Source organism: Acanthochromis polyacanthus, chromosome 15 (assembly GCF_021347895.1).
Source record: "Acanthochromis polyacanthus isolate Apoly-LR-REF ecotype Palm Island chromosome 15, KAUST_Apoly_ChrSc, whole genome shotgun sequence".
In the NCBI taxonomy this organism is placed as follows: domain Eukaryota; kingdom Metazoa; phylum Chordata; class Actinopteri; family Pomacentridae; genus Acanthochromis; species Acanthochromis polyacanthus.
The window spans coordinates 16,675,366-16,790,904 of record NC_067127.1 but is presented as its reverse complement, the minus strand read 5'-3'; the positions used below and the strand labels follow the sequence as shown (position 1 = coordinate 16,790,904).

At 41.4% G+C, this 115,539-nt stretch overlaps 4 protein-coding genes and 1 non-coding gene across 8 annotated transcripts; 4 read left to right on the top strand and 1 right to left on the bottom strand.

Moving 5' to 3' along the window:
• Positions 1-3,092: 3,092 nt before the first annotated feature.
• On the top strand, positions 3,093-15,324 carry b3galnt2 (beta-1,3-N-acetylgalactosaminyltransferase 2). 2 transcript variants are annotated; one of them, XM_051960088.1, is made up of 12 exons: positions 3,093-3,472; positions 4,139-4,316; positions 4,704-4,804; positions 7,359-7,558; positions 7,819-7,914; positions 10,379-10,489; positions 10,614-10,692; positions 11,271-11,454; positions 11,799-11,924; positions 12,121-12,280; positions 12,362-12,418; positions 14,313-15,324. In XM_051960088.1, the coding sequence occupies exons 1-12, from the start codon at positions 3,364-3,366 to the stop codon at positions 14,448-14,450; spliced, it is 1,539 nt and encodes a 512-aa protein (XP_051816048.1). In that variant the 5' UTR covers positions 3,093-3,363; the 3' UTR covers positions 14,451-15,324. The 2 variants fall into 2 exon arrangements, with proteins under 2 accessions (XP_051816048.1, XP_022046967.1); XM_022191275.2 differs by having other exon boundaries at positions 3,102-3,472; positions 4,190-4,316.
• Positions 15,325-28,993: 13,669 nt separating this feature from the next.
• On the bottom strand, positions 28,994-46,219 carry ggps1 (geranylgeranyl diphosphate synthase 1). The gene is made up of 4 exons (XM_022191279.2): positions 45,483-46,219; positions 42,552-42,649; positions 40,212-40,282; positions 28,994-30,690 (listed from the first exon to the last, which is right to left on the bottom strand). The coding sequence occupies exons 2-4, from the start codon at positions 42,622-42,624 to the stop codon at positions 29,887-29,889; spliced, it is 948 nt and encodes a 315-aa protein (XP_022046971.1). The 5' UTR covers positions 42,625-42,649; positions 45,483-46,219; the 3' UTR covers positions 28,994-29,886.
• A 24-nt stretch (positions 46,220-46,243) lies between these two features.
• Positions 46,244-94,099, top strand: arid4b (AT-rich interaction domain 4B). Of its 3 annotated transcripts, none has more exons than XM_022191277.2 (24): positions 46,244-46,418; positions 48,553-48,601; positions 60,562-60,672; positions 66,081-66,146; positions 66,513-66,603; positions 68,797-68,876; positions 69,272-69,363; positions 71,693-71,834; positions 73,124-73,203; positions 79,673-79,749; positions 80,535-80,683; positions 80,770-80,842; positions 82,449-82,543; positions 82,654-82,751; positions 82,971-83,172; positions 83,831-84,033; positions 86,888-87,070; positions 88,062-88,146; positions 88,229-88,364; positions 88,575-89,813; positions 89,968-90,078; positions 90,284-90,502; positions 91,073-91,219; positions 91,799-94,099. In XM_022191277.2, exons 2-24 carry the CDS (start codon positions 48,596-48,598, stop codon positions 91,951-91,953), a joined length of 3,840 nt encoding a protein of 1,279 aa, XP_022046969.2. In that variant the 5' UTR covers positions 46,244-46,418; positions 48,553-48,595; the 3' UTR covers positions 91,954-94,099. The 3 variants fall into 3 exon arrangements, with proteins under 3 accessions (XP_022046969.2, XP_022046968.2, XP_022046970.2); XM_022191276.2 differs by having other exon boundaries at positions 46,245-46,418; positions 88,229-88,436; XM_022191278.2 differs by lacking the exon at positions 86,888-87,070 and having other exon boundaries at positions 46,245-46,418; positions 88,229-88,436.
• Positions 94,100-95,818: 1,719 nt separating this feature from the next.
• On the top strand, positions 95,819-99,229 carry tomm20a (translocase of outer mitochondrial membrane 20). The gene is made up of 5 exons (XM_022191280.2): positions 95,819-95,993; positions 96,305-96,351; positions 96,446-96,527; positions 98,210-98,352; positions 98,630-99,229. Exons 1-5 carry the CDS (start codon positions 95,873-95,875, stop codon positions 98,672-98,674), a joined length of 438 nt encoding a protein of 145 aa, XP_022046972.1. The 5' UTR covers positions 95,819-95,872; the 3' UTR covers positions 98,675-99,229.
• Positions 98,395-98,529, top strand: LOC127537643 (small nucleolar RNA SNORA14). Its single transcript, XR_007947424.1, has one exon. It is a non-coding gene; the product is annotated as a small nucleolar RNA SNORA14 (small nucleolar RNA).
• Positions 99,230-115,539: the final 16,310 nt, after the last annotated feature.

Here is a 115,539-nt window from a genome sequence, read left to right as displayed (position 1 = left end):
TTGCACACTGAACACTCATCTCCACCACCTGTGATTGATAGTGCTGACTTATTTTTAACCACTTTATCACTGCACTTTAAACTCCAATGATCATATCAAAATCAAACTTGATATCAACTTGATTTCTTAGGAGACACAAGCTATGATGAATGCACAAAACGACACGGACAGTTCTGATGAATGACAGTGATCAGGCAAATCCAGGTGTCTCTTATTGATTTCTCTATGCCAATCCCAAGGGAGCAGGATGTAATTAAAAACAGAAGATGATTTTTTTTAAATCCCAAGGACCAGCTGTGCTGTGGATTATTATCTAGGTTTATTTCAAATTAAAGCCCAATCAGCTTCCTGCAATGAGCGATGGGGTCCTACATGAATATACTATTGTCTCCTGAAGTTGGAACTGTTTTTTTTCACAGATTTCTGTATTTCTCTGTGCAGTTCTGATTGGTTTAAAGTGTGCGGGACTCAGAGAAATGTAAAGTCATAATCATCCATCCACCACTCAGGATTTGTTAGGTCAGTGTCAAATCTGATGAAGTCAGACAGTTAATAAAATGTGATCAATCTACACCCACACAGTCAATCTTATGAAATTAGTTTTTCATTGTTCTCTCCAAATAACGACGCAAAAGAACGGTGATTTTAGTAACTTTAAATTTAATTGTTGCTACTTTAACCAAGGCTAATCAGTATTAAAGAAAACCACTTTTAATATTTTTATTCTCATCATTTGTATAGTTAAAATTACAAATTAATCTCAGTTGCAGCCTGCAGCACCCTCTCTCCTTAGGCCCTCAATTCAGATAAGAGAAAAAAATGTTTTATGTACCAAAAAACTTAAATTAGAAATTGAGGAAATAAATCTCAGTTTTATGTTGCAGATGCTTAGTTCTCAGCTGGGACCCAACTGAATTTAAAAAAAAAGTATCTGTCTAGATCTGGAGAAAAGTGCAGTGAGTCCTGAGTGTTTTGAAAGCAGCAAAGCCAAAAAGAGAGAGAGAGAGAGAAAAGCACGCACACACGAGTTGGAATAGTATAAATAGGTTTCAACGTATAAATAAAAAGTGAAATGAAAGACATAAACAACAAACTCGGATAGACGAGGGCTGCGTAGCCACCGCAGAGCAGGATGTTCAGATGTGTTTCCAGAAAGCCTGAACATGCTATGAATAGCCTTTTCCCTTCAAATGAATAATGTGTTGCAGGGGGAGAACTAAATCATTGTAATGAGTATACCTATGAATATGAGTCCAAAAAGGATTATATAATGCACAGGAAAGTAATTATCCCTAGGGCAGTCGGTTATAATACTGAAAATCTGTGCTGGAGCAATTTTCCAAATTGAGCAGTGAGTCCCAAAGTGTACACAAAATACATGACAATAATAATCATTTCTGATAATATTATTTATCTGCGGGCAGAGCGTGGTGTTTTGCAGCAGTGATTTCCACTGGCGTACAGTACAATGCAGTATTTCCCATTACATTATTATTCTTCACAACAAGGGGTGGTAAGGTCTCCAGAATGACATTTATGCAACGCTGGATTTCCATTCAAATCAATTCAAATGAAATGTTTACACGTATGACAGCGGGCGCTCATGGTGGCGTGGCCTGCTTGTCTCCAGGAGAAACAGTGGTGCTCTCCCAAGTCAGAAGAAATCCTCCTCAAGCATCCGTCTCCATGCACAATAGATTCTATTTAAATGATTTATGTGCCGCACCTTGTAACGGCTTTAATAAAGTAATGTTCTAATCTTAAAGCTAAAGCATGCCACCTGGGTATTAGGAAGATAAAGTGATTCATGTGATAATTTTATGTCCTACTTAGGATTTTTATTCATTTCATAAGAAATTCACAATATGGATGAAACAAAAACAGACCAACAAAACCGGTGTTTCTGTGATAAACATGCAAAGGTCCACTTCACTTTAGTGTTTCAATTTTCTTCTCAGGACGTGATAAACTATTTATTGTGCTTATGTCATCCTTTTACTTTAATACGGGTTAAATGGAACTGCACGGGCTGCTTTATTTTTAATGGAGACATGTTAAATGCTAAGACGTGTTTCTTGAGCCTGCTGTAGTGCACACCTTCACATTAGTTGGAGGCTGGACACAAAGAAAGTAGTGCGAGGTAAAATTAGAACCGATAGATGTACTTGAGGGGAAGATATTAAATGCATGATATTTGCAATAATTAGATGATGTTTTTTAAAATATTGTGTAGCCTAAGCCTGTAGACTGCACATCAGAGTTGTGCATCTAACCCTCCTGATTCAGAAAACAATAAAAAAAATTCTGACATTAACAGTAACAGAAAGCAACAATAATTTCCATCACCACCAATAGATGACATATTTGAGAATATGCCTCTAACCCTAAATAAAAGTACCACAACTACTGATTTAACATAAAGAAAGAAAGAAAGAAAGAAAGAAATTATATTAGAGCATATGACATGAAGTATCTAACCATAAGAAAAAGAAGAAAATTCTGGTAGCAGTTGTTGTAACAACAACAACAACAACAATAATTATTATTAATATTATTATTATTATTATTATTGTTGTTGTCATTAGAACTAAAAAATAAAAAAAATTATAATAATAAAAATATTATTATTTGTGATATTTTTCCTAAGTACATTTATTATTATTATTATTATTATTATTAATATTAATAATAATAATAATAATAATAATAATAATTTAAACCTAATATAATAATAGTAATTATTACTGTTATTATTGTTTGCTATATTTTTCCTAACTATATTTTTTCATTAAAAATTAGTATTGTAAATGTTTTTAAATAATGATAATAATAATTTATATTATTACCACTGCACATTCATTCATATTATTAATGTATAATAACATATAACCTAATTTATTTGTGTCATATATTATTATGATTTTTATGTATTATTATTATTATTATTATTATTGCAACAACTATCTGAAATTGTAGTTCTTTTTCTTATGATCAAATACCTCCTTATTTATTTATTTATTTGTTTATTTTATCATATTATATGTACATTTTTATACTTTTTATATTATACTGCTCCTATAGTTACCACAGTACAAACATAGTTCACGCTGTGTTTGATTGGCTACAGAGTTGAACTTCACCTCCCAGAGTGCACCGCGCCAGGGCTCCTCGTCTCCCATTGGTCCGGCTCTCCGAGCGGCGGAGGCAGACATGAGGCAGTGCTGAGAGCCCGGCGGAGAGCTGCGGAGCTGAAATGAAGCGCACACACGGAGCGGCTCACACCGTGCAGCGCCGTGCGGCTCAGGAAGAGGCTCCGCGCCGCCAAAGCTGAAGGCTACTCCGGCTGAGTGAAGGGCTCCGTCCATGCGGAGGCTAGCGCTCATTCTGCTGCCCTGTGCTGTCGCCGTCCTGGTGCACTTGTGGTTGGCACAACGACCCTCCTCCTCCCCGCTGGACAACAACACACTCTCGGGTACTTTTTTAGCCTCAACCCCGGAGCTTCACCTCCTCAAAGCCCCGCAACTTTTCCCATCCGAGCGGCGGGCTAACTTTGCTTTTACCGCCCCGTCGTGGCTGTTAGTTTGAGCGTGTGAACAGGTAGTAAATGGTCGGACTGTGTGTCGACGCTGCTGAGTGTCTTAGAGGGAAATAATGTGAATGTAACAGTTGAGTAGTGCTGGGCGTTGCTGGGATAGTCTAACGTGAGGAAAGAAGAGCTGCTCGTTACAGTCCAACTAATGTCCTCTGAGCTGTCTGCAAACCGATGATCACTTTCTACCAGTGCTGCTGCTGCTGCGCTTTTTCATCACACGAGTGTAGTTTAAGCAGCTTTTGATGCATGAGGACATGAATTTTCATGAGGTGAATTACAGCAGGCATCACAGTAAATCACTGTAAACTAAATATCAGAGGAAACTGCCTTCAGGATCAGGAATGAGAAGCATAAATCAAGAGAGCTGCAAAGTGTCTTTTTCTTATTATTTATTATTTTCTTATTATTTATCCCTGCTGGTTTGTTAATCATTGTCACCAACTGTAGGTCATATTTTACCCCCATCTTTGCATTTAATACCCTCTCTCTGGGTGTTTTTGTGTGTGTGTGTGTGTGTGTGTGTGTGTGTGTGTGTGGAAATGACAGGCTGTGGCAACCTGTTGTGTGAGGGCTTTTCTCTCTCTCTTTTCATTGCAGATGAGCCACTACCTTTCTATGAAGTTCTGGTGGGAGTGCTGTCAGCGAGACACCATTATGAACTGCGACAAGCGATAAGAGAGACCTGGCTGGGCTACCTCCAAGATCATCCCCACTTCCAGCACAGGTCTGTAAGGGTGGAGCTCCAACTTCACCGCTTCTTTTTCTGTTTCGTCTTCTTTTATTTGTTTATTTCTTTCCCCACCTGCCAGGCTAGATTCATGTAGAGGAAACAAAGCCTGCAGCGGGCGGCAAATAACCAACTGCCCCATCAACCCTTTTATCTTCACCTGACCAGCGGCCAAGATTGTTCTCGCTTTCATTCTTCCTTTTTGTCCATTTCCTTCTCATTCAGCGATCTGAGCGGAGATAAGGTGTGATGGCCTTTAAGCAACCCTCAGTAACCATGGCAACGCAGGGTGGATAGATGGACAAGCTTTGGATATTTAGCCGAATGTTGCACGCACGCACACAAAAAAAGACAAATGCATTTGTGTTTTTTTTTTTCTTCCAGGGTGGGGGTGAAGTTTATTGTGGGTGAACATGGGTGTCCCATTCCAGAGGAGGACAGAGAGGATCCATACTCCTGCTCCCTGCTGAACTTCACCGAGCCAGGTAACAAAAAAGAAAAGAGAAAACCACTGTAATGAACGACGGCTTTAACGCAAAAGAAATGTTCTCCGCAATCTGTCGCCTGCATGTCCAATTGTCAATAATGGAACCGAGGCTGAATAACAGCAGAGGAGTTGAAAGAATGAGAAGAATGCATGTTCAGAAAAAAAAGCACCTTTATTCATGTTCACCCACAGCTCAAGGACAGCTTTCTTTTCTTTCTACATCCAAGGCCAAAGCAGAAATGTCTCGCAGTGAATGTAGCTGCTGGAGGGTAACCAGAGGTGCGTACTGACACTTGAAAAGTAGAGCTATACGAGGCGAAGACGCACCCTATATCAAATAACTGAACGCGGTCACCGTCAGATTGAACGTCCACGGTAATTGTCACGTCTCCCACCGTCACACATCCACTCCAATTCAGCCGTTTCACTACTTTTCCTGGCCGCTCCGGTGTTTGCTGCCTTCATGAAAACATAATAACCACTCATCAGAATAGGCTTTTTCAGAAGGCGGCCTTTAGGGTCACGGCAATGTTTTATTTTTCCAGCATATTCTCTGCTCTCTGCCGTGTTAATGGTCCTAAGTGTTGACGTGATTCGCTTCAGAATCGGAGGCAGGCAGGCGGCTCTGGTGCGAGATGCTCGGCGTGATTGGAAGAGACAATAGCTGCTTTTAAACACAGTTGGGTACCCGGCTCAGGATTCAGGTCAAAGCACGTGTTAAGCGGACGATTAATTGTTGCTGAAATATGTTTGTTTGTGCCGCATTCATCACAGGGATTTTTCTTTGGGACTACAAGAAGGTGAATGCTGATTAGCTTCTCAGAATGTCTTGTGGTAATCCTGCTCGGTGTTTGTGCTTTGTGTCTTGGGAAACAAATTCCTAATGATATTCTAAGCTTTAGAAGTTCAACCCTGGTCTGAACAACATATTACAATATTTATGGGCACGTAACTACAGCTGAAAAATAAATAATAGGCCTCAGAATTTGGATACAATGTAAGTTTGTATATTTTTAAGCAAAAACTTCTTTGAGTTCGACTTTTTTAGTCTATATTTTGCTGGTTTTATTAGTCTCTTTAACCCTCATGTTGTCCTGCGGGTCAAAATTGACCCGTTTTAAAGTTGGAAAATGTGGGGGAAAAATATATATTTTCACAGTGAAACTTCTGATGTCCACATTTTCAACATTTTTGGGAAATCTTTGAACATTCTTTTTGGTGGAAAAAAAATGTTCAAAATGTGAACATTTACCAAATAATCAACCAAATTCCAGCAAAATTTGCTGAATTTTGGTTGATTTTTTTGTGAATGTTCTTAAAGAAATTTTTAGAAGTTTTACTGATTATATGTAATCACTTTAGATATTTTTAGGATTTTTTTTTTTGGAAGATTTTTACTCATTTTTTTGAAAATATTTACAAGAATTTTCTTGCCACATTTGGGAGACTTTCTTTTTAAAAGACTTTTAAGGGAAACTTTTAAGGAATTGTTGAAATTTTAAGGTTTTGTAAATTTTCAGAAATTTGGGGAATTTCTTTGCTGAATTCTTGATTTTTTTTTTTCAGAGAAGGAAACAATATTTTTTGGTGCCCATAAGTGAGGCCAACAGGAGGGTTAAACTGAATATCTTTCGATTTTTGGAGTGTTAATGGAAACAGTTCAAGCAATTGCATTGTTATTATATTATATTGTTCATCTCTTGATCAAGAAAATGCTCTTTCTTGATCTACTATTTATCCACATGTTATTTTCTTGATCAATGGATGAACATTTGGTTTATAAAATGTCAGAAAATACAAAAATAATGCATCCTATTTTCCCTCAGAGCTCAACACGACTCTTCAGATTCCCAATAATGAAAATACTGGTTTGCACTCTACGTCATAGAACATTATATGTTGCTTAATAATTAAATAGATCTCCATAAACACCAAATAACAGTAAATTTGTGGTTATACTTTCTGATTTATGCCCAGCGTTATTCATGCTTCCAGTGACTAAACTAGCGTTCTCAAGATGGCCAGTGCCAAGGGAGCGCTGCAGTTATTTGTTTTGACAAATGTGCCCAAGCTAAGCATATATGGTTAGTCAGCATAGAAATATTAAATATATCCTCCCAGAGCAGTAAAATCTTGCAGCTCGATTCCATTCAGTCAATGTGAGAAACATTTTGTTTGATAAACGGCTGCTTGTTCTGTGTCTGTCCTCTAATTGTCTTTGTTTTGGAAGGAGCATTAGAACTTGTATAGAACGCATATGATGTTAAAAAAAAAAAAAAAAAAAAACCCTCTTTGCTTTAACAGCCTTGATCTTTTCATTGATCTCCCGGGTAATAAAATGCTCTTTTGTAATTAAGAAAGCACACTCACGAGCAGAAGCCTCACTTTGAAGACGGCGGCCCCAAGATCGGGCTCCTCAGAGTGCTGATGGTGGAGCTTTACCAGAGTCCGTCTTCTTCTCTGAACGCTGTCCCTGAATCACCTGCTCTGTGGGGATATCAGTAGATTTCACGGGTGTTTGTGCAGTGACTCCCGTCCCCCTTGTGTCCCAGTAACAGGGCAGGATGCAGACATAGAGATTGTGACGGTGTCGGACCCCTCGGTGCTCGCCCCCTCCGACGTGTCCGCCATCGCCCTGGATTTTAAGGTCCTCCACCCAGTGGTGATAACAAGACTGGGGATGTTTCCCAGCGGGACCCGGCTTGAGCTTCAAAGCAACGTGACGGTGAAGCTTCTCCAGCTGGACCAGGAGGTAAACAGCGAGCGAAAACGTACCCCGTATGCTGCTTTTTTTTTTTCTTTTCTGTGGGCCCTGGTAGCTGCACAGCCTGGGGGCAGCTGGAGGACTTTGTGGTTGATGTTTACCCCCTCAGTCAGAGACACAAACATCAGCTTATTTTGGATCACTGCCATTGAGAGAGCAGTGTAGTGTAACGCTCAGCATGCATGACAGCAACAGCGGTTTCCTCGTGAATTCTTTATGGATAAAAAGTAGTGATTATATTTTTGCAGGAGGCTGTGGTTACTGCTCGCTTCAGCTCCATCAGCACCGGGACCATGGTGAACTGGGTGTGGTACAAACCAGTGGAGCAGTTCATCTTGCCTAAGGTCAGTTTTTCACATATACCCCACGGTCATGACTTCAAGCGCCCTGTCCTGAAGGTGTTTCTTTTTCTTTTTCTTTTTAATTTTTCATAGAAAGCTGTTAAATTTTATATATATTTTTAAAGTTTTATTTGAATTGAGTGGTATCATGACAGACATTTCTTTCTCCACTCAACTAAAAAACTAAATAATCTTCATAGACTTCATTCATTTCTCCAATAATTAATATCAGATTACTGTGTATGTAGTTCTCTTCAGGAAGCAACTTAGGGAATGATTTAATGACTTATTTAAAAAATGCTAAATAAAATGCTAAATGTGATATTAAGTCCTCCTTTCTTTAAGCTGCCATTAAAGAGTAACTTAAAAAACAGTGTTTTGCTGCCCTCTCTGGTCCAAAGTTTTAAAGAGCCCATATAATGCACATTCTCAGGTTTGTAATTTTATTTTTGGAGTCTGCTGTCATATGTTTAAGTGCTTATAATGACAAAAAAAACCACATTTTTCCCCTCCTGTTATACATTACTACAGCACCTTATCTCCCCCTTCATCTGAAACGCTCTGTTTTAGCTCCTGTCTCTTTAAGGCCCCCTCCTGAAAAGTTTGCTCTGATTGGTCAGCTGACCAATGAAAATAAGGCAGCGTTGGTTTGTAAACCCAGATCTATGCCTACAGGCAGAGAGATGTAGATTTAGCAGCAGCAGCTCAAGTGAAGAAATAATGGTGGGCTTCAAGTGAGCTGCTGATTCTTTGTTTGAAGGCCAAAATATGCAAATGTGCTGCGTGATGATGTAGATAAGTAACAGGAGAAAACCCTGGACTTGAAATGAGGCGTTTCAGGCAAGTGAGGAGCTGTGTGGGAGAGAATAATTGCTCTTAATAGTATGAACTTTGTAAGTTTGCATCATTTTCTGTGCACAAAAAAAGGTATTTAGCAGACTAAAAGAAAGTGTGTGTGGGGGGGGAGGGGGGACCAAAACATAATATGGGCTAGAGCTGGGTGATAAATCGAATTAATTAACCCTTTAAGCTTCAGTCAATTCCAGCCATTTTCAGTACAAAAAATCGCTAATATTCTATTTTTAAATTTAAAAAATTACGAAAAATACGGGGAATATTGGACGCACATCGCGAGATGCATTTCCTTGAAAACCACCGATTCGTGGATTTTATACCGACTTCAGGACATGTTTTGGACAAAATAGTTTACTGGCTTGTGTCGTCTGGATGTAAAAGGTTGGATTATGGCCGTTTTTTGTGGAATCTTTTTTCTGTGTGTAATAATGAACCCGGAAATGTGAGTCGCGCTGTGTGCGTTGAAGCCGTGTATAGAGAACGGATGGATGAATATTCGTTTTTGTCGGACAAATGTGTTTTTCTCACCCGCTGTGGTAATCGCATCTGAAAGTGGTTTATACCGGCGGATTCATGAGAATCTAAGCTTTCCATCGACGTATAGTGTTAGTATAATCGCGTTTGCAGCCGTCGGACATTCTTGAAATTCCTATGCAAATTAGTAAGTGTACCACCGGCGGTACACCTACTACGCACTGAAGCGCAAAGAGTTAAAACCTGATGATTTGAAAATTTGCCAAATCGTAAAATCGAGGCGAGCTTAAATATATAACAATACAGATTCTTCTTCTGCCTTTCACGACTTGTGCACTGGCGTTTTCTTCCGCCTCTCATCTCCTTCCGCCAAAACACTCACATCCCCGTCCGTCATGGCGGACAGAACAGCAGACGAAGAGTTGATTGCGAGAAAAGGGCCTCATGTCACATCGATTATATGGAAGTGGTTCGGCTTTGACAAGACTCACACAGAGCAAACTACAGTCATGTGCAAGGTTTGCAAAAGTACTGTGAAAACTAGGAGTAGCAGCACAACTAACCTCTTTCTGCACCTCCGGCAGAGGCATCCTAAAGAATGGGAAGAGTGCTCGCAGCTACGGGAGTGCGGCTTGGCTAGCACTAGCCATAGCAAACAGACCGCAAAGAAACAACAAAAATCGATTCAAATCGTAATCGTCCAAGATGACTAAAAAAAATCGAGATTTTATTTTTGGGCCATATCGCCCAGCCCTAATATGGGCTCTATAAACCTATTTCACCTCTAACCAAATCAGAATTACAGATGGACAAATGTATTCTGTTGCACTGCAGCTGCACCCAGCAGAAATGTCACATGGTCCAGAAATTCACCTTTACTTAACTGCTGCAAAATAATAAGTTTAAAAAACAAACAACGTGATGTCAGCAGGCACGATTTTCAAGGAGTGTACCGTTTAATAAAAGTGGGGTAGAGAAGTACTGGAATCAGCTTCAATAAAATGTGAGCTCTTAACTGTAGAATGTAAAATAAAGCCTCAAATTTTAACAGTATTGAGGTCTTGACGTCAATAATACTGTTCAGTTTTAATAGAACGACGCTCTGCAGCATGAGTGACGTGTCTTGTCTTTTATCCAGGGTTTCGAGGGGACGCTGGTTTGGGAGAGTCTGGACTCGGCTGCATTGACCACAGTCAACTCCTCCTCCGTGAAGCTCAACGATGGAGGAGGTGTTCTCAAGTTTTCCTCTGTACGTGCTCACATGTGGTGTCAAAAATCCGTGGAGCAGGAAAATCCTCTCAAGTTTGAAAGTGAAGAAAAAGTTCAAGAAGCTACAAACTTTTCTTTTTTTTTTTCTTTTCTCGGAATTGCAGATTGCAGAGGGCGTATTGCCTCATAGAAGTGCTCTTGGATTTCCTGGCCTGGCCGGGGGGTTCACATTCACTATCTACGGTCGGTCCAGCCACGCAGTTAATTCTGAGCTTCTTATGAAAAGACTTCGATCAAAATCGCCCTGTGAGCCAGCTGTTGTAAAAGCAGCCCCCGTGTAAAAACTCTAAAAAAAAAACACAACAAAAAAAAAAACATTGTTCATTCTGGCAGGTTATGAGATTAGCTCTTTTTCTCCTCGGGGCTCTTGCATATGTGCCAAATGGAAAATAACATTTTCCCCCCTCTCCTCCCCGTTGTGCTTCATTATTGATTTTACCTGCATGTGTTTGCATTTGTAGTCATTTCGTGGAAAACAAAATTTAATTCATTGTTCAATCTTTTGGGAAAACGGAACAAATGATCCATTCTGTACAATGGGTCTAATTTTATCAGATTGTTTTGCCAGTCAGTGATTAAAGTTAATGCCTCTCAAAAGTGCCTTCATTTATTCCAACTTTTAGTCAATAAACAGTTAATGTGACCTAAAAGAAATCAAATTTCGAGCCAAACTCCACCATTGTCCTTATTTATCCTGTTTTCTGCCTTTTTCTGTTTCATCTTACCCCCCCATCATGCTGCTCTCCCTCTCACTTTGTCAGATGGGGATGGTCTGTCGGGGCTCCTGCGGGGCCGCCCAGCCAGGATGGAGCACCATGCCTCCAGGCTGAGGCAGGAGGATGCCACCTTGCAGGAGGAGAGCCTGAGGCACGGAGACATGGTGTTCGTGGACGTGGTAGACACCTACAGGAACGTGCCTTCCAAACTGCTTCAATTCTATAAATGGTATGCCAAGTGCTAATGACTCGATTCTCTGTCTCCAAATTGCCTGGGCCCTCTGAGGAAATCAGCAACCTGAAATGAAAGTGTGTCGTCGCCTCAAAATGTCTCGCTGTTGGAATCACGATTGCAATCACTCTGTCAGGGAAAAAAAGTACAGTTATGAGTCATCAGATGGCAAAATATACAGAGTGGTCTTAAGCGTGGAGCTGACAAGTATTTTGCTTGTTTGCAAACCTCTTTCTCTGCACTCTCTGTGGTATTTGAAAGTAAATCCACTCTGGGACGTTGCAAGGGAAAAAAATCAGAAGGTGGGCTTTAATTAAGATTGCAAATTCCCTCTCTGGCAGGTCTGTGGGAAATGCTGACTTTAATCTACTGCTGAAGACGGATGATGATTGTTACATCGATGTGGACTCGGTATTAATGAAGATTGACCACAAGGGTCTCAAACGCAGCAATTTCTGGTGGGGGAAGTAAGTACAATTTGGTCTCCGATCCTGTTGACAGTGTATATTTTGCATCCACTTGTGTTTGCAGTTTAACTTCAGTGCACTGTCAGCTGAACTTCAGATGAAAGAAACAGGAATGCTCAGCGTAGTGAAAGCCGTTATTGGTCAGGTGTGAAGGAAGACAGGACTTGATGATAATGTATCTGCCGTCCTGACCCAGTTTCAGGCAGAGCTGGGCAGTGGATCGCATCGGGAAGTGGCAGGAGTTGGAGTACGCGAGTCCGGCCTACCCGGCGTTTGCCTGCGGCTCCGGCTATGTGGTCTCTCGTGACCTGGTCCAGTGGCTCGCCAGTAATGCGGAGAAACTAAAAGCCTACCAGGTAGAGCACTAAGCACTGAGCAACTGTGGCAGATAATCATGACCATAATGTGAGCAGTCTGTCCGGGATGTCTCGTTACAGGGAGAGGATGTGAGCATGGGGATATGGATGGCAGCTGTTGGACCACAGAAATATCAGGTGAGAAATTGCCTGACCGCCTGAAACTGCCAGCTCCAATGAAGCCGAGTGCTTCCAAACGATTGGGTTTGGTCTACTGACATCATTTCTAACACTGTTATAAATAACAGCTTATCAGACTTTTGTCAGGAATGATTACATCCTACACGCTCCATCATTGTCTCGATAGTACACCAACATTTATCAACATGAGATTAGCATTTAGTGTCTGACATTAAGAAGAAAATAAAAGGTAAAAATCATTCATTGTACAACACATAGTTTAGGATGTCAATGTCAGGTTGAAAGGAAAACATGTTACTTGAAATTCTAACACTGATCTCTAAACTCCATTATTCAAACAAAAGGGTTTTAGGTTGTTCCAGCTCAGCTTATTTATGTTGCACCTTTTATACGACTTAGTGCAGATAAGCAGTGTAAAACCATAGGAGATGACGCACGCTGTGAGAGTAAATTGCATACCGTCAATCAGCTGCACTGGCTATTAAAGTCTCTCTGCGGTCAGTGATTTAACCCCCTGTTTTCTTCATTAACAGGCACCAAAAAATATTGTTTCCTTCTTTGAAAAAATACCCAAAAATTCAGCAAGAAAATTCTCCAAACTTTTGGTAATTTGCAAAACCTTCTGGAAGAAAATTCCAATAATTTCGTAAAAGTTTCCCTTAAAAGTTTTATTTTAAAAAATCCCACAAATTTGGCAAAAAATTCTTGTATTTTAAAAAATTTGTAAAAATTTTCAAAAAAAAAGCTTAAAAATATCTAAAGTGATTACATATATATCAGTAAAACTGCTAATATTTTCTTTTAAGAACATTCACAAAAATGTTAATTTTTTGTCAATATTCTTAAGAAACATTTTTAACATTTCTTTTTTTCCACCAAAAAATGTTGAAAGATTTCCCAAAAATGTTGAACATCAGAAGTTTCACGATGAAAATATTTTTTTCCCACGTTTTCAAACTCGAAAACGGGTCAATTTTGACCCCGCAGGACAACATGAGGTTTATCCCCTAAAACACTCAACACTGTTTCCATTAAAATACCCCCCTCCTGCCTTAAATAGCAGAGATTTAACCTCCTGCATTGCAGCGTCGTCTACAATATGCAGATCTATGAAGCTCTTTCCCGTTTCTCCACTCTGGAGAACACCAGCTCACCTACAGCTCTGCTAAAACAATGTAAAACTACTCTCCGACCAGTTGTAATATGAAGTAATTCAGTCATACCTTTAAATCTGAACAAAGTCCTACAGAAAGCTGCACCCTGCAAGTTGACAGAATTGGTTGTTTAGCTTTGTTACATATGAAACCTGGAACTCTGTAGTTTTAAGGTGAAAATGCTGAGTCATGGTGTTGACTGCTTATTTCATCAAAAATTAAAAGTATGAAATCTGTAAAAAAAACTTTTCACCAGTGAGGGTCTTTAACAGTGTTTTGATCCTTGGGGCTTCATTAGGTGAAATTCAGCATTTCACAACTAAAAATACTGCATAAAATGAAACCGTGAATTTAAATAGTGGGCCTATTTCTCTTTCCTCAGTTGTGTAGTTGTTCTTTAGCATGTACATTTTGATTTCTAGAAGTGATTTACTATTCTGCTGATATTCTATAAACATATATAGTTTTCTGCACATCTATGACAAAATTGCTCACTCCTTCAGCCTTCCCACATTTTACTTTATGTGCCTCATGTGGCAAATGGAAAACTCTAAAATATTCACTAGTGTTGTCTATGAAAATCCCATCCTGTTCCATCTGTTTGATTTGTTTTTAGTCTTTGCAACATAGAGTTCGTTTCCAGCACGTCAGAGTCTCATATTAACAGTTCAACCTGAGCGATAATCGAACCAGCGTACAGCTAACAGTCAGATCTCCTACTTCTGTCTTGTCGCCAGGACCCCGGCTGGCTGTGTGAGAAAGAGTGCTACTTGGACATGCTGTCGTCTCCTCAGCACACAGCCAAGGAGCTGCACATCCTCTGGGACAGAAAGAGGGTCTGTGGAGACCCCTGTGGCTGTCCCTGGGACCACTGAATGTGGCTCAGACCACACTGTGGCACTGTGGGTAAAATGCACTCAACACTGGTTGTCAATTCAGTTGCTGTGATTTCCTTAAAACACCAAACTGAGCCATTATCAGTTAATTATTATTATAATTATTATCATTATTAATATTATTATAGAGGCACTTCGATTTTGCAATGTGGGACTTTCTGTTGGAAAATAATCTTGGGAACTTTGCTAGTTCTGAATATTAACAAAATACTGCACAGACATATTAAAGCTTTTGCAGCTTCGGAATACGTTTAAAACTCACATTTAGCCGTAGCATCTTGTCAATATTTGTATCATGAACATTTGAAAATGTCTTCAAAGGAGCAGACACAATAAGGGAAAAGACTGTGGATTATTAAATGCTTTCGTTGTGTAAACTGTCAGGGATCAACTAGGACCATGTGCAGTACCAGCATGTGGCGGTTATTGTGTACAGAATCTGTAAGACTTGAGTACTTTCTAAAATTATAATTATTGGTACTCTTGGTATTGGTACAGACTTAAACCTTTTGGTTTAAAACAGATACTTGATGGCATTTTAAAGATGATTACTCTACATTGCTATATTTTGTAAATTATTGTCTTAAGCTTTTCATGCTCTGTCACTATTTGTAGATTTATGACGAGCTTTCTCACAAACACACACTTTGTACTGTACCTGTTATCGTGCAAATAGTGATGTGGCCTTACTGTATTTGTTAGGCGTCATATGGTCTGTATGTTAACACTTGTGATATGAACACAGACTTTTGGAACTTGACGAAGCAGTCGGAGCGGCTGTGAAACACATTCATTCATTTAACACGGTTTTATGAAAGCTTCCTTAAAGGTAATAAAGAACACTTAAGAGAGACGACCGGCTTTGTCGCTATTTATTTTGAGGTCGATGCGCTCCGTAAACTCACCGGCGCTGCTGATTCTGTACTGAGTGTGAAGCTTTGTTTCAGTGCTGCTCAGTCGACAGCGGAGACACGCAGTCAGCAAACACACTTTCCTCGGTTTGTTACAGAAATCCATCCTCTCAACTTAAAAAGGAATCGGAAATCACGTTGGTCTCCATCAGCGATTGTCTTCCTGAAACGGTGAGCTGCTGCAGTTTTGAACAAGACAACCTGTGATGTGTTTTAGCCTCGCATTGATCTCCGTTTTCATGTTGATCAATAAGCGTGTTTAGATCTTCTATGAGCCTCCTTTGCACACATGCTTTTAGCTGCTGCAGCGATTTATTTTTTTTAAAGTACAGCCCTATGATGGATGCTGAGTCACTAGAATTAGATTGCCTCGCTGTATATTTTTGTAAATAATGAAAGATGATGCCGAATATTTTACTAATGGAGGATAATACAAGTCGTTTGTTTTATTTAGGCCCGTCCTACCTGCCAAGAAATCTGTTCCTGCAATTAACCTGACATTGGAGCAGACATTCCTCTTCTCCTGACCGCCCTCCCAGCTTATCCTTTCGCCTCCTCCCGTTCAGTGAGCTGCATGATAACAAAGTCATATCCGCATCTGTTCCACTCTCCTACATAGATAAGCGCGCCGTTTTTCACTCCATCAGCCGTTCTCACTGATTTGGCTCGGAGCCCTTCGTTGTGAGCCGAGAGAAGCGTGGAAATGACACGCAGATGGGAAGAAATCCTACTTCCACTTTCTGTGCTAGTGCTTCTTTAGAAGATGAAGTTATTGAATTTGTCGAAAGTTTGATGAGCGCTGTGGGGATATTGTCGCTCACTGATGTAAAATGTTTAAATTATTAGCATTTTATTTTCAGAGATACGCTCCAAATCCTCTGAATGCTTTTTTTCTCGTCCTGTTTTCTCGCACATACCCATCTGAGTAAATCAACTGAATCTAGATCTGTCATTATGGCTTTAAAGAAACTGCTCTGTGTTTACCTACAAATTGCTGCAATGTGTTCTATTCTCAGTCTCCTCAGGCTTCTCCCTTGTAATAATTTGATGGCTCCGGCCCTTTTGTTGATTTGTTTTCCTCGCTTATGCCTGCCTCTATACATTTTGTAAAATAACATATCATTCGGTGTGTTTATATAATGTGGAACTGCATCATATTTGGATGGAAAAAAGCCTCGTGTATTGGCATAAGCAGGAGTTGGATGGTGTGAAGTAATGTGTCAAGGGGGAACACTACTCAAGAATTCCTTTGTTCTGTCAAAGATCAATACTTGTGAACATAAAGTCGCTCCCAGAGCTGGATGCTTAAAGACTAAAGAAGCAGAACTGGAAAAGTAGTCCGACGGAAAGACGGGGCATAATGAAAAGATCTCATCTCAGCTTACTGACCCAGAATATCTGATTCATCCATATGTTTGATATTAATAGACCCCACACGTTTTGAATAGTCTATGCCCTCAAGTGTATGTGTAATCTTTTCTAAGTGATGACAAGAGTACAATTCCCTGAACCACTGACTTATTTTCACTCTATTAATATTTTGCCATAAAAGTGCAATCATCCGTTTCGCCTGAGACAAGCACTGCTCGGAGAAAATGGAGGGAACTTGGGCGCCGGAGTTAATTGTATTTATAAAATCCTTTTCATCTTGAGTCTCACCTCTTCCCAAAACTCATCATCTCGCGCTGCAGATTGAACACACGAATGTGTTGACATTACAAATTTGAGTCTTATTTTCTTGATAGCTTTGGCAGACACTTAATTTTAGTTGAGTGGTTTTTTTAATCTTTTTGTTTTTTGCCTGAGGTACCCACACGGCCCGGTCTGATGAGCTCGAGCATCAGCGCCACCCTCCATGTGCCGCTTAACACACTTGAATGAGTACATTGTCATAATATTTATTCAGATGAATTGTTGTTGTTTAGGTTGCTTTGAGTGTTTTTGCCTTCATTCTGCTGAGGAGCAGAACGCTGTAAATTTCATCTGTTGCAAAATAATGTTTTTTTTCATTATTTTCAGCAATGTAACCTTTAAAGAGACTTTTTAAGTTGACTGATTCCGCTGTTTTCTTCTTATGTGCAGCTAAATGTGAGTGTTCATGATTTTAGCTAACCATTTCAGCTGTTTCTATTTCACTAATTATTTTACTTTAGCCATATGTTCGTTGTATTAGCTTTTTAACTATTACTTCTACCTAATGTTTAAGTTCTTCTAGCCATATGTAGTTGTTCATTTGAACTGTTAACTTATTATTTTAGGATAAATAATCCAAGTGTTTCTTATTTTTAGCTAAGCTAACCATTTACGTAGGGTGTACTATGAAGCAAGCTTGACATAGTTGGGCTTTCTTTGTGTGAACCAGCTAGACAAAACCTAGAACCCAAATCAGAGATAATGGGGATCATTACAGTGGTGCTGACTTTGGGTTCAACATATTTCACGAACACATTAATCTCACTTCCTAGTACACACTTTTTGTTTCAGCAAACCACTTGTTTTAACTGTTTAAATACTCTGCCTCTCCACCTGGATTAAATTAATCAAATACATAAGAGCCTTCCATTGGATAATTACTGCAGTGATGAGTATGTTTCAGCTGCAACAACTTATATAACCCTAGCTAATGCAATGAGGAGCTTCTCATTTCTTAACCATGTTGGAAGACGTATCCTGTGGTCATGGAAAGTATGTTAATCTGTCCCTTGTGGCCTGCATCAAGCAAAGAAAACAACTAAGGAGATTTCTGAAACTACTAAAATCAGGTTCAGAACCATCCAACGTATCAGTAAAACCTGAAGAATGGTGGTGAACCATCATCTTCATGGAAAAGATGTGGTTGGAACAAACTCTTAGATGATTGTAGGAAATCAACAGTAGATCTCACGGCTATGTTTAGTAGTGAAAGTAAGAGCATTTCCACATGCACAATGCAAAGGGAACTCAAGGGATTATGACTAAACAGCTGTGTAGCTCTAAGAAAACCACTGATCAGTGAGGCTAATCAGAAAAAAAGGCTTCAGATTGGACTCTGGAGCAATGGAAGAAAGTCATGTGGTCTGATGAGTCCAGATTTACCCTGTTCTAAAGTAATGGGCACATCAGGGTGAAAAGAGAGGCAGATGAAGTGATGCACTCATCATTGCTAGTTCCTACAAGCCTGTGGGGGTTAGGGTTGTGATCTGGGGTTGGTCAGGTTCAGCAACATTCTGTTCCCAAAGATGGGAACCTGACTTCTTGTCAGAATTCATGGGGCTCACGCTGAGAATGAGTGGATCAGGGAGCCTGAGACGTCATTTTCACACATGGATTGTCTTCCAAAGACCTCGTCCCCATTGAGAATCTTTGGGATGTGCTGAAGAAGACTTTGCACATCTGACTCTCCCATCATCGATGCAAGATCTTGGTGAAAAATTAATGCATCTCTGGACAGAAATAAATGCTGTGAACGTTGCAGACGCTTATTGAAACGATTCCACAGCGAATGTGTGTAGTTCTCAGAGCTAAAGGTGGTCCAATACAATATTAGAGTGCTGGATTTATTTTATTTTTTTTGGACAGAAAGTGTATTTACCAATAGGTTAACTGTAACAGCTGTTTAATCATTACTTGTAGAAATAAGTTAACTTAGGAAGACCTGGAAATAAAATATCTGTTCCAGTTGTTTATTTCATCTCTTTTTTTTCAGTAGGTTATTGATTTAAGCTGCTTATCTTTAGCCAGATAGCTATTTCAACTGTTAATCCATTACTTGTAACTAGTTAAGCTAACCATTGAAACTGTTCTTTAGCCATCATTTTTAACTTTTAATTTCTTATATTCATTTATAAGGCTTAAGCTGTGTATCCATTACTTTTAGCAAACCATTTCAGGTGTTAATCTTTGGCTAATTAGCTATTTTCCTTCTTAATTCACTTCTTTTAGCCAGAGATTTGCTATTTTAGCCATTTATCCAGTAAGTTTAGATAGCCATTTCAGCTGTTTATCTATTATTTTTGGATTATGTAATTTAATTGATCATTTTTCATGGATTGTTTTCATTTTATGTCAAATATGAATGCTTTTTTTCTCAAATGACAATTTCTGGTTTTTGCTTCATTTGAGTTACTTGTGGAGTTCCAACTTGCAACCACAGAGACATTGGGGATGGAGGTATTCCCTGCAGTACAAGTGCCTCTGGTAGAGATTCACAGTTTTGCACCATTTAGAACAGCTAAATAGCCATTTCAGCAGAATACCACTGTACAGATTACATGCCATCTGTGAGGGCATGTGTAATAGTTGTCTTTATTTGCAGCCCTGTGGAAACATACAGTACGTCATGGATCAAATTAAAACTTACCTGCAGTGTGAGACTGAAGACGCCATGAATCAGATCAGGCTCAGCTGTCCCAGATCTTAAGAAGATGAGCTTACAGTCTGCTGAGTGTCGTGCATCTGCATACTCATTCAAACAACTCCAGATTCTTAGACTCTCCTCGCAGAGCATTACACATTGCTGTCAATCAGCCTCCCCTTCTCCAGCAGCCCCCTCCTCCCCCTCCTCTGTGTGCACTAAAACGAGGAGGAAATCATTTATTCATGACACCCGGCATCCAAAACCAGTATTTCTGACTGATTCTGATTCATAGGAATGAGGAGATATTATTAGACACACAACTATGCCCTAATGGGGCAACATTTTCATTCCCAATTTGAAATTGCACCCACAGCTCTCTCTCTCTCTCTCATTTCCATAGCGGCTACAGCGTCTCAGCCTGGTGAGGTTATGCCTGTCACTTTTTGCAAACATTTGCAGAACACATCTGTGAAATGTGTGACACTGTGGATTGGTTGGATGACACATTCGGCGGAAGGTCGGCTGTTAGTCGGTACACATAATTACACACGTCTTTGATAAAGTGATGGAAATGCTGAGTGAATCACCAAGTTTCATAAGCTCACTTGACCCCTGCTGCAGTAACATGGCAGATTTACTATGATAGTGTTTGTGGGAGATAATTAGCTCAGTCATTACTGAACCATTACTGACAGTAATTCTGTCTTAAGAGGATCATGAATTAGCTCATCGGTCTAATGATGAGATTCTAGGAAACCACTCAGTCATTTGGTGTAACCTGATGCCACACTGTGTGCTCACGAAATGTCATGATGTCAGCGAGGAGAGCACATTTGCCCTCAGTTCAGCATTAAAAGGGATACTCCAGCTATTTAGGACTGTACCTCTGCAAGGTTGGAAGACTTGCAAGTGATGGATTTTTAAGCAGAGGCTGTGATATCCAAGCAGCAATCTCTGGGGCTTAAAAAGGAAACCAATGCAGATTTGCCAAAAACTGCAGTTCGTCAATGAGCCACTAGGGGCTGTCTGAAAAGGCAGGTCAGCCCCCATAAACCTCCATGTTAAAATGTCCATTTTTACAGCAAAAATAACATGTTGACAAAAAAGCTGCTTTTATAGCTAGGTAGTTGCTAGAGGTACGGACCCGTACTTTCCATTTGCCAATCAGATACGTGAGATCTGGTCACGTGACTCCCGGTAGACGCTGGAGGTACGGACTGGTAGCATCAGTACTACAGATACGGACCCTAAACCTGACCCTAACACTAACCCTAACCTTAACCTTTGCTTACCTTTCAACAGTTTGCAGTGGTTAGCAGCTTCTTGACTAGCGAGACTCGCGTATGGGTCTGTATCTGTCTGGCAAATGGAAAGTGCCGTATCCGTAGCCTGTGGGCTACGGGTACGGGTCCGTGTCTGTAGACACTACCTTATAGCTAAGTTGTTCTTTTGAAATTTTAAATAAGTGATCTGTTTAAATTGCATTAAGTTTTAAAGTTATGCATAACTAAGCTCACTTTAACCCAAATAATTTTCTTCCTGAAGATTTTACAAATTGTTCATAAATTTGGGGAAATGTTTGCAGAATTTTTTTTCTTTTTTTTTTTTTTCAGACCAGGGAATAATATTTTTGGTGCCCATGAATAAGGACAACAGGAGGGTTAAGCAACAGATTGATAGCTTTACAGTTTATGTGCCGCTTCAGCTTCACTCACGCTCCACCACTTCTGGATTATCTAGGACTTGGAAGGAGTCAGGCACTGCCAGGATGGCAACGGCTGGAGTCACCGCACTGAGCTTCAAAACCAAAACCACTCTTCAGGAATCGTATAGGTGACATCACTGTGGTTTCGTGCATCTTCATTGACAGTCCATGGAGGTATCCTGATTTACTTCACAAATGCAGGCTCCTACATTTCCTATAATGCAGGCATGTTTTGTTAGATTCCACATCTTTTAAACTCAATGCCCCAATTTGTAAGACAGGATTTTGGTTACAAATGTGTAAATCTCCACATCCATGCTGAAATAACCCTACATGACATCATCCAGCACCGTTCAGAATCACAGAACACACGACACAGATTTCCTTTACAGGCAGCATAAAACTCCAAATGATGAGCAAACTGAACATCGTGTGTAAAATTGCATCCCCCTTAATCAATATACAGCTATTTTAAGCCCGGAGGAGACGGATTTATATCGCCTACAGTGATTTCAGGTGGAGACTTTGTACTTTGTGTTAGCGCTTGTTATTTCCTCTTTATCCCCGATGGGACATGAAGACGCAGTGTGGTTTTTACAAACGACTCAGTGCTGGCAGAATTATGCATGAGAACATGTGTTGTTCTGGGAACAGTGACATGAATATGGTAACTACACTAACATGAATATTATAAACTGCAGGAAGCTTTTCATGAAGCTCCTGCATCAAGCGATATTAAAGGATATAATAATCTGTATTGTTCTAATTTTGAACAAATCCCATTAAAGGACCAAACCAGCAACAAACTGATCCTACTGACAAGAACTGTCTGTATTCGAAGCCTATTTTTCTGTGTTGCAGAGCCCCTCAGTTGTCTAAATGTCATTGAGAAAACACAAGTGTGCCCCTCTGTTGCACTGGTTGACATGTTTGTTTTTTATTCTCGTGCACCTGAGCTTTGTGGTCTATTTTATGTCAGTCCTGCCTGCTGCTATTAACACTCACCAGTGCGCCAGATCTACAGCTGAAAATAGTTCTCAACAAGTGTCGAGCTCTTTTAGAGGTTACTCAGCCTTTTCAAAGAATGAAAAACCCATTAAAAAAAAAGAATTGGCAATCGCTGGACAAATGGGTTTGGGATGAAAGCAACAAACGGGCAAGAGAAGCGATGCGAGGCAAACACACTGTTGTTTTTGGTCATTGATGAGAATTTATATTGGGAGGAAATCAACAATCTTGCGGTGTGGTTCACAGAAAACAACCTACTGCTGAGGAAAAAACAAGGAGCTGATTATTGATTTTAGGAAAAAGGAAGCCGAGACACACACACACACCTGTCTGCATGAGCGACGCTGAGGTGGAGCAGGTGAGCGGTTTTAGCTTCCTGGGAATTGGTATCAGAGACGCTGTCATGGTCATCACACACCTCTCTGCTAATTTAGGAAGCTAAATTCCCAAGCTTCCTCAATCACAAGCTTCCTACGTAGTGCCAGGTTCTTGTTAGCTTTTACAAGGGAGTAGCAGAAAGCATCCAAACTAGTATGGGATGTATGCAGGCCAAAACAGAAAGTCCTCTGCACTTCACCACAAAAATAGGTTTATTATTACATGATTATTTATTCTTCAAGTAATTTTGTCTTTTCTTTGTGAGCGGCAAAATGGAAAAGAATCTGTAATTTGGGTAGTATAACTTTGTGTTGCATAATGATAGTGCAGTTGAATCATGAATTTCATGGGAGTTAGTGACAAAAGAACAGAATTTCCCTGCCTTATCACACATTCCTCTTTCATCATGGTAAAATCAGTGCCTATAAATGGCATTCACCCTTCGGAAGTTTTCCCCTTTTATTGCTTTCGAAGAGTGAAACTTGGTCGAAAAAATTGAACATTTTAAAAACAATTTACAAAAACAAGGAAGCTTCTTTATTGTCAGAGTGAAAGCAGATTTCTACAAATTATGTCAACTGAAAATCTAAAAGTGACTGGAACAGTGTGTACGTACTCCCTTTTAGTCACTATTTAGTAAATGTACCTTCGGCTGTAATTATAGCATTTAGCCTTGCCATCAGCCTTCCGTGTATAGATCGTGCAATGTCAGGGGCGGATCCAGATTAATTTTAGCAGAGGGGCACAGGGGGGTACTTTACAAAGTATTTTTTTTGTGTTTTTTTTTTTTTTGGCTCCCAATTATGATGGACTTGTTCCCTTGTTTATGTGAATTACAACATCATTAGCTGCAGCATCTGCCTGTTATCTAAAACTAGTAAGCTCAGTGACAGTATCCTGAGGGCAGTTAAGTGACAAATATTGTGCAAGAACAGCACTATATACAACCCTATCAATTTCCATTTCTTAGAATGATTACTGACAATTATCACACCTAAAATAGGAAATAATATTCTGTACTTTTAGCAACTAGTTCTCAGCTGTAAACCAGAAACATCATAGGGTTCTGTATGCTAATCAGTCTAAATTAAAATGAGTACTACCCAATACACAGTGAACAACAACAATCTGTACCCTTGATCTGTAGTAAAATAATCTGAAATGTTCTGTGCAGTAATGTAAATTTTAAAGTACAATAAAATACAGTAAGTAGCACTCTATACATTTAATAGTAAACCTGAGAGGAATAATAAACCGGAATAATACTTCATATTCTTAAATCAAATACAATAAAATACAGTAAGTAGCACTCTATATATTTAAGAGTAAACCTGAGAATAATTAAAGCTCTCATGTAGAAGTCCAACTTCTTTTGGATCCTTGTGGAGAGTTTAGTCTTAGAGTTTGTAAAGCTGTTGAGTTTTTAGAGTCACATGGATTCTTTTGACATTTAATAACCGAGTCCTGAAATAAAATTACAGTTGTGGATTTCTGTCATTTAAGTCTGGACTAAACAAAAAACAACAGCAGAAATCTCAGCCGTCATTATGAGGAGCCTGGATTGAGGTTTCTCACTTGATAATGACCAAAACATGACATTTAGGTTGGTTTAAAGGAATATTCCACCTTAAATCTTTGAATGTTCACCCATTTGCTTTCAACCCCCTCACATGTTGTGTTGTTGTAAACTTACTCTTTCACATAAATACTCGTCTAACCCTTAGAAAACCAGCGTTTGGAAGTGTTTTTGTGTTGGTCCTCACCTACTTCAGACAGCCAGGATATAACAACGTTTTGTGGACCAAAGGCTAAACTACGATGTTTTTAGAACGACACGCTATACTATAGGGTTTTTTAATTGACATGTTACTATGATGATTTTTTGTTTTAATTTTTTTGGTTGTTTTTTACCTTTGTATATTTGGTCATTTCTTATGTTGCTGCTGTTTCATTGCAAGAATATTTTAACAATATCACTTAAAATACAGATAATTGAAAAGAAGAAAAATGGCTCTGAAATACTCAATGAACTGATACGTCATCTAGTGTTAAACTGAATAAGAATTCTAAATAATATAAAATATAACTGACTGAGCTGTATTAATTTAGTTTAGATATTTCAAATTGAAACACAACACTGACTGAAAGATTTCAGTCAATTAAACCTGAAATTCATTTATCCAAGAAAACCATCCTCAAATGTCTTACATCAAAATGACCAACATGTTTAAAAAATATAGGTGGAAAGTAAAAGTTTCACACTAAACATGAATCACTGATGAACATTAAATGTCATTAACTCAATTATTCTGAAGAAACAGAAATCCATTTCTAATATTTCTATCAAATGTTTTTATGTCTATAAAATATACTGGACATCAATATAAATGTCTGCATAGTGAAATATATGAAGTCCATCTGCATTTATACATCATATTGATGTTTAAATAAGGGGAACTGCAGCCCACGTTCAGTCAAGTTAGCGGAATTACGGATAAACAACGTTTCCAGGTTTCTCTGACAAAATAAAAGCCGTGATTTGTTTTACGGAAAAATTACATGATTTCAAATATGTGACTTTGAAAATGTAAATCAAACTGTAATAAGCGTTAGCTAATTTACATTACTGATGTCTGTGTAGGTTCTCATTCATCCAGGTCATGGTAGTCCAAAGTAGTTTAAATCAATCCACTGGACTTTAAGAAAGTTCCTTGAAGATGTTTCACCTCTCATCCAAGAGGCTTCTTCAGTTCTGGTGGTGGTTGGTGTTGCCTCAGCTTTTAACACTAGAAATTCCAACCCTGAGCCCTTTGGCACATATATCTCTGCACCCCAGAGAAGAGCCACTTGGCACTGATCCCTGGTTTACAGACGCTTTTGTTATGACAACGAGGCACTAGTGTGTGCATTACCACTTGAACCTGGGATTTCAAGTGTTGATCACCAGCCATGATCAGGGACAAAATTCATCTGGCTACTCAACGATGGTCGTTGTGAGTATCGGTGGGGGTCGTTGGAATGCGTCACTGAGCCCTCGTCTGCTAATGGTGGTCATTAGCATGAGTCTGCTGAGTAGTTCTTTTGGGGAGTTTTGAAAGGACCTGATTGTAAATTGGCTTCAGCCAGAAGAGCAACCTGGTGTATGCAGTTAAATGCAGCGAGAAATGCTCAGATCTCTACATAGGGGAAACCAAACAGCCGCTTAACAAGCACATGGCTCAACACAGGAAAGCCAGTTCCTCAGGACAGGGTTCGGCAGTCTTCCTTCACCTTAAGGAAAAAGGACACTCATTTCAGGACACCAATGTTCAGATTTTGGACAGGGAGGACAGATGGTTTGAAAGAGGAGTGAAAGAAGCCATCCATGTCAAGGTAGAGAAGCCATCTCTGAACGGGGGTGGGGGGGGGGGGGGGGGGGTGGTCTGCGACATCATCTTTCGCCAATTTACAATCAGGTCCTTTCAAAACTCCCCAAAAGAACTACTCAGGAGAATCATGCTAATGACCACCATTAGCACACAAGGACTCAGTGACGCATTTCAACGACCCCCACCGATACTCACAACGACCATCTTTGAGTAGTCAGATGAGTTTTGGTATCGGTCGTTGGAATAATAGCCCTGGACACACCTCACAGAGGTTTAAAAGCTGAGGCAACACCAACCACCACCAGAACTGAAGAAGCCTCTTGGATGAGAGGTGAAACGTCTTCAAAGAACTTTCTTAAAGTCCAGTGGATTGATTTAAACTACTTTGGATAACCATGACCTGGATGAATGAGAACCTACACAGACATCAGTAATGTAAATTTCCAACGAAAATTTTGGGGTCACACGGGGTAGCCATTTAGATCATAGGGGGGCCGCTGTCTTGCCAGAAATCAATTCACAGTTCTCTTGCTGTCTGTTTCAAGTTGTCCTCCAGGGTTTCCATATGTTTTTCTGCATTCATTTTACCCTCTACAGGCTATCCAGGACCTACTGCTGAGAAACACCCGTACATTATGATGCTACCACCACCGTGCTTCATTTTTTGGATGATGATGCTTGTCTGTCAGACAGTGTCTAGTCTGATGACCATCATCGGACTGAATAATCTTCTTCTGGTTGACTTTTGGGTCTCCCAACTGCCATCTGGTGAAGTCTAGTTGAGATTGTTTTTTTTAACAGTGACTTTCTGTTTTCCATTCTCCTACGAAGCTATGACCGGTGAAGACGAGGCAACAGAAGTTGTATGTACAGCCTCTCATTCCTTTAGAGGGGTCATGGGTGCCTTGGTGGCCTCTCTCATTTGTCTCCTTCTTGGACGGTCACTCAGTTTTTTACGCATGCACCATATTGTTTCCATTTTTTAGCGATGGATTTAACTGTACTCCAAGGATATTTAGTGACTTGTAGATTTTCTTGAGCCCATTTCCTGAATCACCTTTTCACAGAGTTGCTTGGAGTGTTCTTTTGTCTTTACGATGTAGTTACAGCCAAAGTACTGATTTACAAGTGACTGGACCTTCCATTTGAATTGAATTGAATGTTCACTACACTCAGATGATCTCAATTTCACTAATTGTGTGACTTCTAACACCAACTGTCCATTTAAATGAGGGGAATACATAAAATGTCAAATTAAACTGACTGGGATTCAATTTTGAAAAGCAACAGAATGGGAAAACTTCCAGGGGAGATGAATACTTTTATAAGATCTGTACTTCAATACACAGACTGCTTTAAGTCACTTTGAACACATTTAAGAGTCACGTGGGCGGTTTTCTTCAGAGGCTGTTGTAAAGAAATAAAATGTCTTGCCAGGTGCTCCAGTGGAGCAGCTCGGCAGCCCTACAATGAAGAAGTGCAATTGTCCTGCCAGCTTGAAGGTGTGAATGTGACCAAGGCGCACCTGAATAAAAACAGTAATCTCATGGAAACTTTGCCTGCTTTAGTCATTTAAAAGTAAGAGCCCAAAGTAAGATTTCAATTCAGCAGAACCACATGATGACAGCGGAGGGAGCACAATCTGTTTACATGCTCACTTCTGTGGTTTTCACATTTTTGTTGTTGCCACAAGAGTATTTATCAAATATCCATTGGAGTGCTACCAAGCAACGCAAATACATAAATCGCAGCCCAGCGATAAATAATCCAAAGCTCGCAGAGGATGAGGGAGACAGTGAGTGAGCCCTGTTGCTCTTCACACAAAAGCTATTCTGTTTTGCTCTCAAACAGAACTCAGACACTGTGGGTGAAGAAAATCAATCTAGTCAACCTAGAGAGGGAGAGGGAAAAGAATTGAGAACCGTGAGAGGCTGTGATTATTGTGATGGACTTAAGTCAGCTCTGGGAAAGCCACTTCATACGTCTCTGCTGTTTATCAAATCAGAAATGCATTTGCATCACATTTTCCTGCACTTGTGGCTGCTTGGAAGGAAAATTAGTTGCAGAGCCGGTCCCCTAGATTTTCAAGAATTTGACATTTTGATGAATAGATGTATTTTCAGTGAAGCCACAATTCAATCCGAAAGACACATAATTAATTGAATTGCAGCTGTCAAGAGCAAGAGCTTCAGTGAGTCAACATAGCTGTCTGGGACAGATAGCCTCAGTCCACCAGGCTGCCCCTCTTTTCAGCAGCTGAGGAAAAACTCACACCAGCATTAACAGAAGCAGCAGATGATACAGGATTTAGATGACTGGTGTCCACCATTCCAGACTAAAGTTGCAGTAAAACACCATCCAGTGGAGCCAGCCTGTGCGTGAAATCAGTCAAGGTCCCTCAAAAAAAAGAAAGAAAAAAGAAAAGCACATGGCAGGCGATTCTGTAATAACTTGCATCAGTGGTTTGCCTCACAGCGTGTACTATTCGGCATGCAGGCGCTGGTCACCTTGAAAACAAACACATGGATCTGGTGCAACAAGAGAGGGCTTATGATTATTACATATACTGAGGATAGTAGCAGCTCTATGTTTTCTAAAGGTGGGGGCATGTGCATTGGGTGTGTTATAAAAAAAGAAATATCTAAAATAAATGGGAACATGATCCTAGATAAGCCATCAGACTCAGTGTTAAAAAAAAAGTATTAAACTACTAAAAACAGCACACATAACGTTTTCAATTACACCTGTATCCTCAGTAGATGGTGCTGTTATTGCTGAGTTTAAAACTCTGAAAACCAAACAGACAAGTCCACATGTTATCTTTAAAGGCTTTTTATTCAAGAAATGCAAACAAGTCTTGAACTGCAGCACAGTGTCTCCTAACAAACAGAACACAATCACACTAATAAAATACCAGAAATGTGACGACTTGTGAATTCAAACCAGATGGAAACAGTCAATAATAAAAAAACCCAGAGCATCAATACAGTATTCCTATACAGGTGAGCATAAGCAGCGTGAACGCTACTTAGCATACAATGCCAGCATGTTACATAACAAGGAGGCAATTGAGTTGCAGAGGTCTTTTCTATAGGATTGGTACTCTGGCAGCTTAATAATTAAGGATCCCCCAAACCACACATTATACTCTAGAGACATCCTCGTCTTATTTTTAAACAGGGACTTAAGGAAACACATTCAGCATTCAACCAACCCGAGATAAACAATTTCCATTTGGTGGCAAAACAAGAAAAAAAAAACATTTATATGCACAGTAGTGCAGATCAAAAGAAAGGCTTTCAAGCTTTTTAGCCGTCTTGGTATTTTTCATTTTCAGAAAAGCAAAGCTAACACCATAAGAAGTTTTCCATTTTATTTCATTTCCACTGACTGCACAGCTACACTTCGATACAAAAAATTTGTGATGTGTACAGTTAAGCAACACTTGAAGGATGCTATCGAGCACACAAAAAAGAAAGGCAACATTTGGAGCTGCTCTGGCGCCTCACAGCTTCTGAATGCAGTTGAGGCCGTCTACCAGAATTTAGGTGTTCAGAGATTGATTGTGACTCAGCATAGTTTGTGAATGTAACATACAGGTGTGTGTAGAGCTTTTCAGGAATGTGTGTGTGTCTGCATCACTGTATTAGCAAAGCATCTGTGTGCAGGGCTAATATGCAAGCCATGTAGGAGTGCTAAGTTGAAGAGGTCAGTGGTTTTGGCTGGAGTGTGGCTCACTACTGGTCTCTGCTTTGGCCTCAGCCTCATGATGCATTTTGCTGAGCTGTTTGATCAGACTTTCCAACTGAGGGTTCCCCCCGAGCTCCCTAATGAGCCGGTAGGCCTCTGCCTCCAAATCTCGCAGGGTGTGACGGGTGTAGGCAAACGAGCCTACCTTCTCCAGGTAGTCCACACAGTATCGTTTGATGTCCATATTCTCCGTTCGCTGCCTCAAGATGTTCTGCACCTGGGTACTCTCTGGTCGTGACCAAATGGCATGAATGGTGGGGAAAGAGAACTTGCCCTCGGTCAGGTCTTCACAGAAACTCTTGTTCTCGCTGTATTCACGAGAGCTCAAGTTGGCGTAGTCATCGCGGATCTGGAAAAAGAGGCCCAGAGTGTCGAGGAGGGGTTTCAGGTCCTGTTTCCAGTCAGAAAAGAGCTGCATGAGGCCTACAGCCAGGCCAAAGAGCCCTCCGGTTTTCTGCAGCACCATGTTGCGGTACTCTTGCTCAGTGGGACAGGTGTAGGTGTCTCTCCAGTGGATGTCCAGGCCCTGACCACGGTGCAGCTCCAGCAGCTGCCGGGTAAACACTCGTACAGCCTCCGGGTGCTCCAGGATCAGCACCTTCTCCAGCCCCAGAAAGTAGACATAGTTGGCTGAGTTGATGACGGAGGGAATGCCGTAGATGCTGTGCGCCACAGGGAAGCCTCGACGCAGCTTGGAGCTGTCCTCAATGTCATCTATGAGCAGGCTGGCATTATGCAGCATCTCAGTCACCTCGATGATCACCTGAATACGACACAAACAGACCTCAACATTAATACATATGAATATGGAGAAATTATCAAAACTATTTTTTATCGATGTACCTGGAAGTAGAAACACCACAGCCTTTCCATTTTACAGTTCGTATGTGTTCTAGCTTTAGTTTTTTTTCTGTATTGATTATTTTGTAACAAAAAAAAAATCCTCTCCACTAAAAACTAACAGACAGTAACAGGTTCTCAGGACCTCTGTGTAAATTATGCATTACACGGTGTAAACAGCAGAGGGTGCCATGTCTACACTCTTGCCTGCACCGCCTCACTAGTCAAAGTCCTCATTAGTAGACTAAACAGTTGTTGTTGAAACAAACCAGGTAATCAATCAGAGTATGAAGAGCTCAGCAAAGACAGTTTAGACTGGAGCAGATTCAGATTCTCACAGAACTGCTGCCGTTTTCATCTGCTCTGCTTTAACACAGATGTTGCACACAAGAGAGCAACAGTGGCTTGATGAGTTCATCAGAAACGTAGTCACATGCTGACACAATTAGAGGTTTCATTGTAGAGCTCGGTACACTTTCACCTTGTCTAAAGAACAGAATGACAAAGGCTGAGTACTTAACCTTAGCCATTACCACAAGCGTATTGACAAGCTCCAACAGCTTGAACACAGTGTAACCCTCTCTCAGCCTTAACACCCATGTACTGCTGTGGTGCCTCGACGGCTATGTGCACAATGAAGAAATTCTTGCTGTGCCTTTTTCACAGCACGATGCATTTCATAGGAGGTCTATGTGCTAGAATAAGGTCAAAAAATGTAGTCCTATTATCAGCGGAGTACACCGCCACAGTAGACCATCTTCTGTCCATCAGGAGGAGCCTCAGCCTGTTAACTTGAAAACAGCTTTGTTTCATGTCTACGTCTGACACAAAACAGACAGGATCGCCATCAGGTGTCTGCTGTCCTGAGCTGGCTGCGCAGCCTGCTGGAGTGCTCTGCTGATTTAAGGGACAAGTGGTGTGGCCTGGTAATGAAAGCTGTGTTGAACGGGGCCTGGGAGCACAAAGAGAGACTCAGTGGGTCAGGCAGATGGCCAAGGCTGGGCCAGTTGAGCAGTTTATCCGCCAAACACAACCTTTTCTTCGCCAGGGTCCCGACACTCACTCACCCTGCAACCTCAGAGAGCCACTTACAAGACAGGGGGGGTTGTGGGTACAATAGATGCACACATAAAACATGAAAATGGAATTTATAGACAAAAAAACTATTGCGAAGCATTCAAAGGTTCATTGCAAACATGCTTTTGTCTTTGTGAATTATATTCCTCTGTCAGGATAAAGGAGCAAGGCCACAATCAAAGCAGAATTTGAAATTCACATCAACAGAAGCTACCAAACCTAAACACAAGCAGACAATTTTCAAGTTGTAGACTTGATAGTGTTCTCCAAAGACTCTAATTAGTCAGGCTGTCACTGTATAATACTGCTGTTTAAGTGCTGAGTGCAATCACTGCTTCTCAAGACTTTATTGATTATCACCAGAGGTTACTAGCGCAGAAACTCTGTTTGCCAAAGCTACAATCAGTGATCCATTAAAGATTCCTTTACAGAAATGTGCATACTACGTCCAATATCTTGAGGGGAAATAACTGAAAAACACAGTCTGTTGTGTGCTGGCATAAACCTGTCTCTCTTCAAGGTACTACAATAGGCACCAACTACAAGTATACCTGAGTCAGACTGCAGCACTGTTGAAGTCTAGCCAAGGATTTAACATGGTCATCCCACATGATCACACACCTACTGGATTGTGCCATTCAAAAACATCAGTTTTAGTTATTTTCAAAATGGTGTAACCCTGATGTGGAACTGATGTTTTTTCCTCGTCAATTGTTGCTCTGATTGGGGCATACAGTGGTGTATTGTTGATGCTGTGAAGCTGAGGATACATTTTTTTAAATGTGGATAATGGAGCTAATTAACTGCCAACATACAGATTTAATATATTGTTGAGAATTAAAACATGAACAGTTAGGGAAAATAGAGGAGCTCATTATTTATTGAATATAGACAGTTTATTTTACCATCTGCTAATTAAGCAGATCACAGATAAAATGTGTAAGGATCTGTATTCTTAAATGCTGCAGCTAAGCTTTGCTGAGAAAACCCGGCAATACAGATGCATTACAAATTAACTATCTAGCCTGATCCAGGTTTTACTGCGATACAATCTTCTCCTTCTTATCTCCTCCATGTGATGATAACCCTCCAACACACTACAGGTTATATCCAGACACTATCTAGCTTCTATACGGTCTGTGTGAACCTGTCACTCGGTTTCTCATTATTTTCTCGGAGGCAGCTATGTTCTAATCTCTCTGTGTCACTTTCAAGCACACATGAAGCACGAAGCCCGAGGCAGCAGACACTCTCATGAACACATATTTTCACATAAAACGAGGACAGTATATAAAACTAACCTTTCTACAGCGTCAGAAAGAACAAAAGAAAGTCAGTCAGCTAAAGGTCGCAAGGCAACCTGATGAACACAGGGGGAATTTCCCCAAACATCCACAACCTGTGCTCTACTGCACAGTACAGAAGCACATATAGCGCTTCAATAAAAAGAAAAAAATGCAGTGCCAGATGAATGAGACAGAGCCCCCCGTCACTGCCTCCATCTATCTGAAGGTACGGTTGTTTCCATGGCGGCGACTTCTTGGCAGCAGTGTGCTAATGATGACGAGAGGAGTGCTCTCCGCCTGTATGACGGGTTCAGCAGGAGTTTACAGAGCTGCTACACAGAGATGGAGGGAGCCATGGGGGGAGACGGCTCTTTGATACGTGATGTAGATTTAAACCGCAACTACCCACCGCACCGTAGCGGTGAAGTTCTGTCTAAAATGAAATTATCAGGAGAACATAAGTAGACTTGGATACAATCTCCATATGAATGGAAGCCGTATAAACCGACGACGAATCAAGAACTTGTCAAACGAAAAACTCTCAAGCAACATGTCGTTTTAGCTTCAAGGAGAATACGTGCGCTTGAACTGAAAATGTCAGCACTTCAATCAAGAAACAGAGCTATAGCTAATGTGAAAATAATCAAAAATGTCACTTTGAATGTTGAGTCGCTCGTTTTTATTCATTTTTTCAATCTGAATTCATTCATTTCAAGACATGTTACCCACTGTAGCAGCGGTGTGAAAGCTGTGATTAAATATCTCTCTACCGATGCCAAGTGTAAGATGGATGTTGCTGTAGGGGAAGGTCTGACATGACAGGACTGATCTGTAATATCCAATAATTCCTCAGGAAAGGCTGACAATTGTATTACTCTTTCACATGTATGCACTTATTTTTTATTTGAGGCCTAAAACCAGACATCCCAACAGGAGAGGCCTTTTCTCTGTGGACTCGACGGTGAAATGACCACAGAAGACAGCAGTATGACCTCTGAGCTTTGCAGCAGAACAAGGATGCCTCTGCTTGGGGAGGGTTTATAAAACATTCAGGACAAAGGGAGACCTGTTGAACGGCAAATGTAATGAGACCTGACAGGCTGAGCATTTAGCATTCTGAACCATGAAAGGAATGCAGATTCAGAAAACACAGATTACATAGGTTTCTGTATCTTTGACACTGCACACACCAGACAAGTATTGAGCCACTACAATGCTAATGCTATCAGTGCAATAAGGTCAATTACCTGATCTGCCTTAGGGGACAATGTTGAGTGTCCTGCTCAATAAAATCAATAAATCCTGAATGGCTAATCTGAAATTACTTTTAACTGTGGAAAAGAAGAAATGTGTGCGACAGCCTGCTATCTGTATATGTTCTTCTGCTGCAGTCTAATTGAGCAGCATCCAAGAAAATGTTACAACACAGTACTGGATGAGTGGAGGCGCAGGTTTTTACCTGGGAAGCTGTCTGTGACTTGAATCACACTAATCCTTTTCTCACAAAGGTGATAAGGAGAACAAGAAGCTGAAAAAGCAGTCATGTTCCACTGAAGATGAGTGTGGGTACAGTATGTCTGAAACACAAACAAACAATCCCTAAACGCTGCCAAACACCTCCTTCAAACTTCCACATCATCTGAAGTACACAGTATAGAAGTACAAGTAGCAACCACAACCTACCTACTTTGATTCAAAGAGCATGAAATAAATGGATTTTAAGGTTCCTTTAACTCTTTGAACCACAAAACCCTCCAGCAGGTTTAGAAGGCCTGCTATCTGTCAAAACAAAATGACCAAAACCGTATCATTTATCAGAGTCACATAAAACAGAAAGAACCATCAGATTTTCAACTTTCTGATGGTCCTTTAACTAAAATACAGTGATGTTGCATTTTCTCTGCAAAAAAAAATATATCCAAGTCTAAAATTGTGATTCATCTCCATGTCATTTTAAAAGCAAACAATGAAAATAAACTATTTGCAGTGAACAGATTCTGTCAAATTAATTAATTCATTAAATAATAAAAATAAAGTCTGTGTTCCTCAGTAAAACTGAGAACGCATGAATGACTCAAGTGTTGCCAAGTGACAAAAAAAAAGCGGGGATTTTTCAGCTGAACTGCAGGCTGTGTTTGCACAGAACAGATAGGACATAAACAAATTAAAATCATCAAAATAAACCATAAAATATCTATACATTTAAAATAAGAATTAGTCACATCTGTGGGCAGTTGGAAAAAATTGGTACGTGTTGATTCCATTTTTTTTTTTGTAAAATAAACAGAAATTCAACTTTAGCTTTTTGTTTTTGCATTACTTATGACATTACTATACTACATAAAACAGACTGAGTTCTCTCTAGCTCTAGGCATGGCTGTCCTGATTCCACAGAGGCGCAGGCTTTTATGTTGCAGAGCAAAATGAATCTACACCAAGTAAAAATGTGACATGAAGCTACACTGCCAGACACTGCTTGGGTTTTAGAGAGTTAAAAAGGTTGTTATACTTCACTATTATTATCACTATGCAACCAGTGATAATGACAAATCCAATGGAACTCAGGGGGAAAAAAAACACTAAAAAAACACAGTGCTTTAGAGTCTTGGAAATGAACCAGTTTCTGAAATCTTGGCTCTACAGCTCGCATATAGAAAGTTAAACTGCTTGGGAAGACAGAAGGACCACCTTGCTTTTATTCCCTCCAGAAACACTGCACTTTTTCATTACAAACTCAGTTTGATAGAGACCATGCCTTTTAAAAGCTCATTTACATTCACTGACCTATTCTAATAGATTTTTGTCCTTTTCAAAAGACATAGAGGAGTACTAAAAGCAGAACGAAAGACAGCTGAAGGCAGACGCAAAATTCAGACTTGGGATGGGTGAACAGTGAACTTGCTCACCCAGTCCTCTGAGTAATAGCATTAGAAGGGGTGGTGTTCAGTGTCACATGACCAGCAGCACACAAACTCATGAAGACGATGATGTGTGCAGAACGCGAGCACCAAACAAGAAATGGAAATTGATGGGAGTGAAAATATAGTAGATAAAGTAGACCTATAAACTTGTTGGCACTAAAGCTTTCATCAAAATAAAGTGGCATTTTAAATTTTGAGCATTTTCTTTGCCAGGCACATTCATAACACACAACAAACTGGAGAGCAGACTCTAGGCAAAACCATCATGACTATACTGGAAGCAATCTGGAGTTCTATGCAAGATTTAAAAGCAGACGAGGGAGTGTGTGGAAATCCTATCATGTGGCAAACAGTAAACAAAAAATTGTTTATGTGTGCAGGTCTACCATCTTCTTGGTTTCATGAAAACCTATTTTGAAAAATGGCTGTGTTATACGTCTATTGTGTTGCACTTTATTCTCTATGTATTGTAGCCAACAATGGCATTGTTAGCTGGCATTGGTTCACATATTTAATTAATTCTGGGCTACATTTTAATGTAAATTATTCTTTAGTGAAGTTTAATAAGAGTTACTTTGTGCTGTTCTGGGGGCGATGACTGCGTCATAAAAATGGGTAAATGTGAACACAACATAGCATGCCCTGATCTGACAGTCAGATATTGTCATTCACATCAGCTTTTCTCTTAACCCACAAACCCTGATAAACTCTCTAGTTCCTCCAACTGGCTCAACAGCCATTCACCAGAGCAACACGAGACCTTTTTGAATCATTACATAAAATGTGTGATGTGGGCAGCAATTCAGGCATCTGAAACTGAGCTAACAGATCGTGTCCTCACAAACGTCACAATCATCTCTTAAACTCTTAATCAACTGACTGCATGTAATGGAAACAGGGTCACTAGATGTGCCAAACCCACAACCAATTGTGGTGCCACCCAACTGCAGCTCCATCGAGCTTTCTGCCCACTACTGATTTCTTGTTTGGTGTTTTTGGGGTTCACAGCTTTACTGTATAATGTATAAACCTGCTGTCTATAACCAGCATAGCACCAAACAAACAAACGATCGGTATGGGCAAACTGCATTCAACTTCAATAATTCATGAAATGCACAGCTGGAGAAGAAAGGGAATTTGTTTTTAAAAATCTACAGATGTCACAAATATACAAAAGGATAACTGAAATGTAATCCTCAGCTGCAGTGATAACCTACTTGAAAGGAGAATTACAGATTATTTGTTCTATATTACTCATTATATTTGTGTCTCCTTTTCCTTTTACAATCAAAGACACACATAAAGTGCCATCACACCTGATCACAGAAAGACGGGGGATTCATACCCAGACTTATCACATACAGTTCAAAACTACCAGACAAAATACGAAACGGCACCTCTGGACCAGAAGATAAGGCTAAAGTTAAACATTCAGTTATACATTCATTGGTTGATAGAATGTAAATGTTGCAATTTCCCCAAATCTGCAACCGTTCACACAGATCCCTCCATGGACACCCACATCCAGCCAAAAACTCGGGACCACTAGGAAAGCAGTAGTGTGCGTGGATGGAATACATAGACACTAATCTACTGAACATGTATGGAACAGTGCTCCCAGTGGACTGCAAACAGACTAGAAGCAGCAAAACAACTACTACGCTTCCATGGTGTCTGCAGCTGTCCACATCAGCAAAGGATAGAGTCATAAATATTTTTTCATGACAGAAAAAAAACATGACTGAGTATCAGCAATTATTCAGGACAAGGCAGTGTTTACACAAAAGAAAGACAACAACAATTAAAAAAAACAAAAAAAAAACAAGGCAGCAAAGCTCCTAAGTTACAGTTATAGGTCATAAAATAATGCTAAAAATGGCTTTCTGTCCTAGAAAAAGCTTTGTGAATTCCCTTTACTATGGCAAATCTATTCTATCTTGGCAACAGAAAGCATCTTGTTGAGCAATCTCTTGAAACATGGAGAAGATGGAGACTTCCAGTTTAGTAATATGGATGTCACATTGATGTATTAACTACAACCAGCCCTGCTGTTGTTGTTTACTCAGAGCAACAAAATATTGCCAAATTACAGCCTGGCTGTTAGATCCATATTGTTGTAAAAAAATAAAGTGAAGCACAACAGAAACTACTTAGTCGTGCACAGTGCCAGAAAAACTGTGACAGTGATCCTTCAGCAGTATACATCCATAGTATAAAACTGCAAATGTCCCGATCTGACCTCAGTGATTCAGGCTACTCTACATTTTTAACTGTATTGTTTGGTATTGGTTTTATTGAGTGAGAACTTCAACCCAACCCTTGCTTCACACCTACAGTCACACAGGTACCTAAGACCCGAGCTTTGGTTTGGTTTGCATTTTAGTTTTTTTCTACTTACTTGGGATAAGGAGTAACCAATAAATAAAATAACTGGATAATATCTAATATCTGATTATTATGTTTATTACACTTACATTTTATATAGATATTTTTTTTTTTTGTTGTTTGTTTGTTTGTTTGTTTACTAGATTTACATTGGAAATATTATTATTATTTGTAGTAGTAGCAGAAGTAGTAATATTAGTATTATTATTAGTATTAACAATATGCCCTTTTGGGAAAAAAGTAATCAAAAAACAAAAACATGTCCATATATGTGGACGGCAGGTCTTAAGAGGTTAACAGAAGAGCACAATTCTTGTTGTTCTCCACAGTACACCCCATGCTCAGACCACCTCAGACCCTATTGGAGTTTTACAACAAGCTTCGCAAACGCGTACACAAAATAAAGGGATGGATTTGATCCAGAAATGTTTTCATTTTCATTATAGAACAGCTCTGTACACAGACCAAGCCTTCGTCCCACAATCAACCTGGCACTAGGACTCCTTGTAATGACAACTTGGGAGATCAAATGTTTAAAGTTTACAGAAGTAAATCTTTTTTAAAAAATGTGATGCTTTAGTTTGACACTCAATGCTCGAGAAATATGATTGAGGAAGGTGATATTTAGTTTGGAGTTGAAGGAATGGTGCAGATTTGTTCTCTATGTTAAGCTCACAAATGCAGCAGTCTGCTCTATCCCTCCAGTCCAGAAACACTCCATCAGTGCAGGTTTGAACAAGTGATTGTATCCTATAAGGGTGTGTACTGAGACATTTGACAGTCCGATTTTTTTTTTTTATTATTTGATTCAAGATCTTCAGAGGGTTTCTGAGAATGAAATTATGGCCAAGTAGTTTGTAGGAAGGCAGTGTTCCGGAAAAGAGCAGCAGTGGGAGGGAGGTCTCTGAAATTGACATGGATTCAATTTTTAACCAGAAAATGGAAACAGCACACCAGGAATCACCAGGCAAAACCCACTGCCAGAAGGGGAGAGCCCTTGCATTTGCAGCCCAGTAGTTATGCCTGAATGCAGGAAAGGCACATCCACCTCTGTTTACATTCTATTGTAAGTGGGTTTTAGATATGCAAGGTGGTTTATTTGCCCGTCAAATGAGACGATAACTGAGTCCAGTTGTTTAAAGACGAATATCTATAAATAGATAGGGAGATTTTAGAAAAGGTACAAGATTTTTATGGCGTCATTGTCAGGAGAAATGATAGTTTCAGTTTTTCTATTTTGCCCAGGAATTCAATTTCACTGAAAAACAGGCACGTGTGGATGAAATGAATATGTCAATGTCGGCCAACAAGTGTCATGGAAGAAGATCTCTAACATCTAAAATGATTCATGTAAAAAATGGCTTTTTGGAAAACTGCAGAAAGCTCATGCTAGTTACCCTGATGAATGCCATTCACATGCTTTGTTTTTTTGTGTGGAAATCCCTATTTCCCTGAATCTTAACAACAAAGGTGAAAAGTGCAAAGTCAGAATGACCCATAAAGCCATAAAAGGAACATTAATAGGAAATACACCAGGTCCAAATATACCATAAGCTTCCTGTAATAAATCATGACTGCTCTAAACTCTACACCCAAGCTTCACATTTACATTTGGTTAGGAAAAATTCAGCTGACAAAATGCTCATGTTGCATTACAAAATAAATTGCCTGTTCCAAACGAGCACAGCACCATTTCACCTTCAGGGACTCGTCTGCGGCAAATAAACACCAAACACCTTTGAATGTTAAAAAGCTTGAAACGGACCATTTCTCACCTGCAGTTTGTCATCTGGGACATTGAGCCAGTGGTTAAATGCCTGGGCAAGTTTTGTCCTCACCTGTTTTCCTGCAGAAAGAGCAGAGCACGCAGTCAAATGATTTTAAAGTCAACAGACACACAATGAGGTATGCAAAGAAAAACTGAAAAAAAAAACAACCTTTAACTGCATCCTCCACAATTATTATTATTTTTGCCTTGTCAGTACACTTTGAATTAGAAGTTTCATTCTTACTGCTTCGGCTTTGCCGCCACTAGGTTTTTTTGTTTTGTTTGTTTCTGTCCTTGTGTTGCCAACATTAAAGAACGCACATCTTCTGTGTTAGCACAGCTGTTGGATGAACACTACATACTTCCAGAGAGACCAGCTTTTAAAAATTGTGTTTTAGAACTTTAAGTCAGCATTATACCAAACTCACCCTGTAGTGTTGCAGTTACAGAGCGCTCTGCAACAAACATCTAGTGTCTAGTGAGGCTAATAAACATCGGCCTCACACAACTTACCAAAAACAATTGAAGAAGAAGTTGACATGAGGGTGGACACTGAAACCATTAACATTAGTACATCAGCTGTTGCAGAGCTCTAACCTGACTAGAACACTAAGAAGTTGCAGGTCTACATGAAGCACAGGAAGCTTTCTGTTGTTCAAAGACAAAGTTCAGGCCTCTCTTTGTTTGCTCCCATTGAACTCCGTTGTAAAGTTGTTTCCACTAAGTGGCCACAGCCACAATCTTAACAATGGAGGTTAGCAAAGAGTATAAAGCTGAATAAAAATAGGTACAGTCCAGACCTTAAGATTTGAGCGCTATGTGATTAAAAAAACACTGCATCTCACTCACGATTCTTACAGTATCACCATACACGGAATCACATTCAAGCTAAGACTCAGAATCCACTATTTCATCTCAAGTTCAGTCTGATGAAAGAGTTCTGGACTGTACATTTTCCCAAACTATGGCAATAACGCATAGGGTAAAACACTAGAAATCACTGGAAAAGATCTGTTGCAACTCTTTAAAAATAACTACATCTTATGAGCTTAAATGACACAGTGACACCGCCTTAGAGGAAACATCCTGACTAACTGAGATCCCAGGCACATGTCCTATTTACCCAAATAAAAATCTGGTGTTAGGTCAGTCTTTTCTCTACTGACAAAAAGTGACCAATCAAAACTGAAGAAACAAATAAAGACCATCTCCAAAACAGCAGATACTTGCCCTTTGGGAAAAAGAAACTGGAAACTGCAAAGTTAAACATGCAATGGGTATTAAATGTGTGGGGAAATGCATCAATTCCATGTTAATGTTTGAAGTGAATATGTAAATACAGCCCATATTCAAGTAAAATCAATATGACAAGACTAGTTATGTTTAAATCATCTTCTACTGATTCTACAGCGAAAACTAAAATGAAAATCATACATCGTGACAAAATAACACCCTTAACAAATGGAAACTATATCCTGCAACACAAGTACATTTTTTTTAAAACTGAAACTAACTGATTCATAACTTTACATTATGTATGCTATGGCTCCAGAGAATAAGTTATACTTTATTATATTGTGAATATACTTTACTAATAATAAGATAATTCCCTTTTCCACCATCTGTTTTTGAGGAAAAACAGTTTAAGACTCATTCTTTGGAAAAGTTTCCCTGAGATACCATTAGTCTAAGGAAAAGAGGGTCCTCATTACTTTACTCTTATAAATAGTGAAACATGAAATACTGCAATACGCAAAATCCACATTTGTGCATCTTGTTCATGAGCCACAGACTCACACTCTCTGCTATCGGGCTCTTCAAACAGTCAGAATCATTTTCTCTCACAGTTCCAGTCTTTTTGAGCTCATCATCCATAATACCTGTAGTTCTTGGCTCTCTAACAGACTTTGTCTCATTTATGCAACAAAGACATCAGAAGACACTATAAACTCATTTTTACTTATCAATAAATTATTTCGTCCACTGGAAAACACATTAAACAAGTTTTCAGAAAGAAAGGGGCTGACACTCACTGGCCTACAACCCAAAATGGAACACTCTCCACAAAAGACAATGTTACTCTGGTGTTGTGTCAGTTCAAAAAGAAAATTTCGTGTTGAGAACACGTATTTGTCTAGACCTTGAATGCAAGATGAGATACACTTCTTCACACCTAATTTCCAGAAAAAAATCCCATCTTACATTTGGACAAATATGGTAATTGTCATCCTATAAGCTACAGCAGTAATATACAGTTATATGAAATCAAATCAATCACTATTCATATGCATGCTGGATGTCTCCATCTCTTCCGTGACCCTGCAACCACAGAGGGTTAAACACTCACCTGGAAGTTGAAGCAAATACTTGTATGGTTCTAGCAAGATTCGGTCAGAGGCGGCTTCCATATCACCATCCATCACTTCAAGTCTACACAAATCTATACTGGAGAATGAAGAACACAAAAAAATGAGAAAAATCAAAACACTGTTCTGAAAGAGACGCTTTTATTTTTTAAGATAAACGAGCAGGCTCTGGTGTGATGCAATCTAATGTGGTTTGTACACTCTGCAGTCTCATAAACCTCTTAAAGATCAAACGAAAAAGAAGATGGGGCATTGTTGAGAATAATGAAGATCAGTGACGCTTTCAAAATGCCATTGTCATGTTTTCAAGGAACAGGTTTCTGTACTGATAAAAGGATTATTTAACTGACTGATTCATAACCTGCAAGTGAAAAAACTTAAAGAATGCTTTTTTTGGTCTTAACAGAGATATTTAAAATGTGGGGGGAAAAAAATAAAACTCAAACTCATAAATTGACAAAAAGGAAAAATATAGAAGACACTTTTAAAAAGAAATAGAGTTTGCACTTCGCCTTACATCTTTGAGCTGTGTTTTATTTTATAATCTGATAGCAGAAAAATTGTTACATTTCAAAAATGTGGGCCACCATACGATCGATAACCCCTACTCACTAAAGCAAGAGTTTACGACTTTAGAGATCAGATAATGTTAAAAATCACATATGACTTTCTGATATTATGCACCAGCAGCTTCAAACCACAAGAAGGAGTCACCATCTAGTGTGTTGTATAGGCGTCAACTTAGAGAAATAATGGTGATATTATTGAGCTGTGAATGATTTAAAAAAAAAAAAAAAGGTTTGGTTACGTCCAGTATGACTCTAGAGTAAACAGAAGTAGTGATGATGTGTATACATCCAATATATTCATCTCAGGTTACTTGTAGCTGCTATTTCTCACTTCAAGCAAGCACTTAACGGATAGACTGGGGAACAAGGGTTGTGTAAACAGAATCTTTGCACAAGAAATTGCACCTCGGGGAGGTGCGTTGACATGACAAGAACAATATCAGATTAAGGATGTTTTGTTTACTGACATTGGACATAACTGCAAAACTGTGTTACACACTAAAGCAGCATAATACATACACTCAACAAAAACATAAACGCAACACTTTTGTTTTTGCTCCCATTTTTTATGAGATGAACTCCAAGATCTAAAACTTTTTCCACATACACAATATCACCATTTCTCTCAAATATTGTTCACAAATCTGTCTAAATCTGTGATAGTGAGCACTTCTCCTTTGCTGAGATAATCCATCCCACCTCACAGGTGGACCATATCAAGATGCTGATTAGACACCATGATTAGTGCACAGGTGTGCCTTAGACTGCCCACAATAAAAACCGGGATTCATCCGTGAAGAGAACACCTCTCTAACGTGCCAGACACCATCAAATGTGGGCATTTGCCCAATCAAGTCAGTTACGACGATGAACTGAAGTCAGGTCGAGACCCCGATGAGGACAACGAGCATGCAGATGAGCTTCCCTGAGACGGTTTCTGACAGTTTGTGCAGAAATTCTTTGGTTATGCAAACCGATTGTTTCAGCAGCTGTCCGAGTGGCTGGTCTCGGACGATCTCGGAGGTGAACATGCTGGATGTGGAGGTCCTGGGCTGGTGTGGTTACATGTGGTCTGCAGTTGTGAGGCTGGTTGGATGTACTGCCAAATTCTCTGAAACGCCTTTGGAGACGGCGTATGGTAGAGAAATGAACACTCAATACACGAGCAACAACTCTGGTTGACATTCCTGCTGTCAGCATGCCAATTGCACGCTCCCTCAAATCTTGCAACATCCGTGGCATTGTGCTGTGTGATAAAACTGCACCTTTCAGAGTGGCCTTTTATTGTGGGCAGTCTAAGGCACACCTGTGCACTAATCATGGTGTCTAATCAGCATCTTGATATGGCCCACCTGTGAGGTGGGATGGTTTATCTCAGCAAAGGAGAAGTGCTCACTATCAAAAATTTAGAAAGATTTGTGAAAAATATTTGAGAGTAATGGTGATTTGCGTATGTGCAAAAAGTTTTAGATCTTTAAGTTCATCTCATAAAAAATGGGAGCAAAAACAAGCGTTGCGTTTATATTTTTGAGTGTAGAACTGCATGGGGCACTTTTACCGGACAGTTACATATTTTGGATAAAGAAGTACCTAAATGTAACACAAAAAAGAAAAGCGTGCTTGACAGGAATCACATTTAAAATGTCCCAACTCTTTAATGTGAGACATGTGCAAAACCTCTTGTCCACAGTGACACACAGATCATCACATGGTTGTATAATTTCAAATAATCACTGGTGAATCACAAAGTGACTTAACTATTACTAGTTTGTGACAGCTAAGGATCATCATAACAAAAGCCCCTTACAATCATTTCATAATATTAGGAAATTACAATTCATAATCTGTTCATGTGTTGTTCAGTGTGATTACACACTTAACAGTTACAACCTATTTTCTTTCTTGGACATGTCTATATAAAGTACTTAACTAAAGTTAACCACGTTTCAATAAATGCCTATTTTACTTTAAAATGCATCCATTTCTCAGTTTAACTGTATATATTCCACGTTCTTGCACTTTCGTGACTTTTGCACTCCTGTTTTTTGTTTTTGTTTCTAAGAGCCCTGTAATGTTAAATTTCTCCTTTGTGAGATTAATAAAGTCTATCTTATCTTATTCTTCAATTTTAAATGCAGTGACACTGACATTTAAACAAAAAGCCAATGCAAAGGATTACTGAGAATGTGTTTATACATCAAGTTCTCCCTTCATACTGCTTTCTTTAAAGTAAGAACATAACAAAAATATTATTGAATTTAAAGCTACACATACCCAGCAGAGCTTTAGAATAAAACTACTGCTGTGAAATTTGGCAAGTTGTGTGGTCTGAACTCCACCCACCTTGGCTTCCGTCTGTCAGTCTGCGGACTAGCCGGTCTTGTATTCCGGTTAGCCAAGCGGCTAGTTAGCTAACGTTAGCGGGCTAACATAAACGCGCCGGTATACCTTCGTTGAGCATTTATCTCTAAATAAAATGTTCCACTTCTCCGCCGGTCGAGAAAGGCACACGATACGACCGTCACATCAGTACTTTCATAGCATTTTAGATCGGTGTACTTCTGGCTAATTCACCTCATGCTATGCTAAGCTACTACCGTTACTGCTGCGCACTGCACAGACACTTTCCAACACGAGCTGGTTTTGATGAGCTACCTATATATGTTTCGGCTACGTTACAGAGCAGGCGCAGAATAGCTGGGTAATGTAACATGGGCGCCTCACACACTGCGTGTTGCAGTTACATATCTACATGGCCCGGTAAACACCTCTGAGCTGTGGAGACATAGGAAACACTACCCTTCTATTACCGGGCTAGTCTGTGATACATATCGAACACACATGTCTTCCTAAACTGGGGTTTGTAGTTTTTCAGCATTTTTTCACTCTGTATTGTGACAACCACCCAGTAGGATTACTTCGTACACTTTACCATAGATATTTTTCTCTCGGAACAACCAATCGTGTGCAACTAAGGCGGTTTCCTTCGCTGTATCACCCAATGAAGCAGCTCGTTTTTCTGGAAGGCGGGACAAACATCCCGCCGATCATTCTCAGGAGGCGGGGTGTAGGATCACAGAAAGAGCTAGGCTAGAGGAGCTACTCAACAAGGCAAACAGCAGCTCTCTGCGAAAACCACTTTTACCCATCCGCATCCAACATCAACCGGGGGCCGACGGACGACGTTAAAACCTGTCAGCTTTTTCACATAAATGTTCCTATGGATTACTAATACACTTTCGTCGAAAAGCATAAGTGTTTCTCAACTTGACAGCATAGGTAAGGGTGCTTTTGTTCGGCAAAGCCATCGCTATTTTGAACATTTTTACTAGCTTGCTTCCCTGCTGCTACCAAGCCAACCTTGACGTTAGCTAACTTGTTAACTAATGCCGTGTTGTGTTTAGGGGGCTTCGGGGGAATGAATGAATTGGGCGACTGGACAGCAAAAAGCTGACTGCCGAAAATACAGAAAAAACTTGGTCAGCTCGATAACAAAGTTATGCTGTAGCCAGCCAAATCAAGCTGATGAGCACAGTGAGAGGTTATGCTACTCCGAGGGTGAATAGTTTCAAGTGTGCTGGACAAGCACCGGAGTGTTGTGTTGTTGAGCGGAGGAATCCTCGGGGAGGTTGTCGTCGAGCAGCGCCTGTCATGGTGTTCCCTAATAGCCGTCAAAAGTGATATTACACGAAACAATTTCCCACTTGTGTACGCTCGACATCGCTGCAGGATGTGATTTGTCGACCACCGAGCTAAAACGGTATTGTTTAACAGGTAAACTGCATCGTCAGGTTTTTCTTTTGTGCCACCAGTATCGTTAGCTTCTCAACGATTGACTTGTCCAGTGTAGGCTGAACCAGATGGGCTGCCTCGTATCAAGAAACTCATCAGTTGTGGCTGTAAAAGCAGACTAATTTCGCTCTGCTAGAGAGGACTGGTGTTGTTCTCAATGCTGCGTGTGCGTGACCAATATTTTTGCACATTTCCGTTACTGGCAAACATCGAAAACTGGGGAGGAATCATCAGTGAGGTTTAAATGGTGCTCGACGCTTTAGTTCCACAGTGCCAGGTTTTAGGACGGGGGGATAAGGCGATCGAGACTCGGGCTTATTGTTGGTGGTGGTCAGTCACTCCACTCGCAGCGGCTGGTCTGGCAAATTGTCTGGGGCGGATGACATTGTATCCTCCGCGATCATTCAACGCGACCACAAACGAGGGCTGCGACCTTGGCTTCTCTTCTAACAATAAAAATGTTGTGCGGGATTTAACGCGATGTCACTGCCGTTGCAAAGTCTTCCTCGAGATTGACCTTGTTGCGAACCGTTCCGTCGACTTGTTTCTTTGTCAGAGGCAGCAACCCTCACTCATCGCCGCTGAGTGAACAGTCAGCGAAATGCCAGACCAGTCGATAAAGAGAACATTTTGTGAGGAGAGAAAGTCACTTTTCATCGAGGCTGCACAGCACGATCCCCACTTTGTTCCGACTTAACGTTGTTATTACGACACGGCCGCGAATATGACATTTGTGTGAAGGTCTGGCTCGGCGGCTGTGTTATTATCGCTCTATTTTTGCTGTCGAGTGGACTCTCTGCAGAGCGCAGCGCACCGACACAAGGGGGAGAAACGAAAATGAACGCTCTCGGAGCAGTTTTCCTGCTCTGAAAATTTACAAAAGCGCGAAAGAGATCCGTCTCCGGGGAAAGAAATGGCTCTGACACGGGCAGGTGAATTGCGATCACCGTTCCCGCAATTTCCAGTGTTTGTGCGCTCAAGTGTTTTCTCCTTTTTACCCGACTGCCAGCTACAGAAATGGCGTCATCCTCTGCTGTAGTGTTGGTAGAGTCAGTGCGGTGCAGACGGCACCACGCTGCTGTACTCGGAGAACCGAGCACCGAGCGGCTTTTCCTTACTGTCTATCACTTCATCTTAAACATTATCCCCGCATTTGTGCTCAGCCGACACGGGACTCTCGCTGCTTTGGCCAACGACTAGTCACTGTGCGTTGCCACAAGCCAAGTCAGCCCTGGTGACTGACTGACAACAGTACACTGGGCATTACATAAACGGCTTTAAGGGGCTCTGCGAATGAGTGATCAGCCTGGCCATGGTTTACTTTGCAACATTTTTTTAGGGGAATGTGGCTCGAAAGCTCTAGGACACACGCGCAGATACACACACCCTTCTCTTTCTCCTAAATCGGTTAAAGTCCTAACTCGCTGCAAAACGATGTGCAGCCCCGATGTGTTTTTCCAAAGCCGTGTAAAGTGTGCGTCTACCGCCCAGCTTCCTTCATGGCATCCAGCAGTGTAGCAGAAAAAGTGATGTCATCATAACATAATCGTGTCTTGTTGTGGCAGACTGAAGTTGGCACTCAGTGTGATGCCCTAACAGCTTCTTCCACCTCTGTTTTCAGCCTCGGATTCGTTGCACTGGTCACCTAGAGGACTCATAGAGAGATGAAGGTATGTTCATTCATTTTTTTTTTGGTGTCTCTTTGCAAACTCTCATGCAGCTCACTTTCATTCAGCTCTTATGTAAACAGCAGGATTAAACGCAAACTGTTAAATGTGTTTCATATGCATGGCTTCGTCCCCATTTTGTTCTCATGAATAACGCCAGTGTGAACTTTTATTAAATGTAAATGCTGGTCTTGTTTAAACACGGCCAGGCAAGTGTCTTGGATACAGGCCAAAGTAATACATGTGTTTGATATGCATGATATTGAGTTTCCAGTGGCTTCAGCTGTATTTGCAAACACAAATTGGGAACTGTAATATTGACGTTCTGCTTTGTTATGTGTTGTTATTGAATTATAAGCTGAGATGAGGCCTGAATGTGCAGTGATAATCTGAATCCATACTAAAAGGTGTGGCATATATGGTGTATTTATGAATAGTGGAATAAATGAGCCGCGGAGTTTATGACATATTCAAAACTCTGGCATTGTTTTCTCCAGCCGTATTCAATTTGATAAAGCTGCAGCTGTCATTGTTTGGGGAACATGCTGCGAAGTGAGCTATTTAATCTTTTCTTATAGTTTCAATGGATCACAGTTGTGACTGTTGTTGTGGCTGCAGGCTTTTGTGTCTTAACGTGTCAATTGTTGCAGTGCGAGCTGTGTGTAGCATCACAACCTGCAGAGCGGTTTCACTTTTCACTTAATTAGTGTAACATACAGGAGCTTTGACAAGAGCTGGTTTAGTTACATTTTTATGCTAATGCATTGCATAACAGCATCAGAGAAGAACATGCGATCACTTGGACAAGCTTTATGATCGGAGAGTTAGTGGTGGACACATTAAAAGCTGCCGTGGTAGTGATTTGTAATCTGTCACTTTGGCCCTAATGGTGTTATGCTTATTGTGGTTAATCAAACTATACCACCACCCACTAATAGACTTATCAACAGGCTGCTAAAGTATCCAATTAAACAGCAACCCTAAGCATTGTGGGATGTGAACATAGTTGCCATATCTGCCATGTGAAATTGGGAAATAATTTTTTATCTAATACAAAGCTTTACTTCTTGTCTGCTTCCAAAACGCTGCATTCACACTTGTCCCACTAGCAGTGCTGAATTGATCTGCAGGATAGTTTGTGGTTATATAATAATTTGTTTGTGTCACAGGAAGGCGGTGGAATTCTGTTTGCTACGACCAGAAATACACTTCAATGAACTGAGTCATGGATGCTATAGGAAAACGTGGGTTTAGCAGAACCACCCATTTCACACTTTGGGCCTGCTTTGCTGCTTGATTTCCAACACAGACATTTGAAAAAAGGCTAAATATGTGCGAATTGAATAAATACGTTGCCGTTAGTGCCGGTGACAATTTCACAGTTAAAGTTGTCTCAGTTGGAACGCAGGAGGCGTACATTAGGTGGTTGTTATGCTTACACTCGCCTATCCGCATTGCTGCTGAAAGGAGCGATGATTTCACCTCTTCTTTCACGTTTTTTTCAGTTTTAATGTTGTTGCATTTGTTGTCGTCATAGTGATCCGAGTTGTCTGGGTCTATTGATGCCGGAGGAGCACTCGGTTATTTTACCGCTGTGTGTAGGAGCATCTGTTCAATGCCTAAACTGTAAACTGCTCTGTAACTAGGACAACTTTTCATTATGTTCATTTAGCATTTCATATCACTTAGGCATATGGTGCGCAGCCCTTCTTCAGAAGCCGCACGCACTGTTTAAACACCGTATGCTGGATAAAATGCTCTAAGAATTAGACTTTCTACACAAAGACAAATATATTTCATATTTAGATGAGTAAACATGAGCACATATAGCAATGTTTTGTGGTGGAGTTTGTGTTGCTGTAAATTACCACACTAAGACTTTCAATTTTATTGTATTTTTTTTCTCTAAATATTGGTTATGAGTGAGTACAAATAATTGCTATTGTTCAACCCCTAAAAGAAAGTTCTTACTTTAGGAAAACTACTCAACAATTTTATCTATGTCTTTGTAATATCAATACATCCAATTCAAACCCCATATTGATAGTTTTAAAATTTTAAGTTCAACCACCAGACCAGGAAATGTCATAACATATGTATATGCATGCAAGGCAGGGGTACTTTTACTAAACGTTCAAAGCAGCAAAAACTTTGACTTTGCCTGTTAAAGATTATATGACTGTATCATAACACAGAGTGGCAGTTCAACAGGTGTAAACATGATTCTTTTTTTAATAACAAGAAGTAGTTCACAAGATTTTCTGACAAGGGAGCTTTTTGTTGTATTAAAAAATACCTTTGACATGGTCTTAAAATCAGATGTTTGTAACAAAAATGACGAGTAGCAAAGTGAAGGCTTCAGGCTTGAAAGAGGAAGGCAGGGGAGGTGTAATAAAAGATGTTATTGAGGTACACTATGGGAAATGTAGGATTTGGTATATGTACCTCTGTTCTTTTTGAATTCCTTTCGTTATGGTGAACATTTTAAAATAGTCATTTCCTGCAGTAGTCCTGTAACTGCAATTGGCAGTCCATAGCTGCTGTGTTGTGTCAAAACAAGAAAATTGATTTGCTTTGAGCGCAAAGCATGTTTTAGATGAGTTATTCCTGCATTTAGACAAGCTTCAGCTGCCATAGTGATGGTGAACAGCATGGGGTGCTGAGGTAATTTGATCCAAATTTATGCATTTTGGAAGAGGGCCTCAGCAGGTCACGTACAGAAGGACGCTTAATATGTCCCTGCCTGGTAACAAAGTACTTTGTTAGACGTTTTGTAGCACTTCAGCAGAGTAGTGTTTAGTGTGATTTACTAGTGTGTAACTAAGCTTTACTGTATGTACTTTTAGCTGAGGAGGCAAGTTCTTCAGTCTGGTAATCTGCTGGTCGATTTATACAGATTGATTGGGTGTTGAATGTCAAAGATAGGTGCAAATAAGAGAAAGATATAAGTGTATTGCATCTAATAGATCATAGGTGGGCTCTCAGCGTGGGTGTCTGATCGATAAAGACGTGTCAAAATGTTGTTAGTCATTATAAATTGGCATGTAAAATTTGATTTGAATTTTTCTCTTAAAATAAGGAGTTGTTGGTGACCAGGTTGGAACAGTGCTGAGTGCCCCAATTTTTAGAAAGTAGTTGTGTAAAGAAAGTGATTTTTTTTTTTTTTTTTTTTTTTTTTTTTTTAAGTTTAAAGCTGCCATGGCATTGCCAAGGCAACTCCTGCTGAAGTACCAGTCACTGGAATTGTGGTGACTCTGGTTTGGACAAAGAGGTGATTCACAGCAGGATTATTGTACGTGTGAGCTAGGCTGGGAGGGAGCTTAATTCTTTCCTGCATGCCTCTTGCATGTTCCTTTGTTCAGCCTACAAGCCTATTCATTATAGTTCAATATAATGGGTCAGAAACTGCTGTTTATTATATTTACGTAACGCTGCCCGGTCCCTGAATATATTTAAAAATGAGCAGTTTTGTGTGGTCGTACAGACGTCAACACATTGTAATTCTCAGAATGAAAATAATGGACTTGCGTGGCAATATTGATTGGACTGAGACATTTAAGTGTTATGTCATCCTGTTTCCAGCACCCTGAGAGGTTCACAGTCTGGGCAGCAGCAACAGTAATGACTGAAAAACTTTTGCTTAAAATTTAAAGAAGCTGAGGGCGTGAGGTGCATTACTGGTGTGAAAATGACACAAACTGAGACTCCAACACTTTTCTATTATTTCAGTTGTATTTTGGGAATGACAGAATGCATGGAACAACAGTATGTAATGAGGACACCAAAACAGGTAGCTATATTCTGTTAAAGTTACAGAACAACAGATGTAATCGGATTACCTATACATTTAGTTAAAGCTTCTAATTTTTAAAAAAAAACATTTTGAAACAAAGAACGATATGCCGCCTTGCTGCATCAATGTTGCCGGTTCTCTCACCTCTGGTGTGAGACATTTGTTTTCAGTCTCTGTCTCTCACTTTCATGCTGCTCAGACAAATCTCATGCCAAATAAGAGGAACCCAAAGTTCCTCCTTAAGTAACAAAATATAGGTTAAACAGGCTCTCTTTGCTAATAGGACAAAGTCTGAACATCAGGCATGCTCTACTATTCAGCACCGACACTGGTACATAAATGTTACAGAGCGCACACTGTTCAGTTTGTATGTCCTTAGTTGACTGGAGTGCACACACATTGTAAGTTTTGCTTCATTTATTTTGCTCTACAATTTCACACTCATTAATTACTTAATAGTATAAATTATCTCTGGCATGTAGACAGAATCAATCAGGATCTAACAGTAAATAGCACTGTAAACACTTCAGACAGGTGAACTGTCACACACAGTCACAGTTAATAAGCTACAGCCTAATCATTTGTTGCATAGCAGTGGTCCTCAGGGTGACTCCTGAGCTCCATCATAGCTGTCAAAATGATTTTATTTTACTGTCAGTAAAAATCTGGTTTGTTTGCTAAAATCAGAAATATTTTTCTGGCCTGTCAAGTATTTTATTACAATTTTTTTTTTTTAGTTTTCACAATCGCACAGCATACTGTTTGCTGGAAGGACATTATTTTGTGTGTGGATGCTTCCACTAACTATATATAGGGCATGATCTCTCTCATCAATAAATGAACTAACAAAGTTGATAATAGGTAGCTTGGTAACAATATAAATGTATTTTAAGGTAGCATCACATGCTGTAGTTAGATAACATGTCAGTGAGCATGCATCTTCAGTGTTTAGGAAATATTCAATAAAGTAATAAAAAAAGATGTTGACAGCTACACAGTCAGTAGATTTAGCTGATTGTTGTTCGTTTATTATGGGTCTTTATAGGTGAAATTTTCCCTCTCAAATCCACAGCAACATCTCTCCTGCTGGTCTGTTCAAGGGTCAGTTCACCCAAATTACTGTTACATTAAATTAATAACAAAAATCAATTAAAAAAACGTTTTACTTTATTGCCATTACTGTACATTTTTTGAACAGGCAATTTAGTAATTGTGTAAAAACGTTTAAAATGAACTCACTAATGACTCGGTTAACTGGTGAAAGAGATATTCAGATGCTTTATGTTGGCGAAAGTAGCAGTACTACAAAGTAAAATGATAAAAAGAAAATGTAAATGTTTAGTTTAAAGTATTAAGACAGCGTATATATATTCAGAAAAACTGACTCGGTGTATCCAAAGTAAAAGTCTGTATCATGCAGAGTGAGCTAGTTTCTATACTGTGTTAGTAGTTTAATCAAAAATTATTAATCAAGTTCTTTTTTTTATTATTTGGACTTTTTTTTAATGTATTTAATTCTGAAAGAGCCTGCACACACATCTTAGTTAGGCATTTTCACCTCGGTTGCCTCATTAAAACTCTTCTTGGGATGGTGTGAGCACATCCAAATTGTGCTTAATTGACCCTTCCAGTTGTTTTGTTGTTGCGGCCAGGATGAGAACACACTCCAATATTTTTCCATTTCATTTTTATTAGACTGCATCATGCCATTCAAAGCAAAACTCCACCAAATTTACACCTGAGTCCAGTCAATCCAAAACACCTGCGTAGTCCATAGTGTTTATCTTGCAATGTAACTCACAAGTATAGCTGTAAAATAAGTGTAGTGGAATAAAAAGCACAATATTTTCCTCTGAAATATAAAGTGAAAGTAGCTGACATTGCCATGACTTTCCCGATGGAGTTGTTGCGAAAATATGGGTCTGTCAGACTTGGAGTCAGTCCAACAAAAAGGGGGATTTAATGGGCCTGATGTAGATTTAGTGGAGATAACGTGTGAGCAGCCACAGGCTGTAAATAGTCCATGAAAGTGAAGAAAACCGAACCGATTCTTCCACAAATGCGTCGCAAATGCACGACTCATAATGACAGCATTGTCGCTGCTGGCTGACCATGCAAATTCTGAGGCTGGAGTTCAGCAAAGATGAACTTTGACTTGTGAATCTGTCTGAGCCAGTAGTGTTGTTGAATGGGATGGCCATATCAGCTTTAAGAGTAGTGAATGAGAGGCAGTGGGAATATTTTAAGAGGCTTGTGCGAGAGTGTGTTAATGCAGTAGCAGTATGCATCTGTGTATTGGTGGGACTGTGAAGCAGCCTGTGCTCTGTTAAAGGCGGCGTGTGTGATTCTGGAAAAAAGATTTTTGATATTAGGACAGTTAGCATTTGCCAGATCTACCATTCCTCTGGATCCCACCCCCTTCCCCCTCTTATCTCCCCTCCCTGTCCCCCCTGTCATGTGCACAGGACGCAATAAAGTCGTGTTGTGTGGCGCGATCCAAGCCACTTTGTTTCCCATTTACAGAGCCAGGATTGTGTACCAACACTGGATTTTTTTTCAGCATGCACAGTGTGGACCATGAGGAGATATTCACTGAATGTGACAAAATGCGTATTAAATTAGTATCACATACTCTGCCTTTAGGGAATCCCCAGAGGCTTGCTTGATTCCTTCCCTAATAGTATAAAGTGAACCCGAACGCATCACCCTACAACTGAGCCATCATTATGGCAGCTTTAACCGTTTGATTGCTGCCAGGGGGCGTCTTTTCACTGAACTGTAGACTGAAAATGCTGAAGTCGCTCAAGCTGTCCAAGAAATGCTCTATAAGCAGCCATTTATTTTCAACCATGGAGTGGGCTGTTAAATTTTTCATGACCTGCGAGTCTTTATTGAGCACAAACCGATCCCATTCTGCTGCTGCCAGTGTCACTCTAGTATGTTTTGATTTGGTAAAACTTGAATGATTTCAAAGCTCTGACTTTAATCTAGCATCGTTGCCTGTTTTGTTCCCTGGCTGGAAAGGCTTAACCACTGAGCAGGCTTTAGATCACCAGTAATCAGTGAGGTGCAACTGCTCAGCCTGGACTTACTTTTCTCTCAGATGTGGTGTATTAAAGCCAAGTCAAGCTGCAGTTTTTCGAGGAGTTCAGGTTTGTTTCTTGCCATCTTAGCCACAGGTGCGTTTTGTCTCCCCGTGCCAAGTCGCATTTGTATGTGTTTAATCAAGCACATGCGCCTGGAGAGTATTTTCCACATCAGTAGCGTCAGGTGAATAGCCAGAGAACTGGTTTTGATTGTATTGCTGCTGTTGCCATCGCGTTGACTTTTTGCATGTAGTGGCTGAAGTGGTGCTTGAGGCTTCTAATAAATACTGTTGTGCTCTTTTTTTTTTTTCTTTCTTTAGGTGATAGCAGCTCTTATTAGGTCCATGACGTTATCTTGAGTTGGCGAGAGGATGTTATGTGTCCCAAAGGCACAGGAATTCCGCCTCTCTGAGCTTAGTCATCTTGATTGGTTGGTCTTTCTGAGCGGGGGAGACATTGTCTGTCATTCAGCACTGGCAGAGGCAAAGAAAATAAAAAAAGTAGTCGGTGTTTTTCTCCAGACAGCTGTAGGCAGAATAGCAATCTAATCCAAGGACTGGAATTTTCTTTCATAGTTTTCGCTCAGTGCGGGGAGAGTTATCAGTGGAGGCAACAAACTGTCCTCTATTTGTGTTGGCATGTGTGCACGACAAATGTAATTCAGGCTTCGGTAGTGTGTTATTACCCCTGCCTTGTTCAGTTGTAGACGTTTGACGACCACAGCTGTCAGGATAACCCAAGCTGCCCTCTCTGACTCACTAGTATTTCTTTAAAAAGAAGAAAGTAGAACTGACTTAGAGCAGTGGGAACAAAAGGAGACGAGTATTAATATGAAAGAGGAGCCAGGGCAGTGTTTTGCACACAGTAGCGGTCCAGCTTTGTGTTGCAGCCATGACTGACAGGAGAGCTGGTCAGTCTGTGGAAATGGCTGCTGCGTCATGTAAACCCGGCGTCGGCTAGGACAGCTGGTGCTCTGGCCAGACTACACTAAAGACTAATGAGGTGTTTATCTGAGAGGTGGGAAGGCTGAAGAGCACCGGACTCGGCCCCCTGACTCCCATCTGTCAGAATCCCAGAGACACTGGAAATGAGGCACCCTAAGCTACGCCAAAAAAAAACAAAACACGTCCTTGGATGTGTTTGATTTTTGTATCAAGTTTAAGTTGTGATTTGATTCAGTAGACCTTGATACACCTACATCTCCAAAATGATCCGTCATTTTATTGCACTTTTGCACATCTCCACTATTTTTAACCACAGTGCACAGAGAGCCTCATCAGTAAGAGCTACGTGTACAAAATCTTTTCCCAGAGTGACATAAAAAAAAAAATGATGTGAGATGCTACTTCTAAATCAACAGAGCATCCCTGCAATTCTTTTTCCACAAAGATTGACTGGATTTCAGTTGGCAGCTAACCACTCTTATTTTTAGTGCACAGTACTGTATCTGCTTTGATATCAGAGCGGAGCATCCTTTTTGCTTGACAGCCAAATTGTGGCTCTCGTGCATGATAATTTGGCTGGCAGTCGGTTTTGGTAACACCTGTCTGATTAATGGAATGACAGTGTTTCCTTGTCAGATCACCAGTCTGCTTATCTAGATAATCTTTGTCGCCGTTAATGTCTTATAAGACTAAATATTAGCAGATGTACACATAAATCAAGGAAGGATATGCAACCTCGCAAGGGCAGCATTTTAGCCATTTTAGGATTATTAGCTTGGCAGTGATGACACAGATTAAGCGTGTTCTTATCATTATTTGAACCTCATCCTGATAGGAATCTTTTAATATTCACTGTCTGCCAAAGACTAAATCCTTATCGAGTAGATATTTACCCACATAATTCAGCTGTTGAGCTATTTCTAAAGCAAGCCCACAGTAACACTAATAAACATAAATAAAATGGCTCATGAATGTGAAAATACAGCTTCGGTTGCAGCTTAAAGTTTTTTTCCTGGTGTGTTTTGATAATGCATTCACTGGTATGCCCAGTCAGTGGTTTTGGCAGAATCTGAACAACCTCCATTCCCGAACTTGAGCCAATGACACAGACTCAAAAGCACTATTCTAGCAATGCTAATGCTCAAAGAGGTCGTGCACATTTGAACTGAACTAAATTATGTGACTCTGCTGTGGTGAAACACATCAGTGCTGGGGTCGATGTGGACATTTCTGCTGAATTTATGGGCATTTCATGGGTTGAAAATGGACAAACGTTAGCCTAGAGGTAGTTGTTGTTTGCCGTAGTGAAGTGGATTTGAAAAATGATAACATGCAAATAGCGAAAGGAGTCGAGAAACCCGTCTAACATGAGCGGGCAGTGGCAGGGTTACACCTGGTGAGTCAGTCTTTTGACATTTATTCCTGTCATGAAATTTCTATGTAAAATAATGACATTGCTCTCTAATCAGAGGTGGGTGGCCCATTTCCTACAGTGCCATGCTTGAGGGTAAATCTGTGAAACTATGCTCATTTTAAAACAATCAATGATTGAGACGCTATTTTTTGCTAACCACCTATTTAGTCATTTTCAGTTTGTTGCAGTGCTTCTGACTCATACTGTTGACGGCTGTAGAAGCACCACCAAACTCCCCTTAAACTCTGCTGCTACACTCTTCCTAACTAGCATTGCCACTCAGAGACTGCCCCCATCCTCCCATGTACTGGCATTACCTCTGCCCAGAGAGCTCCGGCTTCAGGCTGGACCCGACGGCTCGATTCGATACAGCTCAGACCACCATGGTCCTTCACCACGCTAATGTCCGCTTCAGGGGACGCTCGAGGGGAAAAGTCCTCCGCCTCAAAAGACCCCATTGTGGCAAAGGTGTAGCAAATTCTGTGTCATTCTCCATTTTTCTCTCGCCTGGGAATGTCAATGAGCAACTCCTGCTTCACACATCCACATCTGCGCCCCCTCTCTCAGCCCCTTGCCCAGTTTTAGCATTTTTCAAAATGATTATGTGGGTGGAGTTAGGCTCAACGCTTGAGGTGAAGTAAACACTTTAATCCTCTGAACTCCAACAAGTTTTGGGGTGCTTTTGCTCCTGTTACATTTTTACTCACTGCTTTTTTCAGTGCAGTACAAAGTCTGGCACATCTATATATTTATATATAACAGCACAGTTATGGCCACAAGCCAAGATAACTCAAACATCTCTTAAATACAGTATAAAAAAGTTAGAAAGCCATGGATTATAAAAAGAAAAAGTCAAACAAATGCTGAATTTCTCATTATCCATTTTACAAGAATTGGAAAAAAAAACCCAACTGGAGAAAAAATGGTAGCTGTACATAGTATTGCTGTTTTACTACTTGCGTTTTTTTTTTTGTTTTATTATTTATCTCCTGTCTACTCTGTGAAAACAAAGCCAGCAGTTCAGCCCAGTTCATCTGAAAACTCCCTAATATTTTTTTTGCGATGTGACTTTTGGTCATAACTGAGTGACTCATGGTTTCTTCGTTGCACCAATGAGTGCAGAGTGCTTCTTTTTTTCTTTCTTTTTTTATAGAATCATATTACGGTATATGGTTAAATAAGACATTTCATTTTCCTGATGAAAATGACACACGATTTGTTCAGTGACTTCCAGGAAATTTAAACACAATTTCTCTGTTTTTACACTTTCTGGCCATAACAAATGTTTTTCAAACCATTTAGGTTGACTTCTTCTGGTGCACTCCATCAGTGTTGGAACTCCCCTAGAAAAGTGCTGTTTAGTGTTTTTCTTGCCACTCTACGTTTACTTCACTTGCGATATATAGGGAGAAGGTTTAAGTGTTTACACAAAGGCAGTAGGTCTCTTTTGTCAGGTAGTGTACTAAGAAACAAAGGACATGACTTTGATTGAGATTCTTAAAGTTCATTAAAGTTGCCTAACATCTTAATTGAAGCACGTCAGAGATGGCAATGGGACAAAGACCTGCAAACGGTTTTCAGATGTGGATCCTTTCAGTCCTGAAAAAGGCTCAGTCATGACACAAGTATGTGCCACAGAGGCCTCCAGCAGCTGGTGTCAGTGATTAGTTCCTCTTCACTGCTCGGAGCACCGCTAACCGCTGGTGGAGTTTTAGCTGGAATGGCAACCTGTTCACTGTTTGCTCTCCTCGTGGGAACAATGAACAACTGTTATGAACGACTCCCACAGTTTATTTGTTTGGGCTGTATCTGTTGAAGTCCAGAAAATGAAAGAAACAAACACAGAGTTTTATATCTTATTGAGTTTTACAAGTGATCAGTCAGTAGTATGAATTATGAGGCACCACTTGTCTGGAGGAATGGTTTTTCAGAGCAATGAGTGACAAACAGAGCCGTCTTTCTGTTGTCAGTTTTTGCAGATGGATGTTAAATTACTTGTTCTTGTTGAGCATGTTCAGTTCACTGGGTGTTAATACACTTCATTCACTCAGAAAAGATGATGTGTCTCCTCGTTCAGTGCACATCCGAAACAGTGCATCTGCTGTTTTTGCACATTACAGGAGGAGCTGATGTTTTCCTTGAGCAACACTTGAGTTAAAACCTGCTGTCAGAAGAAGCAGGAAGTGTGGCCCACTTCGGGGCTTATTCTAGAAAGATGTCTAAATATACCGCTGTTAGGTTAGGCCTTTCTCAAGTCTTAGTGAAACACCCTCAGTAAATTTGTCTCCACACTACACGAACCACAAACATCATCTGCCCCCATCCGCACACAGAAAGTCTGTTTTCTCTGTGTACCCTACCCTCTGCAAATCCGCTCTTGAGGGGGGAAAAAAAGGTTTGATAAACATCCAGTGATGACACAAGATGGTGCTATGTGTTTCGGATAGCTTCTTCTTTGTAGTCATCAAAGCTGTAGTGAAGTGGCCTTTTTGTTTGCTCCCTCAGAGGCTTGTTTTCCAATACCCACAGCAGATGGTATGTGTTTTCCATGGATGAATCACTGAGCCGGGTGGGTTTTGCGTTGCTGGCCTCGACTATGCTAAGCTTGTACGTGTGTCCTCCCGCTTTAGCTGTGAGAATACACCTGTGTCAGGAAACTATATTTATATCAAAAGGCTTTGAACTCACTGGATTTTTGTCGGATTTTTTCTCCTCTGTTTCCTCAGACTCTGGAGGAGCCCCCCTACCTGACAGTAGGGACGGATGTGAGTGCCAAGTACCGAGGGGCTTTCTGCGAAGCCAAGATTAAGACTGCCAAGAGGCTAGTCAAGGCCAAGGTAAGTCATATTTCAAAGTGCTCATGAGCCAGAATTAAAAATTAATTGTCTGTCTGTGTTGTGTGTGTGAAGTGGATTGCAGCAGGGCTCGGGGCCCTTGTCTTGGTGTCAAGATCACTCAGCTCAGCTTTTATTGTACATCCAGAACAGTTTGTTTGGAGATGTCCTAATTCAAAAGATGTTGTCCAAAACATTCCCTTACATGTCGGGTTGTCGGGATGATTAGAAGGGCCTCGTTATAGATATTAGAGCCTGCCACTGGAATTAGATGTGCATTTAAAAGATTTTCTTGTGTCTAATGTTGCCAAAAATCCAGCTGTTCTGCCTCTATGCTGCCGCTCCACCACCTGCTTTACGTTGTTAGTACTGCTCATACAGTTGAAACACTAATCAGGGGCCCAGCTGTGAGAGAAGCAGGCTCTGGCCTAGCCCACCAGGTATCCATCACATCCTTAGGCGTCACTCTTACCCACGGCTTCCATGCTTCGTGGCGAGCACGGTGCGACTGCCGTTTCCCCATTGGTGTTGTGCCTCGCTGATGAAGGCGTTGCATGATCCACGTAGTACCCTATCTCATTTCCCAGTGGGGCTGAAGCATCTGGATAATACAATAGAGACAGATCACTTGTCTCTCGTTCTGCTAGAGTGTGTGGGAGGAACAAAGATTGGATGCCGGTTTTTTCACTGTGTCAGTGCACTGTAGTTCCCCCTGTAGAGACAAAAGAGCAGTGATGTTCTGCTATTCTTGAACACCAGCTGGAATCATCGAATGAAGTGTGTTTTTTGTCTTACGGACAGAGACAAACAGCATGACAAAGTAGATCATGTGATGTTCTTAGTTTAAATAATGTGGGCTAGAACGAACCTAATAGGACAGTCTTGGCTCATAAATTAATTACCATACTAATTGGCTGAGTGCCGGGTTTGTTTTTGGGTGGCTGTGATGTGAATGTGAGCTCTGCTTCACAAATGTTGAAACATGGCGATTATTCTGTGGTTGCGAGTCTGAATATTCCACTGTAATGAATTCCTCTTTAGCTCTTTGGTTCATTAATCTCTGTCTGCTTGTTTAACAAAGTCAATGGTTGCAGCATATGCCGCTGGTGTCTTTTCAGTGATTTTAAGACTGAATGAAGAGATCTGTGTGGCGTTCTTATTTATGATAATAATCTGCACTAGAGGACCTGTGCAAGTCAATTAGCACCATGTCACTGTCACTTACTGTAAAAAGTTCAGCACACATATTTGCAGTCTGGAATAAGCCTATGGCACAGTAACAACTACTGTGTCAAATTAGTTCTGCACGACAGTTTTTATGTGTGTGTTTGTTTGTTTTATTTCATTCATTTGTAAAATAAAAAAAAATGTTTCATGTAAATACAACAATTACAAAACATGAATGAAAGGGAGCAGAAAGAAGACAAGTCTATTATGTCTGCCCCTTTATCCCCAGAAATTAATTACAAAAGGTGAACTTAAAAACAACAACAAAAAGAACATGAAAATATATACATATATACATATATATATGCACGCATATACATACATGTACAGACACACACAGATATATACACGCACACATACCTATAATATAATAAAATAAAATAGCTGCTGGCCAACACAGACAGTGACAAACCATTTACTTCTTCTATTACAATTTAAATTAGTGCTTTTTACAACAACGAAAAAAAAGAATGACAATCAAATGTAACTAACATATTTCAATATATTTCTGTAACATACTGGATTTAATTAATCTTTTAAATGTGGTGCTTGACTTAGATTCTTTGATTTCTTTCTTCAAATTGTTCCATAAACTGATTCCTTTTATAGACACACAACGTTCCATCATTTTAGTCCTAAACCCTGTTTTTTTTAAAGATCTCTGTTCCTTTTAAGTTATACTTGCTTTTTCTTTTTCCAAATCTTTTCTGGATGTTAACTGGCAGTGTATTTGTGTGAGCTTTAAGCATAATTTGCAGAACACTATAATCTACCAATTCATGGAATTTCAGCAATTTTAATTGAAGAAATAATGGATTGGTAGGATCTCTATATCGTTTTCTGCCAATTATTCTTACGGCTCTTTTCTGTAATATGAAAATTGACTGAGTATAAGTTTTGCAGGCATTTCCCCATACTTCAATGCAATAGGTCAGATGTGGAACAATCATGGTGTTGTATAAAATGTACAATGTTTTGTTATCCAGTGAATATTTTACTTTGTGTAATATAGCTATTGTTTTCAATATTTTTGCCTTTGTATACTGTATATGTGATTTCCAACACAAATTTTCGTCCAAAATAACACCCAGAAATTTGGTTTCCCTTACCCTTTTGATTTCAATACCATCTATGGTAATTGAAGCATCAGTGTCTCTCCCTCTGTTACTAAATAACAGAGGGAGTTAGCACATGTGCTATCAAGACATGTGCTATGTCTTGATAGTACATTTTCATTTTTCGTTTAAATTTCACTGGCAAATGCAAAAATCAATTCAATTAAAGAAATCATACAGCAACTTTTTGCAAAAGTGTATCTCTGCGTTGTTAAATTTTAGGAATTACCTGATTAAATCAAAATGCAGATGAATAAGCTGTCCCAAAATACTACCAGTTCCCTTTTTTCCAAAGCACTGACAGAAACCTACTGTTTTTAGGACTAGATTCAATCACTCATGACTAACTCTGTCATTTGAGTGCCTTTAATCTAACTCTGAACTAAAATTGTGTATTAAAATCGAAGTTCCGTTCATTTGTGGTTCGCCTGCTGCCTCAACAAATGACTTCAGATTTATTGTTGTGGTAATGCTACAATACGCATCTCTGTTTTCTAAAAGCCAACGAAAATGTGCACCATTACCCACGATCGTTCTTGGGAGTAGATTCCAAACTATTCCCACAAGAACCTTTCAGATAGTGTAGTTTCATTATTGTCCCTTTAGCACGCCGCTTTACTTCGCCCCATTTTGTGAACACTTTCTAAGTGGACTGGTCCAAGTGACAGCAGTTTTTGCGAATGACCACAGAGGATGAAAACATGAAGCGTGTTGTAATAAAAACATGAATTTTAAATTGGATTTGTTTATTACAGACCAAACATTTGTCTGTGTTTTTCAGATTTAAACAAATTGTTGTAATTTTGAATGACAAATGCAGTGAACCGTTCGTAGCATTTTACTGTTAAAAGACGTACTGATGCAGACAAAGGTAATGGAAAGATGTGCACATAGGTGGATAAAAACTGATTTACAGATGCACAGATTGTGACTAAGCTGCATTTAGATGTTTCAGCTCAAGCAAAAATGTACACTCTGAGTTGTAGTAGTGTATTTTATCCTTTTTAAAAAAAAATTTGTTACAAGGACAAAGCACAAAAAATAATTATGCTAGTGCCAAGTGACTAATTTTCAACTGAGGTCCCTTGACCACATTACTCATTAAAATAATAATGAAGTAAACAACACGAACAGAACAGTTGAAGGCTTTGTTAATATGAACCAACAGGAACAGTAAATAATGAGGGGAAAAAAGGTGAAAAACTGGAGGCTTTTATCTGAGCTGTCACACATACACACATCAGCTACAACATTAAAACCAGCGGCCTAATATTGTGTAGATCTTCCGTTGGCCACCAAAACAGCTCTGACTTCTTGGGTTGTATACATCATGGGACCTCTGGGGAAGTCCTGTGGGAATTATTTGGTGCTGTGCTTTGCAACTGGGGCCTCCATTAATTGGCCTCTTCTTGGCACATCTTACTGGCACTCAATCAGATTGGGATGTAGGGCATTTGGAGGCCGGATGAACTTCTCGGGCTCTTTATTGTGTTCCTCAAGCCATTCTTGTGTTGCAGTCGGTTGCATTGTCCTGCTGTTGTGCTCGGTCTTCAACAATGTTTAGGTGGGTGGTGTACGTCAAAGTAGCATCCACATCCACACAGATGTTTAATGTTCACATCACCTGTCTGTGGTTTTAACGTTGGGGCAGGTCGGTGGTTGAGACCTCTGGCTGGTTAAGGCCAAAATCCATAGAATACACCTCTGCAGTCAAATCCGAGTGAATAAATCCAGATCACTTCATGTTGCAGTATTGACTAGACAGCACAGCCTCGCAGTTTCAAATTGGAAAACTGCTCTCTAACCATTTTGAATTTAGTGTGAGTGAGCTCACAGTGCTCACAGCTCAGTGTCCACATCACGTCAAATTTGCTGGACTGAGGCTGTGTTTTATCAGAAATATGATTTCGTATCTTATTCCAATATTTGTTATCAAGTCTAAGTGGCTGTACCGTTTGTGTGCAGAGCTACAGACGTCTGCAGGAGCCCAGCTCACAGTTACGAGGCTGTCAGGATAGCTGGGTGTTATTGACGCTCTCTAGCTGAGGCTTTGGACAGCAAGAGTCACCCTGCCTCTGTGTGTGGAGAGCAGATCCTCCCCATGAAGAAAGGGATTCCTTTATTCCATGGGGCAGGAATGTTATTATCTCCATAACTGATGACATGCTGCCTCAGGAAGCCTTTTATTCCTTTCCCCTCCTCCCTTATTTTGCGACCTGACAGCATCTTACAGTATATATTTCTTTCATTCATTGTCTTCATTCTTCCTTCACAGGGAGACTTTGATTGCCGTTTCTGCTGTTGTTATGTTTGAAACTGACTCCAGAGAGCATTGTCTGAATTTGTTACCTGCAGGCTTGCTTTCTGAGACAAGGTGCTTAACTTTTTTTTCTGCTCTTGTATGTCAATTGATTCTAAACTGAATCACAGTCAATAAAAGTGAAGCCTGTTTTCCAATATAATTATGTTGCTATTTTACTTGCACATGCTCTCAAAAATTACTTTAATTTCCCTCAGGAAACAGAGGAGGAAGCACGTGAGCATTTTGATAACAAAGCAGGGAGGGGCATCTGTAACGCTGAACAGATTCGGAGCCTCTGGCTGCTTTGAAACTTTTCACACAGGCTCCGTGAAAAATATGCGACGGTAAATGGCTCCAAGTGCGCGTGCCTGCCTTGCGGTCTTTTCTGACACACAGCAATGCCAGGTTGGCATGCAGATGTAAGATTATCACAGCATGATCAGATTATGATCTGCTGTGGCTCACTTAGAGGAGGCTGCAGATGTAGAGAGGGGGAGGGATGGTGGTCAGTTAGTGTAGCCCTAATGTTCACAGCAGAAATCCACCACAGTTGGCATCAGCAGATGCACCACAATTGCCAACTGGGGGGTCGGTCACTCAGTGAAGCCAGAAAAGAGCCATGGTATTAGTGTGGAGTTGAGTGTTGTGTCCAAGTGGAGATGTGCTGCTTGTGTGAAGGGAAGGATTGATGTGGCCCGGTCAGGTCTTTAGGGAGTTGTTTATTCTCATCGCTGATTCTCATTTTGCCTCCCCCAACACTTCCCCAGGTGACCTTTAAACCAGATCTGTCCACGGCTGAGGTTCACGATGAAAACATCAAAGGGCCTCTGAAGGTAAGGCAGCACCGATGCAGGCTGATGCATTTTGTCTTTAATGTCCCTTGAGTACGTTGTTATTCATTGCTTTGAGTTTTTCTGCTCTAATAGTAATTAATCCCTTTAGTTTAAAGCGTGCATTACATTTTTAGCTCCACTTTTTTTTTCTGTGTGAGAGGACTCTTCCATAGTGAATGCAGGAAAAAGCACAAGAGCATCGGGCAGTGAAGCATTAGCTTTGCAATTTAATTTCAGTCAATTAGAATTCTTGTCGCAGCAACGTGTCCGTCTCATTATTTAAACACATTATTAGACTTATCATTAGAAAATAATGCGAATTACCCTATTGACAACCCAAATAACAGCAGTGTTTGCATCCCACAGGTGGGTGCTGTTGTAGAGGTGAAGAATCAGGACGGAGTTTACCAAGAGGCCACAATCAATAAGCTGACTGATGCTAGTATATATACTGTTGGTAAGTCAATAACGGAATGCTTCTCCTCCTCTCTCAGACACTTGCACTCTGAATGCAGCTTGTTAAAAACATGTTTGTGCACAAATAGAATTACACAGAGTGGCTTGTATTTTCATTCTCCCCAGCAATGCACTTAAAGAACATTCTCCACTAGAAGCCTAAGAAAAGAGGAAAATGGAGTGATTTTCCACAGTGCTGCTATTTGTGTGATTATTAAAATGTTCAGTCCAAATGAATATGGTTTTGGCGTTTTAGTCTGAGGTAGCTTTAGAAGCTGATGGAGCATGGTTGCCATGCTGCGTCAACATTAAAACCTTATACAGCATCAATTATGAGCAAGCAGTGCTGGTAGATGCTACATTTCAGGGTGTGACTACAGTTACTTGTTTACTAAGGTGCCAATTTTGATATTATGTCAAATATGCAGTCATTTAATATATGAAATGTCAGCAAGAAGAAAAAAATGCCAATCGCTGTTTTCTTTTTTTTTTTTTTTTTAAACCTTGTTAGCTTGTCCATATGGTTGTTATTGCTGGAAAAATACACTACCATTCAAAAGTTTGTGGTCATGAAATTGTCACCCAGACAGTTTCATGTTTTCCATGAAAGCTCACACTTTTATTCACGCGCTAACGTGATGACACAAGAGTTTTCTAATCATCAATCAGCCTTTCAGCACCATTAGCTAACACAATGTAGCATTAGAACACAGGAGTGATGGTTACTGGAAATGTTCCTCTGTACCTCTATGGAGATATTCCATTAAAAATCAGCCGTTTCCAGCTAGAATAGTCATTTACCACATTAACAATGTCCACACTGTAGTTCTGATTAATTTAATGTTGTCTTCATTGAAAAAACTGCTTTTCTTTCAAAAATAAGACCATTTATAAGTCTACATAATGAACGTGATGAGCAGTCATGACTGAGCATTTGGAACATACTAATGACTGCCTCAAAAACACAAATCCAGACTTACAAGATTCCATTGGTCACAACATAAGAAACCATTTCTGTCACATTGCAAGGTGAAATTTTCTGCATCATTCTTCTTGTATGGTATTAGTTTCTGATTTGAACGTTTATGGCTTCAGTCCGGTATTTCAGCTTGTCTTTGTTTAGCACAGACAAGTTCAAAGGTGTTTAAGTTGTAAGTGAGCTGGTGTGCCAGATCTGCAGCAAGCTGGAAGGTGTGAATGATCTGCACATTCTAGAGGAAGCAACACTTTGGTTACAGTGAGGCCATCTTCAGGCTGGAGAAGATTATTTTCATGGAGTAAACGTCGAAATATGTAACTTCAGTACACAGAGATGCGTTTTTAGGGGTTAAATCAAAAACCAGAGCGGGATTTTAACAGAGAAAAGCAGTAAATTCCCTTCTTGAGAAGCTGCACCAGCAAATTTGGGGGGGGAGAGGGAGATGATTCTTGCAATTTGGAATTGCAAATTTGTCAGGAGTGCACAGTTACAGTGTTGGATAATCCAGAGTACATATTGTGTAGTCTGCTGCTCAGATCTGTAGTCTCCCAGCAGCTGCTCGTCACTTAAGCGCACCCATGGGGTTCTCTCTGCCTTCAAAACACTCATCTTGGCACATTTTCATCCTTTTCGTTCGCTGATAGAGGAAAAAAACTTAGCACAGTGTTGAAGTTACCTCAAGTGATTCCCCTTAGGGTAGTCGCCAAGTGTGTTTGAGCAATGAATAATGTGGCATTTATCGTTAGGAGCGACGAGACTGCCAAAAGTGAGTGGAAGGCAGCTTGAGGTCATTATTCTGATATTTGCTGTTATATTAAGTGTTATTTGATATCAGTGTTTATTGCAGAAATTGGTTTACAGAGATCTAATATCCTAGATATGACTTCAGTTAATACATCAATAGAAACAGTAAATCCTCAGACACTTCTTCACATCGCTTTTATTTAACGATTTACTTCACTTCATGTGTAGCGGAGGATCCTTGACGCTCTACTAAAGCTGCGAGCTGATAGCGTCTCTGTCACTCCCTGCCAGAGAATATATCCAGCCCTTAAAAGACAGGCATAATTTGTTTCCAGAGTATCTAAAGCAAGACGACATTTTGTAACTGAGAGGGGGAGTTTATTTTTGCCGTTAGTGTGGTTTTGTGCGTGTGTGTCGGTGGACTCCTGGCCTACATACAGCAGCCTAATAGTTTGTGTCTCATCTCTGCAGTGTTTGACGACGGCGATGAGAAGACCCTGAGGCGTTCCTCTCTGTGCCTGAAAGGAGCGCGTCATTTTGCAGAGAGCGAGGCAAGTATTGTGCTGTCCTGCAGTTTTAAAACAGCCTCATCTCTCAGCTCTCCAGGAAAAAACTACCCATTTTATATGTATATATACAGTATTTGTTTGTTTTTTAATTACATCACATAGAGTCTCGCATCATTACTCACAGTGTTCAAATTAAATTGCTGTTTATGAATGGTCCCATATCGGCGTTTAGAAGTTCAGCTGTGAAATAAACTTGTCGCAGAAAAGTCATCAAAAGAAAATGTCTCCACCGCTGCGCAAATCCATTTGTAAGTGACGAAATCCCATGATGAGAATTCAAGGTTCGAGGTATAATACAGGGCAAATCTTTCATCTTGCAGTGCATTGTCTGACAAGGTGCCACTGAGGCTCTTTGTTGTTGTTTGTCTCCTCTGCAGACGCTCGACAGACTCCCTCTCACCAACCCCGAGCACTTCGGCACACCTGTCATTGGCAAGAAGGGCAACCGCGGCCGACGATCAAACCCAATGTGAGTATCCGTGCGTGCGCATCCCGCGGGGCTCGTATCAAGCTTAATATATCAGAGGTCTGTGATGCTATGAGGAGGGATTTTCTCCACCGATCTACAGTCATCAGTAGCAGGCTCTCCCATTCTAAGTACGCTGACAGCAGTTGAAATGAAAGATTTACTCTCATCTCCATCCCCTCATAAAGAGCCCCCGAGGCCTTGAAGAGCAGAGCGCCTCCTCCAGCTCCTTAATCATGCCGGGCTCCCGTGTCTGCATGCGTGCTGGAGAGGCATGAGCATGCCGTGGTCCTGCTGAATGTTATCTCTTTTTTTCCCCCATGCTTTGACTCAAATGTTCCAGTGGGTGTTTTATGCTCTGATGTCCCTGCTCCTGGGAGACAGCAGAGTTTTCATCGGGGAATGGGAACTGCTGAGGGTTTTTACTTTTCCACTGGATGTAATTGTGGCTTCTCTGTGTTATAAAGAAGACATTTGGCTACATAATTTTATTCTCTGCCACCCCCTTGCTAATAGCACTTAGAGAAAAAAGTCAATATTGCTTTAAACATTGATGCAATATTGCCTTGGAGTGGTCCCAGCTGCACATTAGCACCTTGAACCTGTTGTCTGCCTTTGTACTAATTACAAATTACAAGGTTTAGGAAAACAATGTAGATTGATATTATTGGACAAACAAAGTCCAGTGGCTTTTTTAAGAGATAGATAAGATGGATGCAACTCTCACATCTGTGGCTTAAATGTGCAGCAACAGCCAGCAGCCTGTTAGAAGAAAGAGTAGAAAAAGAGGAAACAACTAGGCAGTAAATAGCGCACTTTATCTTGTTTATGCAGCCGTGAGTTGGCCAGATGAGCAGCAGACACTGTCAGAAGTCATTGTTCTTGGCTAAGGAATTGTTCAGCAGATAACCCTCTTTAACTCTTTTTACGTTTGTTTGTTTTTTCCATTTGATAAAGCAATAACATAGAGGTTGGGATTTTGTAACCTTTTAGACTGATTTCCAGCCCTTGTGTGATGCTAGGCTAACCCTGCTGCTGTTGCTAATACAGACATCCCAACTTGCTGCAGGAAATGTTAAACTATTCTTTTAGATCCCAGCCTTAAACGTAAGGTTTCCTGTCAAACAATTCCCTGCTATCACAGTCATTATACATGCAAAAAAAAAGTTTCCTTCATTGAGGAGTTTGAGCGCTTTGTTTATGACTTTGATTCACAGCTTTGTTGTTGTTGTTGTTGTTGTTGTTGTTGTTGTTGTTGTAGTAGTAGTAGCAGCAGCAGCCTGGCTGATTTACTGTTGTTGAGTCGTGCCAGACACTGTGTGTGTGTGTGTGTGTGTGTGTGTGTATGTACATAGTTGTGCTCAGAGCTGGCCTAGTGAGGCATAAAAAGAGGACAGAGGATCTGTTTGCCTGCTGGTGCTGCTTGCATGATCACTCAGAGACATGGCTGGCTGTCTGCTGGCTGCAGCCGGGCTCTGCCTGAGCATCAGGATGACTGTCAGACGGCAGTGAGTGAGCCGGCTCGTCAATACGCTGATCCTAATGAGTGAGCTCATCAGTAGAGCGAGCCTTATGTTTCGCTGTGCTACATAATGATAAGCCTACAGAGTGCGTGGTGGGATTGACGAGTGGAGATGTTTTCTAGCTGAGCAGCAGTTAAATGAAAAGATGACTGGTTAGCAGAAATCCTCTGCCTGCCTTTATTGAGAGAAAACCAGCACTCGCTATTTTATTTTCCTAACCCATTTAAAAATACATGTATAGCATGGATTTAATGTGAAATGCCATTCACTTTGTGTTTTTCTCTTTTAATACAGCCGTGATACTCGTGCATGCATTAGGGCGATAAGTTGACAGCGCTTTCCTCAGTCAAATTTCAGCATTAAATCGGATTATGTTTTGGGACAGCAAGTGGTCCACCTTATTGAGGAGCAAATTTTGATGACATGGAGGTGTTCGAAACCTACGGAGGCTGGCACAGATTTGTGTCCAGCAAGTTAGTCATACAATACTCTGAGACAGAGGATTTCTTAGTGGGATGATCATTTTTAACAATTATTTTCTGGCAAATCTGATTAATCATTTTGTCAGAAAATAGTGATAGCCAAGCTGACGCTATCACATTTGCTTTTTATTTAAACAGTCCTTTTTAAATCACAGGCAAAGAAAATCAGCAGCTAGAACTAGCAAATGTTTGTTCATAATAAACATGAAATCAAAACGGTCACATGGTAGTAGTTGAATTTGTAATATGCAATAAATGTAAAGAGTTTAGCTCACTGTACCTTTGTGTAGTAAAGTCCATTTAGCAAACTGTCTTTTCCTCCCACAGTCAAGAGGAGGAGTTATCTTCATCCTCTAGTGAAGAAGAGGAGAGCGATCAGCGGCAGAATGAAGATCTGTTCGGCAAGGTGGTCTGTGTGGAGGGGGTTGCCACCGGTGACAAAAAGAAGACAACGTGGTATCCTGCTCTGGTGAGCTCATAGTCTGCCTTCCTTTGCTGCTCTCTGCTGCATCCGTGTGAAGAAACAGGCACTGCTGCTGCTGCTGCTGCTGCTGCTGGGTCTTGGTTCACTCGCAGCATTGTGCCATTTCATCAAAACGCCTGCTTATGTAACATCAACAGGATTATGTTATTGCATTAGAATACACCTACCATGAAATGCTGCAACATGCCTGCCGTTGCCCTTCACCAGCTGATGTCTATAAATAGGACACACTTTTTTCTTCTGCAAGGTGAAGAGTTTGAGAAAGCTAATCAGCTCAATCATCAAAAACGATGACTTGTTTTCCCTGAGGTGTCCTTGAGTGCAAAAAAAACAAACATCAATTTGATCTTCTCAGCTCTCCATTTCTTTCCACCCACCCTTAACTCTCACTCGCTGTTAGCTCACAATAAAATGGTGACAGGCCTTGTTTGTTTGTGCGAGTGCTACAAGTCGAACTCGGAGAATGGGAGAGGGTGGGGAAAGCTGTCCCTTTAACTGTGTAGTCAGCAGTGCCCCGCCTCCAGGATTTGTTGTTCTTGGCTTGCAGCTGACTGAGCTCCATGCTGCCTCCTTGTGACGGTCCAGAGAGGTGCACTCCTCAGTCGCCTGTCATTGTTTACACTGTGACCGTATGGCAGCGGGGTGGAGTAGTACCCCGGTAGATGTCTCATGCAACAGATGATGCTTGGCTGTAACAAACGGTGTGATTTTTTTTTTTTTGAGTGGCCTAGTTAAATGAAAGTCAGAAGGAACGGGTCTGCATGTGCGAGCCGAGCGCTCAGATTTGCGGCGCGGCATATGTGTCGGAGGACGAAATGGGATCACAGAACAAATGTGAGTCACAGTGCTCGAGTAAAAAGCTTCCACCCTCCCAGCCTGTGTGTGCTTTATATACAGAGAGAGCAGGGCCTGGTGGAAATCAGATCTCTATAATGGCAGTGCTGCCTCCTCTGGGTTAGACCGGCAGTGGAGCAGCTCTCATTGTTGTGCTCTTCAACTTTAGTACACGACGCATGCTGCCAGAGGATGAACAGCCCTTACGCATCGCTCTTCATCTCTGCTGCGTCTTTGTTTTTGTTTCATAGACAGCTTATTTTGCAATCAATCAGCGTGGCCTTTTGCTGAAACTACTTTAGTCATTGACTCTGACACCCCCCTCCTCTGCTTTGAGCACACACACACACACACACACACACACGCACACGCACACGCACACACACACACCATACCGCATCATCTTACCTTTTTACTGTCTCTTTTCTCTGTGCAACAAGGTCATCTCCCCGGACTGCCACGAAGACATGACTGTGAAGAAGGACAACATCTTCGTCCGCTCTTTCAAGGATGGAAAATTGTGAGTCATTAATAATGTGCTGAAAGACGCTTTACACGTCGCATCAAGCCGGGTTACACTAGTAGATCATATGACGTAATTATAGTTTTCAACTCATCATGCAATCAATAAAAGACAGAAGTTGGGCCTTTTTAATTCATTACTTAGTTGTAATTGTTGGCTACAAATCTAGAGAGAATCACTTCACATAAAGGAAAACCAAACTGAGTTCTGACAAGCAAATGATTGGCGTTTTCATTTCATATATCACATAAGTTGTTCTTGATTGATTCTCAATTAATTTTCTGTGAGTCACTTAGTCAGCTAATCATTTAGTACCACTGCTGAACATTCTCATCGCCAGTCTATGGATGTTTTTAATGGGATTGATGTGCAGTGAACCATTGCAATACAAGCACAGGCACAGTTTGGTGTATTGACAGAGGAGATGCTTGACTGTGCTCCGTTGGCTGCACAACATCATTTTTGCAAATGTTTCAGAAAACGTTGGCGCTTTGATTTCCTATACTGAATGCTTTTCCTCTAATTTGGCTCAATCAGATACCATTTATAGGTATTATCTGATTAATGTTTAGTAAAGGAATTTAAATGTCCGATTGTTTTGAGTCTCAGAGTCGCATAAGCTCAGCTGCTGAGATCCACAAATAAGATACTGTGTGACTTCCCCGTCAGCGCTGTTATTTTATTTGTCCTAAGGCTATAAGTTAGTGGTGAGGTAAGGCAGGGTAGCTTCCCTGCAGCCTGCCCTCGGCATGGAACCACACAGCTGGATTGTTTTGTCTGTGGTAAAGAGAGAAATAAGGCCTGTCAGGAATGTGCACTCAGCTGGCGGTTTGTTACTGCAGTGTTTCTTGGATGTGGGTAGCCCACACTCAGCGTAAATTAATCAGGTGTTTGTTCAGTGTTCCAAAGGCTACTTTTCCTTGTATTTGCATTGCACCGATGGCAGAACAGCATCGATGCATTCTTTAATAGATATCCTGCGTAACTCGGGACCCTTAATCTGCAGCTGAAGACGTATTTGCAGCACAGGAGGGCTTATCACTTGTTCTTTGGCTAATAGCGAGGTGAAGGGTAGAGCTGATGAGAGGGAAAAGATAAGGAAAGATTAAAAAACTGGAAGTCATATACTTTTGGAGTATTTCCTCTCCGACCAGGGCATCCAAAGAAGGCTTTTCTAGCAAAAGAAATCACACTGTAGCCGTTTTCCTTTCTGTTCTGTAGCAATTTGATTCCGCTCATTGAAATCAGCGCAGTGTATCCAAGGGTGAGTGTAACAAATAGCAATGTAAGAAGTAGGAAAATCTATATCGTTGTTAATGAGATTTTCAGGTTTGTTTCCCTCCAATCTTTTGGCTTTTATGTGGATGGAATAACAAAGATGAAAGTGTGTAGCAATTTTATAGCTCATGTGTAATGTGAGGGATGTCTTGTTGTGTCATGTTTGATCTATCGGTCTTTTTTAGATGTCTGCCTGTGAGACAGAACAAAACCTTCTAAACCAAATCCACCACATGTAGTTATTGCAGAGAATGCGTCCTCTTTTTGTTAATGCTACAGTGCTGCATCGTTTCCTTTTGCCCTCTCTGTGCTTTTCCATTCTTTTACAACACGCACACTCCACTCGTCATTGTTTGTTATTCTGCTTTTGATCATTTATGGCAGCCTCTTCTCGGCTATTATTATCGAGTTATTCCAACTTGCTGCTCCTCGTGTGATTTGTTTTTTGAAGAGTGGGTCACATCCATAAGCGGCGTGACCTCTCCGGCACAGCGCCGGGGTCAGCAGGTTCACTTTTCCTCTGGAGGGTTTGGGATTGTTACTGATAACCGTTCAGTGTGCCTTTCAAAAAACAATGGCTTTGGAAAACAGTTTTTGGGGAGGAAAGCAAGGTCACATCCAGAGAGGGGGGCCGGTGTTTTCAGGAAGTGGTTATTCTTATGGTTGCCATAGTAACAATGGAAACAGAAGCTGTGTCTGGGTTTTTTTTTGTTTTTTTTCCCCCTCGTCTTTGGCCGACCTGCAAGCTTGTCTGTGCTATTGACACACACAGAAAAAGACAGCATAATCATTGTGAGTAGTTTTTAACCTTGGCTAAACAAAACTGGGCTGCAGAATTAAATAAAATCCTGAATGTGCTTGTTATTTTTACCCCTGAAAGAATTCAGTGTTTAGTCAGTTAGTTTTAAAGTACATTGCTCTTCCATTACCCATCTGGTAGTTTTAAAAAATTATCTGCACACTTTCTTTAACGTGCAACTCCCTTGAAAATGTGACCTTCAAATCTGTGATCTAAATGGGACTTGCCAGATTCAATAAGAATCCCATTTGGTTAGGCAAATTCAATACTTTCTAAACTAAATGAGCTGTTATTTTAACAACGCTGCTTACTGGCTAATGGGGAATCAAATATTTTCAGCTTTAGTCCTGTAAAATATTTTACTCGGGATGAGTGGCTAAAAGCTGTACTTCGGTGTAAACTTTTTTTTTTTAGTTATACATGCATGCATTAAGGGTGCATTGGCTCACAGTGTGCAGGTTCTGGGTTTGTTGGGGGGGGGTTTGCATGTTGTCCATGTGCTCCTGCTTCCTCCCACAGTCCAAACACATGCATGTCAGGTTAACTCTACATTGGCAGTAGTCGTGTGACTGTGTCTGTCTCTCTGTGTTAGTGCTGTGATTGACTGGTAAACCTGTACACGGTGTACTCCACCTCTTGCCCAGTGTCCGCTGAGATTCCACTCCAGTGCTCTTCTGGGAGCCTTTACAGAATACACCAGGTATAGCTGACTGTATGGAGTAGTGTGAAGGCTTTAAGGAGGGCAATGTCAGTTGGTCAGTGAGTCATTCCCCAGAGGATGAATCTGACTGACTTTGATGATCCATTGACTTTCCGTCTTTCTGCCCTATGAGGTTGACGTTTGTGGTTCAGGGTTGGCAGCTGCTGGATGGTCTGTCATGAAACGTGCTCCATATATTCATCAACCTCCGAGAAAGAATTGTAGTCTTCTGTCTTTTTTATATAGTACCATCATCAGGTACTGTATGTGACCAAATACCTGTAAAACTAATGGCATCCCTATGACTCTTAGCTGGACTTTATTTAGGGTTGATTAGCAAATGCTACTAAAGCTGAAAAGTTGATGATTTTCACATTGAATTTAGCAATTTGAAGCAAAGTAATTAGAAAATAACAAAGGCCACAATTGAGGATTTACTTTATGCAGCATTTCTAACCCTGTTATTGTTTTTTTTTTATTTGCAGAATTGTGCAACTCTTAGATGTTGCTCCTGAGCCATGAATTACCAACTTATTTCAGTGTCAGAGTTTATTTGTAGCAAGGTCCCATTATTTTCCAATTGTGTTTTTTTTATGTTTTATTATTATTACTTGATTTGTTTTTCTTAACAGAGTCCTAGCTTTTGTGGTAATTGTTTTTTCTATGGCATTTTAAATGATAAAAACACACATCAGAAACAGTTTACACACGTGGACAAAATTGTTGGTACCCCTCAGTTAAAGAAGGAAAAACCCACAATTCTCACTGAAATCACTTGAAACTCACAAAAGTAACAATAAATAAAAATTTATTGAAAATTAAATCATCAAAAACAGCCATTACTTTTGAATTGTTGATTAACATAATTATTTAAAAAAACAAACTAATGAAACAGGCCTGGACAAAAATGATGGTACCTCTATAAAAGATTGAAAACTATTTGACCAGAGTGACATGATTAACTCAGGTGTGTCATTTAATTGACATCACAGGTGTTTCCAAACTCATAATCAGTCAGTCTGCCTATTTAAAGGGAGACAAGTAGTCACCCTGCTGTTTGGTGAAAAGGTGTGTACCACACTGAACATGGACAACAGAAAGCGAAGGAGAGAATTGTCCCAGGACATCCGAAAAAAAATTATAGACAAACATCTTAAAGGTAAAGGCTATAAGACCATCTCTAAACAGCTTGAAGTTCCTGTGACAACAGTGGCTCATATTATTCAGAAGTTCAAGACCCACGGGACAGTAGCCAACCTCCCTGGACGTGGCCGCAAGAGGAAAATTGATGACAAATTGAAGAGACGGATCGTTGGAATTGTATCCAAAGAGCCCAGAGCAACCTCCAAAGAAATTAAAGGTGAACTCCAAGGCCAAAGTACATCAGTGTCAGATCGCACCATTCGTCGTTGTTTGAGCCAAAGTGGACTTCATGGGAGATGACCAAGGAGGACACCACTGCTGAAAAAAACTCATAAAAAAGCGAGACTGGAATTTGCAAAAATGCATGTTGACAAGCCACAAAGCTTCTGGGAGAATGTCCTTTGGACAGATGAGACCAAACTGGAGCTTTTTGGTAAGGCACATCAACTCTATGTTCATAGACTCAAAAACCAAGCATACGAAGAAAAGAACACCGTCCCTACGGTGAAACATGGAGGAGGCTCAGTAATGTTTTGGGGCTGCTTTGCTGCATCTGGCACAGGGTGTCTTGAAAGTGTGCAAGGTACGATGAAATCTGAAGACTATCAAGGCATTCTGGAGAGAAATGTGCTGCCTAGTGTCAGAAAGCTTGGTCTCAGTCGCAGGTCATGGGTCTTCCAACAGGACAACGATCCAAAACACACAGCCAAAAACACCCAAGAATGGCTGAGAGAAAAGCGTTGGACTATTCTAAAGTGGCCTTCTATGAGCCCAGATCTGAATCCCATTGAACATATGTGGAAGGAGCTGAAACATGCCATTTGGAGAAGACACCCATCAAACCTGAGACAACTGGAGCTGTTTGCTCATGAGGAGTGGGCCAAAATACCTGTTGACAGCTGCAGAACGCTCATTGACAAATACAGAAATCGTTTAATTGCAGTGATTGCCTCAAAAGGTTGTGCAACAAAATATTAAGTTATGGGTACCATCATTTTTGTCCAGGCCTGTTTCATTAGTTTGTTTTTTTAAATAATTATGTTAATCAACAATTCAAAAGTGATGGCTGATTTTGATTATTTAATTTTCAATAAATTTTTATTTATTGTTACTTTTGTGAGTTTCAAGTGATTTCAGTGAGAATTGTGGGTTTTTCCTTCTTTAACTGAGGGGTACCAACAATTTTGTCCACGTGTGTATATCTTTAAGTTTTCATCCTTGCATTAGAATATAAATCACTTGATATTTTTGGGGCATCATATGGTCGTACTCCAACACATACTTTAACCCTCCTGTTGTCTTCATTTACAGGGACCAAAAAATATTGTTTTCTCATCTGAAAAAAATCCCAAAATTCAGCAAAAAAATTCCCCAAATTTCTGAAAATTTGCAAAACCTTCAGGAAGAAAATTCCAATGATTCCATAAAAATTTTCCTTAAAACATTTAATTAAAAAAAAACCCCAAATTTAGCAAGAAAATTCTTGTAAATATTTTTTTAAATGTGTAAAAATCTTCCAAAAAATCCTTGAAATATCTAAACTGATTACATGCATATCAGCAAAATTCTAATATTTTTTGTGGATGTTCTTAAACATTTTTAGCATTTCTTTTTTCAACCAAAAAACTGTTCAGAGATTTCCCAAAAATGTAGAAAATGTGGACATCAGAAGTTTCACTGTCAAAATAATATATTTTTCCCACATTTTCAATCTTTTAAACAGGTCAATTTTGACGCACAGGATGACACGAGGGTTCAAAGTGTTACACAGTGATTATTGATATGAGGCTTGACCATTTTCCCCAAATTGTTCACTCCTAAATGCTGGATGCTAAGGTGGTGCATGTGTTGCTGTGAGCATGTTAGCATTTAGCTCAAAGCACGCCTGTTTGCTGCTCAAAATATATATTTTTTTCACATTTGGACACAGTTGGATGTCACTTTAACATACCCAATGCATTTTTCTAAATAATTATTTACAGGGCATGCCATCAAACCAAGCAGTCTGGGCTCTTTTAGCTGCACATGCTCGCTTCCTTAAAATTTCACTCCATGATAAATCTAGTCATTGGATCAGCTCAGCGGCGCACAGATACCGCGGCAAATCGTATCTCTTGCACACCAGCCAAGCCTCTGACTGCTTTCAGCTTACAAGCTCCACTGATCCATCTATCTGCCAAATCGCCAGCTCTTTGCCCAGCTGCTGTAGAAACGCTGCAAGAAAGTATCCTGTGAATGCAGTCATGACTGTTCGTGTCATCTCTGGTTTTAAGGTTGTTATCAGTGCTGGCCTCAGTTAGAAAGTTCAAATACAGCTTTTCTCTTGCCAGCGTTCCAATTAAAAAGACTACTGGGGGGGGGGGTGTTCTCTGCCGCTTCACACTTTGTTCTTATGGTCGGAACTTTGTTTCAAAAGAAGTCACACAATTCTGCTTAGATTTTGATTGCCTTATATGGTTGAGTTGCTTTAGCTGAACCTTGATGTAACGCTCAGTGCTGTCCATTTGACGTCTCACATGTTAATCAGAGCTGCTTTTTTTTTGCAGTTACATGGTGCTGCGGAAGGACGTCCGCGAGATGAGCAGTGACTGTCCCCCAAAAGCTGACGCAGGGCTCAAACCAGGTGAGTTAAAAGTAAAGTTTTAAGAGGGAAATCGTGCTGAACCGGTGCACAGCGCGTACCTTGTCCCCGACATCTGTGGGCCGGTCTGTGTGCTGACAGACTTGGCAGAAAGCGCTCACAGAGTGGGCTGTAGCGAGGCAGACTGAAGAAAGAGAAGTTTTGTTTTTGTTCTGGGGAATGCAGCGGTGGAGAGCTCCTGTCTCCGCCGAGTCTATTTTTGTTTGAAGTCCTCACCAGGCTTTTTATATAGTGCCCCCGTTTTTCTGCTGCAGAGCTCTTACTCTCTCATAATTACAGTTAGGAAGCAGCTTTGTATCATCGCTGTCTTGGTATTCACAGGTGGTTGACTCACAACTGTGATATTTTCCGCATTGCAAAAGCGTAAAACAAGCATCTGCCCAGGTGGTTAGATGCTGCTTAAACCCACCTGTGACATTGTGGCTGAATGCTTCTGCTGCTCTGCGTCGCTGCAGATGCTGACAGATTTTCATGCTGCTGTCTTTTATTGCTGCTTGTCTTGTGAGTCTTTTTATGCTGTCCTAGTTTTTCTGTGGGTCTATTATTATGATAATTTCAAAGTTTAGATGTAGTTTTAAACACTTTCTCAGCAGAGATGTTTTTGTTATCCAGCGCTGATTACACATATTTACCCCGAGGACGCTCTAGTTTCTTTTTAGCTTCTGTTATGATGCACAGTGTTAAGACCTGAAGACCACAGAATGATTATTAGCACTTACAGGGATCAGATGGTGTCTTATAATGTAATTTCTTTGTGCGTTTGACAGCGTTGGATGCAGCCTTGGAGTTCCAGCAGCAGCTGGTTGTACCCAGCACCTGGAAGACAGAAGTGAAAGAGGAAAGTTCTAGCAGTGAGGAGGATGATGAGGACGAAGAGGAGGAGCAGGAAGAAGATGCCAGCGGTGAAGAGGAGGAGGTAGAGGCAGAACTCGTGCACGTTTTTATCCCCACAACCTCCGAGTTTAAAGGATCCTCAACAACTGTCTTGTTTCCTGTCGACAGGAGGAGGTGGAGCCGTTCCCAGAGGAGAGAGAGAACTTTCTGCAGCAGCTCTACAAGTTCATGGAAGACCGAGGTGGGTCCAGGGTGCTGATAGAATCCATGTCTGCGGAGTTTCTTGGCTGTTCAAGAACAAAGTTTTTTTTTTGTTTCCCTTTTTGTGGGTTCAGTTTATTGCAATTTTAAAATTAAGTACTTTTTATGAGTTTCTTTACACATAATAAGATTAGGTCGAAGGAGGGAGAGCATGTGTGAGAAACAAATACTAAGAACAGTCATCCTACAGCCTCAGGTGTAGCTAGCCTTACTGTAGCAGCTTTCAGAAATGCACTCCTTTCCAGTATTCCAACAGAATCTGAGCGTGTCAGCTTCATTGTCATCAGACTGAACAACCTGGTCACTTTACCATTAAAGTTACAAACCCAATCTTTGTCGAACCCAGGAACGTTTCTGCTTCATTGTCAACATGACGCATGTCAGAACTGCATGCTGTCATATTCATGGTTAAGCACACACAAGCAGCATGCATTAGGTCATGTGAAGTAATTTGCGGAAGGCTGTTTCTGCATTTCAGCACCAATATTTATCCAAAAACTTGTGCATGTCATGCAAAAGCAATAACTTGTTTATTGTTCATAATTGTCAGTTCTCCCAAACACGGAGTTAGGATCGGTCGGGATGTAAAGGCAACTCAAATTATGTACTTCTGAGTGTACACTGAGACTCAGTTTTTCCATTTGTTACATGACAAATATAAACTTTGTCTTTTGTTTAATCTGGCGTTATTATGCATTATTTCACTTGATGTACTGTCCAAGCTAATGTGAATGGCAAATGTTGTGCCTCTCTCTGTCACTGTGGTGGGTACGTGTAAATAAAGTCATAAAGTCATGTTATAACAGAAAAGTGAAGTCTGTCTAAAAAACAGTGATGTTAGTTTAATAGACTGATGAAGCCAGTGACATCTGAAAAATACCTGAAAAGGTATATTTCTGCCACCTGTTCCAATAACTATTTAGTGCTTGCATTCTAAAGGGTATTCAGAGCTCCAAATTTAAGGTTATTTTATTTTACTTCTCTTAAATTGAGTGAACATCTTCTCAAAGTCCGCTAGCCTACCATTTTGTGTGTGTGTGTGTTGAAAACTACAAACCCGATGTCCGAACACAGCCCAGGATGTGTAATGGGGATCAAACATAGTAGCTTCGACAGGTCCACACAAAACGATTCCAGTGTGTGCTGTAGACAAGCATGAATATGGAGAACAAGGATAGAGTGTTAGGCAAGAGGAAACTGGGGGAAAGGAGGCAGCGTGCACGACAGGGACGGTACATCTGGAACATTCTAAACCGCTAAATATCAACTACCATGCTCCAGAATCACACAAAAATATCCAATCAGCTTTTGAAATATAACTGTTGATCAAATAAATAGATTCAGTTAGCGACACCTATTCCTAAAATACAGTGTGACAGCCTCACAGCAGGCATTTCCTCATTATGGATGCTTGTACTTCTGTATTTTTGGTGCAAAATTCTCCAAAACATTCATTCAGGTCAGAATACTTTCTCCAATGCTGCTGAAAATGACTTAAGTTGCTGTTACACAAAAAATGGCTGCCCTGTCTTTGGATTTCAAAGTTAAACATCAATGTAAACCTGTGCCATGCTCCTTGCTTTCAGGAACTCCCATCAACAAGCGGCCTGTTCTGGGCTACAGGAACCTGAACCTGTTCAAGCTCTACAGGCTGGTGCACAAACTGGGAGGCTTTGACAATGTGAGTGGCACTTTGAAGGCAATTCCTCTCGGAGTCGTTTCGGTCACACTTGACTTGTTTGATGTTCACTCACTCTGAATTTGTCCTCAACCGTGTCCATTTTTCCACAGATTGAAAGCGGCTCCGTTTGGAAACAAGTCTATCAGGATCTGGGAATCCCTGTGCTCAACTCAGCTGCTGGCTATAATGTCAAATGTGCTTACCGCAAGTATGTACAGGCACTGCTTCTATAGCTCTAAACTGGCTTTTTCTCTGCTCTTATGTCCTCTGTAGTTTATCACAACACTGGCACGCACTTTGCTATTTGATTTGCTATCAATATTCAAGAGTTTTATTCTTTGCTTTTTTAGCTTTTTGCTGTGCATGTTTGAGGAGCAACATAAGGACCTTTGCTGGATATGCTGACAAGGAATGTCTCCTCTTGCAGGTACTTGTACGGATTCGAAGAATATTGCACCTCCACTGCCATCACATTCAGGATGGACCTCCCTTTGAAGCAGGGTCCCAAGGGGGAGGTGAAGTCCGAGCAGGAGACGGGAGGAACAGCAGCTCCCACGTCATCTAACTCAGAAGAGCAGAAAGCCCAGGTGGATGGAGAATCATGCAGTGCACAGTCCGTCGTCTGCAAGGTGCATTCTCCTGAATATTGTTTGATTAGAATCACTGTCTTTACTTCATATGTTGGATATTAACCTTCGTGTTGTCCTGCGGGTCAAATTGACCCGTTTTAAAGTTTGAAAATGTGTAATAAAATCCATATTTTTTTCACAGTGAAACTTTTTGTGTCCACATGTTCAACATTTTTTGGGATTTTTTTGGTGGAATAAATAAAAAAGTTTAAAAACATGTTTCTTTAAGAGCTTTAACAAAAAATCTACCAAAATCCAGCGAAATTCGCTGGATTTTGGTAGATTTTTTTGTGAATGTTCTTAAAGAAAATATTCTCAGTTTTACTGATAAATATATAATCACTTTAGGTATTTTTAGGATTTTTTTGGAAGATTTTTACTCATTTTTTGAAAACATTTACAAGACTTTTCTTGCCAAATTTGGGTATTTTTAAAAAATAAAACCTTTAAGGGAAACTTTTAAGGAATTATTGGAATTTTCTTCCTTAAGGTTTTGCAAATTTTCAGAATTTTTTTTTTTTTTGCTGATTTTTTTTTTTTTTTCAGACAGGGAAACAATATTTTTTAGTGCCTGTAAATGAAGACAACAGGAGGGTTAATCCAGACAGCACCTTTACTCGTACACGTTTCTCATAACGAAAGCATCCCTCTCCCACAGGATGAAAAACCTGATTTGACCCGAAACAAAATGGAGTCCGAACCGCCAAAAACGGAGGGAAAGGACAGCAGAAACGACGATGATGACGAAGAAGAGGGTCCCCACAAGGCAGACGCAGACGAGGGCTCGTCGACATCTCGCCTCGGAGCCGACGCCATGAAGCAGGAGCGAGACGAGGAGCAGGAGAGCAAGGACAACTCTGGGTAGGTGGTCTAAAGAGATCCACCGCGGTGGTAAAAAATAAAATATCCTCATGGCACAAACACGATTTCCAAGCAGAGCTCCTGCATTGTGAAGCTATTTTAAAATTCGATATCAGTATTTATGAATTTCAAAGATTCTCCAGACAGAAGGACCTCGGGCATTCACTGTCCTTGGTGGCAGTAAAAAGCTAAAAGACCATTAGCAGATGAGGAGCAGTGATCCCTCTGACCTTAATGACACTAATACCCAGTATACCCACAATCCACCTCTACCTGCTAACCAGAGAGAGGAGAGCTCTCCTCTGTCTCTCCTCTAACTAAGCTCTTACCCACTGCCCTCTGTGCTATTATTATTTCTCGTGGCTTAGTCGGCATCAGCTGGCAGAGACATCTTAGAGCACCAAAGCCTGACTGCTATCTTTCACCTGGCATGTCATGCTGTGCTCTCTCTCTCTCTCTGTCTCTCTCTCTCTCCCTCCCTCCCCCTCCCTCTCTCTCTCTCTTCGCTGGGATTGTTTGGCCATGGCGAGCCTCCCTCACTCAGTGCACACAACATGGCTGTGCTCCTCTTGATTTCTGACCTCTCCTGATCTCTGTCTCTCTTCTGCCCCCGTTCCTGTCTTCTCTCTCATTTTGTGGCTTTTGATGTTCAGCTTTATTAAGTGTTCCATGTGTGTGAGTGTCGTCACTGATGCATTAACCCTCCAGTTGTAAAGTAGCGCTTCAGATGCAGTAACCATCCACGGAAAGAGGAACTCTTGTGCAAAAGCTTGCTAAATGTTTGTTCTGGGTAGTTGTGTGGTTTGGTCTCAGTAGATGCATTTCATCTGCTGTTACCTGTCCACAGTGTCTACATCGCTTCCTTAGAGCTGTGTTTGCTCAACCTCCAGAGTGGCAATTGTGTTAAGGTTGTTTGGGCTTCGAATGATGGGCTAGACAGCCCTCCACTGGGAAATCTGTCGGTCCGTGTACGTACTATGCTGCAGTTTTTGTACCAGATTGAAGGACTGCAAAGTTCCCCAACATTAGGATGTTCATCATAAGCTGTTGCTCTTTGGATCCCTCTCTGCAGTTCATATCACCTGTGGCCATGACCCCAGTACAGTATTATCGCTTTGATTACCATCACGTTTGGACTTTCTGACAATCACAAAGTTCCCTGGTTCTTTGGCTTTGTCAGGATCAGCGGTCCTCAGAGATTACGCAGTTGCGTGAGGGTTTACAGATTCACTCAGCTGACAACCCACAGCCTGATCTGATCCGATCGCAGCTTTCCTGATGTTATCAAACCTGTTTGATGTTTACACACTGTAATCTGGATGGACCCCTTGGTGTGTAAGGAATGCATTTTCATTCCGGCAGCAGAGATTGCGTGTAGTCAACAGAAAGCAACACGTTTACTGTCAACTTAAATGGGAAAATTATGTATTAATTTATATCGGTGACAGTAGGTGATTATATAGAGAGAAACACTGTTGTTAAGTAACTCCCTAAGTGTTATTCATCGTTGTGGTGAAGCCTACGCAGCTGCTTTATGGAGAAGTGTACAGTTCACTTGGACTGACTCTCAAGCTGTCTTTTTTGTGGCTTTTTATTCATTTTAATGTGCCGAGTCTAAAGCTGGAACTGTGCATTTTTTGAGGAAGTTTGAAGTTTTGATGTAAATGATGCTTTCAGGTGATTTATTAAAGGCTGCGAGTGATTACTATTTTCAAGATTATATATCTGCTACTTATTTTTGTTGTAATCTTAAATGTGTGTAAATAATATATAATGATGTAAATGATATATGTGACATTGAGTCTAAATCCAAACCACCAAAATAAAGCATTTGCTATAATTAAGACCAAGAAAAACAAGAAGCTGTCACATTTACGAACCAGGAACCAACATGTGTTTGGCAGAGTTGCAGTTTATTTTCTGTTTCTTGTCGCAGTGTGACCGTATTTTCTGTTTTTTTAATCAAAGCTTTTTTTAAATGTATCATGTGCGGTGCGCTTTTTAAACTCGTCAACATGCTGAGTGTAGCGTCTCCCCGGTGTTAAGGCGGCACCGGTTTCTTCAGATGTCACGCTTTACATCTTCTTCATTTTCACTCGTTTAAAAAAAAAATAAATCGGCAGAACGTACACGCTCTGAGCAGTTAGCTGTGTGAGGGATTACGTGGAGTACTGTGTTGTAGCTGTTCTCTGTGGCAGCAGACTGAGTTGGATCTCGCAGCCGTGCTTCCTCTCAACGCTGTAGTCTGGCTTTAAGTTGCTGTGCTGCCTGCCAAGTTGTGCTTTGCCGCCGTGCTAACCTGCCCCTGTGGCCCCTGCGCCTAAAACACTTACCGGCACTGCTGCACCGCCCGTGTACACCCCAGCTTTGACATCTCCTGACTGTTTCCCACTAGCTCCTTCTTGTGGCTGCTTTGTTTCTTACAGTTTGTGTATGTGTGCGTGTGAGTGAATATCCCAAGTGTTTCGTGTAGGGTTTAGATAGCCTAACAGTAGTGTTATTCCCCATGATCATTGATTTCTTTGCCATGAAAGAATGATGTTTTATTTGCTGACACACTCCATGTACTGTTCTTTGACTGGCTTACTATTAATGATGCAGCTGTTTATCCTGCAGTTTGCTGAAGGTTACACTGGACTAGAGATAAGGCAGAGAAGTGGGAAGTTTGTTTCTTTTTAGATAAGGGCCTAGCGGTGTAATGGGACAGGGCAGGTGAGGGTGGAGCAAATTAATTAGAAAAAGGGGCTTCCTAGCAGCAGGCAGCGAGCCGGGTGGCTGGGGGTGTGGGAGGGTGTTCTGTGGTGTTCAATGGGGCAGCCTAGGGCCAGGAAGTGCTGAACTGTTTTTCTTGCAGGGATGACAGCAGTCAGGAGGGGGAGGAAGGGGAGGAGTTTGAGTGTTACCCCCCGGGGATGAAGGTGCAGGTGAGGTATGGGCGAGGCCGCAATCTGAAGACGTACGAGGCCACTGTGAAAGAGGCAGACGTGGAGGGGGGAGAGGTGCTCTACCTGGTGCACTACTGTGGCTGGAACGTCAGGTAAGACAGGACCTGGGGAGAAATCACCTAACGTCTATATTCACCCTAAAAAAAACAAAAAAACAAAAAAAAGACATCTCCTAACTTGTAATTCAGCTCATGGGATCACCGCTACATGGGTGTCCCCGCTAACAGTAACAGATGCATCCCTTCTTCACAATTCTGCTTCATCTGATCCAGTCCCATGGTCAGTACTCTGATTATGGAGAACACTGGGCCATCTAGTGGCAGAAACAGAACTGAGTACTGGGTCGATGCGGATTACTCCTCAGCTCCCTCACTCAGTTTTGGCTGAATCCCCTGTCTGTCTGTCCCCCAGCTGTCTGTCTCTCAGCAAAACGTGCAGACAGGCTGAACTTTAACCAGTTTCACTCTGGGAATAATCAACCAGTGGTTTTTGGTTAAACAGTTTAATGTGATTTTTTTTTTTTAATGTGAGCTACCCTTTGGATCTCTGAATGGCCAACCAAAGTGCTGCTACACTCACCTCTACCTCTCAACCCTCTCCCCCCTCCCCAGTGGGTCAGGGTTAATGCAGTGTTAAGTAGAGTGTTAGGGTACCATGACACAGAGGTTAACTAGTGCAATCAGCATTTCATTGTCTCAATGTCGTTGTGTGGTCCTCTAGCACTCTATTAAAGACAGTGGGATGTTCTCTGCATTGTGTCTGTTGTGTGTGATGTTGTGAAACGTTTCATTTCCCCTCATACGACCCAAGTTAGCCCCCTGGGTACTGTTGGAACTCTGTTGAATATGATTTGTGTGGTGGTCGGTGTAATTATTGTTTCTTCCTTCATCGTAAAGGTTCGTCTTTTTCCTCATAATACCATGGGATTTCTTCTTTTGCTGTTGAGGCTCATTGTGTCACAGCAACATGTTGGGATCAGACAGTAGAGGTGTCTGTGTGGTGGGTGGTGTGAGAGAATGTTGCTTAGCTCCTTTCAAAGACCTGTATGATGAAACTGTCTCTTGTCTTTGTACTTGATTTTAGATATGATGAATGGATCAAAGCAGACAAGATTGTGCGACCCGCCAATAAGAATGTTCCAAAAATAAAGCACCGCAAAAAAATAAAGGTACGACTTCGGAGAATGTGCTCACTTTTCAGCTTGGCTTGGTGTGATGAGATGATTCACTGATTTTGTTCAATTCTAACAGAACAAAACTGAGAGGGAGCGAGACAGGTTGGAGAGGCTCAATGACAGAGAAGTCCTCGGCCCGTCGCCCAACGCTAACCGTGTCCCACGCTCCAAGTGTGGCCTGAGTCAGGATGTCTTTTCCAAGATGGACGAGGGTGAGGACAAAGGGACTCAGCAGTCTCCAGTCAAGTCTATAGAAATTACCTCTATCCTCAATGGCCTGCAAGGTAGCAACACTCATTAGCCTGTAGTCCTCATGCACATTTACAGATTCAGCAGATTAGGACTGTTACACTCTGAAGTGGTTTAAGATGTCTGTTGATGTCCCGCTGAAACTAACAGACATTCTGTCTTGTTCGTCTCAGCCTCTGAGATGTCCACAGACGAAAGCGAGCATGAACAGGAGGATGAGGAGGGGGAGCATAATGAAGAGGATGGGCCTGGTTGCCGTGGCAGCCTCAGAAAAGGGCCACCTGAGCCGCCACAAATATCAGAGCACTGGGAGAGTGGAGCTCCTTCTGAAGGACCCAAACCTTCTCCGGTCTCAGGAAAGAACCAGGATGTCGTCAGCACAGACAACGCAGATGTTTCTAAGCGCAGAAACCAACCAGAGACAGAGGGAGAAGCAAGCACCAGGAAGAGGAAATCTGACGGTGCAGCAGAGAGGACCCCTAAAGGCCAATCCAAAGCTAAGACCAGGAACACCAGGAGTGCTGACTGGTTACCTGGAGGCTCTCCCAGGAAGCTGGAAGAGAGAGCAGCTGGTCCCGGAGAGGAGAGGGGGGCCTCGTCCAGCAGCAGCTCAGATGACGAGAGTCCAGCTTTGGCTGAGTCCCAGGCTGAGGAGAGTGAGCGAAGTCGCCCCAAAACCAAAGGTTCACCTTCTAAGAAGTACAATGGAATGAAGGAGAAGACCAAAGCTGGCAGACAAGGTGGCTTCTGGGAGATTCCTGAAAAGAGGGCCAAAGTGTCAGGGAATGCAGAGGAAAGAGCTGCTGTTCGCCCTAAAGGACAAAAAGATGTCTGGTCCAGCATCCAGGCCCAGTGGCCCAAGAAGACCCTCAAAGAGCTGTTCTCTGACTCGGACACAGAGGCCGCCAATTCTCCTCCTCCACCGGTGCCCTCGTGTCTGGAGGAGCCCAATGTGGAGCAGGATGCTGGACCCGAGGATGAAGCCTCAGAGGAGCAGATGGAGAACGACAAGCTCCAGGAGTTTCCAAGCAGTGGCAGCAACTCTGTACTCAACACACCACCAACAACGCCCGAGTCCCCCTCGGGAGGAGGCAGTGCTGTGGAGGACTCTGGTCAGGCGCAGCCTTCCTCTCCGCCACCGTCTATACCTCCCGCCTTACCTTCAGAGCCGGTTTCTGAACCTCTTCCCCCTGGACCTATACAGGAGGAAGTGGCAGGTGGGCGTAGCGAGACAGACAGCAGCACGGTGGAGGTGGAGAGTCTGGGTGGGGAGCTGCAAGAGCTCCCTCAGGATGAAGGGGCAGGTTCCCCCTCAAAGGTGTTTGATGTCAGCCTCTCCTGCAACAGCAGCAGCAGCTGCAGCCTAGAGCTGAGCAACAGCAGCCAACAGGAGAGTGAGCAGAAGTCCAAAGGTATAAATACCAGCAAATCCACTGTATCAGATTTACTTTTCGATGACAAAATTCATTATTTTTCTTTAGGATGGAACTCTGAAGAAACACAAGCTGACAGCTCATTTCAGAGTCTGCCTGTTCCCTCACCGTCTTCTTTGCAATGTCTTTGTAGCGTCTGCAAGTCAGAAGCGGCAGAAAGAATCACAGACGGGTGGAGCTTCAAAGAAACACAAGCCAAACCGCAAGAGCCTAGGTGTGCCTCCCAAAAAGAATAGGAAAACAGGTAAGAACAGCTGTAGACAGAACCACCGACACCCCGCTAACCTTCTCATTTCAAATGCCAGCAGTACTTTTATCAGTCATAGAATTTCTATTTCATATTTACTGGTGTCCTGGTATCATATTACAGATTCCAGGTGGGAAAGGAAATGAGGTTTTTCCCGCTCAGCGTCTGTTTGTTTTAATCTCTGCTGTCTGTGTTCCTGCAGCCAACAGCAGTGACAGTGAGGACCAGTCTGTTGTTGAGGGCACTGCCAAACCAACTGCCTCTAAGAACAACACATCAGAACTGAAGGCTGCCACTTCGCCCAAGTGTCACGGAAGATCTCCCCCTTCGAGCCATAAATACCACAAGCAGGGTGACGATCACACCCAGCACCGAGACCACGGAAGATCGCCTCGTGTGTACAAGTGGAGTTTCCAGATGTGTAAGTGTCCAACTTGAACTAAATTGTATTGAAGGTAGGGTTGACCTATTGACTGATTCAGCATTATCACTAGCATTTGTATTTTTTTAACTGATTCCCATTAAAATAAATTATTTAGAAATACACAGCTGTGGCTTTGATACTCTATCTGTAGTCAGCACTGGTCTCAAGCACCGTCACAAGTTATACATCATGAATAATCAGCTGTCAGCACTGAAGGATACGTGTGGAAAAGCTGTATGAATTAAACATGAAGCTGATGTTATTCTAAAAACTGACACAAAGATTTTTATTTTTACTGGAAGTGTATGCTGGTTTCAGATATGGGTTATCGGTCTCCTCGACTACCACAATAATCTGTATCAGCCATGGGAAAAAAAAACAAATGGTATTACGCTTTTTTTGACGATTAAGTATATCCTCTTTTTTACTTTGCGATTTGGGTGAACTGACCCTTTAGTTTAGCACCAAAAGTTTGAGTTTAATGTATGTTTATGCCAACAGCATGTTCCTATATCTTTGCCTTGTCGACCTTAAAGTCCTAAACTTCACTATTTTGCTTCCACTTAGCTGATCTGGAAAAGATGAGCAGTCTGGAGAGAATTTCGTTTCTTCAGGAGAAACTGCAGGACATCAGGAACCACTACCTCTCCCTCAAGTCTGAGGTGGCGTCTATTGACAGGCGGCGAAAACGCATGAAGAAGAAGGAGCGGGAAAGTGAGTTGACTCAATCAATCAACCAAAGTTTATTTGTGTAGCCCTTTACAACAGCTCAAAAGGTGACCAAAGTGCTTCACAGTAAAAAAAAAAAAAAACAAGAAAATACCCTAAAAACAATACAGTAACTTTAAAGGCAGGACAAACAGTCACATTTATACCTACGGGCAAATTTAGAATAATCAATCAACCTCAGCATATTCTTGGACTGTGGGAGGAAACCGGAGTACCTGGAGGAAGCCCACGCAAGCAAACTCCATGCAGAAAGATCCCGGGACACAAACCGGGGATCTTCTAGCTGCAAGGTGAAAAGTGCTAACCATTACTTCACTGTGCAGCCCGTAAAATATACAATAAAAACAATAAAGTAAACAACAATAAAACAGCACATACAGGTAATGTTTGAAATGGCTCAAAAAAGGTCATGCTAACTTCAAACTACTGATTTTATTAAATCTGGTTTTAACATTAAAACACAAAAAAAGATTTGCCCGTCAGTCGCTGAAACATCACTTTGAAAAATGACCTTCTTTCATGGAACAAAGGTGATACTAATCAGATGCCGTTTGTGTCGTGCAGGCACAGTGGCTGCATCCTCCTCCTCCTCTTCCTCCTCCTCCTCACCATCCTCCAGCTCGCTGACTGCAGCGGTCATGTTGACGCTGGCTGACCCTCCAGTATCATCCTCATCCTCCTCATCTCAGAACTCTGGGGTATCAGTGGAGTGCAGGTGACAGGACGAAGCACCAAGGAGCCACCGCACTAAGCACTTAACCAGCACCCTGGGATCACCACCCCCATTCCCTTTCAACAAGACGGACAAGTCAACCTACATACTGTAACTACTGGGGCACAAAAACCAGACCAGAGACAAAAAAAAAAGAAGAAGATAACGAAAAAAAACGAGAAACAAGCACTATTTTTTACTGACAACTGTTTCCTTGGCAAGCTAATGGCACTTAAGTGCACTTTTATGAAGATTGTGTAGGGGGATAAAAATTTGTCAAAAAATATTCTGAATTGTCTTTTGCGCTCTCCTTAATTGAACATTTACAAGAATTGTTTTTGCAAGCAATAATTGTTTCCGTTTGATAAAGTTGTATCGGTAAGGGATGATTTCCGGTGAAGACGCGGTGCAGCCCGTGCTCGCCACGTTGTTGTGGGGAATTCAGAGGAACACTGCCACATTGGCATTAAGGGCATATGAGAGGTAGCTCTGCCATGTTTCTCTGTCCACCCTCATTAAAAAATAAAGGCCTTCATGTGGTTAAACCTGAAGCGGTTGACGACGCTCCCCTGGCGTACAGGCGTGTGGTCCTGTACATGTTCGCATTAAGTCATATAAGTGGTGACTGATAGGGTTTCAGACCATCAGAGGTCCGCTGACAGCCTCAGTGGATGAATATGGAATGATACTGTAGTGCCTTTTTGTTCTTCTCCGTGGGGCACTCTGAGAAAGGACAGCAGTTTGGGTTGTTTTGTTTTTTTTTCCCTGATCCTCTTCTCAAATCAGACGGTCAGCTGGAATAATGTGTCCCTTATAAAAGACTGAGAATGCTGTATGAGTGAGCAGGCAGTGAAGGGCTACGTCTGACAAATAATGACGGATGTTATCGGCGCGTGGGTAACATTTAAGAATTGTAAAAGCAGAGCTCCTATACTGCATTACCTGTAATCTACTACTGAATACTCATCCAGCTTGGGTATTACTGTTGACTCTGGCAGTGTGAAATGTGCAATGATGGAGGTGGCGAATGCAAAGGTCACATTACTTCAGTTCATCAGCCTTTTTAAAGCTCATCTGCTTTATTCGATTGTGTTTTCATCACTCCCTGTCCCCCAGTCCTTTCATCTGCGCTGAAGATTTGACGACGCACGTCTGCAACTGGATCATGTTAACTTGAAGGCAGCCATAGGAGATAATCACAACACGTGCTGCAGTTCAATCCCGCATTTGCAGCGCTTAAAACAACATGAAGTTATTTAATCAAGTATATTTTCGCTTCCTTCAACAAACCTATTTTTTTTCCCCCACATCTCTTAATAAATTTTACTCATGATCAAAATTGACCTGCCAGCTTCCTCTCATACTCATCCCAACCAAAAACGTTTTGGTTCTGTTTCCTGTACTATGACCAGAATAAAGGTAGAGATATTGTAAATGTGCATTTATATCATAAAGTGACGTATCTGTATACATTTCTGAAGACATCTCCAGTGTTTCCTTTGTATAGACCCCCTACTGTATGATAACCTGAAGTTACGTTTTGTTTGGCACTTGTATGTAATTGTATGCTTTTGTTATACATTTGTATATTGAGAAGTGTTTTGAGTCAAGCTATTTAATATCTTGCACTGTTAATAACATGTACTTTTCTGTACAGACAGTTTTACGGTTTTAACTGTAGTTTGAGTGTAAATACTGAGGGTTACAGCATGTATGTTCTCCCCCTTTGCCCCTTTTCTTGTTCTCTCGATTTATTTGAGCTCATTTGTGTTCTGTTCTTCCTCTTTAATCAGTTTCAAGAGTTAATTTTCCTCCTACCTGTTTTATTTTTGTTTTTTTCCCTTAATTTCATGTTTGCTTTAGTTTGTATTCTGTTTTGTTTTTCTATAGCTTGTGCTTGAAAGAGAAGAATGCTGGTTTTGGATGCAGCTGAACTATTTTCCGACCTGTACATGGCCTGAAGCTAAAGCTGTATGAACCTGTATATGGAAAACAGTCTGCATCATAGACTAAGAGAAAGTAATGGAGCTTATTGAAAAATGCTCGATAGTATTTATTAGGCTCATCAGATGATGGTCGTTGTGTAATTTATTGTAAAAATGTAAGCAAAGCAGAAGCCTCTGTTTGAAATAAATGCCATAGTTTGTGAAGTACTCGGTGTGTCTCTTGCAATCAGTGGTGAAAAGCAGCTTTTATTCAAGTGCTATACTCGCAGTGAGTACAGCTCTGAGGTACTTTTGCTTGAATGGTTTTAAGTTATCATTTCAGTGGGAAGACCGTACTTTTCAAATGAAATATTGCACATTATTTCACCCTCTACCATCAGTTTTTACATATAAAGTGTATGTCAGTCTTATAAAATATGTATTGTTCTCGACTATCCAGAAGTATATACAAATTAAACTTTTTAAGTAAGTGTAGTTGACATTATCTTCATTTAATTTTGACTAATTGTAACATCAAATTGCTAACAATGAGCATTGTCGCTGCTAATCCTATTTGTGCAGCACTTAATATTTATTCTTTTGCCTGTAGATTTTTTTTACATTCTAAAACGCAGCCTGGTAGAGTTGATAAGTGGCCCTGAGGCAAAGTTGACCAACCAAGACTCTATTAATGTCCTGTTTCTCCCCTCTCTGAGCATGCACGACTATTACAGGTTATTACTTGTTTGATGGGTAATTTAATTAAAAGTAAATTAATTTAGGAATTATTCAGTGTCTAAGCACAGTATCAGCTGAATTAATTACTGCGTTTTTGGCAGTTGCCCACTTTTCACGGTTAGTATTCCAGCCTTGAAGTAAAGGATCTGAATATTCGTCCACCACTGGTTACTGTGCATCTCTGATGTCACTGTGGATTAAAAAAAACACTGTTCAGGTAGTCCATTTAATGAACAACTACTAATGTACCAAACCAAACCAAATCTGGATGGATTTCTTTCTTTCAAACTGTTCACCCTTTTTATTGTACACGGTACATGGTGTGAAGGTGGAATTGGATTATTATTGGATGTGGGTGTGTTCCTTTTCCTCATGAAGCAGCCTAGACAGTTTATCTTAGAAAAAGCTGAAATGAGTTCTTACAGCAGTAATTAGGTCATATTTTCTCATCAAAAATATATAAACAACTTAACATTCTGTTAAATATCCAATATGTTCAACATATGGAAGTACTTGTTCCAACACATGGAGTCTCTGTATTAGAATAAGTCTTTATTTTTTTAAAGACCACTGGAAATGATAATGTGCACATGGAGAGATGGGTGATAGACTGAAACTTTATTCACTGAAACTTCAGTGTCTTCGGTGACTGATCAAACAGTAAAATACATTGAGCAGTTTTCTTCACTTCACACAGAGCTGTCACACAAACCAAGCTACATTTAAAACACTTGTTATACCCCTGAATCCTAAGTTTGAGCCACAGCTGAATTTTTATTTTTTTAATTTATAAGTTTAATCTGTTTCGTGAAGTCAAAATATGTTGTTACCTATCTAGTTAAATACTCTGCAGCATCTCTTGTCCTGGATTATTTTGAATGTTGGTCACCCAAATAACAAATAACTGATGAAATTTACTGTAAAGCACTATCTGATCATTATCCCAAAAAGACACACCTGATTAGGCTGTGTATTAATTCAATAGTGGACAATTTGTTACAAGTTGAACTGCTCAGAAACCTTTTATGTACAATTGGCTTTATTTTTAACGCAATACAAATTATTTTTCAAAATTCTCTTAGTCAGAAAATACCATTATTGGCATGCTGCCTTCGTATTTTTATTCATAAATTTAAATGAGTTCATCGCTGTACGTGTTTGTGCCGCGACGCTGCGTCAACATAACCTCTTACGTCATCACGTACTTCCTGTCCGCACTTCCTCAGCGTGCTAGCTGCTAGCAGATGAATAGTTTGAGACACGATGAGCGGCAGGGCAAGTGCGATAGTAGCAGGGGTATGTGGGGCCCTTTTCGTCGCATACTGTATTTATTTTGACAAAAAGCGACGGAGTGACCCTCACTTCAAGGAGAAGCTGCGTGAACGTAAGTGTTTGATGTGAACGGAGCAGATTAAGTTTGCTCAACAGTCAGTTAGCATCCACGTTAGCCTCCATGTGACTAACACACCGCAAGGACGCCGGCTGCAGCAAAAAGTCTTCACAGATACTCTACCAAACTACATTTTTACTGTTTGCAGTTAGTCTTAGCGCAGGGATTTTTACCATCCACTGTGACTGAATTTTTCTCTGCTACAGAGCGGAATAGATAACTCCTAAAAGCAACATGCTGCAGCCTACAGCTAAACTAACTTGTGACCATGTGTCTCCTGTTCTGTGCCACCGCAAACCTAACAGGTAGAAGAAAACAAAATGCTTCAAGTGAGAAGTCTGCTCAGTCAAAGGTAGGACGCATGGAAAACCCTCATTTATGCTATTTTTTTTGTTTCGAACTGGGGCCTAAATGTGCATTTCTGCCACCTTTCCATTGACTTGAAGCTGCCTGACATGAAGGACCCAGACGCTGTTCAGCAATACTTTTTGGGGGAAATCCAGCTGGGAGAGGAACTCCTGTCACAAGGTTAGACACATGTCTGTTCTACTCTGAGGAAGTATTTTGGTTGTTTTATGTTCCTTGGCTTTGCTAGGTTTCCATTTGCGATTTTGCAGAGTAATGACTCATTTTTAAAGTAGTTTGGTTAATCTAAAATTAATAATAAAACAGGGTCTTAGCCCAAGCAATTATTATAGTTAGGTAAAGTAATATTTTGTGTCATTTTCTTTATCTTTATTATTTAAATTACTGTGGTAAATGTTCGCCATACATAGAACTGTAGCGTCTTAATGTCACTACTTACAGTTAATGGGCTGCTTTGTAACACCAGTTATTTCTCAGAAATAGGGGGAAAGACACAATAGTTGTTGATGTAAATGTGCAGGGCTCCAGACTGCGACTAAATGGTCGCATTTTGCGACCAAAATTTGAGGGAGTGCGAGTGAATTTTTCATCAAGCTACTCCCGCATGTGCGACCAGTAAATTTGCCGATTCTTTTTTTTTTTAATTACTACATATTGAGTATTTTTTGTTGTTTTCAAACTTCTGCTCCACACTTCAGCCTGGTGGACAGTAATAGGCAAATGAGCTGTTTTAACCAACATGAACTCCAAAAGAAGAACAAAGGAAATGAACACCAAAGAAGATGATGGCGGACCAATGTGTGTGAGAATGGCGGCGAAGCTCCTGATGTTTCACAAAGCCTTTCTTTACGTTCAGCCTTATTTTGTACACAAATTCACCTTCCTGTCCTTCCCTCTTTTCTTGTCCTCATTCCAGCTGCTTATAAGTTTAGACACATCCTTTGCTAGACGGCAACAGCGTGGAACAGTTTTCTTTTGTCTTTAGGTGAATTTTCGGACTTTTCTGCAGCGTCTTAGAATCACTTCCTGTGCCGCTGAATTGGTCACAAAATAAAAGCCCGTAGCATTAAAAATACGTCTTCAAAATAAAAGCCTGAAGGGAACGGTTATTTTAAAACTAGCAAAAGAAAGGCTTCCCAAAGCTGATGAACTGATCAACAGACCTTTATACGAGTAATTTACACGTGATTCAGTATAAATACATAATGTGCACATGCATAACACATGCCTGTGCTCAGCACAAGGTCTTTTTTATTACAGATTACATCCATTGGAAATGATACATCAACGGAGCAGCCTTGGTGGAGTACTGCACTCTGAGTGCTTTTCTTAGGTTGTCAACTGCTGCACTATAAAATGTGAATTGAAAACATAGTTTCTGCATTTATTGTGCAAGTATTTATCAGTAATACAGTGAAAATGAGTGGAAATGTGAATATTTACATTGCAAGTTGATTTTGGTGTGCGCCCCTAAATTTCCTACTTGTGCTCCTAAAATTTTAAGTTAGGGGCCACTGTGCTCCCAGGAAAAAAAGTTAGTCTGGAGCCTTGATGTGCCATATAAGTAATGGTGACCTAACTTGATAAGTCATCACAGACATCTTAGAGAGCAATAGCAAAAATAAATACTGGTGTGACTCATTTACCTGCATAGCGCTTATTGTTTCCTTCAGCTTAAGCACTTGTACTGGAAACTTTGTAATTTGAGTTTTTATACATATATATATACACACACACACGCACGTTAAATGTTTGCAAATACTTTAGCAATCTTTAACTTTTTTTGTGAATGTTTGACCTGCTTTTGGGTCTTTGTCTAATCATTTTCCAATCTTAACCCCCAGGTGACTTTGAGAACGGTGTAGACCACCTAACCAATGCGATTGCAGTATGTACTCAACCTCAGCAGCTGCTTCAGGTCCTCCAGCAGACTCTGCCTCCTCCAGTCTTTCAAATGTTGCTCACAAAACTACCCACCATCAGCCAGGTAAGGATGTCCTGTCTTTCCTATATAAATTGCAGTGTGGACAAGCATCCTTAGTAAACCCCCCGGTTGCTATTTGTGGTCTCTGGGACAAGGAAGGGTGCAAGATCAATCTTAGAATCATCCAAAGCTGAGAGCCATGTGTCAGTAGCTCTTGGTTATTTCACCTCTAAAACAAACTACTAACAGTACAGTTATTAATGTCATGTGTTTCCTAAGTAGTGTAGCTGTTCTGTGATGTAGGTACAAACTCTGAAAGACATATTTTCTTTTTTTTCAGCGAATCATCAACTTTCAGTCTTTATCAGAAGATGATGTAGAATGAATGCGTGTGAATGACATTAAAACCACTATTCCAATAAGGGATTTCAAACACTGATATGATTGCACTGTTTGATACGTCTGACTGCAGTTGCTTGTGAGTTGCGAGTCTGGTTGCGATAGTCCTCGATCACTGGATATCATGTGAGAGTATCTCCCTCCATCGCGGCACTCCGAGGTTAAAGAACTTCCTCACAGTTACGCTTCTGGGAAATGTTGAATTCATTCCTTCTTTCTAATCCTTTTCTTACCAGATTTCATCTTTTCCTGCCATCTGTTTGTTGTGTTTATTTCCTTTGAAGGTAATTATGCTTTGGGGGCGGAGGTTGACAATATGTAGTAAATTTCTTTTTAAATATGTAGATGATTTGTTACAAATTGTTGCAAAGTTGATTTAAATGTCTGAAAGGAAGTCTACACTAAACAGACTTAACTGTGAAATATTAACTTTTCTGAAGATATTCTTGCAATGTCAGATAAATGTTCTTTTTATATTCCAGTCTTTCACATTTGAACATATTTTTCTGTGTAAAGTCCTACAATAAAACGTGAAAACACATGTGGAGTGCCCGAGTTTCCATTTGCCAGTAGATGGCAGTAGCAATGCACAGGGAAACTTGAAGCATTTACAGCTCTGAGGTACGGAGTGATAGCTGCACGGTTATATTGCTGAATGGGAGGTGTTCCATGCAAAAAAAACAACAACATATATATATATATATATATATATATATATATATATATTCCTAGAGGTTTCTACAAGAAGAATGTTAAAAAAAAAAAAAAAAGTTACATGAAGCAACATAATAAGCCAGCCTCACGGGACGCGTACATCTGTGGGTGTTAAGTGCAAAAGAAATCCTCCTTCCATCTTTGTTGTTTTGTGTCGTGAATCCTTGACACTGCTTAACAAAATCCAGACGCTGCCAAAACCGAGTTAAATTGCCATCGTGAGAGTACAGCATTTCTTGTTTCCAACCGGCGTGGTGAAACACGAGCCGGTGCGAGTCCGCTGAGCCGCAATGTCTTTATTGTGAATGGCTTTATTGTGTGTGCAGGGGAGCGAGAAGTGGAGCAGCTCATAGGGGAAGGGAGTAGGTCTGCTTGGAACTGTGTCTCTTGGAAGACAAATAGAGCTGTAATTATTTTTATCCCTGTCTGCAGCTGTTTTTCTAAGGGCTCTGGCCGGAGCAGCCTGGGCCTTTAGGTTGCCAGGAAACGAGAGCGGCGGAAAATAGTTTTTCTACATTAGGAATGAAAAATGAACAGCGGCCCAGAAATGTCGAGTGAAGACTAAATGGCAGACAGTGTTCCATTTTCCATGAACTCGTGCGTTCACTCTGCAGTCTTTTCTTCGCCGCTCCTGCTGTTTTGCCATTTGGTGGAAAAGGAGAAGCCTGTCAGCGGCCTGCAGAGAGTCCACCGGCCCTGACTGAGTGTGTGCTGAAGAAGTGACTTGTTAATCTGTCCTTTGGGGAAGCAGAGGAGAAAAATGACAGCCTGTGTTGGAGGTCAAGCTGGAGTCGTGGTCTGCTTCAGGTTCAGCCCTTCCACATAATGTACCGCTGGCCTGCTTCTACTGTAAGTAAACACTCGGCCCCCTGTAGGCTGGCAAGAGCTGAGGGGTCACTGAAGGATGCCAGAGCAGCAGTGCCTGCTCTGAAAACCTGCCAGCATAAAGTAAACCCAGTGAAAACAGGCCTTGACACGAGGGCAGACACTGTTTGCTCGCAGGATGACACAGCAAATCTTTTGTTTTTGTGTTCGACAAAGCGTGCTGTGTGTCCTCAGTCCTGAACAGAATACTAACGCAATGGATGAGCTGTTTGTTGTTTTTCTGTTAATGAAACATCACTCGTTTAATTGCATTCCTGCTCTATTTCAGTCTGTGTGAATGGGTTATGAGTCAGCTCTTCATATCTGATGAAGCAGGCAGGAAGAGCAAACAGGGAAATGAAGGGACTCCCTCGTGCTTTGCAGTAGGGGGCACTGTTGCTCCAGGCTGATATAGCAGAGCTCTGTGGTGTTCCACTGAAGGACAACTGAATGGAGGGAGCTGAGAGCAGAACAGTTCCAGTTGACAGCAATAACAATGGCTGTGCCTGCAGCACAGAGACCGTGTGCTCAGGAGGAGTGATTTTTTTTAACAGTTTATAATCCTTTTTTCTAATGTGCACACGATGACAGATGCACCCTGTCACTTCATTACAGGGAGGGGAAATAACCTGCTTTCAAAAACAACATTAAAATCCCAGGATAGAAGCACACAGAGAGGCTCTAAGCAGCCAGGGCCACAGCAGGCTGACTGGCATTGTAATTTGTTTGTATGGATTCTGATCGTATGTCAAGTGTTGTGTTGGGAATATTCTAATCACTCTAATAATTTGAGCTCTGCAACTCATTACTGGAAATCCTGTCAACAAATTACCCACATCAGTAATGACCTTTGCTGTGTTATTGCACTGTGAGAGTTTGAATGTCAAAGCTTGATTACTGCCTCTGTATACTGAGTGCCATCTGACCGGTTGGAGATGTCTGGTTATGTAGGAGCAGCTGTGTTTGGGAGTTTAAGGCGGCCAGAAATAACTCGGTTGTATGTGGTTGCTATGGCAGCTTCACGTAGCTCTGCAAAGCGGCAGACTGTTTGCTGCACTGGTCTGAGATCCTCTGAGTGTTACCTCTGAGCGGGTATTTGCTGCCTGTAGCTCGCTGATCAGCGGCTGTCAGGTGGAGGCGTCCACAGAGGCCTGGAGTGTTTTGGAACATGTTTTCCTGCCTCCTGATGATGCTGATATCACGGCTGTGGTGTCCGCAGTCTACTGTACGTTGTCATGGAGAGGGCAGGCTGGGGAGAAACATGAGCCTCGTCCAGGCCGTTATAAAGACCGCTGCTCCCTTCTGCACTGCCACTTGTGTGCACAGCAGCAGCACGGTATATTAATTACCCCGCCGCCTTTTCTGTGTCATTCACCAGTGAGGGAAAGAAGGAGAAAAATTTCCAAGGCACGTCCTAAAAATAAAGCAGCACTGTACGTGCTCAGAGTATTAACTTCCACACAGATGACCCATTTTTCCATCTCAAAGGGTCTGAGGATGGGTGGAAAAAAGAGGGGGGGGAGGCAACAGTGGAGCCAATCACGTGAATCTAAAGCAGGCTACAAATCCTGGCGGATTTCTCTTCCTCTGTGGGGTAATGCCTTACTGTCATCTGTTTTTCCACTTCTTCTTCTCTGTGGTAATTTAACTTCCACTGCTGCCCTTCCTCCAATGCAGGTTTTCTCCCTCCATGTGCAGCTCGGCCTATTTAGCTCCGTTGTTTACATTCCCAGTGAGTGTGAGCTGAAGGGTGTGGACAGCCGCTCCCCCACCAAGCACCTAACCACCCAGCCAGGCTTACTCTAATGTCATCCTGCCTCCAGCCTCCACCTATCTCCTCATCACTAGATCCCAGATAAGGCTGAAATTCAATAGCACTGCTCTGCCTGAGAGACGTAAGTGCATCACATGACCTGCGAATTCCTGTTTACACTGAGTGGTTTTTTTTGTTTTTGTTTTTTTTCATATTTGGCTCTGATAACGAGCCCAGCTGAATTCGCCGTGAAGAGGGAGAGGAGAGGAGGGGAGGGAAGATAATAGCAGCAGAGCATAATGGAAGAAAGAATATATATCGCTCAGCATCATCCTGTCATCTGTCATCAGCGTTATCTGTGCAATCTAGGCAAGGAGTGAAACCAGAAGAGGGAAGTGACGCTGAACAGGAGGGTGAAGAAAGGGTTAACCAAGCAGACTGTGTGCACAGTTTTTTTTTTTCTTTCTCCCTCCCATCTCTGTCTCTCTCTCTCTGATCTGCCTTCCTGTCTCACAAGCAGTGCAGTGCACAGGCTTTGAACATCATGAGAGAGTCAGACAGGCTTGTTTTGCATACTGTAGGTCTGCTGCATTGACTTGTAGCAAATCCTTGCCCTCGGGAGGCACGTCAGAGGGGATTAATGGGAGGGCTGGGGCCTCACAGAGTTTCCCATTGTCGCAGCCCAGCCCTGCACTGTATTTTCGCCCCGCAGAGTGAGAAAAGAGCGAGCAGGTGGGGTGGTGGTGGTGGTGGAGGGGGAAGGAGGGGAGGTTTCAGCTTGTGTGTGCGTGTGCCAGTGTGGCGGGGGGAGGAAGGGGGCTACACAGTGGTGTTATTTCCCTCTGCCCTGATTCTTCTGAGCTGAGGGGAGGGGAGGAGAGTGTAAATAATGTATTTGGAGCGGCAGGGTAGAGGGAGATGGAGCTTGACCGAGCTCAGAGGAGGCGAAGGGAAGGGTTGAGTGGCCATGCTGCTGCACAGGAAGCTGGGGGCTGGAAGGGAGGGGGCGCGGCGGAGGAGGAACTGTACGAGCTACAACAACGCCGCTGTGGTGCTCTGGGGAATGTGGGGCCTCCGCAAGAATGTGGCAATCCTCTACTTCCGCTCTGCTCTCTCACAGCTTTGCAAAGACAAATAGTTTGCTGCTGCAGACTGCCATTAATAATGCAGCGCTGATAATAACGTGGGAGTAAGGTGACATGCTTTTTTCACAACAAGCCTGGAGCTGGAAGGGATTTCTCAGGAGAAAAGCTGGGAAACTGGAAACCAGTCTTCCACTCGGAGTACAGGGGACTAGTTAGATTCTTGTCAAACTGCTTTCCACATAGTCATCTAGGGAAAAAGTATTAATAGCTTTACATCATGGGAAATATGCTCTATCATTTTTTTTAACAGAAATTAGATAAGAGAATTAGTCCCACTCTCATTCTGTAGCTTAAGCCAACAGTGGGATAAGAGCTTAGCCTGACTCTTTTTAAAGGTAGCAGCACTTGTAAAGGTGTGTTCAGACTGAAAATGAGGCAATTTTTTTATCAATCATGTTCATTCCCTTTGCGGGAACCTCTGGAGCAAAACATTAATCCAACGCAGAAATGCAAAGAACTGCAGTTCCTCGAAAGACCACTCAATGCTGCCTGCAAAAGCAAGTCAATCCTGATAGAACTCCATTTAAAATGACAGCAGACATGTACACATTTATAGCCTGGTACAAAAAAGTATTGTTTTTTCTGCCAAGTTGATCCAGACTATAAGTCACATCACTGCCAAAATCTAATCACTTGCTCCTTGTGTCATTTCTGACCTTCCCTGAAAATGTCATCCAAATCCGTTGCTCCATTTTTGAGTAATGTCTCACACAGACAGACAGATTCACAGACAAATGTACACTGATTATCACATAACTCTGCCGTTCCTTGGCGGAGTAATTATGGGCATTTCACTCACACTCCAAATGTTCGAGGCTTTGTCCAGCTTTATGTACAGTCAATGATATTTTGACCAAATAGCCAAAATACCATCTGTGGTAACGTAACGGTAATGGTCTAACGGTGTTAGCTGAAAGCCAGTTTATAACGCAGGTTCCCACTGTGTTTGTATTCACACATTTTTCACTAAATAGATAGGCTGCTTTGTGCATCGTCTAATTGTTTCTTTTAACTGAAGCATAAAAATGACAAACTGCCATTTTTATGGGGGTAGCAGTGTGGGACTTTCTGTGTCTTCATTCTTTTGAGTCAGTTTCTGGTTCCAACATGTGTGACTAAAATATTCCGGTGTTACAACTTGCCGTTGTGTAGCGTAGAGTAGTTTTCTACAGTGTTTGAGCAGAGTCACAGGTGAGCTGGTGTGCTAGAGCTGCAGCAAGCGGTGTAGTGGATGGGAGGAGGAAGAAAATCTTACACACAGAACTCTCAACAAAAACACGTAGCAGCAGCAACAGTAAAACAAAAATCCACCAACCAACATGAGAGGGAGCCTGAGAAACGGCTACCACATCCAAAGAAGGCAGCAGGCGCGCAAATTACCTACTCCCGACTTGGGGAGGTAGTGATGAAAAATAGCAATACAGGACTTTTTCGAGGCACTGTAATTGGAATGAGTACACATTCTAGAAGATGCAACGATGTGGAGCTACGTTTAAGCCATTGTGAGCCAGGCAGGAATTACAGTGGTCCCTCGATAGGTGAAAATCCGCAAAGTAGTGACCAAATTTATTATATATATATATATATATATATATCTTTTTTTTTTAAGGCTTTATAAACCCTTCCAACATACAGAGCAACACTATCTGTGCTTGCGCTAGCCATTCGCCACTTCGCCTTCCTCAGGATGGCGAAGCCATTTTTAGCATGTTTAGCCATGGTGGTGAAGCTAATTTTGCCTAATAAATGTGAAAAAGGGGTTAACTTACAACTTTTTCGTAATTTGCCGAGCGATAATCAAAGACAATAACAAACCGTGTCTCCTTTACTGAAGAGCGCTACCGAGTGTAACCGGAACAACCCGAATGCTTCCGATCATTAATAGATGCTCACTGTCACGTGTCTCGTCTCAGCCAATCAGAAAAAAGGATTCGGACTAACCCCGGGAAGGCGTACAACAAGGAGGACAAGGAGAGGGCGATCAAAGAGTTGAAAAATCATTTTAAATAGAAAGATACTGAATATTTTTTTAATAAAAATATCATATGTACAACAAGTGGTGAATGCTGGACAACTGTACAACACATGAGAGGTAAGATTATCATGAAAATATTGTTTAAATAGTCTAAGACTCCTGATCCTGCACATATCTGGATATGAGGACGTGCCTTCAACCCCCCCCCCCCCCCCCCCCCCCCGAATTATTACTGTTTTAGAGTGAATATAAATGCCACTAAAAGGAAAGTTACCCTCCCCCCCCATGTGGTAGCCACGAGAAGCAAAAATGACATTTGCTGAAAGGAACATGATGATGTCTTCACGTGTCTAACCTCCCACCCCAGCACATAAAATTAATTTATTTTATTTAAATTTTTGTTACTGAAAAGAAGGTCGAAGAAAGCCATTCTATGGCAAAAATAATATTTTTTAGATGAATCTCATTAGCTTTTTCATGAATCTCGTCAGGAAAATAAGATTCAGTACTTTCTAGTCTTAACAAGTACTGAATGAGTATGTATTTTATGTAACAGTGACATGATTGATATAGTGATTGTTTTTACAGGAATTGTGCATATTTCTTATTACTTAGAAATAAAAATAGTCCAGATGCAAATTGTGTGTGAATAACTTTTTTAATTAAAATGTTGAAATAAACTGAAGCAATATTGAACATAATTTTTGGCCTCAAAATGCACCAGAATGCAGGAAAAGGACTCCGTTTTTTTCAAAATTTCACGCGCCACAGTACAGATACTGAAAAAGTGTGGCTAAATGTGGCTAAACAAAATTTTAGCACTTTAGCCACGGTGGCTAGAGACAAATTTTCCCTAGTGCAAGCACAGACTATGCTCAGCGATCAGATGTCCATGTGAAATGGACAAAGGCCAGATGCTGAATGCTGCTATATGTGGGAGGTCGAGGAGACTGATGGTACGGTCGCTCTGCCAATTAGCGTCCAGCGCCGCACGCTACACATTTCATTTTGATTAGTCTTTTAATATGTTTTAATTGTTATTTTTAAAAATATTTTTTGTTGGTTTCAATTTTTTTAGGTTAAAAAATGCTTAATTTACAGCAAAAATAGTCAAAACAATGTAGCCATTGCAGAGCTGGTGGTAATGACTGAACTGATGTGCTGCAATGCACCATGGGAGTTCGGGGTGCTGGGGGTTTAAATGTCATTATTTTTGGTTTATGTTAGTATCTGGTTTAGTCAGCCTAGTTAGTCTGGTAAAGTATTATATTGTCAGAGTATGACGTGTGTTTGATAACTTCCTGCTACGTTTCCTATAGTGTTGTTCTTAATGCGTCAAAATAAAAGCATCAGGTGCACAGTGAATAAAAAGCAGATATTCTTTCTTTAGTGTCATTCTTTAATGCAGCTCACCACAATAATAAACTCATAGAAATACCTATATACCGCAAAATCCTGCGATACAGTGAAAAATCCGCGATACAGAGATACCGCGATGTGGCAAGGAACCACTGTATTGTAATGGAAAAACTTCTAAATATGTGATGAGACTCAGATGAGTTTTCACAACTTAAATCAATGATCGGAGACTAAATGTAAAATGAAATATCATCATAAGCCCGAGGTGAGTGTTTGAGCCAAAAGTTTACAGTTTTATTTGAATCTGTTACAACAAATCAATATAGCATGTTTTCTGTGTGAGTTGCAGCAGTTTCTTATTTTACCCAGCGAATTTATGAACTTGAAAATAACTGTATTTTATATCTGCACCTGCCTGTGGGCTGTCAAGAGTAGGCATAGCTTAATGTAAACTCCACTACAAGAGAGACCCGATATTCTCTGTGCTTATAAAATATGTGCATATATTGATATCAGCAACCGGCCGAAGTGAGATGGAAAATATCTGCAAAAATCCAATATCATGCACACCTACTGTATTCATCGTTTCATCTAAAGCTCTGCATGAATCCCAATAATCGTATTTCCCAAAGAGTGGAATTGTTCCCGTAAGGCTCCCCTCCCTCTGCGGTGAGAGAGTGATGAAACTGTTCACTTACACTATTACACCCTCTGCTCTTTATTTCTCTCCTTATCCATGTTGTTCTCCTCTCACTCTCCCCCGGCGTTCCCTCTCTCCTCTGTCTCCCACACCTGCTATGTTTTATGGCAACAATAAAAGAGACCTCAACCTTGAAAGATGACAGAGAAACCCCAACTACAATCATCTAAAAAAGAGGGGAAAAAATCTCTCCTGCTCTCTTTTACACACGATGTAACCTTGGTGTAACTTTTGAATTTTATCATCTTTTCTTGGGCTTGCAGAACTCTGCTGCCGTATCACCCTGTGCAGCTCGGCAGCAACAACCCACTCGTTCACCCGAGAACTACAAAGTGGGTTTGACGCCTTGCATCTTGTGTAACCACGCTCTTTGAAGACTTTGGCTTTGAGCTCTGTGTCTCATCAATTCCCTACACAAAACTAAATTTGAATCTGAGGCGAGCACATAAGGGGGTAGCTTATCTGCCCCACTCGTTTAATGTTATTCATTCATGCACGCTATTTTTACGACAGGCCGTGCATGCAGAGCTATTTAAAATGTTCTATTGTTTATGTAACCATTCTCAGTTTGTATATGGATGTGTGTGCATGCTCAGAGATGTTCTGTACATGAGGGGACAGGGAGCACTGGTTGCTTTTGTAGGACGCATCAAAGGCGAGGGGCCCCTTAAAGGCGCAGTTTGTAACGTTCTGCATGAAAGTTAAAAGCTGTCACAGGGAAAGAAAGAAAAATATCATGAGTCTGGCCAGTTGTGGGTCTTTCTGGGTCATGCTTTGATGTCAATTCAACATGAGGGAAAGCAGAATAAAGTGAAACAGATATCCCTCCCTCCATTTCCAGTCTATGGAGGAGCCGCACCATAAAGTGAGTGGTACTTATCACAGCAAATTCCTGACTTATTTGTCATCTGGGGCCCTGGATTTGTCATATCCAATCTGCTTTTCTCAATGAACTGGGGAAGGAGATTACAGGCTCATAGTCGGTGAGATAATAACGGCGAGTCAGGCTTTGACTCTCAAATGAAAGTCCTCAAGAGGGTGACGCCGGAGGACAGAGCCACGTCGTACGCAGCGCTTCATTCTCACGGTGCGAACCGGGCTCATTTTTTTATGACCAGCCGGTGATATGATTTATTTCTGCACCCCAGTCCGTGTGAGATACTGGCCAGCCTCGCCATTGTTTGGTGATTCTAAGCTGCAGAGCCTTGCCACTCAAATCAAGACTGAGCCGATGCACGTATCCGTGTACGATCATGAGAGCAGTTATTATTCTGTCTTCTCGGTCCGATCATGCAATTCATGTGACAATTTTCACCACTTTTGCTTAGCAGATGGTGTAGATTTTGTCCCCTCCTCCGAACACGTTTGATGTATTTCAGCATCATGTCATGAACGCTCGGTAACACATCTGTGGTTTGCTCAGTGTCGACTCAGCTACATGAATATCCTCCGTCTGACCTATTTAAACTAAAGCCTTGATCTCCTTCCATGTTTGTTTGGAGTCTATTTGCAGCTGCTATGATGATTTGATATTTGCTGCCGAAAATGTGAGCAACTTGTTAGGTTGCTTTTCAAACCGCAGCACTACTTTTATTAGCATATAAAAGACCGCTTTTGATATCCTTATCTTGTTTGAGGTGTTTGTCTCTATAAATTATTTTACAAACAAGGAAGGGAGTCCATCAGACAGGTAAGTTCTTTACCATATAGTTTCACCCTGAAAATCCACATTGCTGGACTTGATTTGAGTTTAATGGACTTGTAGATGATTAATGAATCAATTACTGGATACAGCATCTGATCTCTGGGTGGCTGCAGAGGCAACACTGACAGCTTTTCAAATTGAAAGGAGCACAGTCGTTGCAGAGACTCTCCGCCTGCCAACTCAATGTGCTCCTGTAATTATAAATGCATGAAATAATTAACAAACAACTCCACCGCGGGGTTGTTACACGCAGGGTCACCTGGGGTCAGCCGGAAGGGTGGCGGAAAGTGGAGCTTGCAGATGATTGCACTCTGTCTGATGGGGACGGTAATGCAGATTGAGTTAATCTTGTAGCGAGAAAATGCACTGAAGGCTTTTAGTCCAGATGACGCACAGTGTGAGGCCTCGCTCTCACATGGCTCAGTGAAAAGCTTAGCAAAAGCACTCCCACTATCACCACCACCACCACCTCACCATCCACACCCTGTCTACCCTCCCAACCCCCACCGCTCCATTCTTCCAGAGGGATGGCTTGTTGACATCCATTAGGAGGTTTCCCAGCATTGAGTCGGGCCAGGAAAGAGGGCTAATGATGTAATTCCCTGAGAGATGACATTAAAATGTCAAAGTGCCGCAGATGACATCATCCATTTAGCACACATTTTCCTATAACATACATTTGTCTTCCCGTTTTTCCTTCCCTCAGCTTTCCTTCCCTGAAACTGGAGCTCCCCACCCATCCCATGGCCTGCAGGCTCTACTTAGGTGTGCAGCCACACAGTGGAGGACAGACTAGAATCAAAGCGTGTCTTCCCCTGCAGCTATAAATGCCCTGCTCCAGAAAACAGTGTTTTGAACAGGCTATGTATGTCACATTACATTTAGCCCTCCTTTTTTTTAAGGCTTCATCTGATGCTAATTCATCATGTCTGTGCAACAAAGACGCTCACGCCCTACAACGCTCTTTCCTCCAGCTCTTTTACCATTTCCACATGTGGGAATGACCTGTGAATGATTTGAGGTTAGATGTCTGAATTATTCCTCCTTAAGAAGTGTGATCTAATCTGATTGCATTAACATGTGCAACAGAATGAAGACAGCATCTTGGACAAATTGCATTTTTTCTACCTGCCTCATACCGTGACCCTGTACGTCTCCACGCCGGTCAACAAGCGTGCTGTTTTTCAAAGAAAATGTAGAATGTGAATTATATTTCTATAAGGGAGACTCGACAGCTCTCTATTCTTCAGCCCAGTGAGTGGGCAGGCTTGGATGTCAATAATGGATGCTTGAAGGCAGAGTAAGTAGACGTGAACTGGAAGCAGAGAAGGGGGCTGCGCCTCACTCAATAATGAATCAATTGATCCCCCAGCAGATGATGGATCGGGTTGCTATGACGACAGATGCAGTGTTACCCAGAGCGTGGAGAAGAGGTTTGTTTCCCAGAACCACACACTCGAGGCTGCGAGTCGATCTCGGCATTAAATGTACGGTGACACGGGGCGAAATTAATAGAGGAGGTGAAAACAGAAAATGTTAAATGAATGCTGCCAGATGGATATTCTCCGAAGAGGAATTACTGTGCAGAATCAACGATCCATCACATCACGCCGTACGCCACCAAATCTATTTTTCTCTATTTTTACCAAACACCCAGATGTGAAGATGCTGCAGGTGCATGAGATTATTCCGGCAATCATTCCCGCTTTGATTAATCTGGGCGTTCCTCCTTTGATGGATGCTTTAGCACCGAGTCAGAGCTGAATACACATGTGGGTTTTTATTGTGCATGTAGCGCTGCCTTCTTCAAAAACCAACATGTTTACCGTGTCTGCGTATGTGCGTTCTGTTGCCGTGGCAACGCGGCTGATGCTGGGTCCAGCTGGGACCATGTTGCCAAGTAACAGCTGAGTTATGAGAGTGGAGGAGAGCAGCAGCGTGGGCGTGGGGAGGGGGGAGTGGGTGGAGGGAGGGAGGGAGTGCAGAGGATACGAGGACTTCTACAAAGACGGCAGCCAGCAACAAAGACTGCAAGCAGGAGGGAGGGGAAGTATCTCTGAGGGTTACAAACAAAAAAATACCGTTTATTTAGGTTACGGGCTCTGGATTGAAAATAAGATGGCTTTCATCCCTCTCTGCACCTTCCTGTCAGAGAATATTAATACTTCGGTGCATCTCTAGTCTCTGGGAGAGGCACACAAATAACAAAGGCAGCAACGTAAGCTTTCCGCTCCATGCTAAGCACCATCTCCAATAATTCCCTTCATGTGCAGAGAAATTGGAGTAATGAGTGTAATCCTGTGTGCAGATCTGACTGCACTGACCCTGCCTCTGACACAGAAGGCCTCCAGCCTGGAATGACTCACAAGCAGGCACAAATATCACAAACAGTCCAGCTCCGGCGCCTTCAGCTGTAAACGATGGAGTGTCCTTGCAGTCCAGGAGGCTCAGGTGTGGAGCTGCAGCCTGCTGTTGAGTCAGCACTGGTTTAACAAACATACAGACAGAGAAGGTTGCGCCGAACTCACTCCTAAACTCGGTTGTTTGGTTTCTAACAGCAAAAATGTGGTTCGTGATCAAGTGAATTCCACCAACGGTTAATGGTTTGTGATAACAGCAGCTGGTCATGTTTTTCAGCTTTCATTAAGATTGTTTCAAAGACAGGTTTCACCCATTAAATGCCATCTGTGTGTCAGATGATTAAAAACGAAGCACGATGGTATGTTTTTACAACCCATCCATTCCTCTGACCTGCTTGTTCACACAGATACTCATGAATCATCGAAATCCAGCATCAAACCTGCCTCACTCCATCCTCATGCTCGCAACATGATTATGCAGTTTTACTGTCAAATCAGTTTTTATTTCCGGCTCCCGGTTGAAACGCTTTTGTTCGCGGTCATTAACAACTAATTTTTCCGTCTTCCACTGACTGAGCAGTCTGATTTGTTGTCATGGAAACTGAACCTGAAGTGCCTCTGTGCTTCATTTGGGACTAATTGTCGTCCCCAAATAAACATGCACACTCTCAGCCTGGCATTCTGATATCACAGCGTTCGTAGCTCGCTTTGTCCCAGTATTCTCATGCTCCAGTACTTCTCAACAATAAACCTCCGACACAAGGCCGACAGAATCCTGCGCAAGAGTGAGTGAAATAGCTGCAAACAACTAACTCACAAAAAAAAACAAAAAAACAGAAAGACTGCTATTGAAGTCCCTGGATTTGTTCCCTGGCTGCTTGATCCAAATATGCTTGATGAATGTTCCCCATTCGACGCCGGGTGCTTTGATCACAACATCCAGACCTCGGCTAACGGGCTGCGTTATGTCAAAGATCAGAGGGCCGAGCTGTGCAGTTCAGGAAATGCAGGTGGAGAAAGGGCGAACCAGAAAAACAAAAACAATGGAGCCAACGTGGCCCCGTGCTTTATATAACAGAGCTTGCCTGTGGCGATTGTGCAATGCGGTGCAGTTGTCTGGGCTGATGTAAACAGAGCCTTAGTGCCTCTGGAGGCTCAGCCATGTGCCTTGATGCAGCAGTTATGGGCACATGCCCTACTTTCATAAATCAGAGCTGGAAGGAAAAAAAGAAAAAGAAAAAAGGAAACAGCGTGATGGGGAGAGGAGGGGTGAGAGGGGATGCCGAGTGAGCAGGCGAGGGAGGGAGGGAGAAAGAGGGGAGGAGGGGGAGAGGCTGAACAAGGCTCATATTGATGTTCCAAACACAGCTGCAAGCGTCAGCTGACTAGCTGGCCTGGAAGCAGCCCCAAGCTCTGCCTCCTGCCTTTATCAGCTTACACTGCGACCTTTCTCTCTCTACTGGAATAGATCCCCCTCTCCCCCCTTCACCACACACCGTCCACGCTGCCCCCTTCTGAGCCCGGACCCCCGTCTGTCCTCTGTGACATCTGACTTCTGCTATTGGGGGTGGTTTCTGTATCCACATGCCTCCAGAAACACTGGCTCTCTTTTCGCCGCATCAGCACTTTCACTTGTCTCACATGGCTCGCTTTTCAAGCCTCGCCCCACGCTCTTACACAACTCACCATGAAGTCACTGTTACTCCTCACGTCCGCACCCGATGGCGGAGGATGAAGGGAGAGCGGTGATGATGAAGGACTCGGTTACTTTGCAAATACATGCCAGTTCAGCGGGATTGTTGTGAGGCAGCGTGCAGTCCTTGTTGTGTCAGGTTGCTGCAAAGAGACAGACAGACAGACAGCAGGATCTGGATACTAATGGTTGTGAGCTGACAACTCAGGTTTGGGCACAGTTGGTGAACCTGAAGTTAGCAATAGTTCAGGGGGAGTTTGAAGCAGCAGCTGTTGTCAGGAGTGTGTCCCTGAGGGGCAGTAATCAGCAGAGTTAACTGTCAATCACAGGGCCGCCGGGCTCATGGGCTTTTTCTCAGAAAGACGCCTCCTCCACACTCACACACAGCACACCTCCCCTTGATGACGCTCTTCAAGTGTTACTGGATAGTGTTTCTATGGGAGCTGTCCACCCACACACACACACACACACACACACACACACACACACACACACACACACACACACACACACACACACACACAGCAGCGCTCCCTCCCCTCCTGACTGTTTGCAGGAAACACTCATCCTTCTCTGGAGATGTCGCTGGCGGCAGCTCATGCACTCATAAATCCTGGGCTCCTTTCTGGGAAATGAAGGGCTTGAAAGATACATACATACACACACTGGGAAGGGGAAAGAAGAGGGAGGGCGGTGGGGTGCAAAACACAGCTCGCCAAGTATATCTCCGTCGCCTTTTTGACAGTGAAGAGCTTGGGTTGAGTGTCTGCCTTCTGTGGGAGGCAAATAAGGAGCACATTCTGCTCTTCCCCCGGTTACTGTGTGAGAATCCGAGTCACTGTGGTATCCAGGCAGACCTCAGCGATACCCAAAACATCACAGGAATGAGAAGTGTTCTGGCAGCGGAGGACAAAGAGGGACGGACGGCGGGAGCAAATAAGAGGGAAGGCGATGGAAAGAATAGAAGCGTTTAAAAGCGTCCATCGCTGGCTTCAAATGTCAGTCAGTTCCCGGTCAGACAATGGAACACAGCTGTTGCTAAAGCTTTGAACTGTGTGTCGCTGGCGTTATTTGTGTGTACATGTGGTCACGGGGTTGTGTTTGAACATGGGACGGCTATAAAGTATTATAGGGAGATTAGCGGGTACAATATTCAAATGTAAGCGGGTGGATCGAGGTCACGTGGAGCTGCGGAGAGACACATGAGTAGGTGGTGAGTATGTCAGATGCTCCTGATTTAGAAACCCTCCAACAAGGAGCAAGAGATGAGGAGAGGTGGGGCGGCGAAGAGGCTGCAGTCAGGAGTGGGCTGTAATGGTTCGAGGGTTGAGGGTCAGAGAAGAGGCAGGGAGATGAAGGACAAGGACATCTAGCTCTAAAAGAAATAAATAAAAATCCTCATCTGATTGAAGGGCTGAAATAGAATTCGATTGCTTCTCTTGGCGGGTTCGTGACTGCGGCGGCCACACTGTCCGTCACGCCTGCGAGCTCCTTTGAGTGCCTCATTATCAGTGTCATCTGTGGATCATTGGAGAACATCGCTTCCTCATCTCGGCCGCTTCTTTGATCATCCTCCTGACAATGCACCATTAGGCCTGGGCTGATTTTCTACAGCACAGCTCAATTACTTAAGGGGAGGCTCATTAGCATATCAGAAAGCACAGGCGTGACTCTACAAATAAAATAACACATTAGATCCCCTCACAATATGTTTCAATTATTCATATCATCTAAGAGCGAGCAGGTAGAACCAAAGAGTCCCGCTTTGATTCCTGTTGAACCGAGGAAAATTTAGGAGCTCTTATTGGTAGTTTTTGCTCTAGTGGCCACGTTTACATGAAGTTTTTTAATTCGGAATTATTAATTTGGACTTACTCATTCGGAATTAAAGTTTTGTGCTTTGCGTTTACATGGAAATATTAATTCTGAATTAAGGTTTACATGGACCGCACGTTTATTCCCCTTCTTTAATTCTGCTTTAACCCTTGGGCGTTGGAAAGGATTCTGATTGGACAGGGAGTGGACGTGATGTATCCGTGTTTACCTGAAGAAAACAAACTCCAGTTGCCGCGGCATTTCTTTTCCCCAACAGCATGGAGGAACAACTAATAAGCACGCTTTTCGCTTTGCTTTTTATTGTCGTTTTGAAACAGCAACTCCACAAAGATCGCAGAACGTGTACGTCGCTACATCATCGCAACGTGAGGAGCCAAGCATGCGCAGAATGCCCGGAATTAACTGTATTCATGAATAGAACGTACACAGGAATTAGTTTATTCGGAATTAACATCGGAATAAACCAGGTAGTTTATTCGGAATTAAGTTTATTCGGAAATAACTTTTTAATTCGGAATTAAGTGTTTACAAGGAGATTTTAAATTGGAATTAACTTTAATTCCGAATGAATGAAGAATTAAAGGTCTCATGTAAACATGGCCAATGTGTCGTGTGTTTTGCTTTGGCTTCGTCGCACGCAGGTAGGTACGCCGATAAATGTCGCATTTCATGCTACACCATTTTGTCACAGTAGTTAAGAGTGCCACCCTGGGTGCATAGTCAGCGACTGCTCAGCTGCACGAGGCA

What these genes read in the sequence shown, in the direction of transcription:
- b3galnt2 (XM_051960088.1), top strand. Translation starts at nt 3,364, where the DNA reads ATGCGGAGGCTAGCGCTCATTCTGCTGCCCTGTGCTGTCGCCGTCCTG. An exon ending in CTGCTTCAATTCTATAAATG is followed by an intron (nt 11,455 to 11,798) that starts GTATGCCAAGTG and finishes CCTCTCTGGCAG; the next exon opens with GTCTGTGGGAAATGCTGACT. An exon ending in AGCAATTTCTGGTGGGGGAA is followed by an intron (nt 11,925 to 12,120) that starts GTAAGTACAATT and finishes GTCCTGACCCAG; the next exon opens with TTTCAGGCAGAGCTGGGCAG.
- ggps1 (XM_022191279.2), bottom strand. Translation starts at nt 42,624, where the DNA reads ATGGATGGTGATATGGAAGCCGCCTCTGACCGAATCTTGCTAGAACCA. An exon ending in GTATTTGCTTCAACTTCCAG is followed by an intron (nt 40,283 to 42,551) that starts GTGAGTGTTTAA and finishes CTCTTTCTGCAG; the next exon opens with GAAAACAGGTGAGGACAAAA. An exon ending in TCCCAGATGACAAACTGCAG is followed by an intron (nt 30,691 to 40,211) that starts GTGAGAAATGGT and finishes TGTCGTATTCAG; the next exon opens with GTGATCATCGAGGTGACTGA.
- arid4b (XM_022191276.2), top strand. An exon ending in TCTTTCAAGGATGGAAAATT is followed by an intron (nt 73,204 to 79,672) that starts GTGAGTCATTAA and finishes TTTTTTTTGCAG; the next exon opens with TTACATGGTGCTGCGGAAGG. An exon ending in GAGAGCAAGGACAACTCTGG is followed by an intron (nt 84,034 to 86,887) that starts GTAGGTGGTCTA and finishes TTTTTCTTGCAG; the next exon opens with GGATGACAGCAGTCAGGAGG.
- tomm20a (XM_022191280.2), top strand. Translation starts at nt 95,873, where the DNA reads ATGAGCGGCAGGGCAAGTGCGATAGTAGCAGGGGTATGTGGGGCCCTT. An exon ending in CAAGGAGAAGCTGCGTGAAC is followed by an intron (nt 95,994 to 96,304) that starts GTAAGTGTTTGA and finishes CAAACCTAACAG; the next exon opens with GTAGAAGAAAACAAAATGCT. An exon ending in AGAAGTCTGCTCAGTCAAAG is followed by an intron (nt 96,352 to 96,445) that starts GTAGGACGCATG and finishes ATTGACTTGAAG; the next exon opens with CTGCCTGACATGAAGGACCC.